This window comes from Tinamus guttatus, unplaced genomic scaffold (genome assembly GCF_059628265.1).
Source record: "Tinamus guttatus ecotype Peru unplaced genomic scaffold, ASM5962826v1 Tinamus_guttatus_pri_ptg000287l, whole genome shotgun sequence".
Lineage (NCBI taxonomy): Eukaryota > Metazoa > Chordata > Aves > Tinamiformes > Tinamidae > Tinamus > Tinamus guttatus.
In genome coordinates, this window is record NW_028288821.1 from 5,423,060 (window position 1) to 5,538,036 (window position 114,977).

At 45.5% G+C, this 114,977-nt stretch overlaps 2 protein-coding genes across 3 annotated transcripts; one reads left to right on the forward strand and one right to left on the reverse strand.

Annotated features, from left to right (window-relative positions):
- Positions 1 to 16,166: 16,166 nt before the first annotated feature.
- SERTM2 (serine rich and transmembrane domain containing 2) lies at positions 16,167 to 17,316 on the reverse strand. Its single transcript, XM_088527650.1, has one exon. The coding sequence runs from the start codon at positions 16,748 to 16,750 to the stop codon at positions 16,472 to 16,474; it is 279 nt and encodes a 92-aa protein (XP_088383776.1). The 5' UTR covers positions 16,751 to 17,316; the 3' UTR covers positions 16,167 to 16,471.
- Positions 17,317 to 47,105: 29,789 nt separating this feature from the next.
- Positions 47,106 to 106,449, forward strand: DCX (doublecortin). Of its 2 annotated transcripts, none has more exons than XM_010227425.2 (7): positions 47,106 to 47,419; positions 48,836 to 49,226; positions 59,662 to 60,002; positions 94,055 to 94,157; positions 97,337 to 97,474; positions 103,649 to 103,743; positions 106,204 to 106,449. In XM_010227425.2, the coding sequence occupies exons 2-7, from the start codon at positions 48,863 to 48,865 to the stop codon at positions 106,258 to 106,260; spliced, it is 1,098 nt and encodes a 365-aa protein (XP_010225727.1). In that variant the 5' UTR covers positions 47,106 to 47,419; positions 48,836 to 48,862; the 3' UTR covers positions 106,261 to 106,449. The 2 variants fall into 2 exon arrangements, with proteins under 2 accessions (XP_010225727.1, XP_010225728.1); XM_010227426.2 differs by having other exon boundaries at positions 97,337 to 97,459.
- The last annotated feature ends 8,528 nt before the right edge of the window (positions 106,450 to 114,977 follow it).

The window sequence follows — 114,977 nt, forward strand, 5'->3', positions numbered from 1 at the left end:
AAAGAAAGAAAAAAAGGGGCAAGTTGCCTTCTTTCCTGCTCTCTTTTTACTCTTCAGAAGTATTTCAGCCTAATTTTTTGTTGATACGTTCCAACTTCTGTGTTTATGAAAGTACTGTTCAAATTGAGGGAAAGCATGCTGCTCCTTGAAGACATAGTAGGCCTGATTGCAAAACAGCACAGTACTTCCATATTAAAAGAGAATTTAGCGATCAGTGGTTTGCCGAAACAGGCCTAATCTTACTAACCTGTCAACTGCAATTTGCCCTCCAGTTTATTTAATCAAAAAAATTCCAAGAGAGATGGCCTGTCAACAGGGTAATCGTTTTAATATTCCTTGTGGAAGAGGTTAAATACAGTGATCTCTAAAATAAGGGTTAATGCAAATACCTGGTTATTGTAAACATGCTCAAAAGAGAAAATAATTTTAAATATTTGATGCCAACAGAAACCACAGCTCTCTTAAAACACTGTATGACCCACATCATGGAGGAGCATGTTTTGCATTTGATTCCTCTGATTTTTAATTGCATGAATGCTGAATTTCACTTCAATAGGATCCTGCATTCCTCATTTGCTTTTTAGAATTAAGAGAATTCAGAAACCACTGAAATGGTAGTTGGAACATGAGAACTTCTGGAAGACCAGAGATTAATGGAACAGTGTGGAGTAAGTCTGTGTGATTCCAGCTTGCCTTTTTTTTTTTTTTAATGTATCATTGAAAGCTAGTGTCCTTCACATTTTGCACTCCCAGCATCATGCTGTCTAGGGAACAGAAGAACAAAATACCCACAAATAATTCTGTAGTGACTGAAACATGCATTGGAATTCTCACTGAACAATGGAGGATACATTCCATTTGCAAATTGAATTAGGTTTGCTAGGGAGAAATTAAACTAAAGAGGAAAGTGGAAGCCATCCATTATAGGACTCAACCTCATCCTAATTTGTACCAGTTGTTTTATCTAAAAGAATTGTAGGGCATAAGTGTGATTTTGTCCATGAGTGTTTATGCTCTGATCCATGAGAAGTACCAGTCATCTAGACTTTTGGGACCTGCAGAATGAGATACTTGGACCTGATGCCTATAGTAGAAGATCCTGTAATTCCAACTTCATGTCATGCCGTGTTCCTATCCATTCGTTCCTCCCCTGCCCTTGTGCTTCTACAGCTGCTCATAGAGCACAGTGATTCAGTTCAGGGAGCTGATTTGACAAATAAGCAGTTTGTTTGAAGCTGGATCTGTTCGTTGAGTTGCACAAGAACTGGCACAAAGGAGGCAGGATCGTAGTGTCAGGGCCTGGTTTAAGTGCTGGGGAACTGCATCTACTCCTGCTGGTTTGTGCCATAGTAGCGGGCATCACATTTGCTGAGCCCCGTGGCTTGGGCATCTGTGTGTCCTGCTCTGCGGGGCAGAGCTTCTGTGAACAGTCCTTACTTGGGGTTGAGAGTCTCTGCTTGCTGCACCAGTCATTTCACTCCAGGGCACATATCTGTACTAGGAGGGTATCAAGGACACTGAAGAAATAGTAACTTAAACTAACATAAATTAGCCAAAAACCCAAGAGACAGAGGTTAGGAGAAGGCTAAAATGGAAGGTAAGTTCCTTTGCGAGCTTGCTCCCATCTGTGCTGTATATGGCATAATTTATATTCTGATATTTTCTTCCCATGCCAACATCTGGGCAAGAAACTGAAGATGGCATGAGTGCAAGTTGTTTTTCGTTAAGTGAGAAATGATGCCTGCCTCCTCCCTTCTCCTTAGCCTTTTCATGGTAATGTGTCTGGCTTTCTTTTGATGGTTCAGCTTTTGAGCTCTGTCTCTTTGCATTCAGCTCAGCTTGCCAAAGTTTGCCCTGAAAGCTCCCTAATTATATTATTCAGGAGTAAGAAAATGCATGAAAATAAGTTAGTCACTTCACATCTTGGTTTCTGAAAACTACAGTCTGCCCTCAGTTTACCCTTGAAGTCTAAAGACTAACTTGCAACTGTCACAATAAAACTTTGCCCTCTTCTCAAATGCCTCAGCTGTAAAAAATAGAGAAGTGATCATTTAAAAATATGCAACAATGGAAAGATAGTAAGATGAGTAAATGTGCTAGCCTAGAAATTCTCATATCCCTTGAAGGGAAAAAAAATGCCAGTGACTGGCTAGTTAAAAACATGATTCTGCCTTTCCTTTATTTTGTGCACAGGTTGATTCCCCCCTTGCCATACGGAATAGTGCTGTAATGGATCACAAGAGAGCAGTTAGGCCTCTCCACACTTAAATCGTATTTTCAGTTGATAGCGCAGTATGTTTTAGTACTTTTTACACAGTTATGAATTTGAAAAAATGAGTAAGGATAGTCTTCTCGTTCTAGTTGGCTACATAAAAATTTTACTTCCTTGTCTTCTCTCAATTAAACGTGGTGGGATCTCTGTGATAGATGACCTTTCCTTCATTTTAGCGTGATTCAAAGATTCTTGGGTGGCAAAATAGCTAAGAAACCTTTGTTAGGCAAATTTAAATAGTATACTTTGGAATTATTCCTGACAATTTTTCTACATCAGTTGAATTGTCACTTTGGGGGCCTGCCATTTGGCAGTGAGGATTGTCAGATAACCTGCACATGCACAAAAGCTCGGTCTAACTGGAGACAGTGAAGGGATGTTGGACCACCTTTTCCCTTGGGCTAGATATGAGAGCATGTTGGACCACCTTTTCCTTTGGGCTAGCTAGCAGAAGGCACAGGGGAACTGTCCATTGACTCAATCTTCTACATATGAAACAGAAGGGGAGGTAATGGCTTGGCTAGAATGAGTGTGAAATCTGATGATCTCACAAATATTGTGAATTCATTTTGAATTTTGCAGTATTTGATGGTGTACTTCAGGTCCTAGAATTATGTGATCATGATTTTTAAACTCTTGTGCTTTTGGAGAGGAAATTGAGAATATGACTCTCTGAAATCTTATGGTTTTGAAGATTAACACATATTTTTATATATATATATGTATAACTATATATATTTTTATTGCTCCTGTTTTACTTTATATTTAAGCAATAGTATCATTCTCTGAGACGTAACTTTTGAAAGCTCTGGGCTTAGTAGTTCCTGGAAATAAAATTGTGCACATCTTTGCCCTGCCCATGAAGCAGTTGGTCACCTTTACGTTAGGATATAGCATGTAGTGTCTTCAATCCTTATTAGAAGTAGCGTGGTTCAGCTGGCCTATACCAGCTGGTGAACTGGATCTTGACTGATGCCTCTACTGTGTCTCTGTCAAGGATAAAATACTTGCATTAAGAAAAAGAAGAGAGAAAATGGACTTCAGAGCAAATACATAGCAAATACAGTGACTTACAGTCAGTCTTAGAGACCTTTGGCAGATCGTAAAGGAAATAATTTGAAGAGCAGGTATGTGTGCAGGAGTGGGAGGGAGCCTGAGGTCTGTCACAAGGAGAGGTTTCACAGCCGGGAAGCTCAATGTGGCTGATGTCTCCTGGCAACGGGTCCCTCAGCTCCGCAGGGACCTCCGCGTGCGGCAGCCTGGCCTCTCCGCTGCCGCCGGGGAGAGCACAGAGCACCAGCCCTGCCCGCAGCAACCGCCAGCACCTCCCGGGCAGCTCTACGCGCCAGGGCCCCGTGCTTTCGTATTCCTGCCTAATCCCACTGACAAACAGCTCTATTAAAAACGTGTTTCCATCCAGGCAAATCAGCCTCCCTGCAAGCAATGACCTTTGTTCTCTGAAGGCTACTTGGGTGGCTCTACTTGTGATCAAATCCTGAGGTGGCCCTGCATGCATTTTTGCAGGCACTGAGATATACTCCATGTTTCAGATACTCTTTTTGATGCACATTTTTGAAGGAAATTAGAATATTATGCTCAAATAAACCAACAGTTTTATTCCTTTAGGAATGAGCTCTGAGCTCTTCCTTTTTCCCAGCTGGTCCTAACTGCACATCTATGTAAAAACATCTTGTAGCCATGCAGCATAAAAATAAGTGACGAATTGCCTATGGTACAGCCCTAATTTTACCTGTGTCTGTGCGCCCCGTGTTTCCCAGTGGACCTTGCAGCAGGACCTTGTCATTTCAAATTGCACTTCTGAAATCAGTGATACCCAAGTCACTTTGCTGGTCAAGTAAGTGGGTTTTGGAAGAATGTGGACTAGCCGAATATTCCCTACAACTGCTGAAAAATACTTGTGCTTCAAAAGAAAGCAGAAGAGCGTGGGTGAGGAGCGAGTGTGATCTGTGTGTTCATGCCACTAGAGGGCTGCCCACATACGCTCCATGGTTTGGGATTTTAATGGGCTGAAGTGTGCAGGCACCTTCCTGCTGGGTGCATCATTGCATCTGATTAGCGGCTTTACATTTGCGATGCCTGCTTTTAATTTTCAAGCTGCCTATCAAAACAGAAGTGAAATCCTGAACGCATGAGAGATTCGTTTCACGGCAGATCAACACAGGTCTGCACGAGGCCTTGATGATGGGACTGTTTTTTGTATTGAGCCTGATTCCAGGAAGTCTTATTTAAAGGAACAGGATCCCTCGCATCATTCCCAAGCCTTTGCAACTGCAGCAAAAGTGATTCGTTTATGTCTCTCTCTGGTTTCTACTATCAGCTTATTGCTTGCAGGCAGTCTAGTTCCCATTAGACATTAGAGATCAAAGTAGCCAGTAGATACTGGCCAAAACCGTTGACCTCAGACTGGAGAGGTTCACCAGTTGATTGGTTCACCAGTTCACCAGTATTTTGTTTGCATGTTTATGTAGCAGTGAATCACAGAATCACAGAATGGTTGAGGTTGAGAATGGTTGAGTCAGATTGAGAAGAATCAATGTCAGAAACATCTTTGTTTCTACACATTTTCTTAATCACCAGAAATATGGCATATATTTTATGCAGAGGCAATGTTAATGTTAATATTATGCAGTGAATTTCACAAAATGTGAAGATTAAAAAAAAGTGACTTTTATTTTTTGATATCTTAAGGATGTGTGTAGGGGAGGGATGTAACAGAGACATAACTCATTCATATTTACAGTCATTGGATAAATAGTACATGTCTGTCTATTTGTACATTTTACAAATATAAACTCTTACTTGAGTATCAGCATATGATGGTGAATTTTCCCTCAGGATTTCTTGCATCATAATTCCAGGACAACATTCAACTGTTCAAAATAAATAATCTTTCTAGAACTTGCTCAGAAATACTGGACCAGATTCATCCCAGGTGTAATTTAACTGACTTAGATCTAAAACAGAACTCAGTGCTCCATGTGGGAGAGTCATTACTGCTGGATGCACTAATGTCAAAACAAGACTGTTTTGCATTATCTTGTCCCTAGAGAAAACATTACAGAACGCAATAGTCCTGTTTGCTTCAGCCTGTAGCATACTTATGCATGGCCACCTGTACTTCCATCTACAGTAACAGCACTTCTCCCTTTCCCTGGTCAAACTGGGAGATGCTCAGGTCCTAAATGTAGCTGTTTATTTACTTAAAGCTTTGTGTAGCAATGTTTTCTCATAGCACTGCACTACAAAAAATTGTTTGTATGGCATTTTGCCATATTAAACAGTGGCTCGTGGTTAAAGAAATCAGTCCAGATGAAGAGACTTGGTTTAGGTTGTCTAGTTATTAAATGTGCCACAAAATGGACTGAGAGAAGGCTGAGGTCTTTCATCAATGCGTATGTGAGATGCAACATCCTTAGCAAAAGTAGTAACAGGTCAATTTTTCTTTATGGTGCTTGGGAGTTGGGGCTACAAAAGCTGAGAAAAATTCTTTGTTCTTCACGAAGAACTTCAGCATTTATTTCTAATCCTTTCAGTAATGGCATTGAGCTTTGCCTGGAGATAGGGGCAACTGGCCACCAGGAACTGGAGTGAGGATGCTTGCAGGATGCTGAGCAACTTCTATATGCGGAAGTATTGGGTCACTATCAGACAGTGCTGGACTTAATTCAATACCTTTGCTAAGAAGACAATAACACTCCTTTTCTGTCCCTTAGGAAGCTTTGCATCCATGCAGGTGCTGAACATGGCAAAGGAGGGGGTATAATTACCTGGCAGTGCCTACAGTTGTTGCAGTGTCACTAAAGGCATAACAATAAATTATTTTTTCTGAATGTCATGAATGTGATGTTGAAGAAATAACTTATGTCTAAGATCAAACAGAAGCCATCTCTGAAGCAGACAGCGTCCCATTTCTCTGCAGGGCCTTGTATTGCTGTCACCATGGGCAAAATCATTCCCTCTGGATTCTCTGAATCTGGAATTTTAATTATTTTTAGGAGGCAGTGACTTGGTGAGGATTCATGTGAAATCGTCCTTGATTCAGATTGGTATTGTGCAAGGTACTTCTGGGATCTAGTGCAGTCCCTTACTGTGTTCTGTTTATGAACAAGCTACCCCAAGGTGCTAATTAGCTAGACGAATCGCATATACACAGTTTTGTTTCTCCATACAAACACATTTGTGAACGAGGTGACTTTGACTGTGTGGCTTATTTGTGAGTATCCTGCATTTCTGAGAACAGCAAGGTAATAGCAAAAAAATATGAAATTGATTTTTCACCTAAAATTTAGTTGCAAATATTTGGTTAAATCTTTATAACACCAGTTCTTGGTAACAAATTGTTACATGCAATAAAACAATTTCAGTATTATTATATGTTTTCCATAAATTCTGGCCATATATTGTTTGTACTAAATTGCATCTGTCTTTGATGGTTGGTACTTCTCTGTGATTGTAATCAGCTATTTTCTTGGCCTGCTTCTGTTCAGTGTAGGATAGAGAAAATTCTTCTGCGTGTCTTGCTTTGACATAGAGATACCATCTGTGCCATGTCAAGTGTTTTTTTCTGACTTGAACTCAAAGATGCCTAAATAAGGACCATGGGGCAAGGCCTGGCTGGCCACAGTCTGTTGCTTCTTGTGAGCAGGCAATGCAAATGCAGTCTGATACTAAATTTTCTTTGGGGCATTTTATTTTTTCTCAGAGGAAGAAGGTTTCCATCAGATGTTTTAGATGGATCAAGTCTTGAGGACACTTGTGGGTACTTAAGTCATAATGATACACCAGTTTTGAAGTGAACGCTGTGCTTCAGAAGTGACCGCGGTAGGAGGAATCGGCATCGTCTCCATGGGTTTATGGAACACAAATGAACACCAATTACAGTGCTTTTTTTTTTTTTTTTCCTCTGGGACTTAGCCCATCATTTTGTCTAATTATGGTATGAATCCCACAATGGAGAAAGCCTGCCTTCTGTAAAGAACTAATTCCCTCTAGAAATGCTAAAAATCTTAAAGAACTCTAATTATAATACATTTCTCAATAGATAAAGAGAGCCAGAGAGAGCATGTGCCAGCCACTTACGACAGAAAAGAAAGAAAGAAAAAAAAAAACAGAGAAAAAAGACTATCCTAGGGAACAAAGAGGGACTATGAAGGAGTCTGTATAAACCCCTCTCATCCTTGATCCAGGCTATCCCTAAATATAATGCCTGTTCAATAGCTAGAAGTTTTTCTGTCAGTTGAGGGTTGATAAGTTTATTGACATGTACTCAGAATAATAATGTTGAATATAGAGCTGGGAAGGAAATGGCTGAAAACGATTTCTACTACCTCAAAACCAGTGCGGGCACCCGGGGCACTCAGGCATGCAGTTAACTGTGTGTGCAATAGTTACTCTCACCAAAGTTGTATCATGGGATGGGCTGCCTGTGATAGAAAAGGGTAAGGCCTCAGATTTCCTCACTCCTGATCCTGCTCTTCAGACTAGCTGCAGCACAGATTTGACTGGATTTATGGAAGCCTGGGATAGTGCATTAAGGTGCAAAGCTTTGCCGAGGGTTGTTCAGCAAGCTGTTGAGCAGCAAGGAAGGCAGCAGAGATAACAGCAGTGCAGAGGATGTGTGTAGATGAGAAAGGAATAGGCTGCAGGCACTCAGGGATTAAATAACCAGTGTATGCATGTCAACAGGCGTCCATTTACTTTGCCTGATATTTATTCTGATTTTTTAAACCCGCAATATTTACTAAAGAGGCAGTGTTTAACATTGAAATCGCTAAAAATTTGCCTTCCCCAGCTTTCTGGTGGCCTGGGTTCCAAAAACTTATTTTCATTCACCAGAGGAGTCTCATGTATTTAGTAACACTGAATGAAAGGTCCTTCAGGCTCTTTTATGGGGAGGAATAAACAGTCTTCCCAGGAGGAGGGCTGCATGTTGCATTTATTTGTAGATTTGTCCACTAGGGAAAAAAAAAATAGAGAGATTGAGATGATGACTTTTGTAAGGTGGCACCTGGGGAAGTGCAAGCCCAGTATAGCTGGGCCTAATCACCAGAGAGACAAGCAACAGCTCTCACTGCTCCCTGGCACAGAGGTGTTTGTTTGCCATGTTTGTCTTTCCCTGGGGGGAGCAGGTGAGAGAATTTATACTTGCACAAAGCCAGAGTCTGCAGAACACAGACAAAACCAAGAAACTCACACATCCTCCTTCTTCAGGAACCCCCCACCCAGATCATATGATAATAGACCAGGGAAGGCTGGTTGGCTTCTCCTCATGTTACTTTTGAATTCAAAAATAATGTGGTTTTAATTAGATAACCTCTGGCGTTAATTTCCCATGTTCTTTCATAAGTCATTGGCGTGATATACAAGCATAAGTGGAAGGAGAAGTACATGCCCAGGGACAAACTGGATGCAGCTACATTTGCTGTAGCTGTCCAACTGCAAAGAACTACTTGTGGAAAAAGACTTTTTCAAAACAGGCTGTATTTGGAAAAAAATAATGGCAATTTGGTTTGGCTATTGCTGGTTTTCCAGAGTGTGGTGTCTGCTGTTAGAGAGGTCACATTCTCTGAAAGCAGCAAGCAAGAAATGACTAGACTGTGCAACCACACGTCCCATTCCCAGCTGGGCTAGCTCTGCTTTGTCCCTTTGAAGGAGATATGTAAAGGTTTTTGCAGTTAGTTATGGTGACTGAACTGGCTGCGTATTATTGTGGGAAGTTATGCACCTATCTGAAATTCAGAATGAAGCATGCACTGGCAGAGTTCTGTTTGGTCCTCCTCTTGGACCTGGTTTTCTTTGTTTGCATGTCTGATGGATAAGAAGTGCATCTGGGCTCCAGATTTCTCTTTTTACATTAGATGAGCATACCTAGCACACTGGTGTGATTCACTCCTGTGATTCAGCACATGGCTAAAGATAGGATTAATGCACACAGAGTCCGTTTATCAGGTCTGGGGTTATTAGCCTTGGATTCTGTGCTGAGCAGTTTCATGAGTGAGGCACACGGGCTGAGAAACCTGCAGCCTCACATCTGTGAGCAGATCTGCCCACCACAGCCCTTCCTTGGCCTTGCGTGCTTACTACATGGATCACTATCCTCTGGGTTATGGAAATTTCCGTGACTGATAGACAGGACACCCTGACCTGAAGTTTTAATGTTAAGTGGCTATGTGTGTATTACTGCTCCTGAAATGAGTCATTGCTGTGATCTCAAGTTCTTTCAGCAAGAAAAAAAAAAAAAAAAAAAAAGAGGCCATGATGCTGCACTAATTAGTATTCATAAAATGAAAAGCTTACCCGAGTCCTTATGTGGCAGGAATGGTACCAAATTTAAAGATGTTATCTACAAGCGTTATGTCCGAACTGTGGCTGGCTCATGGAAATGGAAAACAGCTTTTCAGAGAGGATTATTCTGTATATTCCACCAAGAATGCCTGTAAGCCATTGCGGGAAAGATTTCAAGAAGAGATCTGGTCCATCCTACTACCTTAAAGCATCATAAGCTCTTCCTAATCTCTTTGTTATTGCTGTTTTCCAGCACAGACAGTGAAAACATGGAATTTCCATAACAGCATCATCCATTTGGAGATGTTAGAACTCTAAGCTGGGCAAAATTAATCGGAAAAGTTGAAATATCACTAAAGCTCATCCTGGATAGGTCTGTCAGTATAGCTTTCCCAAATTGCTTTGCAGCAAATTGCTTTGCAAATTATTATTCAGCCTGATGCCTGCGGCACTGTGCAGTGCGGCCTGTGCAGGGAGGTGAGCAGGACAGCGGGATGTCTCGTATGGAATCGGGGCATCGTCCCAAGCGTATGTGCATATGGTGAGTCTGCCCTGCTATATTTAACTGTCAGCTGACCCTTCAGTGGCAATTATGGCAAATAATAAACAGCTGTGCAATTTGGAGTGTAATGTAGCAGCGTATTAGCCAAAAGAAGGTGCTTTCAGAGTGCTTCTTCCTCACGTTCATTGGATGCATTCAGCAATAGCTGTCACGTTTCTTCCCTAGAAGGTGCCAACATGAAGTAAGGGCAAACTAGTGTATTCGTGTCACCTATATTCCACATGTTGACAACATCAGTGCCTACAGGGCTGCTCAGAGCTGTTCTGAGCTATGGAAGCATGAAGATAATTGTGAGCAACAGCAAAGCTGCATCAGTGTAATTCTGCTGGGCCGAGCTGTGAGGTTTGCCAGGGAGGGAATGGCAGCAACCCCACGCTGGCCCAGTGTGAGCTGCCTGGGCCAGAACGTGCTCTTATACCATGGCTCTTTGGACGGGAGCCTGGTGCAGTGCTGATCATTAACTGCGGTGGGCATAAATTAGCTTGAATAGGGGTGGTTAAGGCAGAAAGACAAAAGGGGAGCTCTTATAAAATTTGTTTCAGCAGTTGGCATCCAGGTCTGTCTTTCAAGCTAATAATACAGCCTTACACAACCTTAGTAAACCCACCTGGAGCTGCTCTGTGCACCACAGCACTGAAGTCACCTGCACGTGAATTCTGGGCAGGGAGGGGGTTCTGGTGTGGGCAAACGTGTGAAGGACATAGGAGGAATAGTGAGTGGGAAGGTGCTGGAAGATACCAAGGCCCGTGATACACTCAGACCCAACTCCAGAGTTTGCTTCATGAGGAGTACCCACCTCAGTACCCCCTTGCTCGTCCAGTACAGGGCAGACCAAGGCCTGGCTGCCTCTGAATCTCCCCTGCCTCATGGCACATATGGTCAGGGCCTTAGGGAGTTGTTCTAAATGAGAATAGACTAGATGAGATACATGTCCATCTTGTGAAACAGAGAGGTTTTGAGTAGCAGAGAATGTTGCTGAGGGCTCATTTGCCCTTGCAAGTGACTGCATGTTGTGTCTTAATCAATTGCTGTTCAATGGGACTCTAAAACCCAATAGAACTTCGATCCTGAAGATAGGATTAATACAAATAGATTCCATTTAGCAGGTCTGGTGTTATTAGCCTGACTGAATACTTCGAAAATTGATTAATAAATCTAGAGGAGAAGGAAGGAAGGGAAAGGTCTTCTGAATTATTCATCATTTGTTTCCCAGTTGACAAGTTTACATAGAAATGAAATTCAGGTAGGAGTACAGGCAGTGGGTTATTTATTAATTATATAGGAATTGGACAGACCTCTCCCTGTTGGATCCCAATTCACTTCTACAACTTAGTGTTGCCTACAGATGGACAGCTTCCTTCAGCCCTAAGCTGAAGAAATCTTAGAGTATCTCTGAAAAACTCAGTACATCAAAACTAGATTCAGTTTAGGATAATTTTTTACACACAGTATGGACTGTCCAAGGTGCTGCTTTAACCATCCTCTCCCCTGAGGAGAAATTTGCCATAAAGCTGCTTAGAAAGTGAGCTAGGAACCAAGTTATCACTGTGTTTCTTCACACTTTTTTGATATCTGGGCCCACATTCATTCTGCTAAGCTACAGGATGAACCTCAGGAACTGAAGGCTTCTCTTAACACTTGCTGGAGCTGTAAAAAGCTGAGGATGGGGGTAGCTGGGCTGCGTAACACATGTAATTCCTTTTGGTGAACGACCATGAAGTCTGTGTTAAAAAACAGTAAATGAAAATAATATCTTCCTCTATCCCAAGGAAAGAGTCTTAAATCTTCTCTTACAGCTTTGGCATGTATATAAAAATTATGTATTTGCTTAACACCCTCTGTAGTCCTTTTTAAGCTTACTGTGTCTATCAAGCAGTATCCCTGGGTATATTTTTCTATCCAAATGACAACTACTAAGTTGACAGATCGTGTACACAGAAAGTAACATTTGGGATTTCTCTCCCTTTCAGATATGTCTGCATTTGAACTTTTAGTCATGCATGTCAGTTGTAAGAGTGCACAAGTAAATACAATGAACAGGTTGTGAACACGCTTTCTGTGCATATAAGAATTAAGCTGAAGTGTGGAGACATACCATAGAAACATCCCTTTTTTGGAAGACACTGTGATCATACAACAGGCTTGCTCATTTTTGCTACCTAACATGCAGTGTGGTGCTGGTGCAGATAAGGGGGCTTGCAGCAGTTACTGTGCACAAACAGTAAGTAGTGCAGGGGAGTTGGCATCTTTCCTGACCCGCTCACCTGCTTTAAAACTACTGCTCTCCTATCTGCCCTAGGATTTTACTTCACACTAGTTATCTCACATAGTGATTACAGGATAAGGGTATATTTATTTTCCTAGTGAGGATGAAGAATACAAGTAAGTCTTCATCAGTGTTGACAGCTGCACAGATGTGTGACCATGTAATTTCAAGTAGTTTCAAGCACTTTTTTATCCCCCTTTCAAGTAAAATCAAGAAAATCCCTTCAGTAGACTCAAGCTGTGCTGAGTTTTGCTGTCTGCAAAGTTGTTTTCCCTTTTGAAGACCTCTGAGGATATGGAAACATATGTTCCTGTTTATATATTCTGACACAGAGAGTCAACATATTCTTCAGTTCAAACCTTTCTGCTAAATACTCAAGGGTTGTTAATGCAGGACAATCATGAACAGGATGGAAGGCACATAGATGAGATCAGTTGCTTGTAAATCCTGTAGAATATTTGTGCTTTGAGGAGTTTGCAGTGTGCTCCAAAAGTGTGGGAGGAGCCCTGACACCTCCTAGACTGAATATCCCACGAGATTTGGGAGCAGTGGTGGCATTCTGAGGGTTTACTCTGACCTTGCAGTTCCACCCACAGGAACAGCAAAGCAGAGTATGGTTTCTGCTCCTGCAGTTGCCTTCCCCCATAGGTAGGGAATGGAGGGACTGATGATTTTATTAGTCATATTTTCTTCCTATGTCTAAGATGATTTTATTAGTCATATTTGCTTCCTATGTCTAAGTTGGAAGCAAACTGCCTCAAGGAATACTTAACACAGACTAGTAGGGGGTCTTACACAGATGCCCCCAAGGCACCACAGTTATTCTGAAAACAGTGGTGCCACTTGAGTGTATTTCTGCCTGTGAGCCAGTTTCTCAAATCCACACCTTGACTGTGCTCTTGGAGTGCTCCAGAGCAGTCCATGACTTACCACTCACTGATTATAGCAGTCTTCTTTATTTCTGTAAAAAAACCCCAGCTTTCTGTAGCAGATGGGCAAGTGGGAAGAAGACAAACTGGTGGAAGGGAAGGGTGTGGATATGACACCCACAGTTCTCCAAGATCCAACAAACTCATGGATAAGTTCCAGTAACCATTCTGTGTAGCCAAAATGATGCCAAAACCCACTAAAAGCCCGCTCAGCAAACCCAGGTCAATGCATCCCAACAGTCTTTTTGCAGAGGCGTCAGATCTTGGACATTACAAATGAGAGTAAGAAGAGGGAAAAACTTTTGAAAATAAAAATACTTTCTTTTTAAAGGGGGATCACAGGCTTTAAAATTTGCCAGCATTGTGCAGACCCTTGGAGTGCCTTTGGATCTATGATTATATCAGGACAGATACTTTCCATTTGAAATGGAGAAATGAAACTGTAGAAAGGAAAACTTGTGAATTTTGTGTTAGAAGATATGGCTGCCTTCACCAGCAATATTACATAGAAATACACAGTCTGTGAAAATACATACTATGATATAATGCAGCTAAAATTTACATAGGTGGTTGCTCTTCTTTGTATATTTTGTGCTTTTATTGAATGAGTTTTAAAAGGTTATGGAACATTAATATTCTTTAGTGTGAGGGAATGAAGCTTGGTCCTGCTACCTCCTCCTGGGCCTTTGCAGCTGAAATCAGGGAAGTCAGAATTCAAGTCCCAGCTCAAATTCTGACACTGTAGTTTTCCATTGGTAGTTCTGATAATTGATATTAATATTTGAATCCATCATAATAAAGCATTTCCACAGGTAGTTCTAGTGGAAGCCTAATGTGATTTAAGGAAGTGGTAACTTTCGAACGGCGCATGGAGAAAATAGAGAAGTTGTACAAGGCAAGCCAGTACTTGAGCCTGGGCCAGCCTGCATCTCTGGTGCCTGGAAGATGGACACGCACTGACTTTATCTGCATATGGTTTTGCTAAATATAAATGGCATTGACTCACTCCGGAGAAGTCTGCATTAGCTGAGCGAACGTTCAAGTCCCCCATTACACAGAATTTGGTATCACAGCACTGATAATAGCACTTCTGGAGCAGCCACTCCCAGCTGTGGCCCCTGTTCTCTGGGGATGTCCGTGTGATGGTCCCTTGGCAGAAAGGGCTACCTGCCGCCTGCCTTTTCTTCCAGCGAGACACGGCTGAGCTCGGCACGCAGGCAGTGCATTGGGCTGCTCAGCTTCCCTCACACAGTCCTGTGCTATGGGGAGCACAGGAAACCTGCTTCTCTGGGGATGTGTGGATTATAAAAGATGCTATATAAAAGATGCTGTTCAATATGAAGAGGCAATTTTCAAACAGTTTTGTATTAAATACAGCAATGAGGAAAACACCAGTCCTTCGTGTGCACCAGCCATATCCAGCATGGACATTTCACATCATTTTTTCCCCATTCTCAGTCATCTGAAAAGCCAGATTCCCAGTCCAAACAGCTGACCCATCTGCAGACTTGTAAGGGTAAATACAGAAGTTATGCAAAGCGCTTGAAGAACCGTTTCTTGTTACTGTCACAAGCCCATGGAGCTGGTGTCAACTCTAATTTTAGCATTGTTTGTGTGGGGGGAGTTTGCACTTTCCAGTCTCATAGAGAGAGGGGAATTGGCAATTAACTGTGTATAGAGGGGAAAGCACCAGGGGATTTTATCACTAAACTAGAATTAGACCATGATAAAGAAGATAAACTGGGTGAGATCCATGCTTTTGGGGATATAACTAAAACAGTCTCGCTCATTTTATTTCTGTAAGAGGCAGCAGCTCTCCCAGAAGTGATGTGCCATATTGAATTCCATCTTTCCCATCCACAGGAAGACAGCACATCTCTGTATAACTTCCTTAGGTGGAAGGATTGGGTCAGATTGTTGTTTCATAAATTTAAGTAAATATTTTTTCCTTACTGTCCCAAATGATTAGAGAGAATATTTGAATCCAGTTCTGTCTTTTAGTGCTCTGCCAGTTTGCTTTCCATCTGCATGTTCCCTATATGACCATGTCCAAAGCTGTTCACGCTGCTCATTACTGCAGTGCCAAGTCCTGGCATTTCTTCAACTTTCTTTGGAGGAAAACAAATGCAAAAGTTTGGAAGAACTGGTCTATTTCCTGAGGAGGAAAAGCCAACATAGTTATGAGAGCAAATGTTACTCTGAATTTGAGCTCATTAGGAGGACAGTGTTGGTTCGATTCACAAACTTTGCATTGCTTTTTAATTGCTGAGTGATAGCAGGAAAGCTGAAAGATATGAATGTATTTGCAGTCAGTCTGTATAATGGAAAGGAGAGCAAAAGAAGAGAAGTAGATGGTTTTACAACATTTTTTTCTTCTCTCACTGCTGATACTCCCTTTTTATTTTAAACCGTTATTAAGGTTTACTTTTATTTTCTTTCCTTTTGTAAAAGTGCTGTCTCTTTCTGGTATCTGGCATATGACTATTCACTGTCTGGTTTTTAATGTAGAAAGGAATAGCGCGAGCGGGCGATGCACACCCGCCGCACAGGAGCACTTGTGCACTTCTGAAACTCCGTTGTGGGAGATGAAATTCACCTGGAAAAAAAGCAGTTTGAGTTTTTCCTTCTTGGATGGGAGAGATGCCTGGGAATTTCCAAACCACCGATCATTTCTTTATGTGGCCCGTGGGCTTGCTGAGCTTATACCACTTCACTTTGTTGAGTCAACTCTTCACAGGCAAAGAATTTGAGGGCAGAGAGAGAGGTCAGCAAATACAGGCTCCTGGACACACTCTGATACGCGTATGTCTGTTTTTTTTTTTCATCGTCACTACTGTGGCTTTTACCATTTGTTGTGAGGGCTTTTAGAGGGATATGAGCCTTCCCTGACAGCAGTGGGGTACCACAATATAATTTTTACTGAGGGTGTTGCACACACATTGCCTGAAGTGCCAACAGCCGGTGGGTCCCAGCCAGTCAGTGTCTCAGTTGCCTGACACTCTCCAGACATTCTGTGCTGCTGTTGAGGGTGGTGCAGTAAGTTGCAGGACTCAAAGGCCAGCCAAGACCTTTTCTAACACCATTTTGCTGAACAATACAAGTTTCACAAGGCCAGAACGCTCTGTACTCTGAGGCCTCTAAGTGCTGGGAATCCTGCTGTTCATTTCCACATCTGTGAACTGCTGGGCGTTCTCGGTGCTCTCTGGAGATGTGCTGATTGGGGAAATAACATGCTTGAGGCGCAGGAGCATGGTGAAAAGCAAGATGAGAAGAATAGAGAGCAGTGTTAAGAACAACCCCACATACATGTACAGGCTGGAATATTTATCTGCTGTTGTGTCTACTTCTGTAGCCAGAGTTGGGAGGTGGACACGGCCAGTCAGGTTTCCACGGAATTTAAAGTAAATCTCAGTCATTGCTCTCTGTCAGCTTTCGTCCATTTTCCCTATTTACCATCAAATTCCCTGTCTTCCCTCACCAGACTCACAAAGCAGGGCAAGAGAGGAGACTTGGGCCGAACTGCAGAATTCAGCAGGAAATGCTTCTTCCTCTTGGCCCCAGAACCGCTGGATGACCCAGACACGCCCATTGCATGAGACAGGCCTTTAAGATCATTTTTCACTTGCTGTTATAATGACAGCAAACATTAGACTTGTGTTTTATTCTGACATGAGGCTTTTATTTTGTCCTGAAAGCGCAGTGGGAGGACACCTCTTTTGGTAGGTGATATACTTTGGGCCTTCTCTCAGATTGAGCTGCAAAGGGTTGCACAGCTTTGCTCTTTGTAACAGTTGTTTTTTTTTTCCGAACAGAATGAGTGAGATTTCTGCCAGCTTCTCCCACAGCAGGTGGTTTATCCTTGCAGGAGCTGGGGAAGGTTGTTTTCTCCTTTGCCAGTCTGTTGGGGGCTTTCTCCTCTCCTATGCCAGGGTTTCTGTTGCTTGCTTAAAGTGTATGGAGTTTTGAGTTACTTGTTAGGACAGTCAAACGTCATCTTTCTAAAAGGAAAAAAGAGAGAGAGCAAGAGAGAAATAAAACCAGGTATCAAAATAACTTACGTATCTTTAGAACAAATAGGAAATCAATGAATTTAATCTCTCATCTCCTCTGTGAGACACCTGGTGATCAGGAAGATGAGTATTTAACTTTGAGGGAGACCACGCAAATCTAAATGAAATGGTCTCCTTTCCTACCACTAACTACTAGCGTCCTGCGAGCAAAACCTATTAGAAATGGGGAAATCCTAACATTTCAGCACATTGGCTACTTCTAGATAGAAACAGGAGACCTAAATGCTGAAATTTCTCCTTGAATAGTGCGTCCAGAAGCATCGTGCTCTGCTTTGAAGAAAACAAAAACACACAAAACTCAGAGAATTTTGGTTTTAGCTGAAGCAAAAATTATGCTGAAATAATGCAGTCAATTCTAGTCTTCACTGCATACACACCTAGATGGGATATAAGTAGAATAGTATTATTATGGTAAAACATGACAGCATTGATTAAAATGAAGCCTTAGGTCAAAGTGATGTTCTCTGGTGCTGTTACATAAAAGATTTCACCCAAAAGACACATTGCTACAAAACACTCTGTCTTTGGCAGGGCTTCAGTTCCTGACATATGGCTATTTTATTGACAGTGTTTGGTTCAGTCCTACCCATGTGCCCTGCAGAGGGAGGTGGTTGAGCTCAGGAGGGCTGAGGCATCAGGGAGCTGCTATTGAGTTTTCCTGACAAGCGAGACAGACCTTGCTGCATGTGGTGGGGAAACATCTGTTGTCTGGAGCTTTTCAAGAAGGGACCCTGAGACTGTCCACACTGTCTTTACCCGGGTTGTTTGCACAGGGCAGTTTGAGTGCTTATCTCAGCTGCGATGTCTTGTTGGTTTGACAACACGATTTCTTGCCTGTCAGATTCCTGCTCTTCACAGACCCACAGGCAGCAATGCTACATAGGTAGTGAGCTTTCCTCTCGCTTTTAACTTAGACTAGAGAGGCAGGAATCTTGAAGGGTATTTAGAATAACCATTTCCCAAAGCCAATGCCTGGGGACTGACGGTCCATCAACCCAGGCTATGATGCCTAAACACTAAGTTCTCAGGACTGACCACGTACAATCTCCAATAGGCTTCAGTCAGGCACGCCTGGGAAGCCAAAGTAGAGTCCTGGAAATGAGAGGTGGGTTTTCTAGAGTGTTCAGGTCTCATCAGTGTGATTTGCACTTCCAGTATCCCCTAGGTATCTTTGAATATTTTTCTCTGAATCTCTGTGGGCAGAGGGGCTGTCAGATTACCCAGCAATACCTGTGGATAACTAAAGCGAGCCGTCTGCATTGGAACTAGCATTGCAAATGTCACACTTCAAGCCCAATGAGTATTTTACCCGCAGATCATAAACTTCCCCAGAAACCGAAGGTTTACAGGATACATGGAGAAATCCTTACAAACCACTCAGGTAGCGGTATCATAAAAAGTGTATTTATGAGGGGAGGGTCATTAGCAAGAACCTGCCACAAGTCTAGAGAATGCCTCAATTTTCAACCCCCAGCCATGAAGTTTGCAGAGTCACATCACTTGTGAGTCAGAAACATCAGTGTGTGTAAACCTGTGCTGCTAAACTATAAAAACATTGTCATTAGTAATACAGTGCTGACATGCTAATAAGAAACAAAGATTTTCCGGTTTTGTTCAGTGTGGCTGCCCACAGGAACCAAGCAACATGTGCCTAGTGTAAGAAGCAGAAGACAGGGAGGGGGTTGGTCATTCCATGGAATTCATGGCTGCGGTGGAAAGAGCTGTGGGGTGAGGTGTGCTTTGAGGTTGAATGGCAGCCCAAGGGCACTGGCCTACGTGCCTGGTGTCTCAAGACCTCCATCCGTGAGCTGCATGAACGGGGGATCTGTGTTTACAGAGCTCCTGCAGCCTCATTCTGTGGGCTGTGGCATTGACCTGGGCTGCAGGATGAGGGCTAAGGCAGAAGCAGGGGATGTGAAGGTGAAGGTTTTGGTACAGCCAAGCCCAGGTACATCCTAACTGTGTAATTTTCACACTTCGGATATATAAATGGAAATTATTTCCTGAGAGGAGTATTCTTATATGATATGTTAGGTGGGAAATAGAGGATATGAAGAGTACTAGCTGCACTAAACCTCTGCTTTCACAGTATTATTTCTTTGTTGGTAATGAAATGCAATCAGTCCGAAATCTGACATATGCTTGAAGAAGGTACAGGGCAATGTCCTTGCCCATCTCATCTTTATTTGCTGAGAGCAAAAGCCAGAGCTGACTTCACTTCTTAAGGAGTGGAGAGCCTAATGGCTTTACATGCTCCATAAAATTAGACTACATATGCTAAGGACATTCATTTTAAGTTCAATAATTAAGCACAAGCGAAGACCGTGAATTAACAAAACTCTGCTGGGCACTTATTAATAAAGGGAACGGACTGGAGTAGAGCGCATTAGCACTGCGGTTAGCAGCACAGCTTCCTTTCTTTTTTCTTTTTCTTTTTTTAAGTCTCAGCTCTAGGACTGGGGCAACAATCAGCCCCGTAGACTATTAAAAGCTGGAAAAGTAACTACATCTTTTCCAGAAATAAATCAGTAGCTCCAGTCAAACGCAAGGATTTTTGCCTTTCAGTGCGACGGTTAGCTGAGTGAGCATAGCTCTTTGGGTGGTACTAAAGGGAGCAAATGCCCCTTTTGGCATAGGAGCTGGAGGGCCATAGAGACCAAGTCATGGGCAGGTAAGTGGGAGCACAAAGAGCCTGCAAACCTGTGCATGAAGCAGACAGGGATTCAAGTTCTGTTCAACTCGGAACATCTGAGGCAAAATCTCCCTGGGTACCTGACAAACCCCAAGTCCACTGACCAAGAGAGAAGTAGATGTTTATAATGAAGCAGAGCAGCATAACTAGAACCCAAACTCCCTGTGGTCTAAGCTGTTGATCAGGATTTAGTCACTCTTCTCTGGCTAGACACGACATCCAGTTCGGAGCGGTGCCAAGCACGGTTAGTGCTCACTGATGCTCAGCGCATACAGGCTGATTCCAAGCAGACGTTTCTTTTTTAACAGTTTGTGATGGTTTTAAGCAAGGTTTAAATTAGCAACATATTTAATTTAAGAAATAATGGATAATGAAAATAGAAGCTCCAAACAAAAGAAACAGGGTTGTTTGTTTGTTTGTTGTTTTTTCTTAGAGTGTCCTAGAGACAGCACATTCATTAGCCAAAACTTCAATGGTGCTGAAATCACCACCCTCCCAGTACAGCTGCCAGGGGATGGGGGACTTCAGTATCTCTCGAGATTTGGGCTATTTCTATGAAGCCCACAGAGCCCAACGACAGACTCCCTGAAGACTGTTTGGACAGACAGCACAAACTGAACTTGCAGCTGCAATACACCCGCTTTCTTGCCTATTTGCTTCCTTTTACTGTCATGAGTTTAAGTGCTACTTCCCAGCAAGGCATCTCTGAAAGCAAAGGCAATTCTTTGGAGTTCACTTCTGCTTTTCCACCCAAAACTAAATCTACTGCCGAGAGGTGCGTGGGACAGAGCAGAGCAACTACTCCTGTGTATGTTCTGCGAGGCTGTGAGCTTCACCCTCTCTTAGCTGGCTGGCAAGAGCAGAGATGTTTCTTTCTGAACACAGACACTATCAGGTGTATTTTATCTGGGGAACATCTACAGAAAAAAAAAAAAAGCATTGAAGAAATGCAGGCAAAGCATTAAAGTATCAAATCCATTCAGGGCTTGCATTTTCTCCAGGGAGGATCTGGGGGAGAGGAAAGGGAGGGTGTCTCTTCTTTCAGTGGCAGACGGTATTTTGTGTTTTCATGCTTGAGTGCAAGATTATATGTCAGTACCTCAGCTGTGGCAGTGCATAGGAAGAGAGAACAGAATAAAACAGAGTTACCTTTCGGAGCAGGCAGGGGTGTTGGGACTAGACATTTGAGCGGCTGGTTCAGCCCCTGAGCTTCATGGTGCTTTATCTAGGAGCATCTCCTCCCAGGTAGTGGGTTTGTGCCGAGATCTGCTGTCTTATTGCTGGAGTCGGGATGCTGCCTCTGTAGCAACAAGCACACCAAGTGACTTTCCTCTATGCTGCTCCTGAATTCACGTGGCTCAGTGACAGCGAAGGCTCTTACTGCAGGTCCTGGGCTGCCAGCTGCAGGTCTGGCTGAGAAGCATCATTGGGGATGTCCTTCCTTTGCAGGCAAGACGAGAGGGGAGCGGGGAGCCCTCGTTTCGCCGGCACAGCCAGTCCCCTCCCTCGGCAGCGGCAGCGAGCGCATCCGGAGCGCCTAGCACTGTGTCTGCTGCGGGGCCAGGAGGGAGGCTGCGAAGTTTGTGCAAGGTTTGCTTTAACCCTTTGGTGCTTGCAAGCAGGAAATGAGTTAGATGTGAGCCAAGGGGACAGGGTATCAGTTTCTGTCTCTGGTTTTCTTCAGGGTAAACAGATTTTTATTTCACGCCTCTGGGGAGGGGTAGTTGGGGAAGGTTCCCAGCTGGGCTCTGTCTGGAGCCAGGGACAGACATTATGTGCCAGCTGAGACCCTCAGGATCAGCCCTAAGCTCTGCAGCCCTCGTGCTTTTGAGGTATTTTTGTGTGTGCTCTGTGCCTGATGCTCTGGGCAAGGCTTGCATCAGGGTTGGGTTAGAGGCCATCTCTGCCTAGGGGAGTTTGCAACTGTGCGTGAATAAGCATAACCCCAGTTTTGCTGTTTTGTGGGCAAAAATGGTTTTCAGCAATTAACAAATGTGTGAAACAGAGGTCTACCTACAAGGCTGCCCAGGAATGAAGCAGGAGGAGGCAAAGTCAGCGTGAGAACCCGCCCCAGCACAATCCTTTTGATTGCCAACCCTTTTGACCTGCATTTCTTTGCTGTTCCAGGCTGATAAGAATATTATGTGACTGTTATAGCTCTTGCCCGAGGAAGAGCAGACTTGGTATCAATGGACCTTTGTAATTTCAGCTGTGTGAATGTTTCAGACAGGGGCCAGGGGAACATCCCCTTTCCTTCCCACAGAATGGTTGACTCTCTGGGAGCAAAGGCTGGTTTGGGAGCCTTGCAGGGGGTCTTGGGGACAGGCTGGCCGGTAGGCACGCAGGCTCTAAGCACCGCGCTATGCACAGCTGTGTGCAGCTGCATGCGGCTGCGTGGTCTGTGCTGCCCATGCCCCTCTTCCCCATGTCCCCGTCTCCCAGCAGCTGGGTTGGCTGGGGACACAGCACGGGGCGAGCCCCTGACTTGTGATTTGGCTGGTGGTGGTTCTTGGTGCCCGGCGGTTGCCTGTGCGCTTGGGCGCTGGGAACAAGGGCTCCAGACAAGAGGATTTTGTTCTCCTCTCCGCATTTCCATTCAAAACTGTCTCCCCTAAGTCCCTCTTATCCTCTTAGGCCCACCACAGTACAGCCTGAGTGGAAAGGCCAAAGGCTTATGGAGCTGTACAGCTCTCGTCCTCCCACTGCTTCTTCAGGCGTGGGGATAGGGTGGAAAAGCTGCATTTTATGTCCATCCTTCTAATGGCCTCAGCCTCCGGAGGCAAGTTGCACAAGCTGAATGTATGGTAGGAATGCAGCACTATTCACATTAACTGACGTGGAGCCCCCAGAAAAGCACAATTCCCCCACTTCTGCAGTGGGCTGAGCCCCCTGAAAGCCTGGCCTTGTAAGGCAGCTTTGATTGCTGATTTCATTTCACATTTCCTTTATTGTAATACCATGCCTGGTACCAGGATTGCAGCCTGTGCTGGAGATACTGAATTCCCTGCTCATCACATGGGAATGAAATACCATCATAAATCAGAAGGAAGACTAGGTATATTCTGCCCTGGAATCTGTACAATTACTCTTGTACAAACAAAGTATCTGTCAGCACTTCCAAACCCTGCACACGCATCCTCTTATTTAAGCAGAAATTAGTGAGCTCTGTTTACCAGGAATAATGTTCCTGATTGAGTTATGGGACCCAGAAGAGGCAAATCTATGTGGAAAAGCTGTGATCCTGCTTCTGAATAATGCTAATGAGCAGCACTGAAATGAAAGGCTCTCTCTCCCTTTGCCCGTCCATGCAACCCAGCCTCCCTGCTCAGCGTTCTCTGCCTTTGTTGATTTTGCAGTAAATTATCTCTCCCTTTTGTAGGACGGAGCTGCTGTTTGCCGGATGGGTATGCTTAGATTCTTGTTTCCTTTGTAGCTCTGTATAATAAAGACAGATGAATTTTAGATAATGCCACAATTTATAGCAGCTGAGGCTGATGAATGCTTGACTGACAGATTCCTGAATTCCTGAATTACTGGGAGTATGTAAGGCTTTCTCTCTATGTAAATTCTCTGACCAACCAAATGGTAAATTTGTGCTGCATAAAATGAAGGTGTTCAAATTCCCCTTGGAGATACACAGAGATATGAATCCGGTGAAAGTTATTTTTCAAGCTGCTGTTGAGAATTTGGGGGCTGCTTGGGTGCTTTCCTCTGCATTATCTGACCTGCGTGCTGAGTCCTGCATCGGATGTGCCATTTCTTATGTCCTTCTCACCACGGTCCCACAATTCAAAGAAATTCAGATTTGACAAAGAACAAATAAGATCCCTGAATGGTTGTTAGCAGGCAAAGTCTGTATTCTCCCATGGGGATTCTTCTGTTACCAAATTCATGAACCCTGTGAACACAGTAAGTGCTTACTTTTCTTCTCTTAGAGCAGCTGCCCTGCTCTGGGTAGGTGTTCAAGCTCCGGCTGGATGAGCGTTCGGCTGTTGGGGCCACAGTGCTGGGCCGCGGGGCTGGCCGTTTCCCTGGCTGCCGGCGGGTTGAGGGGACATCATCCCTTGGCCCGGGGGACACAGGCAGCCCTGCACTAGCTGGCCCAGGCACCAGCTCAGCAGCGCCAGCCTCCAGCAGAGTCATCGCCCACGGCAGGAATGACCAAGCCTTGCACTTCTAGCGTGTAGCTCTGCCGCGGTGCTACCCACAGGCTCCTTAGAGAGGTGCCCAGCCTCTCCTCACCCTGTGCACAGGGTAGAGCTGACTTTGTAGACGGGTCACTTGGTAAAAGACCTGTCCTTTGCCCTTGCTCCTTTCCTCATCCCTGCCATGGCAGCCATGCCCTCTCAAAGGCTATGAGCACTTGGAACAAAAGGTGATACCCTATGGAATTGACACTGAAGCAAGTGATGACACTTGGTGCTCTTTGTCTTAGCAGAGTGGAATCTATTGTGAAGACGTTTTTTGAATATGTTTTGATCTTATAAGCATGGTACTGAATGGCAGGTAATCTTGTACCTCCAACATACATGTGCAGAACATAAAAATCATATATGAGTAGATTTTGAATCAGGAGTCTGTAAATTTAGGTTTGCACCTTTAATTGCTCATTCGAATTTGGATGAAATAGGTTTAGCAACCACCATCTTCAAAGGAGAAACACCACAGTCCATTGGCTGGCAACCCTGAAAGCAAAGAGGATTGCCCTGATCTCATTTCTTACCTAGGCCGCTAAGGGCCCCAGACAAATATACTGATGTCTCCCTGCTTCAATTCCTTTGTACGAAAAGGGAAAAGTTACTGCTTCCTCTTCCTAAGCAGACTGTTAGTACAAAAGGCTACACAAATGCATATGGTCATATGGCTGCTGCCCCAGCAGAGCCGAGTGCCTTTGCCCCATGCATTCCCACACAGTCTTGTTTTGCCCGGTACAGTGTGCCTGGAATTGCTTGTGTGGTTGGACTAAAAGAGATTCGTTGTTTTGAAAGGCTTCAGGCTATTTTGACAATTTGGCTTTGTTTTGAACTTTCGTCGTCAAAAATATTGCAATCCTTCAGTTTATTTATAGAAACTAATTCTCTCACAGATAACTGAAAATATTCAGCCTGGTCTGATGTTACTGCTAATTTGTAAGGAACATTTCTAATTTGATTTACTCTTGTCAATGAAGGGCTGCATTGTCCTGCACAGATTTCTCTCTGAAACAGTCCTAGGCTTTGTCCTGAGGAGCGACCTTGGGAAGGATGTTGCAGATCCCCCGAGCGGTGTTAACACCACTTGCAGAACAGACGTGCTGTGGTCTAGGTAAGTTGATGAGAGCTACCTCAGGTAAGGCTGGTGGCACTGAGCAGGGCTGTATGGACATGCTTGGAGCAGGGACGACCTAAACAGCAGGTTTCAGCTGGATCCAGACTGCAAGGATTCACCCTCCACCAAAGCCCCATACAGCAACTATTGGGCCTTGGCAGAAATTAATGGAGCAGTGAGGCAGGCACAGAGCTAAAACTAGCTACTGTGGTCTGTAACCCAAAGTCCTGAGTGTTCTAGTTTCCTCTGCAGTAGGCTGGTTCTTACAACAGTGCCTATTTTTAGGGAGTTGAGCACAACTGCCAGACCCAAGAGCTTCAGGTGAGCCTGGAGAAGCTTTGGGATGTGCTGATGATCTGCTTTTGGTGGCCAGTTGCTAAGATACACCCTGAGAGGTGCTGGCTTGGCAGCGAGCCGCTCTGTGTTCGTCGCTTGAAGTGGGCGCTCGTTTTGGCGCTCATTACCCTGGCGAGTCTGGGGCCTGTCTGCCTGGCTTGCCAGAGGATCTTAGCGTGACTGATGGCAGCGCACTGTGAGGGCTCACAACTGACCCTTATTTCCGCAGCAGCATAATGGACTGGTTTCCAGGTTGTCACACTGCATGACGGACAAATAATCCATATGGACAGGGCAGCATTTACCAGGAACTAGGTCATCCATAGGACTTTTTTTCTTCCCATTTGTTGCCGTTTGCATGACAGGGCTGGTGTGCTGAGGCTTGACATAGACCTCAGCAACAAAACCAGCACCTTTCCTGGAACTCTCTGTGAAATGTGCATGTTTTCCCCTTTGGTGCTCAATTTGTTTTTCATGAAATTCTGGGTGTGCTTGGTGGCACCTCAATTTCATTTTCATTCCCACCGCATTTCCCTGCAGCCTGGCCCCATCCTCTGGCTGTGGGCAGCTAGAACTGCCCTCAGTGTTGGCTGACTTTGCTCCATGGACAAGCGTGGGGGTCAGTGCTGAGCCAGTGACTACACGATCTCGCTGTCACCACAAAGGCTGTCTCTGCCTGCCTGAAGCTGGGACCCTCTCTCTGCAAAGAGCCCTTTGACTCCCGTGGGCTTCACACAGATTTCTGCCTACAGGAACAGCTTGCACAACTGAGGCTGAGATGTGATTCCCTGAAAGGTGCTTTTCACAGCGCAGATGATGCTCAAGAAGGTTTCACATGCAAGCAAACTTGTTAAAACGTGTGCCCCTTCTCCTGTTACAGTCAAAGGTACCCCCTGAACTCGTCAGGCGGCACTGTGACTGCAAAGCTGATCACAGAAAAGCTTTTTCCGCGGAGTTCAAATCCCGAGCAGAACTTTCCTAAAGCTGGAGTTCACTCTTACACAGAATGGGATTTTGGTCTGAGCCCAAAGCTAATATGCTCAAGTATTCACTAACATAGTTCTGGCAGGGACCCATGAGACATAACTTTCAGACTCTTCAAAATATGAACAGATCTTCCCTGAATGCATTTGCTAACCAAATCCTACGAATCAGATCATAAAGCTGAATGCACATGGGGTAGAGTATGGGGAACCCTAGCTGCAAAACAGTTAAACCCTTCTCCAGAGTCCCCGATGTCACATTATTTACATGATTCACAGTTAACAGATGGGCTCGTGCCTATATTCGGGGTGAATGGTTTTTCAACTGCAATTGTTAAATAATATTAACGACAGTTTATACTGAAAGGAAAGCAATTTCTGATGACCCCATTACATCATTTTTTATTTCTTTGGCTTGTTTGTTTTACTTCCAGTCTTAAGGAAGAAAATCCCTTTTCTCCGTCCTCATTTACAAAATATGCAGCTGAGAGGACTCTGCCCACCCACACACTTCAACATTTCAAATGTCAGCATTTCCATTCAGGGCTGGATGAACTCTTCTTAAACCCTTCTGGAGGAAATATGGTGGAAATTCTTACAGCAGGGGAGTGGAAAGCGGTGATAGATGCAAACACCCAATCTCTGCCCAGACACTGATTTTCAATGTAATCTTGAAAAAATCCTTTCTTCTGTCCTAGTAGTTCTATACAGGAGATTACAGGGCAGAAATCCTGAGCCACTCTCAGTTGTGCAGAGTTACAAATTTTAGGTTAAAAAAAAAAAAAAAAAAACTTTGCAAATGATACAAAAGCCTATGCTCCTTCATGTTACAAAAGAAGGCATTGGGGTAATTCTCTTAATCCACCTTGAAGGAGTGACCCTTCCCAAGAGCAGAAGTCCCCCTTTTGCCATGGCTCCTTCTTGCCCCAAGCCATCAGCACCATAACAATGTGTTTGATGTATTTGGTGATTTATTGACTGAAAAGCAGATAAACTGTTATCATTCAGCTCAGATGCAATAGCAGGAACCAAACATCACCAGTGAGATTGGGTTAGGAACGGATCTTGAGCCCTAGTTCCAAACTGCAATCCCCAGTTGGACTTTCAAAGCACTGAAGAGGAGGAAGAGCAAAGAAGAGATAAAAATAAAGGCACTATGAAGACAAATGAAGAACAACTGCCCAGTGTGACTCTGTGTTTGTGTTCCCGCCCTAGTTCATCGAGAGCCTCTTTATACAACTTCTTTGAGCATCTGCTGCTTACCACCAGCAGTGGAGACAGGATGTCGGCGTAGGCAGACTCTCAGTCTGACTTGAGACAGCAGATCCTACATATTTATGGTAAACCAGGGGTGTTGCCATTTGATGCTTTCTTTTTTTTTGTGTGTAATAGCAGTCACAAGTTCCCTCTTCCCCAGCCTCTGGGTCAGTAACAGAACAACCTCCCTTAGCTCACTGGCGAGTTCCACTTAATTATCACTCATTTCTGGTGAAGCAAACAATAAGTTGTCACTGTGTCTAACATGCCTGATTATTAATAGCCAGCCTTGCTCCCACTGCCAGCTTCTGTGCTCTCCTGTCTATAGGATCAAGCTGTTTGGGAAGTCACTGTTCTGTGAAGAGACTGGACAAAAAGCTTATTGAAGATCCCTTCCTTTTTATCAGAAGACTGGTCAGTCTCTATTTATTTTTAGCACATTATCAACAAAAGTCGCTTTATTGCTTCTCCATTCGTGGGTCAAGACATCTTTTTGAAAGTGATTAACAGCTCTGTGCAGAAACATTCACCATGGCACACATTCACCATCCTGCATGGCACACATGAAATGCTCTGCTTGGTCCTTTCAGGACAATCCTGAAAAGAAATACTTTACAGAGGCCGTGCTGTTTCTGAACACTGTTGGTGAAGAGTAGCCTTTCCTCTGGCACATCCCTGTTACTTTCTAAACAGCAGCTTCATGTGCCCAGATGAAAGGACATAAGGACATTGTGGACCGGTTTTACTCTCCAAGCACCCATGTAGCTCCCACCGCAGATGCAGAGGCATTCAGCCTCTCCCTGACAAGAAAGAGCTCTAGGAATTGTTGAGTCTATTATCAGTATCTGTCCAGTACTGGTGCTCTTCTTTGCAAAGCTTTCAAATGGTCTATTTTTACTCTTGGAAAAGATAGTAATTCACTATCTAACCAGCTAATGCCAGCAAAATCCCCCTTTCCAGTTCCTAGGATTTTAGTCCCATGCAGTGAGAGGAAGGCACGTTATCTCCTTGCACATACAATTCATATTAACATTTCCTCCTACTTCAGCTGTGCTTCTAATGACAAACTCAGCAAAAACAAGAAGAAGACAAAAGTGGGAATAATGCAGTGAGCATCAGGGTTACTTTTTATTTTCTGGCAGAGGCATCCCCTGCGTGTGTGTGATGTTCTGGCCCCACAGCAGGGGTCAGTCCTGTAAAGATTAACCTAGGAATAAATGTGTGAATTTAAACAGAATTTCAGGTTAGGGGATTGGACCTCTAAGGAATGTCCCTGCTTTAAAATGAGGAAATCTCGGTTTCAGAGGGCTGGGAGCAGACACAGAATCGACAGCTGTAAGACTTCTCCACCAGTCTATAAAAGTTTCAGTCTGCAGATGAGTGCCTGGCTGGGCCGCACGCGGTCCCTGCGCGGAGGGGCTGTGCTTTCCAAGGCACCGCTCCAGCTCCGTGCGCTCGCTCCCAGCACTCGGCTCCGCGGAGGAGCTGCCGTGACCGTGAGCTGGTGGCTCCATCCCAGACGCTGCTGCTGGCCCTGGACCCGACTCGCAGGCCAAGAGCCCAGTCCTTGCCACACTGTTACAGTGGGCTTGGCAGCTCACGCTTGTGGCTCCACAGAAGCCTTGTTAGAACCTGCTGGCAGGCAAGGTGTGTGTTTGTACAAGGAGAGAGGGTGGCTGCTCTGGAATTTGCTTAGATCCTCTACTCTGTTGAGGACCTTAGCTGTAGTACTGGTGCCCTCATAACCACCATGTGCTTCCATTTCCCTCCCATTCCTGATAACTCCTCCTGTCTGTCGTCCATCCTCTTCCTTTCCAGAGCTCTCCCCTCTACCCTTAGGCTCGCAGGCTCACAGGAGCAAAGCCAATCCATGGCAACATTCACATTCCAGTGAGGAGGTCACACCAGCAAGGACTGCAGAAGGAAAGCAGCAGCGGGCAGCTGTTTCCATTTATTCACATGTAACCTTCATAGTGCTATGAGCAGAATATTAAACAAGGTTTTAGCGTCTGCTTTTTTGCTTGGTTGGGTATCAGCCAAGTGCTTCTGAATTTCTAGCTTCACTAGCTGTCTGCATATCTCGTTAGCAGGGTTAGCTTAATTTTTATCACCAACAGCAAAACCCCAGCAGCTCTCAGCCCCTTTGCAGCATGTAACTGTTGGCTGCAAGTACCTGATTTTTGTGGCTCCTGTTGCCAAAGCACAGCACAGGCTTTCTCCCATTTCCCAGGGACAGGAGGGAAGCTGCAGACTGTACTAGAGTGAAAAGAGCTGGTCACTCAGGAAAATGAATGTGGCTCTCCCTTTATGAGAAAAAGAAGCAGCAGCAGCAGCTTTAGCCTATCTCAGCTAGGTTTTAAGCTAGATCTCCTGGTTGTGGAGACAGTGCAGAAATTTACTGTCTGATTCTTGCTGACCCAGGGTCACACTGAGGTGTTCGTGACCAACCTCTTGGCATACCAAGAGGCTACCATGTGTGCTGGGCTGCAGCTCCTCGAAGCTTCCTTCCATCAGCCAGGTCAAGCTAAGCTCTCTTTCCTGCTGCAGGTTCTGGTGGATAGTGCCTGCTCCAAGTGTGCAGCTGGTTGAAAAGGAAAAGCAGGTGAAAATACTGTACCGGAGGAGACAGATGGAGTCTTATAACTCCCACATTTAGATGGGTACCTTCCCACTGCACCTCTTTGTACCTCCACCCAGCAGTACTTGGGTGAATGTCCTCCCTTCCTCCTGAAAATAGAATTAGCAGGAAAGAAAAAGCCTCCTCTGACTCCCATCACAGCAATTTTCTTCATGCAACACATTTACCATGCTTCAGCCAGTCTAGTTTTAAATAATGCAGGTGCCACCAGTTAAGAGGAAACAGCAGAGGTGAAGGGTATTTTTGGAGCTAGCAGTGATTTTGCTGTGGACAGTTCCTCTGATGAGGCTTTCCATCCATTTCAGTGATGTATTGTGAATTCTGCTGTGCGGAAAAGTCCAGCCCCCAAAGAAGGCCTGAAAATATTGCAATGTAATAAACTCTGCCACTTGAATTGAAATTATCTGGAAGGAAATTTTAATCTCTTCCTGACCCAGCTGATGATCTTCTTTTACTAAGTTAGAGCAGGAAGATTTGAATTTCTCTTGCCCTTTCAAATTTTTAAATATTCCATTTCTGTGGCTATAATTACACAAGTTACTTCCAGACTGTGTAAAATCTACCTGTATTTGGGATGCATGGCCTATCATATAGGGCCTCTCTTCTGCTATTGCATATTTCCAATAGTCTGGAAAACTTTCGTTTTAAAACAAATGATGACACTAGAGATTTCTTTCCTGCTGTTCTTCACAGAAGAGCATAGTGTCAGACCTTGCCGTAAGACGATATTCACAAATGAATAATTCCTTTCAAATCAAACCTGCATTTAGCACACTTGGTACATCAGTCTCTACATTCATACATTTCTATATGCAGAAATCAGGACTATCATCCTATTTTGCCTGGGCAGTGGGATATTGAGATCTTTCTCATATCTACTGACATTTAACAGTGCTCTGTTGCCCTGCTTGTGGCTGTCACAGCACATTGGATTCATTGCCAGCTGAGGAGTGGCTTGTTTTATGAGCCTGACAAGAAACACTGCTGTGTCTGAGGTACTTTGGATAATTCATCTGAAACAGAGGGTGAGTTTCTTGCACAGGAACTTGGTTGCCTGCCTGAAAGTACCACGGAGAAGCAGTTGACGTGACTGCACACGTACATTAGCCAGTGCGGCTCATCCAAGCAGCCGGAGGAGTGTTTCAGTTATTGGGACTTGTCTTGCTGAGGTTTCAGTACACTGAAAAACCTCCCAAACTTCCACCAGCCCAAGCACTGTTTCCGTTTTCCAATGCACTGCCGCTTCCTTCTCCTGCAGCCTCCGAGCCGAACCGTGTGTCGGAGCGGATGGAGCAGTGGAAGTAGCATCCCTGCTGAAAACACCTGGCAGTAAAAACAGAAGCCCATTTAGGTGACTTTCTATCTGTCTGTGTACAGAGCCTTAGGACTTAGCGGCAGTGACGTGATTCACGCCACTTGTGACTTGTGCCTACAGTGGATTAGCTGTGGGGAGTAGTGGGAGGCCAAGCCGAGGGCTCTGCAGAAATAAAGGCTGTCTAAAATAATGCAACATCTTTCAACTCGTTGAGGTAAAATAGGAATAAACTGGAGTTAAATTTAAGTGTTATGCTGATTAGTGTCACCTGGAAAGCAAGGTGCTATTAGATGGCTGCTAGATGAGGTACACTTGGGGTATCTGTTACTTTTATCTTTTGTTTACTTAACACTGCTGTTTCTCACAGAAATCCAGGGAATTCTGCCAGTTTTCATGCAGTTGTGATCAAAACGATTGAGTTTATCTTTTCTTTTTGGACACTGCGTGCCTGCAGACTGTCCTGCCTAAAATAAGGTTTTGGGACCCTTCATCTTCCTATGATGCTTTGCCCTGGGAGCTTGGACAGCTTGTACCTAATCTTGCAAATACCTGCTAATAACATACCACTTCTCCCAGAAATGGTTCCTATACTTGGTGGTAAGTGGAAAATTGGTACCAGTTCTGGGTGCATCCCTGAGCTTGGCCCATCTATCCTGGCTCCATCCCAGACACTTAATTTTCAGTGCCTCAGTGAACTTTGCTCTTTCTTCTGCCTGATGTGCCTTTAATACCCCTGATGGCAGACTGTTGTCGTTCTGGGGACAAAAGTGGCCTTCGGTGATTAGTTTTTGTTTGAATACTTTCATTTGCACATTTATTTCTACGTGGCAATATATATGCCACTACACCACGTCATGGAAAAGCCAATGCTTAGCAACACAGACCATTACAAATGATCGTAGCAAATGACCTTCCCTTAATGATCTTGGCCTCTCATCTCCAGGTAAGAGGTACGACTGCAGAGCTGATATTTCCCTCAGGAAATGCTCTGTCCCTCTTCTGGTTCCTCCCTCCCCTTCATTTGGAAAATCTTTGATAATTAAATCAGCACAAAAGCAAGTGATCTGTTGTTATAATTCATCTGGTAATTCAGCCGAAGCCCCAGGTTTCTCTTGCACAAATGAAATTTGCTCTGCTCACAAAAGATCAACTCCCCAGCTACCTGCGTACTCACACTGCCCCTCTCCTCATTAGATGGCTGAAACCAGCAAAGCGGGGCCCTCTTTCCAGCACAGATGGCCTTAGGGAAACAAAAAACATGCTTTTCATTAAAGAGGTCCTAGATACGCCCCCATAAAGAAGAGAGATGCATTTGTTTCTGGAAGTATATGGTACAGGAGCTCCTTGGTCATCTAGTGTCGGCAGCGTGTCTTGTTCCCAAGCAGGGAGCGCAGGGAGAGAAGATGGGCTCCGCTCTGCGCTGGTGACCTTGCTTCTGCCTCTTCTCTTACATCACCTAGCTCTGTGCCTCTCCGCTTCAGTGGGTTTTGCCTGAAAGAACTGCTTGAAGTCTTAGTAACTGTCTCCTTGGAGCAGACGGGCAGCCAGGCTGGGCTCGGAGGGCACCGTTCGTCCCTGGCTGGGACAGTTGTCCTGGAGTTGGCAGGGGGCACCTCGCCCTGCAGTGCCACTTCTCCCACAGCAGCACCCACAGAAACAAACAACCCCCCTGGATATGATGCTTTCTGTGGCTGATGGCTTCAGATTAAGCTTGGATTTTATTTTACATTTTCCATTAGCTGGCACAGTGGTGCTGTGGCTGCCGGCTCTGCACCATGGCTGGAGTGTCCCAGTGGGGGCTCAGGAGGACTCGAGGATCCTGCGGTCCCCACAGACGGCTCGCTCCCAGCTGCCACCTCCTGTCCGGGGGCGGTCGATAACAAACCCGCATAGTGCAACCACGAATCTCCAGGACTACAACAATTGTCTGTGTTATGAGTAAGATTCACAGAAAATGGACAAGGGAGAAAACATGAAATACAAGTACCGGTGGCACTAGCAGGGGGTGGCAGCGATAATGGAAGAACTGCCGAGCAGAGAAGTGGGCTGAGATGGCAACTGTCTGTAGCTGACAGTGCAGAGCTACCGAGACACAGCAGCAGAGAGCACAGCTAAAATCCAGGACTCCAAAAGCTGGACTTAAAAAGGACCTGCAGCTGCATCAGCTGCTCCCAGATAGCTGCTAGGTGAATGGGAGGAGCAAACGTCCACAAATTTTGTCCTCGCAAGTCCTGGACTGAGAGAGCCAGTTGGAATCATTGTTCCTCCGGGGACTTTGCTTTCCTTGCTTCTGTTATCTAGATTTTCCTGTTGGGTTGGACTAGTTGTCAAATTCACCGCATGTGATCATACTGTGTGATGGAGTGACTGAGTTGGTGGGGTGTGCAAAGGATAAAAAGAACAAAGCAAAATCACCTGCAAACTCTTGTTTGCTTAAAACACTCCAAATCCCCAGTTTTATTTGCCTCTGAGCTCAGGTAAGTTTGGGTTCATATAATAGAAGCAGCTGTGGGTTTGCACTGAGGGTTTGCCTTTATTATACTAAGAAGCTCCTCAGCTTCCTTGGCCACGTGGGCAGGCTTTGCGAGTGAGTCATTCAAAGGCCAGGGCTCATTTTTTATTGCCAGCCATCTCCGGGCTCAGACCAATGTCTGAGATGCAGAGGACAGAACCACACTGATTCCATTTACATCTGTATAATCCATATATTGATGAAGGGTTTGTTCAGTTCTTGAGTGCAGGATCTGGCTGATGCTTAAGCTCGCAGCAATAGCAATTTCATTTCCTTCGAGATTTCCGCTACTGAGAAGGAATGGATTGACATGCTAGAAGCCAAAAATACCAACCACATCTTCAGTGTGTATCCCATTATGTTGTTTTATTTGGTGTTAATACTCACTTGAAAGCAGCCATGAGGTCCAATAAGACAGAATAAGCAGGAGGAGCCACCAACAACTGCTTTGTACAGGGAATGCCAGGTGAAAGCTTCTGAATAACCTCTAGGATTCATAGTTTCTGGGTACTGTCAAAGATCTCATGGCACCCAAAAAGAGAGTTATTTATAAAATTAGAATGGATTAAAAAATTCCCCAAACTTTAGAGTGTGGAGGAGCCAGTAACTATCTGGGGTTGAGAAACAACCCATGGGTAGGTTATTGCCCAGGTACTGTCCCCATAGGTTTAGCAGCTTCAGGAACAGCTGCCTGGCTGTGTCCGGGACAAACAGGACCAGGAACCCTGATCCGACCCAGCCTGCGAGCCTGTGGCTGCCACAGCAGGGTTTGTTGATGGTGGTAGGACATTTCCTCCCTAGAATCAGCCTGAGGTAGCACATTTTACTTTGGGGAAAAGAGCTTTATTTATTTATTTATTTATTTCATCTAAAACCAGCTCGCATGTTTGCCTTACAGAGAGGACTTTGTGCTCCCCAGCTTCCGCAGAAAGGCATCAATAGAGAGAGCGGCAGTGCTCGAGCTCTCTGCTGGCGTGACTCTCACATGCAGCCTCCTAAACACTCCAACAACATTTTTAAGGAGCCTGAGGGAAAGAGGAAGGAAAAGGTGGAGACAGAGCAGTGGGAGGCACTCAGAAGCCTTGACTTTTCAAGCAGCACAAGCCACAGGCTGGCCAATGTCCTTGCGTGGCAGAGGTGAGCACAGCTGCCCTGTCGCTGGAGAGAGCTCACATCAGAAGAGCCCACAACAGAGAAACAAACTTCTTCCCAGGGGACTGGTACAAAACTGAGACACTATTAAGGCATTTCACTTTATTTACTACAGCCTGATCCTGAACAATGCCCTGGAAAATCAGGACAAATTATCCTGCCCAATTTCCTCTGATGAGCCCCACCTGGCCTCTGCTCTCAGCCAATCCTTGCGGACAGGCCTCGGCTTCAAAGCTATATAGGGCCTTGGTAGCACAGGCAGGTGGCTGCTGCTGGGCTCCAGGAGCTTTCTGTGCTGGAGTAAAAAGGAGTGGCCACTTGGAGGGGTTTTTTTAGTAGGTGGTAAATAGGGACTTTTTTTTTGTTATTATTACTGTTTTTGGTGCCATTTTCATTTTTAAACCTAGGTTGCTAGGAAGAGGCTGTTCTTCATGTGATAGGCAGCAGCTGTTCTGGTACATTCAAGCCAGTCACAGCACAGCTTTGTGGTCTGAGGGGAAAATCCTCTTTGGGCTGCCCAAAGGACTGGAGGTTTCCTCAGTCTGTACAGTCAGTTCAGTGCTTTCTTGAAAAGCTCTTTAGCCTCTATTTTCTGATCATGCTTTGTGGCTTGCTAATCTCTTGCCTTATCTTCACACTAGCAAACAGACTGGAAATAATTGTTTCTAACACCTGCTTGCTTCCCATAGTTAGACCTTAGGCTCTTAGAGTAGTTTTCTGTTCCTTAGCTTTTTCTTATGTGTCCCTTTCCTTGCTCTTCCTTCTGCCTGTGCTGTATTCCTGCTTGCTGCCCTAATCCCCTGCTGCTCTTCAGCTCCTCCGTGGCATCAAAGCTCTGCTGGCACCAGGTCACCTGGCACTCCAGATGGCTGCCACTTGCTGCCTTTGCCATAGGCTGAGGTAATGAGCTGGTTATTCCAGAAACAAATCCAATGCTGTTTACCTCAGGAAACTGTTATACCGGAATGAATCAGTGCCCCTTTCACTTTCTGAAGGATGTTTTTCCTGCTAGTAAAGTCTTTCACTGAGATTGCTCTGAATCCATTACAGAGCTTCTAGACCAAGGAATGGAGCAGCCAGGTTTGTAATGGAGCTGTGGTAGCACCTCTCCTCTGGTACTGATTTAGCCTAATTAGCCTAATGATAACTATCAGTTTAGGAGTGCTCACCCTCAGTTTACCCACGCTATGGCTATTTTTCTAGCTGGTGCTCAGAGTGTAAAAGGATCAAAATCCCTTCCCCAACTTGGGATATAGCTTCTACCTACGAGATGGTGTCTAAGTGGTATGATATTTACTGTTGTGAATTCCTTGGTTTAGTCTTCTAGAAATATTATGCCTGTATCTAGGACCTTAGGTCTTGTATGCTGTAAGTTTGCTTTGCTCGTGGGCCCCTTGTCCCTCTGGGTGCTTTGGCAGCACCAGTACCTCTGTAAGAGGAGAGTTAGAATAAATGCTCTGCTGCTGTGACTGCAATTGGTATGGGTCAGTCACTGCTTTGTGTAGCTCTAGCCCAGACTGTATTTGTTATCTGCACCCTTTTGGGACAAAGGGAGATAACAGGACTCTTCAGAAAACCTGGGGCTGCTCTGTTAAAGGAGAATAACTTGAAATTGTTATGAGAGACTGTGGAAGGGGATTTGCTCAAGAGATTGAGCTGGAAGTGCTGCTCATGGCAGCTGTTAGTGAGACCTCCTGTGTGAGTGTGTCCCAGGCTTTGCCAAGCTCTCTGGTCGCTGTGCACCCCATTCTGCCAACCTCTGCACCTGGGCAGCCTGTGCCCATTGCTATCCCAGCAAGGTTTGCTGCTGCTCTCACACCTGCGTGACCTAGTGCAGCTCCTGTCCCTTAACCAGTGCAATGCATGCAGTGGCACCTCTGACATCCACAGCCTGCTAAATCCTTCAGTGGATTAGAAATGTATTTATAGAAGCGGAGATGAATATTAATAAGTTCCACTCCCAAATCTAATTGTATCCCTTAAAATTGCTAGCTCTTCAGCCAATGTATATTAGCATAAAACCACTGCTAATCTCCTCCCCGGGTGAGGAGGTGGAAAGCAGCCCTCCAACACAGCCACTCCAGAGCCTAATTATGAGCACCAGTTCCATCAGCAACCCAATGGATGGGACCTCGTGTCCCTTCCCTGCAGATTAGCTGGGCGTTGCTGGGGTCCCTTCCCTTGCCAGGCTGCTCATTTCTGTTTAATGCCTCTAACATGGTCATCCTTTTCCAGTCATCCTTTCCTGGTGGGGTTGCTGTGTAGGGGTGCTTATCAATTTTTCACCCCTTCTCAAGGAAGCTGGAGTTCCTGAAGTGGTGCCTTTGCTTAGGGTGCAGCAGAGTGCTGGGAAGGCAGTAGATTTAAACTCTTCCTACTGCAATCACCAAAGCACAGGCTCAAGGACAGCCTTGGATGCCGGAGCATCCTGACACTTCAGTTTTGGGCTCAAATAGAGCCTATCTCCTACTGAAGAGGCTCTTGGTGCTGCAGGGATCATCAGGCCTTCTATTTAACGGTCTCTAAAATTAGTCTACAGAGACTCCAGATGTTTAAAGTGCTCTTCAAAAGGTTTGGGGGCACAAAACTTGACCAGGCCCTCAGTGCTACTTGATGTGGGAAAGCCAGGTATGCCCGAAGTGCTGTCACACTTGTGCTGCACAGAGGAGAAGGCATCTCCGAGAGCTGCCCAAAGGGAAATCCTAGGCAGGGGGACTTGGAAAACGTCCAAAATATTCGAGTATTTGCTTTAATCCCAAATCCCCTTCGAAGATCAGTTGCAATGAGAGAAGGGAGAGAGGAAAAAAAAAAGCCTTTTTCTGATCCTTTTGCAGCTTTGCTGAAGCAGGAAAGCAGGTGCATTTGCTGGCATGGCTCAAAAGGGCCATTATGAAGTGAAACTTCTTCCTGGATTGCCATCTGCTGGCACTGCCTTTAACTGCTGCTATGGGAAGGGAGCAGAGGAGGCCACCTCCGAAGAGGTCAGGCACCCCTGAAATGTAAGCACCTGAAAACTTGGTTTCTGTTAATGTTTAAGTCCTTCAGCCAACTGTCTGTGCTGGCCTTGCATGGAAGGGAGAGAACTGTCCCAAATGTGCTCGTGTGGGAGCCTGTGCCTGGTGTCGCTTCTAATTTGAAGTGATTCCTTGCAGCCATCACCCAATGGGCCGCATGAAACAAATGGTAATTAGCTTCTGCAAAGGCTTCATTTAGCCTCACACGAACCAAATAAGTCACACTGCAGCTAGTGTCTCAATGCAATATTGACTAAGCTGAAATTCCCTCTCTGGGGCTTGTTTGTCCTAGAAATGGCCCTGATCAGAAGCTAGTTCATCTTGAGCAAGGGTTGAGCTGATTTTGCTGAGCCTATAAGGAAAAGAAATCAGGCTGTGTTTGTTCTCATTGCAGCTTGGGCAAGGTAAATTGCCTAATCCCAATGTGCAGATGGATGCAGGTGTGTGAAGCTGGTTGTATGATGACTGTGTAACAGGAGTCCTGCCTAGTGCCTCAGGAGCTGGGAGCCAGGCCCAGGTGAGTCTGCTGAACCTGACCTGTTGTGTGTCTGTGCTAAAACATGTATGGAGAATAACCAGATTTTAGGAGCTGGATTACGAAGAGGGAGTTGAAACACGAGGCTCAAGGTTTAGTATAAGCTGGCAAGAGAAAGCTGAAATCGTGAGCTGTGATCGCTTCCTGCCTGCAGTAACGTGGGCTCTGCAGGCGCTGGGTGCTCGGTGAATCCCTGCTGCGTGGCTGTTGCCTTGGTCCTGCTGAGGCCTGGGCTCCTGCACACTGCACCGCTGCTGCCCAGGCTGCGGTGTCTGTGTCTCACTGTGACGAGTGCCAGGCTCCCTTGCAGCCTTGCCTCTTGCTGCCCTGCAGAGAGGGTTGGGACAATGGGGACAGCAGGGCATGGAAGGAGGAGAGGGGGTTCCTGTCTCAATCGCTGTTGCAGCTTCTCTAAGAAATGGCCAAGCTCTTGTGCCTGGAGTCTTGTGGCTTTCAGCTGCAGCAGCGGTGCCACAAGCACCCTGTGCCAGCCTGCCTTGCCATCCCCCTCCCTGACTTCCCATGGACCAAACCGGGTGTTCCTGAGGAGCCCCTGCTCCATGTGGGTGGTGCTCTGGTGGGGATCCCATCTGCTCTCCTCATGCTCGGTTTTGCCACCGGGTGGCACCGTTGCTGTCCAGGAGCCAATGCCCAGAGGCAGGCGCCTGGCCTGGCAGGGGGCTGGTGTCTGCCGAGCGCAGGGTCCCCCGGGGCTGCTGTGAGGCAGCCTCGGGGACTCCTCTCCATGCACTGATGCACTCCTCCAGGCCCGGCAGTGGCTCAGGATGTTTCCTGCCACCTCTGTCAGCTTTGTAGGGAGCCTCTGTATGGTGGTGGTCTGTGATGCTGGGTGTGGGTGACAAATTTCACTTCTCTGCTGTGACTGGTACAGCTTAAAGCACAGCTGGATCTTGGCTTCCAACACCTCTGTCTCTTTGCAGTTCACCCTTTCACACCTCCGCAGAAGAGACCTGAAGAGGCCTAAAATGGACATCCCAAAGCAGATGTGGGCAGGGTGCCAGGAAGCAGGACAAGAGGGGTGACTGCAGCCCACCCAGTCAGCAGATGAGTGGGCTGAGAACGAGACAAGCGCTCCCTTTCATGACCCGCTCTCAGGGTTATGTCTGTAGCCTCAGCCCACACACTGCAGGCTCAGGCCATCTACTGTGGTGAGGCCTGGGTCACCACTCCTTGCAGTTAGGCAAGTGGGGATGTCCAAGGACTACTTGTGCTGTAGAATGGGCCTTAAATCAGTCTAGAGTAAGAAGTATTGGAGAAGTGCTGCATCCATTTTGGAGGCTAGGAACTGTAGGGATCAAACTGAAATATTTTTGATTGCTTGGTAAGTCAACTGAGCAGTAAGCAGTTGGAATCTCTGGAAATGCAATAAAACAGCTCAGTAGAGCAGCAAGAGCACTTCATGGGTCAGAAGAAAACAAGAGGCCTGTGTGGCCCCTGCATTGCCTCCCTCTGTGGCTACTTGGTAAAACTCATGAAGATTAAAACCTTTTCTGACCCTGAGATGAAGGTCAGTGCAGAGCACTGTAGTAATTAGAATTTATGGCCTTGTCCTTTTTCTGTGGTGAGGTTGGTTAATGCCCACTGTGTCCTTGGGAAAGTTTAGTTCTCATTCCTGCTTATAGCTAATGACGGCTGCACCTGAAGTTGTTTTGCCCCACTGCAGCATTTGAACAGCCGAGTTTCTGACTTGAGGCACTCAAATGTTGCTCCTACCATCAAATTAATGTTGAGGGGAGAGCTGCTGTCACTAGCACAGTGACACACTCAATGGTAAGTGACTCCAGGGCGTGTGTGTTTTTGAATGAGTTTGAGGTTGCAGGAAATATTCATATTTTCTTGTGGCTGCATTTTGGCTCTAGTTCTCTCTGTGGTGGCCAATAACTGCTTGGAGCTGAGTACGCAAAACCAGAAGCCAGCTTAGCTGGTGCCTGAACTCCTACTGTCTTTGATTTGAGTGTTGGCTCAGCTGGTTCTGATTACTCCCATGGTTGTTCACTGAATTGCCATTGCAGAAAGCACCTTCAGGTGTGACATCAGAAGTCCTTTTTATTCTGATTCTTGACCCAGACCTTGGGATGCTAATCCTGTTCTGGTGTGCTTTCTGCTCTCCTCTTCAGTTAAGCCTTAGTTCACAAGCTTTTCCAGGTTGGGAGCCTTTTGTAATGAGGAAGAACAAGGAATCCATGAGCAGTATGCAGTAACTCTTGTGTTGGAACGGCTCTGTGGTGAACAGGGCTGGAATAACCTAAACATAAAATCTATCCTTTACAAGTCACCACCTGTTTGGAGCTTGCCTCCTTCCCATGCTTGCAGTGCTCAGAAGTGTATTGTACTAGAAGCAAATGAGACATTGTGGGCAAAGGCTGCTAATAAATCTGGGAGAGCAGAATCAGTTTGGTTCAGCTTAGTTTATTGTTGGCTGTTGTTAATGTGGGAATGTGCCTGAAGATGTCAGTCCTGATCTGGTGTGTTAGTGTGTTTCACTCACTGCCTGCAGTGAGCTCATGTCTCTACAGTGCGAGACTGCAGCTACGCAGACAAGCAATCTCAGTCGGGCAATGTTGGAACAGCAGTCTGTGGCTGGGCTTGTGAATTTTAATTTGCGTGAGATTTTAGGCAGATAAGCCTTTTCTTTTAATCCTACTAAATGAGGTTTTTTGTTCATTGTGAAGTTTATCTTTGAATTTCAACACAGATGCAAAACAAAGGTGGTCAATACCCGCCTTGCAGATAAGCAGGGTAAGAACAATGGATGTAGCTAAACAGCATCTGCAGCCATGGGGAAAAAAAAAATCACATTTATTACTGTTCTCTGAATTTTTAGGATACAAATGAATTGGAAGAATTCCCTGAAAACAAAACACCAGCACAAGAACCTTTCCTGGAGAGTGTAAAAACCTTTGTGAGCTGCCTCCATCGCAGCTGCTGCTGCTGGAGGAGGAGGTGAGCAAGCTGAATGCCAATTACTTCTACTGTGTGGCTGAGCTGCACAGCAGCTGAGCTCAGCCAGAATCCCCACTCTAAATACTGATTACTCATCTCCTGCCAAGAGGCAGGTTTCCTTGGGGCCATGCAGCTTCCCTGGGAGCTTCCTGTACCCATGGGCTGCAGCCAGGGGCCAGATGTGCTGGCACAAACACTGTTTGCCAGCACGTGAGCCCTCTGCCACTGCAGATCCTGCTCCAAAGAGGGTGTGGGCCTGGATCCAGAGTACCTAGAGGCAGGATTTTGCCATGTGGGGATACAGACAAAAGTTTAGGACCTGTCTAGACCTCTTCGGACTACTAGAAGCAGGACCTGTTTAGTACAGGGACTCCTGTAGGCACAGGAATGAGTTAAGATTCAAAACCAAGAATCCTTGAACTCCAGCTTCTACTTGACTTCTGATCTTGATTTTAAGGAATTTATGCAACATTTTCAGGCCCATAGTCCTTGCCTTTTCAACAGGATAGCTAGTTTTCTTTTAACCCCGGAGTTAATGAGCTTTCAACAGGTGCCAAATCTAAATTGGTCTAACTTGCCCTCTTATTGCCTGTAGTGTGTTGTATACAATGCTGAATATTGTCAGAGCTCAAAAGCACTTAAGTCTCCTAAAGCCACCAAATGCATCCTATTGGCTTCTGTTTAAAATTTTAGTCTTATAGATTGCACCTATTCATTAGCTGATAATGAGAAGTTGTTTGTGTGGGAGACTGATACAATCCTGCAACCTCCGATGGGCTTGGTCTGTGGTTGCGCTAATGCAGAGATGCCTTCTGAGTGGGAATCTCTGGTGGAAGTCAAGTCTGAAGTAGTCTGCTAAGGTCTGACTTCTAAGGTCATAAGACAGGCCATTTGGGTCTCCTCTCCAGTGTCACCTGACATCTGTCACTGAGTGACAGAAAGGATCTATGTTTGATAGGAAACACTTGCATATCCAACTTGAATATGACATGATCCTGTTGATAGCTTTGGGATTTTTCCTTTGTGATTTTATTTGATCGGAAAAGTCCCTCAGACCCACGATTCTTTCAGTAGGCATTTTGTGAGAGGCTGGTAATTGGTGTTCAGTTAGAATTACTGTATAAGCTGTATTTATCAAAAAATTGTTTAAAATTTTGGTGGTGAATCTCTCGACTACTGCAATGCAGCCAATGGGCAACCTCAGCAGAAGGAGACAGCTGGATTTCTTGCGGTTCCATTCGTCATGACCTTGGCTGGGCTTGAAGACTGTATATCACCCACAGCGTGGGTCAGCAAAAAACCTCCTCACAACCTCTGAGGTTCTGCGAGTTCTCCAGGGCAGAGATGAGCCATGTGGCAGATGTCCATAGCTTTCTGCAAGCTTTACAAATTGCTGCTTAGGGAAAATGCTGCCACTGAACTGCCATCAAAACTCATCTTGTGCAACCCAGCGGATCTGTCATGATTCAGGTGTGGGCTTGGGGTGGTGCTTTTTTTTTTTTTTTTTTTTTTTTTTCTCTCCCAAGGACTTCACTTTCAGCTGGGAATGATTTATTAATTGTGGTATTTGTTGCTTGTAGTAGGGAGGGAATGAGCCAAAGTGAAAAGTGGTACAAAAGGTATTTTTCTCTTGGGTTACTTAAGTCTCATATCTAGATGTGATGAGAATGTCTTCAGTGAGTAACTGAGCTGCATCACTTACAAATACTTGTAAAAATTTATCCACGCAGAAAATGGCCTCTTCATTTGCAGTACCGTCTGGTTGATCTTGCAGAGGATATAGAGACCTTTCTCCCAGATTTTTGCAGATTCATCTGAGGGCCAAGCGACCTCCCAGGGCTGCTGCCTGCCACTGAGGAGGGATGGGAGTGAGGAGGCCCACGTGGGCTGGCTGCTGGAGGTGGCCTTGGATCCTGGGCTGCCCTGCCTGTGCTGGAGAGCTTGGATTTGTCTGTCCTCTGTGCTCCGGATTTTGCCTCTGGGGTTCCCACTGATCCATGCTGTAAAACAGGTTCAGTCCCCTGGCCTCGGAGTCTGAGCAGCCTCTGCAGATGGTTGGTGAGCCCTGATGAGTGGTGAGGTTTTCCTCCACCCATGTCCCCAGCAGCTCAGCTGACTTTGGCTCACCAGCATGGCTATTGAAAAGACTCAGATGTGTGTGTGGTCCCTGTAAAAATAAATCTTTGAAGGAAACAAATGGTATGTAGTGAAAGTCTGCCAAGTCCCCATTGCTTATTAGCTCATAGTATCATGTAGGAGACTTAACTCTCTCGTGTTATATAGGATAATTCTTTGATGAACTGTGAGCCCTTCTGAAGATTCAGGTTTAAAACATGCACTCTGCAGGGGTGAATCCAAGTGCGGACGGGGCTTGTCTTTAGATGAGGGATGCATTACTTGAGACATTTGGCAGAGACTTGACTCTGGAGGGGTTCAGTGTAGATGTTCTCATCAAACAAAGCTTTGGAAGCAGTGGTCAGGGTGAAGCTTTCAAAGCAGTTTAAGAACTGAGGTTAAAATTCTTTAAAATGTAGTTAAATGTACTTATCTAAATAGACTGATGTGAAAATGATGACTAATGGTAAAACATGCTACAGTTGTGCCACATTTCTTTATAGCGATGAGGATGCCAGGTAGCAGTGCAAGTGGGTATTAACAGAGTACTTAGGAATGCAACTCCTAGCAGTGATGGAAATGGGGGTTTCTAGGTGTATATGCAGGAATTGGCACAGAAGCAGCCACAAAATCCCTTTCACCTGCACAGCCCCTCCCTTTCCAATGTATCCTGGTTGCTTGGCAATGTCAACAAAAGTATTGTTATCCAGAGTTAGCTTCACAGGCAGAAGATTAATGGTTTGTTTCCTGCAGTAAAGATGATTCACCTGATTTAAAGCAGATAACTTAATCTGAAGAGCTAAATTTATCTTTCCTTTAGCTAGATGAATTTTATGATGGGAGGAAAAATGACTTTTTTTCCGATTCTCAATCACTCAGTGCTGCCTAAAATGGTTTAGATTTTTATCTTGAGTCTTTTCTGATGTAAATAAGTCTTGACCAGCATTAACTCCTTAGGGCTGGAGAAGATATTCTTGGGCCTGACCACCAGATATGAAATGCAGAGACCTTCTGAAGGATCAGGCCCTTATCCTCATCAAGCAACTGCTGCTTATTTCTGCCATATGGAACAGCCCAGACAGTGTCTGGAGGATGAGGTTCTGTTGTTTGTAGAGTAGTAAGTATGGGGTGATCCCCCTGAGATCACACCAGATCTCCAGGGCTTGCTGCCTCTGGTGACACTCTGGCTACTGAGATCTTTCTTGCCTCATGGCAGATTGAAAGAAGGACAATGGGACTGAGGTGATTTGGACATCTCTCAGGTGAGATTCAAGGTGAAGCCTGCAGTTATTGGTTAGAGAAACTTTATGCTCCAGTCAGGAACAAATGAGGTCTTGCTGGAGTACTGCTGCTTAATTCTAAGTTTTTCTAAAAGCAAGCAGAGCAGATGTGTCCTCAATGTGCTTCATCTTCTCACCAGTAAGATCAGATGTGGAAAGAAGCTGAGATGTGCTGAGAGACCACTGCTGTCCTTGGAATACTCCCCATGAGCCAGACCGGAGAGATCAACAATGATTTTGTGATTCCACAGGCTGCAGGGATTGGCATCATCCATCCAGGCCCCCCTGCAGTAGTATCCAGTGACTTGGATGTGGTCCAATGCAGTCTGCCTCTTCTGCACCAAAGCTTTGTGCACTGCTGAAGACTAGATTTGGTTTCCCTTTTCTGTTTTTGCTGTTATGCTTAATACTTTTGTAATATCTTTCCATTTTAATATGAATTTATATTTACAATGGAACTGTTACACAGAGGAACAGTGTTAATTCAAAGCAGATCACAAATGGCCAGGCATGATCTAATCTGGGAATAGGATGGAGAGGGCTTAAAGTCCCATCTGCCTCAAGCATCTGCATACCCTGGAGAGCAGAGATCCTGTGCCTTCCTTGAGTGCGAATTTCTGAAAGGGGAGAGGTGAAGAGTGATGCCACCAAGCATGTACTGCACAGCTGATGGCTTCAGCAGAGGATGTGAGGAAGCCCTCTATAAATGAGCGAACGCAGGCTCCAGGGAATACGAACACTTTTACAAATGCAATGTGTGAAAGTTGCCAGGAAACAAAGATTATGAGCTTTCCATGGGCTGGTGTCAGCACTGCCTCAGCTACCATGTGCAAGGCAGACAAAGCTGGAATAAATACTGAATACTTCTGTGCAAATGTGATATACCATAATGTGCCAAAATGACAAAATCTGCGGGTTCTCATGCAAAACAGATGCAGCATTGTTAGGAACCAGTCCCTTCTGCTGGTAAGATCCTCCCATTTCCCTGATCTGGTGCTACCTAGACTAAAGATGGACCAGCAGTGGGGACTGGGAGTGGGGTGCTGCTCCCCTACCTGGCAATGTCCACCCAAGAAGCAGGTGAAGGATTTCACTGATTCGAGGGAAGAGCCCGGTGCGATCTCCTGCCAGCTGAGTCCTCCTGCAGTGAGATCAGAAAATAAACTTCTTTGTTTGGGACGTGAGCCAGGCTGATTCTGGTTGTGTTTCTACCCAGCGACTCCAGCCGGGCTCCTTCGGAGATGTGAATAGACTGGGATTTAGCGGTCTGGTTTTGGCCCATGTCCAATGTCAATGGAGAAGAATTATGCGGGGCGCTGGCATGCAGAACCACCGAGTTAACTCTCCCTTTTGGCTTGCCAGTGGAAGGCAGGAATGCTGTGCAGAGCTGCTCTAGGGGCAGTCGTGGGTGCAGCGCTGCAGCGAGCCCTTGCTCAGTCGCTTCCACGCACCAGCATCGCAGCGTGCTGCGGGGCTGCAGCTGTGACCTCACCGCCGTGCTAATCCTGCAAGATTGGTACAGCCAACTAATTATGCTCTTTTTTTTTTTTTTTTTTTCTCCCACTGGGGCCAGATGCTTTGTGAGTGAAGCTAGAGTCAAAGGGAAACCTGCTCCCTCCAAACAGGACCCCAAGATTTGCTCCTTTAAACTTGTTATTTTACCAATCTGCTAATATATCCAGAGCTGGAATGAACATATTCTTTTCTTCTCAAATAGAGCTGGGGAGACTGCAAGCGGATGACTGAGAATCAAAACTGAGGCAAAGTTACCACGAAGGGATTGAACAAGGCACTAGGACCTAGGAGGAGTCTCATCCACCCTGGCAGGAATTTCTTGCTTGGAGCTCAGACAACAAAGGCAGAGTGAGCCTGGGTTTCTTTCTCTCAGCATCTCCACCCTGTGCGCTGCAAACCGGTGAGTAGAGAGAGCCTTTTTAGTGACTTGTGTGCAGAAAAGTAACGGGTGTGAGAAGGAAGGGAGGGATCTTTCTCGCAGGATCTCAGAGCATCTGCGGTTCATTTTTAAAACAAAACGCCCGCATCCCCCGCGCGTTCCCGAAGTTGCGCGGCTGTTTCATTGTTCGGCACGCGGCACTGTGCTGGCTCTGCCGCAGCGCTGGTGTGGGGGGCTGCTCCCTGCCCTGCTTGGGTTTTCTGAACAGATCCCCTGCATTGTCACCCTCGGCTTTGCTGCAGCTTGGGAACAATGATTTCGATCTCACATCCCTCATGGTGACACTGGGAGGGAACCTTGTTCTGGCAGATGTGGGGGGTGAAAAAGAGATAGCAACAGCTTTTCCTGCATAGACACCTGGCTGCCAAGTGCTGGGTGTGAATCCTGCTCCTGCCACCGAGCAGATGCAAGTGGCACATTGCTGGTGGTGCCAGACGCTCCCCCTCGGCACCAAAGGAGTCTCCTCTTGTGTCAGGGTTAGGTGAGTGAGGGAGGTAGGTCCTCAGCAAAAATGATGCTCCGGGAAAAATTCCCGTGGCGGGTGCCAGCCAATGCCCCAGCTCTCCTGGCTCTGGGAACAATGGAAGGTGCTGTCGGGTGCTCTCTGGGTACGTCCCCCACTGTGGGGAGGGATGAAGCAGTGGGGAGAGCTCCTCTATTTTCTCCCCCTCATTAAATGGGAGAAGAAATGCAATTCCAAAGAGACTCAGATTGAGGGGAGCTTATGGAAGCCTCCTTTCAGTGACAGCTTTTCCTTTGCAGTGGTTTTTTGATGCTGTGGGCTGCTCTGGAGAAGTGATTGATGGGCGAGGAGGGGGCTGCGGAGGGGGAAGGGTGGCGCTCCTGCTACCCTCCTTGAGCAGCCGGCCACAAAGAAACGGCCCGGTCCCCCGCGGCCACTCTTTCATAAATGCCAGTTTATTCTCATGTTAAATATTCAGATGCTCTGGGTCCTTCCCTGCTTGCAGATCGGAGGACCAGCTTGCTGGGCTTGCCTAGCTTTTGGTTGCCAAAGGAAACGTCCCAGGGCTTGGGGGTTCACCACGTTCCCAGCTGATGTCTGGGGCAAGTGTGGGGGCTGAGCGGTAGTCGCTGTGTTTTTGCTTTGGCTCCAGTCCCAATTTCCTGCACTTTGACAACTCGTGGGCGCAGGAGTGGGCTGCTTGCTCCAGCCACCTCCCTGCCCCTGGCTGCATCCCGGAATGTGAGGAGCCTCTGCCCCAGCACGACACCCACCCGGGCCAGGGCAAGGGCCCCTTCCCCAGCCTGTCCTCGTCCCGTTCGTGTGCTAGGGTGAGACTTCTCAGCACCCTTTGGTATTGCTCAGCCCTAACTCACACCTTTTGTGCTCCTTCCTTCCGTCTCCTTCCTGCCCAGCTTCTGATCTCCAGGGCTCCCCAAACTATGGAACTTGATTTTGGACATTTTGACGAAAGAGACAAGGCGTCCAGGAACATGCGAGGCTCCCGCATGAACGGCCTGCCCAGCCCCACGCACAGCGCCCACTGCAGCTTCTACCGCACCCGCACCCTGCAGGCGCTCAGCAACGAGAAGAAGGCCAAGAAGGTGCGTTTCTATCGCAACGGGGACCGCTACTTCAAGGGGATTGTATATGCCGTGTCCTCCGACCGCTTCCGGAGTTTCGATGCTCTCCTGGCCGACCTGACCCGCTCCCTGTCGGACAACATCAACCTGCCACAGGGCGTGCGGTACATATACACCATCGATGGCTCGCGCAAGATCGGCAGCATGGACGAGCTGGAGGAAGGTAAAGAGCGGGTGGCGCATGGGGACATGGGGAGAGGGGACTGCGCTGAGGTCACCTCTCCTGACCTGGACATGCTCCTGTTCTCCAGGCTGGTCTGGAGAGGGGCTGAAAGGGCAGTGGCGGGGCTGTCCCAGTGTCTGTTCATCCCCTAGCCTGGCTGGTGCTGGCTCAGGTGCAGAGCAGGAGGGCGGGTCCTGGGCTGGCTGCTGTGTCCATCCCTGGGGTGTCCCCTGGGGCCAGGGTCACCGCTGCAGGTGGGGAGGGGGCTTTCCCTGCATGTGCAAAAGGGGATTTTGCATGTGAATCACCCCAATTTGGGGGACTTCATGCAATGTGTGGGTGTGCAGGGGGTCATGCAGTGTGTGTGTGTGTGTGTGTGTGGGCGTGTGGAGTGTTTGGGAGGGGTGATGCAGTGTGTGGGGGGTGTGTGCAGGAGGTGGTTCCTGCAGTGTCGGGGGTGCAGGGGGGGATTTCGGGGACATGGTGGGGTTCCTGCAGTGAGGGGTGTGTGCACGGTGGTGTGGAGGGGTGTTGGTGCAGTGTGGGGGTGTGTGTTGGTTTCTGCAGTGGGTGTGCAGGGGGCTTATCAGTGTGTGCACGAGGGGTGTGCAGTCGTGTGGCAGGGTTGGTGCAGTGTGCGGGTGCGCATGGGGGAGTTGGAGCTCATGCAGTGTGTGGGAGTGTGGAAGAGGCTGTTGGGGGGTTGTGCTGGCTGTGTGTGGGGATTCGGAAGGGCTCTTGGGTTGGTGCAGCGTTTGAGGGCTGCAGGGGGTGTGGAAGGGATGTTGGGAGTTTGTGCAGGGTGTGTTGGGGATGTGGGATGCGTGCTTGGAGGGGTTCATGCAGATAGCTGTGTGTGGAGAGGGTATTTGGCAGATAGGGTTGCAGAGCTGGTTTTGGTGCTAGGAGGTACATCAGGAGGGCTGGGTGCACAGGGGTGTTCAGGGTTTCAGGGAGCTGGTGCTGGGGGGAGGGGGTGCTAGGGGTGCTGAGACCCGTGCACATGTGCACAGGGCCCCCAGCCAGCCGCCTCTCCTGCTCTGCTGCAATCCCGATGCTCCCTCCTTTGTTTGGCTCCGGAATATTCCGGTTGCTTTGTCGGAGAGGGGAGATGCTTTCCGACCCCTTGGTGTGCTTTCTGCAGACGAGGTGACCTGGCTCACTTGGTGACACTAGCAGAACACGGGATCTTTACCCCAGCACAAGGGAGCAGAGCTGTGAGTGTCAGGCAGCCCCCAGTCACCTTGTGACCTTGGCTGCAGCCTCTTTCCCTGCAGTCCCTTAGCATTCTCCTGTGATGCTGCTTTTCCCCAAACATGTAGGGAAGGGGAAACACAATAGAATAAACACTGTTGTCCATGCGAGTGTTTTACTTGGGACAAGCCACTGCCTCCTGAAGCTGTCCCAGCAGAACTGTTCTCGACCCCGCTCTGCTGCAGCCGACAGCGGAAGTGGTGCTGATCCCCATCTCGAGATGCTGCCATCTCAGGCTCATCTCACAGTGTGGCCCCAGCCATGACGGCTGCTCTCGGTCCTGCTTTTCCCATGTTTCATACACATTTTAGGAATAACTTCGCAAGAGAATCTAGTTGCAATAATTTTATATTCTTATTGCTTTTTTGTCCATTAAGTTAACGAGCCTTCCGTTATTGTGCCTGCTTTGTGGTGTAGACCAGCAGGTATCTCATTTTTGAGAAGATATTTTTAGGTGGGAGGTACTGGCAGGAGATGATGGGGTCTGGCTTTGCTCTGCCAAAAGGTTTTCTGGGAACTGCGCGCTACAGAAGTGGGGCTTTGGGGTGGGGGGCAGCATCCCAGCAGTGTGGCTGGGGGACACCGGAGCAGAGGGAAAACAAAGGAACGTGGTGGCCCAAAATGCCAAGGAGCTCTGTGTGCTGTTAACAGTGCTGCCATTCCTGTATTTCTAGCAATGAGTGCCTTGGCCATTGCAGAAGTGCATCCTGGGAGAGACATGGCTTGTAATTTATAATGCAGAGCTTGTCATTGCGCTGGAATTTCCGCCTTGTGGTAACCAGTGCTTTCAGCTTGTTTGTGTGACTGTGTGATAGATATCTGCATGGAGAAACACAACTTGGGTGTAGTTTCACTGAGGTTCATACGTAAAAGCACACAAGGATGGAGTCGGCGCTATTTAAGTCTTCTGGTGATATTGGAGGTTTGAGCATAACTAAAGCAGAGTTAGTTTCTATACTATGCCTAATTTGTTATTGTAGTTTCCAGTAAACAAGCAGAACCTAGGAAAAGAGGCCATCAAAGAAAGATGCTAGTCTCAGTACTTTGTGCTGCAGTAGCTGGTGAATTATTGATACTAATATTTCATGTCGTGTTTGATTTACTTGATTACATCTGTGTGATTAAAAAGCACGGTGTAGTCAGGGTATGTTTGCGTAGGGTGGAGAATTGCTGAACAAGAACTTATTTCTGTGAGACAGCAGGCCCTTCAGGTGAACACAAAGTTTTGGTGTGCTGCTAATTCAGTGGAACTTGGAAATAATCCTGTTGGCCTCCAACCCTGGACTTAGGAGACTTTTCACACCAAACGGTGGTATTGGAGATCATTCTCAGAAGAGTCTGGATAAATGTCTTGCTTCCTATTTGAACAAATGGAACAAGTGAGATGTTTCCCACTCTTTTGATCATATTCCCCACCAGGATGCTGCCGTACAGGTGCTCCTTGACTGTCTCTGAACTGCCATCAGCCTCCGTAGCCCTTAGCAGTTACTGTTGAGCCACTGTAGTGGCATTGTGCATTTGGAAAACTTAACTATGAAAGGTGCTTAAGCATTGTGCCATTTTTTTTCAACCATACTGAAGTTGAAGTTAGACGTTCATTTTCATTTCTCACATTGTCATAGATCCATTATGAGGAGGTGCATGAACCCTGGTTGCCCTTGTCATTAAAGAGGCCTGGATGAAGATGTCAGCTGATGGAATACGTTGGCTTTGGCAGCAGAGATGGCTTAAGAAATGCTGCTCTTGGCTCTGTGTCCAAAACTTGGGTCCCAACTGGCTGTCTCCAGTCTATGAAAATACCTTTGTGGGACAAAAGGTTATTTCTAGTGAAGCTCAAGTTCATAACTTTTTCACATGGCTACACTAACAGTTTCTTAAAATAATGACAGGGCTGGTATAACTCGGGAGCAAGCTAAAGGCAGAGGGAGCAGATCGTGAACTGCTGAAGGGAGCCCAGCCCCGAGTTGACCTCAGTGCCAAAGCAGCTGTGGTTTGTTCCCTCTGTAAGGAGGGTTGATACCTCCTGAAGACACAGAGCTTCCACCTTGCTGAGATAAGATGTGTTATGCTGTGTTTAGAGGCAGCCAAAGCATTGATCATCCTGCTGTGCACCACACAAATGATAGAATAAAGTGATAGAATCATTATGGTTGGAAAAGACCTTGAAGATCGAGTCCAGCTACAAGCCCTTCAACACCACGCCTGTTAAGCCACTTCCTAAGTGCCTCATCTACGCATTCTTAGTAGGAAAGAGTAGGAAGAGACCTGCCGGAGAGGAGGTGGTGGTGGTCTAACCGTGTAAAAGTGGAAGAGGATGGTGTAACCAGTGAGGAACTGAGACACAGAGAGGAAGCTTGGCCAGTCCTACCTGCAGTGGCAGTTACTTGTCCTCATTCCACAGCAGGGAGAGAGATGGAAGTCAGAGCTCTGAGTTGTCTTGCTCAAGTGCTTCCTTTCCTTCCCTGGGTCTTCCTCAGTGTCTGGTCAGTGGATTTGAGGTGCCAACATCTTTCCATCTGTTATACATAGACTTTAATGGCAGGTTTAATATGAATATATGGCCCTTTGTCCACGGTCAGAGACAGAAGTAAATGTGAAATAAGCCTATTGCGTGGAAATACAGCATGGACTAGACATGGTGAATAAAGGAAGAATTTTGTACTAGAGATGTGCTAGGGCTTGAGAGATGCAACATTTACAACATATAGGGGAAGCTGCAGGGCTACTCCCAGCTTCTGGTGTGCCCAACCTGTAGGCAGAGCACAGCCCTGTGGTGCCTTGGAGAAGGTCTTTCATCTACTAGGTTGGTCCTTGCCTTATACTGGGCTGCTCCGGTCTGAAATCACTTCTTGCCTCAGTTTAAACATTAGAAAAAAGCTGAATAGAATTTTGCTTTGCTCAGTGGGATTTAATCCCAAACATTTGGGGGTTATGTGAGATGTTCCAGAATGTGTTTCCAAGCTTTTATTCTGTCATGCACTGGGGGATCTTTTCCAAATTCCTTTCCAGGAACATGTAAAGTAGTCACAGGAGAGACTCCACCCTGCAGCTCTAGAGCCTGGAGTGTGCTGGGGCCCTAGGAGAGCTATGGAAATCTCCACCCAGTGCACAAATGTTCCAGTTTGCCTGGAAAACTGCAATCTAATTCGGAGATCCCGGCTGACCTGTGGCAGTGTTTGGTGTGGCTGTTATCCTGGCAGCTTGGCAAATTAAATCCTATATATAACAAAGCTTGTGCTTGCAGCTCTTTGCTTTATTTGCTGCTCGTATCTATTGGACTATGCTGGTCTCTGCAGATAACCTGGTGTGGCAAATTCTTCACGAAGCTTTGGGCATGATGTGGATTTGAAGACAATTAATAATCATGCATATCATTCATTTTATAAGCAGACAAGGTGCTTCTCACTTGTGCCATTTCCTCTTGGAAGAGCAGAAGGAAACAAGCTCTCTCCGGGATCTGTGTTGCCAGGGTGCAGTTGATTGTGAGACAGAAGTATCTTTTTTAGTATATATAGTAGTAGCAGGTCATGCATGTAGGAATTAAAGCCTTGCTTACCATGGGATGGTGAACTCCTACAAGGTGTTAACACACTTTCTACTGAAATGGTTATAAACTCCATGAAATGTGAAAGCTGGGCACAATATAAAATGCTCAACTTTAAGACAGCACAGTTTACAACCAAGACAGGCTGCAGCCCACAGACTGTTTTTTGAATAACTGTTAACACTTTGGAAATGGCCTCAATCCAGCTTTCCCAATTTTTCCTGAAAGACTCTTAAACACAGTTCATTGCGCTTGAGAACTTGCTAGTGCATGTTGAGAGGATAACTTTTTTGAAAGCTCAGCCTGTCATTTTTAGTATTGTCAAAAGGAGCTGCTGTAAGAGGGTTGAAGGCTTAGTGCTCATCTTGAGCTCACAGTTTCTCTCGAGGCAAACCTTATCTGGGTTCAGATCATCCCTTCTTTAGGAGCTGAATAATCTCCTTGTGCTACTACCAAATACATGGCAGAGTAATGGGTAGCGTGCTTCCAGACAGGGTAATTCAGGATAATACAAGCCGTGGCTTTAAATGGCAATATGCTGATTGTGACTTAAGTTCAAAGCTCTACAGTCAGTTCACCTCTTGCTGAGGGCATCGTAGACAGAATAAATCAATAGTGTGGCGTGGTGGCATGACAGAAATAGTGCCACCTCAGGAGCATGCTGGCATGGAGCCAAGCGCACATCGTCCTGCCGAGCACTGGCCCTGAACTAGTGCTGTGCTTGGCCCTAATGGCCGTGGGTGCGGCAGTGGATTAGGTGTTGTCAGGATGACGCTTCTCTTTTAGACACCAGGACTGATGAGATGTGCGGTGAGGTGCCTGCTGAGAGGGTGTCTCTTTGGGGCTGCCATTTGGGGTTTTGTTTGAAAGCAACAAAATGGCTGTTCGGCATCCTCGGAGTTGCGACTTTCGGCTGGGTTTGCGCGCAGCCGCTCGCAGCCTGCGGCTCGTTCCTGCCAGCGTGTGCAGGCCTTCCCAGGCAGGGCTGGGCAACCACGCGCTTCTGAGGGCTTCTCCTGCTTCTGAGTCTTTCCATGGGCTTCCTCCCCTTCCTCTCTTACACTGTGCATGTCTCCGACAACATGCTGTGCTCATCACAGTAATATATGGCTGTGACTGCACGGTGACAGAGACCTTGACTCCTCTTTATAGGCTTAGCACAGATGGACATAGAGGAGAAACCTCCCCTTGCTCTGTGGCAGGAATGGTCTCCATAGGACTTTGGTCCTTGGTGACCCTCTGATCACAGAACACATGTTCAAGTCTAGCAAGTTGTGGATGTGCTTGCCTGATCATGCTACCACATCATGGTAAGCTCTGAGTAAAATGTAATTGGAAGGAATAAAATAGAGTATATACTCCTGGTAGGTAAATGGGAGAAGGGATGGGCCTCACTAAAGAACTTGCAGTATGTATTATTTGAAGGCTATAAACTATCTGAATTTGGGAAGACATAAATTGCAGTCATCTTTGAAATCAGTGAACACTTCAGATTGCATCTGCGGGTCAGGGAAGAAGGCAGTGCCTCTTTCCTGGAGCTGTATAGGCGTCAGCACCAGAGAGCTGCTCAGCTCTGTGTCATGCCACGGAAATTTCTGGCCAATTTTAGCAAATATTTTGTTCAATTCTAGGGATCAGGTTAAATGAAATAATGTGAGATGGGCAGGTTACGTTTTCTACTTGACTGTGATCATAATTTGGAAGGTCAGTGTATATATATGTATTGGCTACCTAATACCATCTTTGTGGAAATAACGCCTATGAAAGGGCTACCCTCATGCCACTCTTGCTTTCAGTGTATGCTGCTATAAATACACTAGACAACTACCGACTATAGTGAAGAATTTCAAAGGAGGCAGCTGGACATAAATATAATAGTATTCTACCAAGCAGAGCAATAATCCCTACCATTTACTTTAAAATGAGGAATTTATTCATGGAAAATATACTCTAAGACCTCATGTGTTTATAGACCACTTCAAATATATACTTTTTCCACCATGGTGTCTTATGTCCCAAAGCACTGTGTAAACATAGGTGAAGATAAGCCTTGCAGCCTTTCTGTGGCAGATATCAGTACTTGAATTCTTCAGATAAGGCAAGTGAGACCCAGGTCAGTTAAGAGTTTCCTGGGGCAGAGCTGAGCAGTGTTCAGATCACTTGGTTCTAGTGTTGTGTTCAAAAGTGGGAATCCTGTCTCTGTGGAAGTACTTTTCTGCTGGGCACTGTTGCAAAGGCTCTGGGTGTTCAGGAGAGCTAATTCCTCATGAGCATGTCAAACTCCTGCCTGACATTTGAGCTGTGCAACTGGAGAGAAGTGTGGGCCCCTCTGCGCCAGATGTCACTTGGCTGAAGCAGATGAATAAACCACAAGACCATCACCGTCCTCTGCACTCCCTCCCTTGAGGTACTTATAGACACTGATTAGATCCCCTCTCAGTCTTCTCTTCTCCAGGCTGAACAGGCCCAGCTCCCTCAGCCTCTCCTCATAGGGCAGATGTTCCAGGCCCCTGATCATCCTCGTAGCCCTGCGCTGGACTCTCTCCAGCAGCTCCACATCCCTCTTGTACTGTGGAGCCCAGAACTGGACACAATACTCCAGATGCGGCCTCACCAGGGCTGAGTAGAGGGGCAGGATCACCTCCCTCGACCTGCTGGAGACGCTCTTCTTAATGCACCCCAGGATCCCATTGGCCTTCTTGGCCACGAGGGCACACTGCTGTTGTCCACCAGGACACCGAGGTCCCTCTCTGCAGAGCTGCTCTCCAGAAGGTCGGTCCCCAGCCTGTACTGGTGTCTGGGGTTATTCCTCCCCAGGTGCAGGACCTTGCACTTGGCCTTGTTGAATTGCATGAGGTTTTTCACCGCCCAGTTGTCCAGTCTGTCCAGGTCCCTCTGGATGGCAGCGCAGCCCACTGGGGTATCGGCTACTCCTCCCAGTTTCGTGTCATCAGCAAACTTGCTGAGGGAGCACTCTGTGCCTTCATCCAGGTCACTGATGAATAAATTGAACAGGACTGGACCAAGGACTGACCCCTGGGGGACCCCGCTAGCTACAGGCCTCCTCAAGGGAGGGAGTGCAGAGGACGGTGATGGTCTCTTTTCAGTGGTGGCCACTGATAGGACTAGAGGAAATGGCCGGAAACTGAAACACCAAAAATTCCATAGGAACTTAAGGAAAAATTTCTTGACAGTGAGGGTGACAGAGCACTGGAACAGGCTGCCCAGAGAGGTTGTGGAGTCTCCTTCTCTGGAGATCTTCAAAACCTGCTTGGACGCAGTCCTGTGCCACGTGCTCTAGGTGTCCCTGCGTATGCAGGGGGGTTGGACTAGATGATCTCTAGAGGTCCCTTCCAATCCTAAGCATTCTATGATTCTATGATTAAGCAGAAGATTCAAAGGATTTGATGCTTCTGGAAAGTAGTATCTCCTTTGGGAATTTGTCATGATGTATGGCACTCCATGGGGTATTTTTATGCTTCCAGAGTCAAACTCAAGAAATGTGAGGCATTAAGGAGCTTCAACTATAGATGTAGCACTGTCAGTTTATTTAGGGGTTCTGCTGGTTGCTTACATGCCTTGAATTTAGGTTAGTGGAGTTAAAGGCAACAGAACCTTCTAATGGGCTTTTGCATTGGTCAGTTTGGGGTATGCTAGTTGACTAAAAATGCCCAACTGATAAATATGCTCATTGTAAACCTTAGCTCTCTTCTGCTGCTTGTCCTACAGCAGATCACTTGCTTCCTGGTGGCAAATGGTTGTAGTGCAAGTGCTTTTTATGCTAGTGGCTAGTGGTGCAAGCACCAAGAGTACTCGTGCTTTCCAGCAAACTGGTGTAAGGTCAGGGAAAAAAGGACCATTTTTGTGGCATTAAACCATGTGTGGTGATAAGGCTGTAAATGCTACATATCTGCTCCTTCTAAGCATGTTAAAGGCTCTGCTGTGTGTTATGTACCTATTACAGAATTCTAGAATTATTAAGGTTGGAAGGGACCTCTAGAGGTCATCTACTCCCACCCCCCTGCACAGGCAGGGTCACCTAGAGCACGTGGCACAGGACTGCATCCAAGCGGGTTTGGAAGATCTCCAGAGAAGGAGCCTCCACAACCTCTCTGGGCAGCCTGTTCCAGTGCTCTGTCACCCTCACTGTTAAGAAATTTTTCCTTAAGTTCCTGTGGAACTTTAGGTGCTTCAGTTTGTGGCCATTTCCTCTAGTTCTGTCTATTAGTAGCCTTTTGTGTATCCTATGAAAGGATTGTCTTAGTGACTCTATCAGAAATACAATTTAGTCTGCCAAAGGATGGCTATATGGGCATTTGATACATAATACATGTCCAGATGCTAAAATTCTGTGGAAGCCAATAGGCTGGTTGAAAATCCATATTTTTATCCATGCCAAATAAATATTAAATGTCCTAGACATCATATAATGGAAAGTCCGATGTGGATGTTGAGACAGGCTTTTTGTAGATGTCTAGGCCCTGGAGTTCCTAGCAGGTAACAAGGAAATGCAGTTAGGCTGTTTGTATCAAGGAGGATTTTTTTCTCATTCAAAAGAGCTAGTTCTATAGTTCAATTTCAAATATACCATAACTTTTGAGGAATTTCATTTTTTCCTATAAGATGATCCCTCTTTCCAGCCCCACCTCCCCCAAGGAAATCCTATAGGTGCTTGCCTTATGCCTCCAGTTTCCATCAAAATTGTATCAAATGGAGAGACAAAGAAGGGTTTCTTACCCTAGCAATGACCTTATTTTTCAGTGCATCCTCAAGTGCTCAGCCGCCTGAGTCATTTCAGACTAGACAGCTACATTCCCTTAGGGAAAGTGTTTCACAGTGTCCTTCTAGTAAAATGTTTTTGAGGAGTGTTCAGATTTAGAGGCCACTTGTGTGTTCTGGTTCTCTTAAAACCTGAGGTAGGCTGGATACTGCAAATGATGCACTGAAGTTCAACCCACTTTTGGATAGGTTGGAGGCAGCTTGTGTTAATTACAAGTTTGATTCTGGAATATTTTTTCCTTCTCTACTGTGTATAAGCTTGGATTTAATATGTATTTTTTCATTGGTACCAGCTATCTTGAAGGAAGGAATGGTATAGCAGTGTCCTGCAAGTGTGTCTTCTGGTAGACCACTGATACTACAGCAAAGCAAAGCTGTTATGCCTGCTAGATTCATCAAGCTGCTTTTTGTAGAGATTCTCTCAGGCGTGACACCAAAGGAACCTTTTGGGTGAATGTTGATACCCTCTTAGGGAGAGATGACAGACTGAAGTAGTACCTGGGTATGTGAAGATGTAAAAGGAAGTTGGCAGAATTACAAAAAACAATGTAGGTGATAATTAAATGAATTAGGTCTTAGGAGCTTTTAGACAGCCTAGTTGTATCATCATGTACATAAATACATTTAATTCAAACTTGTTTAACCCCTGGTTCATGATTGTGTTGATGGGAAAATATTAGATGTATTTTTAATAAACATAACTATTCTAAGATTAAGATGTTTTAATAAAAACTGCCATGGCAGATCTAATGAAAACAATGATTAATTTACTTGGGTGAAATTTACAGTGCCTGCTGTCCAGCAGCCCTCTAGGAATCATACCTGTAGAATTACACTTGTGTTCATTTCTTTCAAAAGGGGAGAGTTATGTCTGCTCATCTGACAACTTCTTCAAGAAGGTGGAGTACACCAAGAACGTGAACCCGAACTGGTCTGTCAACGTGAAGACATCTGCCAACCAGAAAGCGCCTCAGTCTCTGGCCAGCAGCAACAGCGCCCAGGCGAAGGAGAACAAAGATTTTGTGCGTCCCAAGCTGGTCACCATCATCCGTAGCGGCGTGAAGCCCCGAAAGGCTGTCCGCGTGCTCTTGAACAAGAAGACTGCCCATTCGTTTGAGCAAGTTCTCACCGACATTACTGAAGCTATAAAGCTGGAGACGGGAGTTGTCAAGAAGCTCTATACTCTCGATGGGAAACAGGTAGGAGATTTTATGGATGTGGTCTTTTTTCTTACTTTCTCTTATTTTGAAGTTTTGCTGACTCAGAACAATTTTTGACGCCTAAAATAAACTTGAGATGATCACTGCCATCTGTTCTTTTAGAAGTCAGACTTCTCAAACCAGTGGTTAAGTTACTAATTTTTCACTGATATTAATATCAAGCAAAGAATGCAGCCAACTGTCTGAGATGGATGCTGTCCTGCACGCCAGTGTGCAGTGCATGTCTTCCAGGCTGCCTAAATAAATAACGTGAGGAGTTTGGCTCACAGCCACCAGTTAATTTGGCTCTCCAGTAGTTGCTGGAGCTCTCGAGCTATGGATTCACTAAGTGAAAATGTGTTGCTTAACTCTTCCTCCCCTTAAATGAGGGCTAGTTAGAATAATGATCTGTGCATGCTCTTCTGGCTAGCTCAGTACCTGTCAGGAAAAATACAGGACTGGTGCATTTTTCTTGATGAAATGTGTGAAGAACTAACATGCAAAAAGGGATTTGGGTCACAAATACTTAGCAGGTTTATTATATTGTGCTTTGTGTCTACGTGTTCCTGCAACTGAAGGAAACATCTGTCTCCTGTTAGTAGCAGCAGAGCAATAAGCCATTGCTGTATCTATGAAAAGTCTTAGAGGAATGTACAAGATATATTTTGAGGATCAGGAAGAGCTAGAGTTCCTCAAGGAAAACTCTAAGCTTAATTTAGTAGGTTTCAGTGTCTACTGTAACAGAGGGAGGATCTTATTTTGCTGTTTTTCTTCTCTCATTCTGGAGAGAGGCAGCCCAGCTCTTGTGTGGGCTGGGCACTGGCTACTCTAGGGATTGCTGGCATTGCTTTGAAGTGACTTCCTCTTCTGTCTCCTAAGTGAATCATTCAAATGCTGCCTCTTGAAACACCCTGCCAAAACCAGGCACTGTGTTTAACCAGCAGGCAGACTTCGCTGGGGAAGGTGTTCATCCTTCCCAGTACCAGGTACTAGCTCATAAAGGGTACTGGTCCAGGTGCAGTGTCTGGGAGCTGAATATAGCACATCACTATCCACTAGTCATGCTTTTTCTCAGCATTAATAACCCATGCATTAGCAGCCTCCTGTAGTTTCAGAAATACAAATGTCTCTTGTGCCTGTCAGAGCTTCTATTTCCATTTGTCTTGACCCAGCACTTGTACTTCATAACCCACATAATTTATACATGGATGGGTGACTTTCCCACTGGCCTGTCCATAAATGTGGTTGTGTGTTGTAAATAAGCAGTGACAGTGATGCAGTGAGAGCATTGGAAATGGTAGAGGAAGAAACAGAAGAGATTAAGGGCCAGGAAAGGCAGTGTCAATAGATCCTGCAGCAGCCTGGCAACAAACTGTACAGCACAATGCATGTAGGTCAGAGCCCCTTCAGAAAGGCCTTCATACATGGGTCTGACCTGCAAGCAGTTGCCAGGTGATGCTGACATGCAGAGTCCTGTTGCATCTGCAGTTCTGGATCAAGATTAACTGAGCCCTTAAAACGTCTCAACTCTTTGAGAAGAGCCAGTATTTTGGAGGTGGAAGGGAGCTGCTGCCTTGGGCAGTGTGCAGAAATGGTGATGCCCTGTGAGCTTTTGCAGAACTGTCGTCTCTTACCCACCTTCAAACATGTTATCTGAGCTAATAGTGTTTCCCCTCTACCTCTGGCTGTGAGCAAGACCAGCTCAGTCCATGGACTGAGCTGAGCCTGTGGGCTTGTGGCTGGACCAGCTTGTTGAGTCGTGTTGATTCTTTGGCAGAGATTTGGGAGATGGTGCTCACTCTCAAACTACAGCTTCTCAAGAGCAGTCGTGCTGAGAGGTAGTGTGTGTTTTGATGTAAACAGCAACCTTGAATTCCTTGCATCAGGCTCTGATGTCCTTGTAGTGACTGGTGCTTTAATCCAGCACTGCTTTCACTGTGGCTGTCATGGCTTCACTCTTTTTGCTGCAGAAATCTGATTTCACTGAAAGTCTGAATAATTTTTTTTTCATTTAGCTTGCTTTGAGTTTATAATTCACCATTTCCTGAAATGTGGTATTTCCTAGGGCATTGGAGATGGAAATCTTTCCCACCTTGTTTCACTGTATGCAAACGTACATGCTTGAAGAGAGATTACTCGTGATTTGACATTAATTGAATGTTCAGTATTTATTTGTGGCATCATTTAGTGTTTAAGTGTGCTGAGGAGCAAAATCTGGCCCACTGAGGCTGTGGCTGATTGGAAGATTTCCCTCAGTGTTTCTGTTTTAAACTAAGTTGATTAGAAGTCTCTAGCCTGTGGGTGTACTGTTTGCTTTCAGATTTTCCATTGCATCCTACTCCATAGTGTCTGAACTTGGGACATAATATTCGAAAGAGGTTTTGCATGTCTGATTCTACTATTAGAAAGAGGTTCTTAAAGTAGCTTGCCAGAATTAAGTATTATTTCCAGCAGAAAATATTCATGTAAATACACAAGCTGCTCACATATGAGATGGTGACAAACACCCTGACAGTCTGTCTCTTGAGTGTCATCAGAGCCACGTTACTCCCTCTGTGAAATGCTAAGATTTACAAAGGGAACGTACAAAGGAAAATCATCCTGCCCTGGTCTGTGAGCTGTAACATAGTGAAAGGAGATGATTATTTTATTTATAGGCATTTCCATGGTGCTCATCAGCAGAGTGATCAAGACGCTTTACAAGTCCCGGCAGCAGTGGCAATGATAGGGTTGTATAAATAATTACATTGCTGTGCACTGCAGACCTGCTGCATTTGAAATGCAAAAGCAGCTAATTGAGTGCCAGAATGGGCATGTTTGATGGATTTAGTGTTTAAAACAACAGTGGGATTAGGTCATCTTTCTAGGAAGTCTTGCTGCTGGGTTTCTTGTGTTGTCTGTAGAAATACTATGCTTTTGAAACTCCTCAATAAGCATCTTAAGTAGTTCATGCAGCGTGATTTGCATGTATTTCTAATGCCTTGTGCCTTATCTGTCTGTATTCAAGCTGCATTTTTCCTGGGAGCGAATCACTATGTCTTGACATCCAAGAAATCAAAAGGGGCTTCAGAGAGTTGGCCAAGTTATATAAGAGAATTGCAACAGCAGAGCTTTACCTTTAATCCTCATGGCCATATAGGAAATGGCAAAGGGCAAGGCTCAGTGCATTAAACAAATGCTTGATATAGTGTAAAAGAAGTCAGCCCTTGATTTCATGACCGCAATGCCTTTTGTGTTGATATATGTAGGAATAAAATTGGTCTGGTCTGTGGATCATGCTTGAAATCGGTTGCAATGGCAAATTCTTTCTCTTTTTAAAATATGCCTTGCAAATGTTGCATGGCTCTCCTGCCTGTGCTTTCTCACTGTCGTGCAGTAGTTAGGTGCTCCTCTGGAGGAGATGTGGCTGTTTTGTCCCTGTCAGCTAGGTGAGCAAAGGGCCTGTCTCTGCTTTCTGGTGCCTTGCTTTGCAGGGTGCGTCTGTCTGCATTTGTTCCTGCTTTAGGTGAACTCATCTCATGTCTTCTGCATATGCTAAACTTTTTTCCTGCTCTATCTGGTATTCCAAAGCCTGGGAGCAGCTAAGCATCTATGTGAGGACATGCAGTGACAAAAATCAGTCATTTTTTTGTGACTGGCTGATACCTCAAAAGGGTGAGAAATGCACCAGGCGCATTCAGTTTTACTCTTGCACTAAGGTACTTTGCTATGCTATGAAGTTCCATCTGCTTTTCCTCCTAGGCTAATGTATTGCCATGTCTTTCATTAACTAAATACCCTGTTCTGCTAACCCCTCTGCTAGCACGACTGAGCAAGCAGGATTTGATGCTGTTCAGAGCAGAGAGACCTTGCAGGCTCCAGTTCCACATAAATATATATGCTCTGGTTGACAAGCGGAGCAACTGAGTGCCTTTTTAGTCATAATGAAAGGCAGTGATCTCTTCTGGACTTTGAACTCTTCAAACGGAGGGAAAAGTCACGCATGTGCAGTCCATTGGCTTTTATCTAGCCGAGACAAAGTGCCTCTGTTCCGTCTGAGTGTTAGCTGTCTCACCAGATGAAATTATATACATATTCATATGTCAGGGTGTTTGTGACTGTGCTCCCAGGAGAATTTCCAGCCATAAAAAAACTGGTGCCCTCTAGCAGTCTTTGCTTTGACAAGGATTTCATGTGGCAGGTGATGAATGAAGTTCACCTTTCTGTTTGCAAAGCTGATGCAAATGCATATGAGGCCAGCCAGGCGACAAGGAGTCACCGTTTCCCTTCAGGTGACTTGCACTGAGGAAGAAAGGGCAGCAGCTGGGAGGAGGGAGCAGGGTGAGTGTCACAGCAGGCTCAAGGTTGGTGCTTTCAGATCACAGCCAATAAAACAGCTGATAAAGCAGCTTCTGGTACAGTGCAGGTTAAAAGCTACCTCAAATGCATTCTTCAAGGTGCAGTGGAGAGTCCAACCATGCCTGGTGAACCTCAGAGCTGCTACACTAATGTTAAGCTGGTATTTGGAAACAATCCTGTCAAAATAATTTTATATCTGAAGTGCCAAAATGAGCAATGGACCAAGTTCTGCTTGGTCCATTGCTGCTTTAAGCTCTAGTTACTGTATTAACAGGCTTGTACTGATACCACATGTAGTAAAGTTTGTACCAAAGTACACAAATGTCTCAACTCCTGTAATCTGCAATTGATGCTCAGGAAGATGAAGTAACTCCATGACTTCTAGCAACATTTGTCATTGCTGAAAGATCAGAGGGGGGAAAAAAAAGATCCCTGTAGGGCCTTGGAGATAGTTAACTTATGCCCTGAGGCATGAGGTCCAAGGCTGCAAAGCAAACAAATGGGTTTGTGCTGCTACACACGCCGAGGGGTAGGATGTCTGAGCCTGGAAACTCCTCATCCTTCTGAGATTTCACAACTCGCTGCCCTTTCGGATACTCCAAGTAACCGCAGACGAAGTGGCTTCATGTGCTGGTACAAAGCCAGGAAGATGTAGCCCCAAAGCAAACAGGGAGGGAAGGGCAGGAGGGGGCTGCAGCTGTATCTTGTATCCTGCCTTCTGCAAGGGCTCTGCAGCAGCTGCTGCTAATAGGGAAGAGGCAAAGCGCAGTGTCCATCCCTGCTGCATGTGCCAGAGCTGCAAATTAAACCTGTGTCTGCTTAACATCTTGCGCTCAGCCTTTTCTCAGTTCTTGTTCAGACTTGGCAGGCCTCGCAGGAGGCCCCTGCTCTGGTATCAAGAGGACAGGTCTGTCTCGAATAGCATGTGCCAGTTCTGCCCACGGCCTCCCGTCTGTCCGGTTGTGCTGAGGGGGGTGAGCTCGGGCCTTTGCCCCTTGTTGCTTGTGCAGCCCATGCTGACTCAGCGTGCCGAGACCCTTCCCCGCTAGCGGGAGGAGCAGTAATAATGTATGGGCTGCAGAACTGTGAACCCAACAGGCTTGTGCAGGCAGATGAAGCGGCTGCTTCCCTCTCTTTGGGGAGCTCTCAGGCTGTGCTGGAAATGCAGTGTTGTCTGAATCATGCAATGACTAGACACTAACACAGACAAAACCAATTAGTCCTCAGGTATCCTTAAGGATTTTATCACATGCTACAGCAGATAAGCCAAGCTTCCATAAATGTATCTCTATGTACTTACAATAAAATATTCAGAAGACTTTTTCTGAGAGATTATTCAGAATCCTTGTGCTTATTAATTGCTGTTTCATAGGTCCAGGGGCCATAGAGTCTGGGAAAAAAGGGACCTGTCTGGGACACTGACATCTCCAGAGTGGGTCCATCAGTCACCGCTGTCAAAACCATCCCTAGCTGGTGCTGTTAGTATAGCTAACGGAGCAAAGAGCTCCAGCTGGAACGGCTGGGGCGATGGCACCTCTGCCAGCCTCCACCTGGGGACGGTGTCCCCCAGCCCTGGGGTACCTCGTGGGCTCTTGGTTTAAGCAGAAGATGACTAAATATCTATGAAAGAGCTTTCTTTGTAGCTATTCACCTCTCAGATCAGTTTGTATTGCAGCCTGTTGAAGGACAAACCAACAAGGAATGCCCAGTTTCAGGGGTTTGGCTGATCACAGTGCTGTGAGGATTTTTGGCAGGTTCCTGATGTCCATGGCTCTGCCTTGCCAAAGGTGACTGAATAACTAGTCCATCTCAAAGCTGCTGCCTGTGGCTGGAGCTTCCAAGGAAACCATCTTGTGTGGGCAAGCTCTTGGAGGTGTTGGGGCTGCAGACAGGCTGTAGTTGGTTTTCCTATCTTCCATCTTTTTATTTTCATTGCTGTGCTCTATCTGTGCTGTTGAAAGATGTGAAAAGATGACACTGCTCTTCTGCGCTGTTGACAACCTCTAATTCCCACATCTACTAAAGCAGAAGCAGTCTGACCTCAGCAGCTCTGTCCATGCTCACCTTGGCTCTTCCGCAAGCACTGAGGCTGACCAGTATCATACTCTGCAGATCGTGTCCTGAGCCATGTGTGGAGCACGGGGGACAGGGAGCGACCCCATCGTTCTGATCCAGCCCTTAGGCCCTGGCAGATGTTTGCCATTGCATTCCCACAGCCCTGATGCTGGAAGGAGACGTCAGGCTCCATCCTACCACCAGCAGGATGTGGAGTCTGGGGGTTCATCACGGCTTTGGCTGTCTCTTGTCCTCTCGAGGCTGCGAGGTTTGGGATCCTGGAGCAGACTGCAGAGCTGGAGAAACCCAGGCCTTGCTCGCAGATATCTCTGCGCTGTGATCTGCAGGAACATCTGCTCCTGGTGTCGCAGGTGGCAGGCTGTCCCAGTTATTGGTGGATGCAGTGAGATCTGACCTGGTGACCCAGGTGGCTGTGGCCCCTGTTACTGAGCCCTGGTGCTATTCACACCCCAAAGGGGACGGACGTGAAAAATTCGATCCTCACCAGCATCTTGATTTCGGCAGCTCTTTCTCCTAGGGTGACATGTTCTCTTTTCATTCCGAATCCCCGGAGAGGAGAGGATTGTTCGTTGTAGTGCCAGAGGGTTTAACTAGGAATAAATGAGCTGAAAATGAGCAAGAGAAAATTGGGTTGAATAGGAGGAATAGGTTGAGACAAGGCAGACTGCAAGAGTCTTAGTCTTCTCCACTGCTTGGCTGTTTCATCATGTGGAGCGTTGGTTCATTTTTGGTGCTCAGCTTTGAAATCCCCTTAGTGTGAATGAGTCTGGCCCTGCTTGCAGAGGGGACAGGTTGTGCTGGGTGGTTCAGCTTAAGTGTCTACCTCCATGCTTGGATGCCAGAAGAGCTCGTCTCTTGATAATGAAACCAAGTAAACATAGTTTGTTTTTTGTAATAGGGAATGTCTTACTCTGGTGAGCCGGAGTCCTTCTGTCCAGTGGTATCACAGAGGACATGCTTGCTCCCTTCTCCCTGCCTGGCCTAGCAGGCCAAGGGAGTGAAGCTCCCCGCTGCTTCCCTGAGCACCGCGTCTCTGGACGCAGTGCCGGTGTCATTCAGCGGCCGCGGGGCGGGCAGGAAGGGGACGAGTGCTGGCTTTGCTCGTGTGCACGGGATAAGTGTTTCCATCCACCCACGGGTCTGCCAGGGGTGAGAAAGCAGTTGGCACAGAAATGTGGGTAATAAAAGCATGCCTAAAGGAACTAAGGAGAAACAAGTTGGATCGGATCCATCCACATTTTCCGAATTGGCTAAGGTAGGTCTGCATGTGTGAGGAAGTGCAAAGGCCAGCCACGAAAGCTCTGCAGGCTTCTGCAGGCTCCTCCAGCCTGTGCTCAGAGCCATTTGGGCCGTAGCAAATTGATTCACGTGCAAAACAGGAATCACAGGGAGAATAAGCCAAGCAGTCAGTGCTGCAAGCAAAAAGGCACCTTCTCCCTTGCAAACCTACAGCCAGCCCCTTCTGAATGACACACTTCTAGTTTTCTGCCTATCAGCAAGCAGGTGTGAATCAGTTTGAGTATGTATGGATATAAGTACATGCATAAATAATTTCTGAACCATGTGTTACAAAACACAGCTCTTCAGCTTAACTTGCTGTATAATCTAAACTCTCCTTTTAGCTAAAGGGTTACCAGGAGTGTTGTGATCTGAGGGAGATCCTTGAATTGGATTAGATTGTTCTCCCTTATTCTGGCAAATCAAAGTCTGTAACTAGAGCCTGTAACTGCATTTCAAAAATAAATTTATTTACTACTAAGCTATATTCCCAGATGAGTAGGAAACTTGTATGTATTGTTTCATCTTGCATTTTCTACCATTTTCTAACTTGGAAAAAAATGCTGCAGACAGAGTATTTGTTAAATAGGATGAGTGTAAAATAGTTTGCTTTTTACAGATTCTCTTTCCTCAAATGAGGGATGGAATTAGAAATGAACAACTAGATATGGGGCAGTGAGCACCCTTTGCTAGCAGAATTTTTTGCTGCAGCCGGAACTGGCTGGATGGGTCAGTCCTTCCAGGGCTGAGGAATACCGCGAGCTTTGTGGGCTCCGCAGGGATAATTACGCAGCCAGTGAGCCCGCAGGGCATGGGGACAGCAGGGCTCCGATCACCTCCCTTGCACTCCCCTGCCCTCGCCATCTGCTCGTGCTGCCTGTCTGCTCCTCGGCTGCTGGGGGCTGTGCTTGGGTCTGCTGTTTCCTATCCACGGGCCTCGCTGTGGTCATGACGGTCTACAAAGCTCCAAGCCACTCTGTGAAGCATTTAGCCAGGATAACTGCTACTTACGGATGCAAATGTCTGCTTTTTATTTGTATTCTGTGAGTAGGAGAAGGTAATTGGTTTGGGAAGGAATGTTGTGATGTGACCATGTTTTTCAAAAGGTAAATATTGCTTTGGGCTGTAGCTGTACCCCATGCTTTTGCCATAACCTCTTCTGCCTCTAATGTTGCTGGAAGAGGAGCGGATAGACTGGGAATGGCGACTACCGACTCTGTGCATCTATTTGGCTGTGCATGATTGGTGGTAAAGGTGCACTAGGAAATGCAGCTTCTGCACTATATAAATCTAAATAAAGTCAAGATGGATGCTTCTCTTGCTGCTGAAGTCATGGTTTGGTTTTACCCCTACAAATCTGATCCTTGTCTGCAAGAGTTTCCCCTAGCAGATGTAGCCTGTACTGGTCCTGCTGCTCCCCATTAGCAGATGTGGGGCAGGCAGCAGGGCTGAGTCCCAGCTCACTGGTGTCCCCAGCAGCTTGCCTCAACCATCAGGGCGACAGAGCACCCACCAAGGTAACCTCTTTCTGAGGTCCAAGGTGTTTAGTTCTGCAAGAGGCTGAGAGAAGCTGTAGCTGCAGCTCTGCAGAGGATGAATACCCTTATTTCTACAGAAATTTTCTACTTGAGAAAACTCTGCACAGAGGTGACAGATGTCAGCCCACTGCATGACACAACATTTGAAATGGGTTTGTCAAAATAGCAAGCAGCAATCCTGCTCTTTGCATTGGGAACACAAAAATAGATGCTTGTAAAAAGTCTCACTATTGATTCCTATTTAATTCTTCAGTTGAATGTGGGTGTTGACTCAGAGCCATTGACTCAGGGCTCACACACCTGGCAGCCATTCTTTGATATGTCTAATTTTTGTGCTGTCTTTAGATTTCCAAAACAGTAATACTGGAGTGGGAGAGATGACTGCACACATTGCCTTTGTCCCTAGCACCTGCTACTGCAGTCTGTGGAGCATTTTAGTAATGGAAATAATAAAAATATATGTGTAACCTTTGAACTTTTTCAGGAATCTGAGCACATAAATCATTTGGGCACCAATGTACCAGACCGAGAAGCAAAACCCTGTTTGAAACCTTAAATTAGCGCACCTTCCATCATGGGCTGAGCTCTCCAGCAGGCAGCCAGGACTCAACTCCCCTCCCTCCAGTACACATGTATTGGGAACATTATCAACTGCTGGCAGGCCGCAGGATTACATGTAAATTAAACATATCAAAGACTCATGTTAGCCAGTGTTGGGAGCTGGGAATGTTATTCTTGCCTACTTGAAAGCTTTTCATAATGGATTAGAAACAAGAACTTACATCTCCTCTTAATACCACCCGAAAGTTGAGGCATCCTCTTGCTTTTAGTGAATTTTAATACTATCTATTACTTTGAGAGCAAACTGTGGATTTACTTCATTTTAGACAACCCTAGTCTAGGGTTGCAAAAGGCAATATTTGCCAATCAAAATGAAAGCCAGAAGGCTGACTGAATTTTTGTAAGAAGCTCACCAGAGTTGTAGCTGAGTGTTATTTTTAGCTCTCGAAGCAACAGAGATCTCTGCAACCTTGCTGTTTCTTGCAGTTGTAAAATGGAAAGCAATTTTTAAAATGTCTGCTTTTCCTTGAATTCTTACGCATACTGTGAGTTTCTCTGTAAAGCTTTTGCTCTGTGTTGACAGCGGGTCGGGACGTGGTGTTGAACAGCTGAACTGCTCCTTTTTATGCCGTTTCTGCAGACTTTTTCATCCAGAGAACACATGCTAGAAACAAATCTCATCTGACCCTGAAGTTTATTGCTTGGGCTGTTTCCAGGTGTGTATATGAAGTGTTTGATTTAATCTAAAATGGGCAGCTGATATGGCAAAATAAACTTAAGCTCCAAAGTGGTTGCACTTAGCCTTAATTTAAGGACCTGCTCACATTTAAAACTGGTGAGATGAGCCCCTCTATTCTTCTAAGCATAGCTCACTGCAGCGTTTTCTATTTTTAAAAGTAGAAAAGGATGGTTGCTATGGGAAATATTTGATCTTAGGGAAGAGAGGAGGTGTAAGTTAGCTATTGAAGCAGGAGAGCCAGTCTCAGGGCTCTAATCCTGGATTTAGTTGTGGTGCGGAACCTAAGTCAGTGCAGCCTATTCAGCATTGCAGACAGCTGTTTTGAACATTCACTCATTCCATTTTTCTGCCACTCCACCTATCCTGGGCTGCACGCGTGGGCCTGGCCGGCTCGCCTTGCTTCCCTGCCGCATCGCCTCGAATACCGGGTGGTCTCTCACCTCCCTGGGCCTGCCGTGGCCTTGGCACGCAGCCGGGACGACACGGCCGCTTTGGCAGCTGCATTGTGGACCACCAGCTAAGCCTGAAGAAGATAAAATCTTCATAGCATCACGACATGCTCGAGCCACTCTTCTCACTGCATCCGAGCATCAGGTACTACTCCCGGCTCTGCCTTGGGTGACAGTGTAGGAGCCTGGCTCCTGCCCATGCCGTGGGTGCCCTCCGTGGGCAGCGAGCTCTCCTTGCGCCCGCTGCCCTATCCAGGCCCGGAGACAAAGTGGTGACGGCTGCGGTGCCAGCGCGTCCCCTCCGCGTGCGCGTCCTCTCCCCGCGTTGGCTCTCGCTGCTCTTTGTCAGACGGCAGCTGCCAGCGCTGTTGCTTGGTGACGGCGGCACAAAGCAGTGCAGCTGGGCCCAGTTTATTTCTTCCTCTTATTCCTGTTAATTATAGGGAGCTGAGTCAAATTTAACTTTTAATAGTAACAGGAGCACTGGTAGATTCTATTTGTGGCTGCTTTAGCATCCACCTTTCTCTCCCTGAGTCAGGGAGGGGCAGCAATGGCCACTTACTGCAGAGGGGTAGCAACAACCCGAGAAGGCAGGGTTTCCATGTAGAGTTCAGACAGTCCCTGCGCAGCTCCTCTGTGAAAGGTGCACATCAGGTTGAGTGTTGGGTTTCACAATCATTGCTACTAGCTCATCTGCCTCTGTTCTGCGTAATAGTCACACGCTGTGCAGGTCGCCTCGGTGAAATAGCAGTTAATGGTTTTCCATGGCCTCAGGATATGCTGCTTCTTGGATTTGTTGCAAGACAGAAACAACATATAGCTTCCAGAGATGAAAGAGCTGTGATTTAATGATCTGTGCACCGGCCTCAGTTTTCAGAACTTCAGGTTTGTCACTTCTGCTGTGTAGGCTTTCTCACCCTAAGATATTTGCTCTCCGGGTTTTAGCTCCCTCATTGATACCCTGGGGAATGCTATTATCTTTTGAGGAACTCGGGCCTGATGTTTTCACTTAGGATCAGCCTGGCTGGGTCTAGGTACACAAAGATACAGATACATTGAAGCACTGAGGCACAGGGGTGCTCCGGAAGGTTGGCTTGTGCCAAGGAGCCTTGTTGTGTTGGCGCAGCCGTGCTGAGCGTGTCGAGGCGAGGAGATGGTGGTGGCTGGAGCTGCTGTTGCCTTGCTTGTGCTCACTGGGAACAGGGAATGGTTAATGCGTTCCTCCATCACTGAGATGCACGGTCTGCTTTTGCAGGACTATACTCTTATCTGGATATAAATCATAATGCATTAATTCCAGTCAGGTGCGAATTTTATGTTTTTAGGTAACTTTATATGAGGTGCTCTGCAGTGAAGTAAGTCCTAATACTTACTATTTACAGTTTACTGATGGAAGGTATTAAAGTATATAGGCTAATATATAAACATACTGTGCTGAAGAAGTTGTTAAATTTGTAAGATCAGAAAGTGCTATGGGCTCCTGTATTTTCTTCCCTGACCCAAAGCCCCAAGCTACTGAGACATAAAGCTAACTCGTTTTGAGTATTTGGGCTACTTTCTTCCTAGGGCTGAAGTCAAGGAAGGTTGAGTAATTTGGACCAATTTGGAATGTACCTACTTAATGCAGTATTAAACCTGGCCTGCAAAATGTCCTGAGGAATATGCTCAGCTGGTGCTATGCAATCAGGAAAAGCTTTTTCTCACCAATTTCTCACCTCCATATTTACTACCACAGATAAAAATGTGCAGGGCGACCCCGTAGCTTGTGTTTTAGGAGCCCTCTCCCCTGCACCAACAGCTCTTGGCAGCGGCTCTGCCTCAGCCCGTGCACCCCTGCAAACCAAGTCTCTGTGGCAAATCCCTATGTAAATGTAACGGCCTAATCCCCTTGCCCTAATAGGAATTTCACACCTTAATCCTCAGTATGATCAAGGGCAAAGACCTTCCTGCTAGGCAGCTTGATAAATGCCTCCTATTTTGAGGAAAAATCACTGTATACAGCTCTGTGCCAATGGTGAACCTGTAGTCTGCCATGCGCATGGAAGACTGAAGCATGTCACTCTGATAAGAGCGAGGGGATTACGTTTCCAAATTGTCAGTGGATTTCAGGGGATTTACCACACCAAATGAGACCATTGGTCTATTCTCCTTCATTTTGCCCCTGGCCGGTTCTTTTTGCTGGGGTTGGAAATGCTGCAGGGGTAGTGCAGCATACGCTCCACACGTGCTGGGCATGCCTTGCTCTCCTGGGAAAGAGAGTCAGTCAGCATGGGGAGCATCAGTCCAAATAAACCTGTAATTTACAGTGTTACATAGCCTCCAAGAAATACTTAAAAGGCTGAAGCATGGTACAGGGCACCTGGGCAGTGCCTTGAACTCATTCTTGCTGATATAGATGTGTTGATGTCTTGGTTACAGATGCTTATTTCCTAACAAGCTGCTTTCATTAGATCTGGGAACGTTCTGCAGGTGCTGCGGACCACCTTGATCTAGTCCCATGTGTTCAGGGCTTCCTGTAAAGATGAGAAAGGCCAAGAGGAAAAGATGGTTGCAACCGGGTATTTCACAGCATAAATGTTGAGAGGCAACTCCCAAGGACTGCTTTTCAGACTCAGCAAGGCCATGTTTGTGCCTCTTGCCCTTCTGCTTGTGAGGATGAGTGTGGGTGCAACTCAGGCACCTGGGCGTGCTGTTATTGAGCACCATTCCATGGGATTTGCTAGGTGCCTTTCCAGCATTTCCCCATGGGGAGAATCCTGATCAGCTGCGGATTAACCATGGCCGTGGAGCAGGGTGTGCGCAGCTTTACAAGCACTGTAGTTAGCTGGCCAGTTGGAAGAAATCTGTCTACATGTAGCCTGTTCTAAAAACTAAAGCTTTTTCAAATAGGCTTTTGTTTGAGTTTATTTCTCACTGCAGAAACTTGTTACTCCCTGCCCTGGGCTCTTGCTGCATCTCCAGTTCCTCTCGGTTGCTCTTTGTCTGCTCTGTTGTTGCTGGATGCTTCGGTCTGGACTTGAATTTCACCGGTGCACAAATGAGTCTCTTCCAACAGTCAGGCCTTTATTCTCTGCAATTCTGTTAGTGCCACCCTGGGAGCATTTGCATCGAAAATGTCCCTGCATGGAGTCCTGCCTGCCCCCACACAAGGGAGCCTGCACAAACTGAGCCTGGAGGGCTCTTCCCAGGCCAGCTGGCTGCGGAAAGTTTGGTTCTTTAGAAGTCTAAACGCTTGTGTTTAAAATCACATCTGGCTGTAGCTCACTTGAAAACTTGTGGCTTTTCCTTAGGAATGATATCACTGTCCCAGATAGGTCGTGTGGAACAAGGACTGGAAAATGCACTTTCTGACAAACTATAATTTAAGAGTCAGTAATGTCTGAGTAGCAAGAAATGCAGTTTGGAAGGACAGCAGCTGCCCAGTTATCTACCTTTTTCTGTCACCTAAAATAAAGCCACCCGGAGCAGCAAAGGTCATAGTTTCCCTGAGAGCTGGAGAATTTAATTTTACTTCTCCCTGGCGTGCAGGGGCAGGGGGCTGCCTGTGTCTGGCCCAGCTGAGAAGAGCTGTCCCCTCACGCTGCTGTCCCAGAGTTTGTGACCTGGAGGAGCCCTGGAGAAACCCAGAGGGAAGAAAGCTGGGGTGATAGCCCACCATGCTGTCTGTGTGTACTGTGAATGCAGCCCTCACTGGGCTCTTCTGATGCTACTCTAGGTTTTTATCCCTCGTTTTACCTCTCTCCTCAGCTTGATGGATGGGAGGGTGATGCTGAACTCACAGTGGAGAGCTATGAACGAATGGGCAGCGCCCGTGTGATTCTCCCTGAGCTGGTAGAGATGCTCTTTCAGGCAGTGCTGAAACAAATATATTCCCAAAGTACCTTGTGAGCAGATCTTGAATGTGCAAAAACCCATTAACGGGACTGGTTGGGAGCTGCCTGGCTGTCATGTCCTGGGTTGTGTTTGCAAGAGCTTAGTTAGAAAAATAGATCCTTCCTGACAACAGAGCATATCCAGAGCACAAGCTGGAGATCCTGGAATGGCACAGCCTGAGCTGCTACATGCAGGGTAAGAACAGGTGTCAATCCCAATAGCTCTACTAAGAGCAGTGCAGATCTGTTGATTTATATTAGTTGATAATGCATTCCTAAAGCTGCTTTTTAAACCAAAGTAATGCAGTTATTGCTTGCCCTTCTCCTTCCTTACATTATTTCTTCTGTCCCTCGTTTAGGTGCTGGCAGTTTAAAAATGTGTTTGAAAGAGGGTTAGAGGATTTTGCCCATGATACTGTTAATAGGAGCATCATTCCAGCAGTCTTACCAATTACCCCATTCCGTCTCTTGGGGAAATCTGCTGTTTTATCCCCTTAGCCACCAGATTGCCACCTTGTGAAGTACTTGTGCCTCCCACTGCCTGTGCCTGAGGCAGCTCCAGGCAGGAGCTCACCCACTTTGTTGTTGCAAAGGGAAAAAAAATCATTATGAGAGGAAAAAATCTACCTGGCCTGACACAAGCAGGTCCAAATAACTTGTAAGCTGCATCATCCCTCTTTGCTCAGCCTGGCTGCAGCTCGGTAGAAAAGCTGAGCTGCTCTAGCTGTGATGGGTGAGCTGCAAAAAACCCAGCATCTCCTGTTCACCCTGGAAGGGAATACTTCCTCCAAGATGCTTTCCTACTTATTTTGGTTTTATTCTGTGTTTGTGCTGCTTGCTTGTGTCTGTGGTGGACTGCTAGCCCTCCAAGCAGCTGCTGTTGGAAGCATTCCCTGATGCAGGTGCAGCCCCTTTTCCCCTGCTAAATCAGCAGGATGCAGGAAAAGGGGCTCTAAAGATCCTGCTTTGTGCTCAGCAATGCTGGGGTATGTACAGAGAGATGGAGCAAGCGCATAAACGTAACCCAGTTTGCTCTCTCTCCATTATTTCTGCTCACTTTCTGTTGATGGTGCAAGTGGTCCTTGGTAGCATATCCATCTAGTTGCGGTTAGCTTGTTTCTTTGCCTAGCTGATGTGTCTGCAAGGTTCAAAGGTTCATTTCCCTTGTTCTGAGGCACATGCAAAGTTTGGCTTTTTGTATCAAACAGACCAGTTGCATTGACTCGCTGCAGCTGATCTCTTGTCTGCAGGGACTCGGATCAAGTCCTCAGTGCTCGCCCTGCCAGGGATTTTTCCCCTGAGGAGCAGGGAAGCAAGCAGAGCCTTCTGCTTGGCTCCAGGTGTCTGTGCACCCATGCTGCTCCAGAGATTATCATGGCATGAATCATAATGAAGACTTGGTCCTGGAAGCAGTGTAAAAATCTCAAAGAGCCAAATACTTGTTGCTTTACCTCATTTAATGTACTTAGGCAGGTTCTCTCTGCTGCTCCAGCGTTCATATAACAGTGGTAGTCTGAAACAAGAGAGAAGTTCAAACAGGATTTGTCCTGTTGAGCCCCAGGAATACAGCTAAAATTTGTCCCATGGGGAGATGGTTCTAATGACTCCTCTTGCTTTCTGCCTCTATCTCTCCTTCTCTCCTGAAATAAGAGGGAAGATGGGCTTTTAAGTATACCAGCTACTAGTGTGTGAGGTCTGGATGAATTTTTGTATCCCAGAAAAGGAAGAAATGGTAGTGGGGGGTGTAGGTGATAAAACGAGTAATTTGCATTGGGTCAGTGTGTTTGCCTGAAGTAATAAAGTCAAAAGAACGCAGTGGTAAATGAGCCAAGTCATTTTCTCCTGGGCTGCAGGAGGGAAGTTCCTGGTGTCTGGAAGGCGGCAATGTGGGGAGATGCTCCTGGTAATTGAACTGGCATATGGCAAAAGAAGTGTTAAGGCAAATTTGTGTCAAAATAAGAGGGGGTGTCAAATTGGGCTCAACTTCAGCAATCATAGGTGCCAAATGGAGGAATTTGAGTTCAAAGTTAAGAGTTCTTGTGATTACTGCAGTTCTTATAGATTTTATTTTTCAGATTGTCCCAGTAGGCAGCCTAGAAAATTAAGAATTTTAATGTGAGGATGTTGAGAGAGAAAGACCTAGAGTGGGAAGTGCAGGCAATGTTGATGAAATGGAAAAGTACTTGACATTTGGTCTGAGGAAAGTCCTACAGAGCTGGGTGATAATTGGCAAAAGTGGATTTATGTTTCAGCAAAATGGGATTACTCTGGATAAACATACTTCTTAATTGGGGAAAAATAAAGAAACTGTCCAAAACAAGTAGTTAGACATTGAATGTTCTAGGCACCTCATGGTAGATTACGTTGTTAAGGGAAGAGTGAGACCAAACTCCAAGGAAAGCGAGTGCGTTTGTAGGCAAGCACAAGCTGTGGCGGGGTGGGAGATGACCCTCCTTCCCTAGGAAGCAGGTTACCAGGGCAGTCGCATGTGGTAGAGGAGCAGCAGATGTTATTGACCCTGTTTCCAGGTAAGAAGCTTGCTCTGCTCAGGGTGGTCATGTGCATCTCCCTGGCTTGTCTCTCATGGCCTCTGTCTGTTTGGCTTTTGAGGTCACCCTGGAAACAGGTGGTTTTCTTCCCCGCCCCGGGTTCACAGAGCCTTTGCTGTGCCTGGTTCTCTTTTCCCCACTGATGAAGCTGTGTGCCCTACCGTACTTGGACGGCGTATTTCTATTTTTTCTTGTCAATTAGATGTACTCTCAGGTGAGCGAGCCTGGCTGCTGCCCTGGGAGCCCTTCATGCCTGTTCAGAAATGTCTTTCCTAGGCAAAGCTGCAGGCAGGCTTCATGTACCAAGGAAAGACTTGCAGGGAAGGTCAGTTAATCTTCATTTTCTCTGGAGAACTGAGAGCTGGAAACGAGTCTGAAAGTGCAAACAGCTGAAATAGCTGTTTTTTCCACTCTTTTTCACAGCACCAAAATGAACAAAGAATTCCTTGTGGGAGAGAGGCCTGCATGGGAAGTGGTGCAAGGTGAAAAAACAGCTTGGGATAATGTGGGATAACACCCCAGTGTGCCTGGAACAAGAGGAAGAGCCTCTTTTCCACATTAGAGCAGAAGAAAGGAAAAGGTAGCTAGTTACAGTGCAGTTAATGCTTTTTCAGCATCCTTCCCAAACATCATGGCTTGTTATTTGTTAAATAGAAGTTCAAGAAGGTGCCCAGTGCCCTTCCCATCACTTCATGCCTGTGGATGCACGGAGTATCCTGCTTGAATGTCCACATCCATCCTGCCAGCTCCTGGGCAGCCCTTAACGCTCCGAGATGCTGTTTTCTTCCCCACAAGGGATGGCGAATGTTTACTGCTGCTGGACACCTTGACCCTTGCTGCTTCATGGTAGATTTTGGAGTTTCATTTGTACCAGTTCCTTTGCTGTGTGTAGACAAGGATGTGGCAGTATATTGTGAGGAAGAAGCAGGTTATATTAACCTCAGTGAGAGAATAAAATGCTTTATATATAAGTAATCCAAGTCAGGTAAGTGTTTGCTTGACCAGCCAAGGAGCAAGCTGCCCCAAGCCCCTGCAGACCAGTCGCCCATCCGCAGCGGGGTTGTTGCAGGGATCGGGGGCGCATTCGGAGCTGAGCGCGTCTCCCGGCACACAGGGCTTCATTCCAGCCCTTGCTCGGGGGCTGGTGTCCGTGGTCTGCAGCCCCAGGGACTGGCGGGGCCATCTGCTCGGGTGGACTGGGGCCCCGAGCATGGTTTGGAGTCAGCAAAGTTGCTAACGTGCTCCCCTATGCGGGGGCAGAGGGACACGTGTGAGATGTGTGTGGCTTCCTGATTAGCTGGGGTAAATCTGCCCTGAGGTGGGCTGGGAAGAGGATGTGTTTTGTACAGCTGGAAATAAATGCACATAAAATTTGTATATTAAATTTCTCTTAGGGAAAACATATTAATATTTTACATTTAAAAAAAAATCAGTGGAATTAAATAACTAACTCTGCAAGTATACTATTTTTAATGATTTTGATACTTTAATGGAGCTTTTCTCAAATATTTTAAATCCTAACATGAGTCATCAAAACCACTAGTGATTTCTCCAGACACTGGAGTATTTCCTGATTCCAACTAACTTGATAAAATAGCAAATAAAAGGGCTGCTTTAAACTCTGGTCCTTGAGGATCTGATGGTGAAACCATCTTATGCACAGGTCCTCCATAGTGTTTTTAAATGTCCTATCATGACATTTCAAGACATGACATTATCTTCGTGTGCATGTGCTTAAGTGTATAAAAAAAAATATACACCCAGGCACTTTGCCTTGCACTTAGGCCTTCTAAAAAGTACATGTTTTCACAGAGCTCTTCTAGAATTAGCTTGGGCTGTGGAAAGAGACAGCTCAACCATCCTACTATGGCTCTTTTTTTTCTGGAAAACACTGAAAAGTTAGGAGGCTCTTCTTCAGGTGACTGATAACTTGCTGGAAAAAAAAAGTGTTTTTCTGAAATGTTGACAAGTTTTTGTTGTCTTACTTTTTTGCAGTGTGGTGCAGTGCTAGGGATGGCCAGCCCATGGACCTGGCTTGTAAGAGAGTATAGCTCAGAGAAAGGCTGATGGGGAACTCTGGTCTGTCTTTTGTCCGAACATGTTTTTCCTACTGTTTTACCACATAATAATCTGTTTGTGTGTGGATAAAATGCATCACATCCAGAAAGACTGCAGATGCAAACAGAGGTTGCAAGACCTGGTTTATAAGAGTGAAATGCAGGGTTTGGATGGTGTCTGTGGAGATCCCAGATGGTGTAAGGTTGTAGGAATGTCTGGAGGGGAGCTAGGAAGTTGCAGCATGGAGTCACTCTCATTGCAATTGAGACCACATGGGCTGCAAAAACCGAGCAGGGAGAATTAAACGGGAGCAGCATGAGGGAAGAGCAGGAGTGTGGAAGGATCAGTCCCTGCTAGGGACAGGGTTCTCGCCCAGGTCAGACACGCGCAGGACTCCGCAATCATGGCTTATTAGGCACCATTGCAGAAGTGAATTGCGGGAGGACTCAGTACAAAAAGTGCAATAAAATATGTATTAGCATGATGAAATATGTATTGGAATGAATGCTAACTGGGATAAGCGTGCCTCTTGGCTGAAACAAATCTGGCAGCCTACAACTTGCACGGTCTGGTGCAATGCCCGATGGCATGTCAGCACAGCACACATGTTGAAGCACTTCGGCGCTGTCTCACTGCACAAAACGCTGCATCTGTATAGAAAGACTGAGTTTCAAAGGGTGGTGTGACACCCTTGGAGTCCCCTTCCCCAAAGGAGAAGCCTGCTCTTAAAAGCGCTGGCACCCATTCTGCCTGACTTACATCCCCTTCAGTTTTACTGAGGGCAGTAGATGCATAGGGCCTAACCAGGCCAGTATCACGGGATGCTGCAGGACACAGCGTGTTTCCCTAGCACGAGCGCTGAGGCCTCTTGCTGCTCACACTGGCCCTGCTGTGCGAGAGCTGCAAAAATGGCTGGCGCAGGGGGCCGTGGTGGTCCAGGAGGAGCCCAGCGGTGGTGGATGCACCTCAACTGAACGTGGTCCCTGTGGGAGGGAAACTCTGAAGGCTGCTTGTTTCTCAGTAACTGGTTCTAGATCTGGCCATAAGCCTATTGCACTGGGTGCTATTCAGTCACATTTGTGCGAAGCACTGGGGAAGGTTCTGCAGACTGATTAATCACTAATGAATTTGTAATCTGGCTTTGATCACTCATTCCTTTTGAATGCTGGTAGGTGGAGTTTACATGCCGAGATTTTCTGAATAATAAAGAAGTTGCCTCTTAGGAGCCTTTGCAATTAATTTTTCAAATTTGGATTTAATATGTATGCTGGGCTCTCATGGTTGTTTTTCTCCTCATGTAACATTAAGAAGAGATGCAGGCAATTGTACAGATCCACAGGCTTTCCCACGTTCCTAATGAAACAAAATGGAAAGCGACCTTGCCTTCGCTTTTGGAGAGAGCAAGAACAGACACACGGACGTATCTGCACTCGGGAAGGCAGAGCGGGCATTAGCAAGAGGAGTTTGAGCAAATGGCTTTCAACAGTGGCTGACAAAGCAAGGTGCAGTCTCTAACCCTTCTGTGCCACGGTTTTCAGCACTGAAACCTTTTGCAGTGCCCGCAGTATCTGACATTGCGTATCCTGCAAGTAATTATGGTCAGCTTTGACACAGCAAAGTGCAAATCTCATTTCTGATGAGGCCTAAGTGTTGGAAAGCTGTCAGTGCAATAGCCAAAGGCTGTGTAAATTGTAATTAAAAGCCTTTAATTTAAATTAATCTTCATTAGGAATATAATTTTGTCCATGTGCAAATTGCTTCAGCCTAATTGTCACAGTTGTAAATAACTAGTTATATTAACCAGCTTTTCTTCAGGGATAAACTGACTAAGAGATTATCAGCTGTATTAGTGAAGCAGGCGGCTCTGTGCATCTCTGTCAAGCGCGTGTGGGATTAGGCCGGCCCCGGCGTCCTCGGCGCGGCCCGCGCTGCTGCGCCAGCTCACGCGGCCCCCTCGGCTCCAGGCCGTGCCGAGGAAGCTCTCCTGGAATCACGTTACTGCTGCGTGTCTGGTTGTAAAGAGCTGGAGCCCGAGGCCCTCTGCACAGAATGGATTGACTTGAGCTACCCAAGGGAGCAAAGCGTTTTGCTCTAGAGTAGCACCGGCTTGATCCTTGCTCCTGTCTTGTAGCGTGTGAGTTAATGGGGAAATCCTGCCTCGCTGTCCTTGTTTTCTAAGCAGGGTACCTGTAACATCTGTATGGGCTTTGTTGTGCTGGTGCCCCCAGGAAAAGTGGATGTGAATGCTTAAAAAGGATGTCATACCACCACAGTTTAAAAGTAGAAGGGGCTTTCAAATCTTGTGAGCGTTCTTCCCAAATAATCTGCACTGTTACTGCTAATTGGCATAAATCTCACTCATAATACCCGTAGCAGAGATTTGCACTGAATCCATTGCTAATCCTATAAACTGGTGGTTTGGTGAAGTGGGTTGCTCTGGGCATTGCTAATTTTATTGTCATGCTTCTGTTTGCCATCATTCATTAACCCTGCAGTGGCAGGGTGGTCTGCTGTGCAAATGAGGAAAGAGCAATAGTTAGCTTATTAGTCACTCTGTAACCATGAGTACAGAATGACAACAAAATGAATACAGAGTCTGGAGCATTTGGTGAGAACCTGCTCCTTTCAGCAGATCCCATACAACAGGTCCAAAATTCAATCTAACGCAAGAAATGCTGCTGTGAATGGCATTCGGGAATAGCATTTCCACCTAGTTTCCTCCTATGGCCCAGGCACCAGCCTGCAGTAATGCTGCTCCTTGCCCAACTGCCATGGGTCACGTTGTTGAGGATTACAGGAGATGCCAAGGACTGTCCAAAGTCCTCAGGCACATCCAGATAAGGCAGAACGGGGGCTACTGCTGGGTTCGGGTTGGAAGGCTTCCCGTATTGATGCCTTATTTTTAATTCAATGTAGGTGAGTTGGGTGTCTTGAGCAGGATTAGGAAAAGAGAGGCTCAGCCCACAAGATAACACCTTTCTTGGTCTCCACTTAAAACCTGAAGAGAAGAAAAATTTCTCAGTCTTTTTCTGGACAGATTTTTCTGCCAATCGCTGGCCTGACATTTAAGTCTAATAGCCAGAATAGCAACCAAAATCAGCCTTTCCTTGTGTAATGTTTAGTTACATGATCACCTGGTATTCCTTAATAATCATGTACTTAGAGAGTCTGTCTCTGCTTCCAAAGGAGGAGGAGGGTTGGATGCAGGATAGTGTCTCTGGCCTGACTGAGCTAGACCCAAAACTTGGCCCGTGACTGCTGAGCTTGAGCAGCTTGCCCAGGAAACTGAGGAAAATGGACTCCTCAGTGAAACTATTTACATAAATGTAATATCTAGATAGTGCTATCTAAGTGAAAAGCAGAAGAGAACAATTTACCGTTTCTTATCTAAGGCTGTTTTTTTCAAAGCAGCTGGAGCTATTTTTTTCTTTTATCCCAGAAAGACACTTTCCAACAAATGCACTGCGAGTGATGCGAGGAACGTAGTCTCTAGAGGAACGTAACAAAATATTTAGCCTAGTCTGCAAAGGAAAAGCCGTGTCAGTTTTTAAAATTACTTCAGCATGTTTGAGTTTGAGGCAGCACAGCAAAAGCAAAACGCTTGTTAAATCACCCTAGTGTGCTAATATCATGGTAGATTTGATGTTGCAAGCATAGACTGCACCAGCATGTTAATTGTCAGGGTGAAATGTTTTTTTTTTAAAGGATGTTCATGTATTGCCTTATTTGGTTGCAGATGCTTTTAGTGACTCTTGATACAGGGAAAAAATAAGGGTAAGAAAAGGGGCAGTCAATTTAGTGCTGTGCCATTTGAGTGGAGTAGCACTGCATTCCCAATGGGAATATATATTCTGGCCTGAACACTATTTCGTCAGGGAAGCTGATGAAAATAGAGCTAATGTGTTGGAGGAGAGCTCAGTGAACACTCTTGGTGCAGTTCCCTCTCCCTGCTGATTCCTGTGGTGCTGAGCATGGATCCACGCTGCATTTTGGAGGGGTCTTTTAAAAAAAAGCCCAGCCCCCCCCCCAGGGGGGCCGTCTGCGAAAGCGCAGGGCAAAGGGGCAGCGTCGCAAGGGGAGGCTGCCAACAGCCTCCATGGCAGAGGCTGATAGTGCTGGATTAGCTGTCAGAAACTATCTGTGATGAAAGGGAAGGGAGCAAAGGGAAGCATCTGAGGAGAACAACAACAACAACAAAAAGAATCTCAAGTTTTAGAAGTGCTGTCGCTGTATTAATCAGAAAGCCAAGCCAAATTGATGCTTTGTGCAACTGCTTTGACTGCAGTAGGTTTGTACCAAGAGGCTAATGCAGATTTGGCCCTTTTGTTTACATTTCCTTTCGTAGCCGTAACTCCAGTGTTTTTGCAGCGCCTACGTGAGGGCGTTAGTGTGAGCAGCTTATCTGCAGTGAGCAGGCTGCAAGCCCTGCTGCCTCCCTGGCCTCCCAACAAATTAAAAAAATGAACCCATATCTCTTAATTGCTGTTAAGGTATCAGCTTTGCTGAATCTAGTAAAATGTTACTTAACATCCTTTTATTGGAGCAAAGGGCTATTGAGCATCCTTTTATTTGACTTGTAGATATGATTTGCAATCCGATCTCCGCTGTTGTAGCAAGAATTCAGAATTGGTGCTTTAACCTTGGCTTAACCTGGGTTGTTGGGTGTGTACATGGGATGAAAAACTGCCTTAAAATCTGCAAGGAACAGGAAATATTGTATTTTGCTGGGGTGGGGGAGCTGGAAAAAATTACAGTAAAAGAGCTATAGATGGCAGGGTGAAAGCTATTGCAAGGTGCAATGTGTCTCATTACTGGCTGGGGGGGGCCTGCTGCAGCTGCCGCTCGTGGCGGCAGCACCGAGAAGCGCCACGTGGGCAGATGCTCTTGGTCTTCCCAGCAGCAGAAAGGAGCCATTTATCAGGGAGACGACACAGTCAATCTAGCGGGTGAGGGATGGGGAAGAGACAGAGGGAATGATGTGTGAAGAGCAGATGAATTCATGCAGCCAAGGAGAAAAGAGGGAAAGCATCCAGATGTATTTGTATGGTTTAAGTGAGAAAAGTGGTATCCAATTACCCAGAGAGGGAGGCACAAAGGAAATGGCGATGTGGGTAACCATGTGCGGCTGCGGACGCGCGAGCTCCTCCAGGCGTCCCTGCACCTGTGGAAGTGGCACTTGCCGCTTCAGAGAAACTGGGATGGAAGTGGATGCAGTCCTGCTGCTAAGTCTCTACCTATCTCCTATCCCCCTTGCTGTATATCTCTTGGGGGAATGTGTTAGCAATTAGCAATTTGTTTTTAATTGCTTCAGTAGCCTAAACCCCATTTTATGAGAAATACTGACCAAATATAAAGATTCTTGCATGTTTCAGAGAAAGAGAAATTAAGTGCCTCATCATTTTGCTGCCCTCCCCCTTCCTCTTTCCCATAATACTTTGTATTTTAAAATGAAATGCAATATAGAAAAGAGTGTTTTATCAGGTGACTCTTCTGCTGCTGCTCTATGGAGAATATAATATCTCTTGATGTGCTATACATTTATTATAATAACATAATTTGAAAATACCTCCAAATTAGTGTGGACCCTTTAATATCCCTCCCCGGTGTTGTTTGGTTGGGGCAAAAAAGCTACAACCTTCTGCCTTTAGGAATCCCCTTGTTAAATCAACTGCGTCTTGGGATCATCTCCAAATGGAATTGCCTGCTACACCGCGGCGGGCAGACGTGAGACGATTATAAAGCAGGGCCATTTCTCACTGCAGAAATGCTTGAACTCCCTCCAGACAATTATGCAGCCTGCCATTTTACACATCGTCTATTTCGGTCCTCCTGCATCAATTATTCCATTAGCATTGCTGCATACTAAGCTAGGGCTTGTCACTGCGTCCTGGTGACATGGGGACGAGAGCCCCTATTTCAAATAAAGAAAAGGCACTTTCATTTGAGAGGCTTTGGGACATTCGTTTCGGCAGCCTCTCTGCATGCACTGCACAAAGTATTTTTATCTCACAGCCTGCTTAACATTGGTAATTTCTACCCTAATGTGGCTCAGCTAAGGAAGTAATGCTGCATTTTCAGTTCAGCTGTCGGCTAAACTGAAAAGACCTGTTTAATTAGAAAAAAATTAATAGCTCTATTCAAAGATTAACAGAAATTAAGGTGAAAACAAAATTGTTCCAATAGTGAGGGCTTATGCGTTTGCTCTAAATTGAGGAAATCTCCCAAATCACAAAGAATATGTTCAGAATTATAATTATAGAAGTAATTTTAACTCCCTCAGAGAACAGCTTGATGGCAGTTCTTACTTTCCTTTAGGTTTAATTTTACATCTGCAATGATTTAGTTTAAAGGACATAGTTTTTAATTCCCATTAATCTCCAGAATTAACAGTGTAATAAAGATTCTTGCAAGCACTGAAATTTAAGCAGTCCAAATGCCTTTAGGAGCCTTTTCTGAGTATTTTAGCAAATGCTCAGATGCCAGGAGTGAGGTGAAAGGGAGGGCTGGTTAATGAGACAGGACCGGCTGCTTCCTCTGATCCTTCACAAGGACGAGGGTGACTTGGTCCAGAGGCTGTTTGAGGATGGGACTGTCAGATCTGGAGATGTGCATTAGGAAGGATGACTTAAAGGCTGAGTATGTCTTTCTTGTGTCTTTTCGCATTAATGTTGATTGAATATTGGAGCTAAAATGTTAATAGTTTTCTGGTATCTGTTGTGGTGAGAAAGCATTTCATGTTTTTCAGGTATTTAACAAAACAGAGAGAGGCTCGTAAAATATGAGCTCAGGGGCATGTCCAAGAGTTATTAAATAGAAGAGGTATCTTCAGGAATGATAAAAATAGCAGAGAGATTTGAAAGTCTATGTAGTTTGAGGTCCAGACCCTGAATAAAGCAAGCTGCAAGCAACCCAGCCCAGACTGCGATTCAGGGACATAAATCGAATTGACAGAATAATCCCGTCTGGTCAGAAAAAGGCTTTTGACTCAAACTGAGATGCTGAGTGCATCTCCCCTGTTATTATCATATTAGCCATGCGCTGATATGCTGCTGTAATGCCCCCACCACGTGCTGCGTGGCCCAGCCCCTGGGGAGGACGGGGCTCTCCGCAGCCAGGCGCGTCGGCGCGTCCTGCGGCAGAGCCGGGAGGGCCCCGCTCGCCCGGAGCCTCCATCTCCCGTGCGCCATCCACCTGCCTGGAGGGTCCGTGAGCTGCTGCTGCAACGTCCCCAGCGCTTCCCTGGGGGAGATGTTCTTGGTGGCAGGCTGCAGCGTGGAGTAACCATGGCTCTTAGATGGCCACAGTGGGTGATAAAACTGAGCTGCTTGTTGCGTGGTTACCCAACTCACTCGCATTTCATATAATTTCCTGGGTTGCATTGGGTGATTATCAGAGAATTTCCTCCCTTGTGAGTTCTTAGAGTGTGTTGCTGAGGGCTGTAGGATCAAATTGTGCTGCTGTGCCCACCTGAGGGATGCTCTCCAGGTTGCTGTGTCCCTGCTCACCTGATGCCCTTGCGGATGCTCTCCTTGGTTCCGCTGCTACGCGCGCGCTGGTGGGTGGCTGGGCAGAACCAGGAGTTCTCAGGAGCTGTGAGCTGATCGCCACCACGTACAAGTGCACCAAGAAATCGGTTGCGTCCCCAGGGAGGTTGCTCTGTGGCCACTGTCACTGCAGTGCAGGGGGCAAGTTGCCTGGACTGAAGTTGGTAAACATACCCAGGTGGTGGAAAAATAGCTTGTTAGTGTCGTGGAGTAGCAGGACATGGAGGGAAGGGCTTCTTAGGGGAAGCGAGGACAGCTGTGGGGCTAAGTAAGGATCATCTCTTGTCTCCTCCAGACTCTTGGAGCCTGCTTCTGAGTCATAAATGCTCAACATAGCTTTGCACCACGCTGGGCTCATTGGCAGGCTCATGGAAATACTCTTTCCGTGCTCGCTGAGGACGGAGGCGGCTGCTGGCAGACGTGTCCAGCAACGACGCGGCCGATGGCAGGATTTCCTTTGCCTTTTTAACCAGGGTGAGGAACCGGTGCCTTTCCGTCCCAGTCAGCAGGGCTGTCGTAGCTAAAGGAAAACCTGCACAGAGCTCCACAAGAGCTGCCCTCATTTATGAAGATACGTGCAATGGGATCAGCAGCAGCTCCCAGTTCAGGAGCTTGTTGCTGGAAATCCCATTAACAGGAAATTTCAGCCCATTGATATTTTGGGCTGACTTGAGGGGGTTGTAGGCTCCCTGTGTCCACCCTTCCCTGGCTGTTGTTTCTTGCAGTGTCACTTGCTCTTGATGACCTAGTCGTGCTGCTTCCAAAGCCTCCGATGGTCTTTCGTGCTTCCTCTCGGGAGTGACAAAGGGGGACATGCAGGAAGAATGGGGTGATGGTTCTCTGGACTCTCACGTACTCCCCACTTTTAGCCATTTGTGCTGTAAATCTTTCCTGGTCTTACTTGGCCATGTAGGATTTATGGTTTTCTGACCGCAGAAAGGGTGTTGCTGCCTGTGCTGCTCGTGGCCCTGGGCTGCACCACACGTTTGTCCTCAGCATAATACCCGTGTGAATGTGCGAACAAGCCTTTCTTCTGGGTGAAAAGAATCAGCAGCCTGAATATCTGAGTATCTGTATCCTCCATGTGAATGAGGAGCGGGGATAACAAACTAACCTTTCTTCCAGGGGCTAACTGGATTCCAAACAGTTTGGAAGCGCCAATTATTCACCAGATATATTAAATTCAAGTTTAACACTCCTACTGGACACATTGGTATTGTCTCTTTTCCCCTATTTTTTATTCTCTTTCAAGCCAATCTTTTGCCAAATAAATAGGCAACTTGTGCTACAGCCCTTTCAAGAGCACATTTTTTCATGCGTGAAGCCTCACAAGCTGCTGTAAATATACATGCATGAATATTTCTTATTCCACATGGGTAAGCATCCCAGAATCAATCCGAATAATGTGTGTTGGTCCGGAGCTGGTGTCCTCACTCTGGTTGAGCTGCACTGTAACAAAATAGTCAAAGTGGATAAAAAACACCTGTAATCAACCTCAGCTACTGTTCAGCCTAATTAAGAGGATTTGGGTTTTGCATCAATTAGAAATATAACGTTGAAGAAATGATGAAAAGCAGTGTGAAATTTCCCCATCACATCACAGAAAACACTTGAATCATGGCAACCTGGCCAGAATTTTCTCCACTGGAAATGAGAAAAGAGGAAGAAATATCTCTACAGAAGATTGAAGTTTGTTTTAATCAGTGTAGACTTGACGGGGAGCCGTGGCTCTCCAGGAGCATGGCAGAGAGCTGCAATATTTGGCTGAAGTTTCCAGAAACAAAGTCTCACTTCAGGCTTTTGCAGAGAGCAGCGAAGGGGGCAAATTACCGGCCCTGAACCCTAGCGGGTAGAGACGCTTCCTCCTTCCCCTCGTGCTGGCTCTGCGCTCACGGGCAGGAGGGCAGCGGGACCTGCTCTCCCCAGGCCTCTGTGGGCACGGCCGGAGCTGCGGGAGAGCAGAGGAGGGAGCAGCTTCCTGCAGCGCCGGCGGCTCCCGGAGCGGCTTCCCAGCGGCCGCGTAACTGCAGCCAAGTCCTCGACACGGGCCAGGCAGGCGGGAGTGCTCCCCATTCACTTGCTTGTCAGCATCCTTGAGTTTTTGGTTCATCTTTCGGTTGCTCATCTGTTTTAGACAGTATTTTTTCCTAAGAGCAGATCAGTAATTCTGTTTCTGTAAATTGCAAATGTGTAATCTCTTGAGTGGGTGTGTGTAAACTTAAAAGTCAAATCCAAACATACTTTCTTTTTAAGTGCAGGAAAGCAGAATCTAATAAAGCTTAAATGAGTGTCTACTCTGGGCTTGCAGTTATGTCTTTAGACTGCTATAAAAAAACCTGTATTAAGTGCTGTGCATTCCAGTATCAACATCTTATTTTCCATTACATCTCCTTAACCCCTTAAGTCTAATGAAATCTCCTTTCTGGACATGTGGTGAAGAGCTTGTGAGAAGAGAAAGTAATTCCTCTAAAGTCTGCTGGGTGTATTCATTAGTTCCTGATACTCTCTCTGACACATGACCTTGCTCTGGACAAGTCTCTGTTTTGTTTTTGTATCCTGTTTTATTGATTGCAAACACACAGCTGATTAATTGCAAAGCAAAGTTGCCTTCATGGTTTAGGACTTGGTCTTTTCAAATCTGAAATAAACATACTGCTGCCGTTTTGATTTGCAGTAAAGGTCCTGGTGTATGAAGAGGTACGTCAGATTTCTGGCTTGATTTAAACTAGAGTCTGAACAGAGTTTGGTTCTAGTTTCAGTTCAGTTAAATGATCAGTGTCTCTTTAGCTCCTGCTCTGACTTGTGAGCTCCAGCTACATTTTTTGTGCTTGACTGTCAAGAGAGAATGGACATTTGCAGGCTTCTAAAATACATTAAAATACATTTAATACATTAATACATTAATGTATTAAAATACATTAGCTTCAGCTAACATGTGGTCTGGTATGCTGAATTTTATAGCATTTTTTCAAAGCAACTTAGAGAATCTAAGTAAATGGATGGGCTTTGTGTATGTGTTGCATACAAATTGTCTTCTATAGCCTCTACAGACTTAAAGGAAGTTGTTCCTGAAGATAGTTTTCCCCCCTGCTCTAAACTTAGGAAGCTTTCGAACTGCCACGTTGAAGAAGAAAGCAAAGGGAGAGCTCCCTTCTCCCCGAGAATAGCCACCAGACCTGCAGAAATGCAGGCAGCGATAGAGCCTGCCCCCGTGCTTGAATCTTCTCCTATTCTGTCCTCTAAATCGCGGAGTGGGAGAGAAGTTATCAAATTCATTGTGACTAAAGGAGGAAAAGTCAGGGGAAGAAGCCTGGCCCTGGCCCTACCTTTCCTTACAACTCCTGGAGAATGAAGCTGCTGGTTCAAGATGAAAGCCCCTAAAATGGAAGAATTTTGCCCTGTTGATCCTGTTGTGATCTTAGTGCAAATCTCCTTAGTCGGCTCTCTCCTTGCATCTTAGGCAGAGGTCTTTGCATGCAAGGAAGAGATGGAAAGTCTGGGAGCAGGATTATGCACATAAGTCACCCTTCTGAAGAGTTCCCGTGCCAGCATCTTGTCCTGCAGCCCCATCTGGTCCCATCAGCTATGAAGAGGAGCCTCTGATAAAGCCTTTTCTCAAAGACCATGAGGAAGGCAGCTCAGCTGACACTCCTGGTGACCCACACTCCTCTTGTCCAGTGGTGCCACGTGCACATTATTAAAGGCAGCAGGAGGGCTGGTTAATCCCTGCACCTCTTTAAAGCCCAGCAAGGTTTTGCTCTGGTAGGTGACTCAGACTTCTAAATGAAGCTGTATTGTTTAAACCAGAGGAGAAAGGCTTTTAATTTCTAGTTTCTTTTCGTTTTTGTCACTGAATTACTGTTCTTGAATACTGCTGCTGCCTGCTGGAGGGTGGTAGAAATAGCTGGTTATTCACAGCTCTGCAGGTGGGTCCTGCATATCCGCCATGGAGCGATGCCGCCGTGTCACAAATTTCAGCTCCCATCCAGGGAGACGTTGAAGCGAGCTCCATTTTGTCCAAATGCTGACAACTGCTTACGTGGCCGTACGAGCCCTGCATGCAGATGTGTGCAGCGGCTCCACGGCTCTCCAAGGGCCACAGCTCCCCTCCGCAATTAAAACCGCGGCGGCAGGCGCTAATGGAGTGTCACTGCAGAGCTCCCGCTTAAAATTCCTAGAGCCATTGCAGTGCCATTGCCCTTTTGGAGGGTGAACAGAGCAGGATTGCAGCTAAGGAGGAAATGCGCCATGTTTGACAAAGACGAAAGAAACCGCAAATGCCCTTGTGCTCCCTAAAATCTCTGTTAATCTCTACAGTCTTCTATTTTTTCTATAATTTCTGTTATAAAGTTAAAAAAATCACACCTCAATGCAAAGAGGAAGATCCATGAAAACTATTAGCAATAATTGCTTTGCAAGAGATAAGTGTGTGCCTTGTCTATTCTGTGCACGGGTTCCTGCGCTGGAGTTGTTTAAGCTACAGGAAATAGATTGTAAACCTTTCAGGCAATATGATCCTTTTAAAGTCAATATTGTCTCTTTAATCCTGCATTTCAAATTAAGTACGATCCTTTTTTAAACAAAGACCTGCACATTTATCTTGGAAACTAATACTATTTATCCTATTTACTATAGCTTTCCTTTTGTATACGTAGGTTTAATTTGTCATTATAGAAAAAAAAAGGTTTAGAAATTAAAAAAATGTGGAAGGGCGAAGTCTTATTAATCAGATGGTTTTCAGTGTTGTTTCTACTGATGGGGTTGGTGTTTTTCCCTGGCACAACCTGGACAAGCTGGGACTGATGCAGAGGTCCAGCCATTTAGGCACATGTTTCTACCAAGAAAGTTTATTCCAGCAACTTCACGTTGACAGTGATGCACATGGGACACCTAGCAGGGACTTACAGTAATAATCCAGGCTTCCAGAGCAAGGATTTGTGATGGATAAACAAGAGTGAGATAGGAAATACCACCTACCCGGTGAGCAGAGGCAAGGGAGCTAGGTTAGAGCTGCCCAACACGCGATGCATTTCCTGAGCTTTACTGTTTGATGGAAGGAGAGGGCTCTAGGGTATCTTTTCTTCTAAATCAGGGTGGGTCTTTAAGAGTGGAAATTGCAGCAGCAAAGACAAGATAAGTAGTAAAACAAACACAGAAGTTACCATCTCCTGAGTGGTAGGAGCACAACAAGCTCAGTTCTTTACTGGCCTTCAGTACTCATTCAGGCAGCTGATCATAATTTTGAAACGTGCACAGTATCTTCCTATGCGAGGGAGCAGGAATGCAGCAGTGAGCTGTGTGTATCTCTGCTTGATGCATAATCAGGTTTCTGTCCTTGGGTGTGCTTGTAGTTTTCCACCACATTTGGACCTCTGAATTATTTCTGAAGGTTTTGTTGGTTGCTCGTGGTGGCTGTGGTAACTCAAGGAGAAAATAAACGTTTTGTATCATGATCTGGTGACAGTAAAAGCAACTTTAGATGCTTTATGATTTCATCCAAAAGGCTGCAAGCTTTTCAATCTCTAATGTTGGAATCTAGCTTTGCGCTATGTTAACTACACTGAGTTTCCATATTGAAGCGTGAGAGAAGCAACCTGTGAGTCTTTTCCATGGTGTAAATCCACTGCGTAGCATTCAGATGGGGATTGTGCATTGAGCCAAGCGCAGTTATTGCAGATGAATCACTGGCACCATCCTCAGGGAGGACTCTCGTATCCTGCCCTGGTTTGAAATGTCATCTTTTCTGTAGGAGAATTCCTTATAGGTAATGTGTTAATTATGTTCAACCTAATTTTAGATAGGTAGAAATCAGAGTCCATTGAAGATCGCCGAGAAAATTCTATTTTCGATTGAAGCCAATTGCACATTTCAACTTGCTGCCTTTTGGAAGCTGTGCAGATGTGAAAAGCAGGCTTTTTGCTAATGTTTGGCATTGTAGCCAGCACTGGCACTCGTTAGACCTTGCTTTAATTATACATTATATTAACCAGTGTGAAATTCTGAGCCTTATTAGGATAGCCAAAAGCCTTCTTTATTTTTGATTTATTAGAGCTTGAAATTAACTTTTCACAGTCCAGCTCAGCCAGATCAGTAGATAGGGAAATTCACTGCTGTCTACAGTAAGTTTCCCACTGTTGTTTCCAGGGCCCTCCACAGCCCTTGCAGATCAGTGTTTTATTTGCCTGTGTGCTCAGATGCTCCTAGAGAGCTCATCATGCCCCACGCTATGGGGAAAAGTGCCCGGGGGCTCTCAGGAGGGCAAGGGCACCCCCCCACCACGGAGATTGTGTTCCTCAGACAGCAGGGATGATGGGGACAGGGGTCACTGTGGCCCTTCCCAGCTAACTACAGCGTAATAGCAGGGCCAAAGGCAAAGGTACCAGCCCAACGCAGCCTTTGGTCCGAGCTCCCCTGTCTTGTGCATTGCTTTCCTTCGTCCCCGGCTCTGCACAGCCTGGCACCATGAGGCACTGGGTCTGGAGATCCAGATGCTGCAAAACATAATTTCCACCCATTTAGGGTGGCAAAACAGAGAGGTGAGGTGCTCGGAGAGATTAGCTGTCATGACCGTGGCTGCTGGGTATCTCAGACAGCTTTCCACACCCCACTCGCTGTGTGAAATGCCTTCTGATGGTCCTTACAGGCCTTGTAGGTACTGAGTCACTTGTCAACACGGGCAGTGGTGTCACCGCCTGGCCAAACAACACGATGCGGTGGCCACCCCGCTTCATATTTCAGAAGTCCACCAGGGATGCCTGAGTCATTCATTAGGATGGCTAACGTAGCTTGTCAACTCCTGAAAGGACTGCAAAGGCCAGACCTCATGGGATTTTGCAAGGTGGCTGGGATTTTTTCTTCCTTTTCTTAATTATACTGTTATGGTTGACTTGCTGGCGAGTGTTGTGTTGTGTAACAAGCTGATAGGAAAAAGGACTGAATTAGCATGGGATGGGGGAACAGAGAAGCAGTACTCTCGTGTTTAAATTAAAACTGAGCCTCATCAGAGTTTGCCAATTAAAAATAAAATAAATGACTTTGCTCTCTCTGTAGGTGACCTGTCTCCATGATTTCTTTGGGGATGATGATGTGTTTATCGCCTGTGGTCCAGAAAAATTCCGCTACGCACAGGATGACTTTTCTCTGGATGAAAGCGGTAACATCAAACACACACTGCTCTGCAGTCTATGTTTTTATTTGATTTCCTTTCAATTGCTTGTATTGGGTAATAATAGTGCTGCATGTTTTTGTGCTGTCTTTTAAGACCTAGTATGTGGAATAGAACATCCTTTTGCCATACTGGAACAGCCAGCAAATATTATAATTTGGCAAACACTGACAGGTGTAGTATAAGTTGAAATAGCTGGAATTTTACCATATACCACCATTTTGACATCTATCGAAAAATCCAGTAGTGTGTATCCAAATGCACTCAGTTGGATATATTCTTGAGAACTAAACAGCAAGAAAATAATCTCTATTTTTCTGATCAAGAAATACATATATATACACTCCCCACACACAGTTCATTACTTTTGTCCTTATGCATGTACATGAACATTAGAAAATGGGAGCAAGCATCGTTAAAGGGGAAAATGTCCATACTGCTTCCTCCTGCTGACTGGGAAAGGAAAAAGCTGAAAGGGGTAATAGTTCCCACCTTAGATGGGACAGCACCAGGATTTGTCCCCATTACAACTGCAACCACAGATCTGCGATAATACAAGTCTCTGATCAGTTAAACCACGAAATCTTTGATTTCAGAGAATATACAGAGCTTGCTTGTAGGATTTGCCACCTACCCCACCTGGCGACCGTGCATCTTGCGGGCAGCGCTGTTGTACACTGGTGCCTGCAAATTCTTCCAGTCCATTTGAACTAGTAGAAAATGTGGTCTCCAAACATTCAGACCCGCATTTCCCAAAGCTCTAGGCATCTTGTGTAAGGAGTAGGAGTCACATGCTGTCTCACGTGCTACAAACCGACTCAGGATTGAAGACCAAACAAGATTTTCTTTGTACACCAGGAAGCCAAGCGGCCTCTAATCGCCAGCCCTGTGTTTTTATGACTCCTTTGCAAGCCTGATTTTCTTTGCTGCTGGTACTTCTGACCTGCGTACTCCAGATGAACCCGTTTGGCGGTCTTTGGTATTTCACAGAAAGTTTCCAAGGTTCAGCCAAAACTGCAGACAGAGAATACCGCCCATGTCAGGCTGGGTAGGCAGTCTGTAACCCGAGCTTCAGATTTTATTTTAACACTCCACAGTTGAGTCAGTTCCGGGGGGAGCTTCACACTGTAAAACAGTTTGGATGCAGTCCTAGCAGCCCAGGCTGATGAGAAGCCCAGCTCTCTGCCTACACTCCTGCTTACTACTCATTATTCTGGCTTGGATTTCTGTAAGAAAAAGAAGCCAAGCCTGCTGCTGGGCAGGCCCTGAGCACCCGCACCTTTGGTGCTGTTCTAGGGGGCAGTGAGGGGCCTGCACCCCTCGAGCAGCAGACACGGGGCTCTCAGGCAGCAGCACTTTCCCATTATGTGCCCGGCATCCCTCCTGGCTACGAGTCAGACGCTGCCAGCCGAGCAGTGAGTCCTCACGTCTTGCAGGTGAATGTCACTTACGGAAAGCTCCTCCACCACGGCTGCCTTTCTTGCCTGTTCGGATGATGTGCGCTCGGATCGACAGCTCTTCTGTTCATTCTGGCAAGGCATCAGGGCACAGAGTGAGGAATAGCATGAGAGAGGATTATGCCACCTTTTCCCCCTCACTGCCCACCTCAGCTTCCGCCCGCTGCTCCCCGTCACTGAGCACCTTCCAGCTGCTGCTGCTGCGTCTTGTTTGTACCCTCCGCTTCCAGGGTGAGCGCGCCGAGTGCCACGTGTGGAGCGCTCTGGGACACGTCGGCACTGCTGTCCATGCAGGCAGCATCTGCATAAGCTCTTGACAAGAGGCAAAATCAAGTATTTCTACTATTCATATCCCTAATTTAAAGTTTTCAGAATAATTTTATACCACTTAGTAGGTGAGGGAATAAAGTCGTCGTAGCTTAATATCGCCATACAATATCCCTGGAGCACAGGGCATCCTTTATATTCTTGCACTGCAACAGCAAACTCTCACAGCCCATCTGCAAGAAAAAGAGACGGACTCTTGACTGCCTGAGAACAAGGAAGGCCTGGGGAAAAATTTAGGGTGATTACATTTTCATAGATATTCAGATATATAAATAAATAACACACACATTTAGGTCAGACAACTTGCTTTCGGTTGACCAATTATTTGTCTGCTGTGTGCTGCCTTATTTCATTGCCACTGGAGAATCCAGTCAAGGGAATTCTCAGGCAAAAGCCGCACCAGCTGTGCTGAACTCGCCCATGACATGTAGTCTGTGTGTCACACACCTAACTCCCAGCTGGGATATAGACCTATTCCTCACATATTTGGTGAGGACAGTCTGAAAGAGATTAGGTGAGGCCAGTCAGCATTTGACACAGAGGAAATCTCCTTTTTATTGTTTTCCCCTTAACTAAGTTCAGGGATGGAAAAGTGCTTTTACTCTTAGCTCTACATGTAAATAAGCTCTGGTTTTGAAGGTCTGGCATGCTTGAAATCCTGGGAAACAGAGGTTTGTTAGGATTTCGGTTCCCTTCTACAGGAAGATGTTAACATTTTCCCCTCTTCCTGGTCTGTTTATTTTTGAATGAACATTGCTGGGACTTATGTCTCTAAGTACATAAATCTACTAGACGTTTGTATACAAACCTTTCCAAACGGGCTGAGTGCCCAGAACAGAGGACATGATTTAGAAAACTATTTTGTCGTCTTTTCTTTGTACATCTGAAATGCTGCAGCTTGGTGGAACCACAGAAAGCAGGTTCAGGTTGGGTGAAAGCTACCTGGCCTGGGTGGCCAAGCACCCCTTCAGGACCTTAACTGGTGTGAGTTGGCTTCCCGCACCTCTGTAAATTGAACTCATCATTCCTGCTATTAAGTCTTCAAGAGTGGGATAGACGTTTTACTGTGTTTTGTACTCACAGCAAATGAACTGTGTATTTTTGGCCTGATTTTTCCCTCAGTTGGTTTTACCCATTTCCATGCTGCCCACTAGTTGGTGGAACCCCACGGGAATGGGAATGGCAGAAAAATCCACCTAGGATAGAGGTACAGAGGTAGGCAGTGCTGGGAAGGCAGCCTGGTCTTGACCTATCCTGTCTTGGGGCTTTACTGGGAGAGAGAAGGGCCTGAGCTGCCTGAGTGTTTCATGCCTCATGTCCATAGACACTTGACCAGCGGGAATGTGGGTCAGGATGTAACCACGTTTGCTCTCTGTTCCTCAGAGTGCCGGGTGATGAAAGGGAGCCCTGCGGCCGCCACGGGCAGCAAGTCATCCCCCACACCCCAGAAGAGCTCAGCGAAGAGCCCAGCGCCCATGCGCCGGAGCAAGTCTCCAGCCGATTCAGGTAACCATCAAGACGGTGAGTGATGGTTTTCTGGCCTCTGAATGTTAACTGTGCTGCGACTTTGGTTTTGGTTTCACTGACCTTGGATGTTTGCGGTTGAAGCTTTGGCTTTTTTATACACAAAAGGCTGCTGCTAGTGTACTTTGTGCTTAATAAGTACTGGAGATAAATTTTCCAGTTGGTTAAGTTTTTTTCTCCAAAAAATGGTTCTGAATTTGCAGATCAAGATCCACTGTTCTTAAATTCATGTTTGCTATAAAATTATTCTTTTTTTTTAAAAACCCAAATGCATGATAGAGTTCTTTAAGTACAGTGAAGACACAGTTTGAAATCTGTTGTTGATAAATAAGGATAAATAAGTCTCATTCAGAGATCTGGGAATCAGGCCATGCATGAGTTGTGAGGCATTTAAACTAAGCAGCGGGTGCTTATTAGCACCTAAATTAGACTTTTTTTTTTCTATGAGCATATAGTATAATATGAAATGGCTATTGTGTCCCTGACTTTAACTGGTTGATTCACTCAGTAAGAACAAAATGGTGAGTCATCTGATGAAGTTTAATGAACGCACTAGTACTTGCTTGCTTTGTGTCAAACAGTTGGTAAGGCTCTTAGGAGAGATTAATAACCACACACACTAAACAGTGGTCAGCTCCTGGAGTTAAGACCCGTAGTGACGGACAGCCCAGGTTTCTCTAATCCATATAGTCAAGAGTCTTTCAAACTTCCTCTGTGATGTCAATACATAAAAAAATGACAGCGTATCCTCCTGAATGAGAATGAAGTTGTCTTATCAGGGTAGCGAGTAAAAAAGAATATGCTCTTATGTGCTTGTCCTGTTGGGTTTGTAGTAAAGACAGTGAGCTGATATGTTCCTTAGGAATGAATACTTTATTACCTAAACATTAAACATGCTTAGCTGGACTTTGAAGTTATCATATTGAAAAAGGCAAGGAATGCTGAATAAAGTCTGATTAGTAAAAGATGACCTGACCCATTTTTGCAGAATTCTCACCTATTTCATCTGTAAAAGGATTTAGAAGCTGATTTATTTCAACTATGTTAAATATTTTGCCATATGTTTGATCTCCTACCCATTTGCGACTTTTAACTTTGCTCTATATTAGTTTTATGGTTGTTGTATCAGAACTTGGAGTTTCCTTCATTCTGTCATTAGATTCCATTCAGTTCTTTTCCACGTATTTTTTTGATTATTTTTGCTGTCAGAGTATCTAAGTCACTGTAAAATTTTGATGTGGGCATAAATGCAGATTCTGAGATAAATATCCAAATTGCTTGAATGAAATATTTCTGAACTATCACCATTACCATTACCCTGTAGTTATAGGAAAGGATGTTATTTCTTTTTCCATTCCTCATCCTAATTATTCAATTTTAAAAAGCATATAGAAAAGTGGTATATTATTTATCAAGAGTAAAATGCAGAACAGTGTGGGTTTACAGCTGGAACCTGGTCAAAGACATGAGCCTTTGCCAGTGCTCATGCATCGTGCATGCAGGCAGGCACGTCCTAAAGCAAATTGTGCATGCAGGGCTGGGCCTCATGCACTGGCACGGGCTCCAGTGCTGCCAGCAGACAGGGCTCAAAAGATACACATTGCTGCTATAACACAGAGAAGAAGAAGAAAAAAAAAAACCTAATGCTAAAGGTGAAATGCTGACAGCATGAAAACACTGCCTCCACTTCCCCTGCCACTCGTCACTGGGAACGCTTCTGATCTTTGGGTGTCAACATAAATAAACCCCCTCTCACTCAAAGCTGTGCGAACGCCCTGTGCACAAGCAGCAGTGTCTTCCACGCAGGCTAGGGTGTTTGGAGACTCGTGTCTTATCCCATTCTTTTCCACTAACTCACTCTCTGTCTTTGAGTATATCTCTGAAATCTGCTTATACCTCCTTTCCCAATGGATCAGCCAGGATAGTGATACCAACCTGTGCAGGCAGGTGCATTGCCCACCCTTGGAATCATGCAGGGAAATGAGCTCTTTGGCTCTTTACTCAGGGATTTTTTTGTGTTCTGAAGGCACTTAGAAGAGCAACAAAAAACAAAGCCAAAAAACAAAGCTATCAGCTCCCCGATTGCCAGAGATGAGAGAAAATAGGATGTCATTTGCTGTTATTTCTTTATTTTGAAAACCTTAGTTCATCTTGTAGCAACTTGCATGAGAGACAACAGTTCTGCTGTGTAAAAGACATGCTATGGTAGGAGAGCCTGTGGTTCTCAAAACCACCGTGACCGTAGTCCTTTGCAGGACACAGCCACAGGTACCAGTGCTGAAATGTGAGCACAGCTTCCCCAGGCTCGCGCTGATCTGGCTACAGGAGCCTGGCAGGGCTCTGCCACACAGCTTCGGGCTTCAATTCTCACTGCTCTAATGGCAGGATGCAGAAAGGGGCAAAAGCAAATTCATAAGGCAGCAGCAATTAGCAAGCGGATAGAGAACATCAGTCTGTCCTGGCTGCAGATCTGGCTCCCCAGGGTCATTATGTATGAATGTTCAAGAGGCAGCAGATGTCTTCTGCGTTGTGCACGAGGTGGAGCAGCCTGTTGTGCTGCGTCCGAGCAGGGAGCTCGCCCTCGCCACATGCCCTCATGAAAGGTGTCAGCAAAGCGGAGCGCCTCGGAGTCAGGATGGGGCCTGAGCGACGGCTGTCGGCGTAATCTGAATTCTGCCGCTCCAGAGTGAGCTCTGTAGGGAAGTCTGTGGTTCTTCCACAGGCTCCTCTGTCCTGGGGAGCTGGATGGCTGGTGCTTGGTAAATGAGCTGCAATTTGGACATCTGCCTTCTGCTGCCCTTGTTCTGGTCACTGCTCCTCTTGTTTTCTTGGTGACTCTTCAGTCCTTGACCAGGATACCAAATTGTCCATGTACTTCATGCTTTCTTTCTTTCACTTTAGTGATGTGTGAGTGTGTGCCCCACAAACTAAAAAGTCATCTGCAGAACCTGGGAACAGGGGCAGGAAGTAATAGCTTCATTTTTCAATTATGAGAAAAAGAAGAAACAGCCACAGATTTTGGTCCTTGATCCTTGCTTTTTTTCCAGTTCTGTTCCTTGATAGCAATGCCTGGTTCAAAAGTCATCTCCCTAACCTCATTTGCAGGTCTCAGTGCTCAACAGCACTGCAAATTCAGAGCCAGAGCTCCAGCTATAGAGCAGTAAACCTGAGCAGCACTCAAGGAGCAATCATGTCGGAGAAGTTCAGAAGTTCATATCTGTAGGAGAGGCAGAATTGAGAACTTAGATATCTTATTGCCAGCTCCAATGTGACATGGTGCTGTATTTTCCATCCTCCCTCTCTTTTGCTGGACAAGCCTGATTCCTTTCCTGAGTACAGACTGTCTTGTGCACTGACTGAAGCAGGGAGTCTGGGGAGGAGAGGGTGGCATGTAGTTATGCAATTAAAGGATGTGTTATAGGCACAAAAGAGCTGTAAGGTAGATTGTGGTTGCAAAGTAGATACAAGGCTATAAATAAGACATAAACACACAAACAGTGAAGCCGAAGAACAAGTGAATTAAAATGAAAACTGTTTTTGAAGAATGGCTTTCAATAGCTGAGCTTGTAATAGATCCCCAACTCCTGTAAGTCATCAGCAGATTTCAGTGGAGCAGCAGCATTAAATACCACCTGGGATCTGCTCTTAGCCTATTGTTATTTTCCTTGCACTGAGTTCAAAAGAAATGTGTGCAAGTTTGATTATGAAGGCTGTTCTTCATTAGGAGACACAGACAAAATTAAACTGAGCTTCTTAATTGTTGCTGTTGCTGCTGCAAAACTGTACACGAGTATCTGTAATGATACACATCCGTCTCACTGGATTACTGATTTGGATGTCATATCTGTTTTTTCATCACTGCTCATAAAATATTAACATCCCACTATAGCACTTAAAAGACTTATTGTATTAGGGAATTTCTCTCCTTCCCTGCAGCAATTACATCCATTTGCTGCACATTGAATGTTGACTGTTCCCCAGCTTTCTTGTTTGTGGAAGGGAAATTGAAATTTGGGTTCTTCCTGGGGTTTCTAAGTGGTGCTCTTTGTCTTACGAAGGACAGCTGCCTGCCTCAGGAGCCATTACAACTAGAAATAAGTCCAAAGAAGCATGTTAGAAATGAGAGATGCTTCTCACCTAATACAGGACATGTATTAGGACTCTGTTCCACATTTTCTTTAACAGGGAACCCAAAGTCACTTGCTAAAGAAATATGAAAGAGATCCAAGCTCTTTCTGTCTGAAATCCCTTCATTATATGGCATATAGTTAGTGAAATCTCCATTTTTTTCCCTCACCAACCTTAAGGGCAATGAAAAGTGGAAATGCCACAGAGCAGTGTGCAGTAGCTTCTGGGTCTCCCTAGCCAATATTCTCCCCTCACCAAAAAGAGTGGTCTGAGTGGAACAGGGAACGGAAGGTCCCTCCACTCCCCAATCATAGAGAAATCATCATTTTTATCAGCTTTTACGAGACAACTGCTTTCTCACTTAGGTGTATTTGTAATGAGAAAAAACTATCTGTGATGAATAGACTCCAGTTTCCAGCAGTTGCTTTTGCATAGAAATGCTGGATATGAAGGCAGAAGTCCCATGTCACCATGTGTCTGTTGAGTCTGAGCCGAGCTAGCGTCTGCTCTTGCTTCTTCTCCTCTGTCCTAATTTCACATGTATAGCCTCTATATTTGACCAAGGGACACTGCCTCAACTATCCCTAACTGCCCCACTGCCTCTCAGAGGAAGATGAGAGAAAAGAGGAACGAAGCCATCTCAGGAATGAAAACAAGAGTGATGTTGCATCAGAGAGCAGCGAGGCTACTAAGGAGGACCTAGAAGCTAATAACAAATGAATTTAAAAAGACAATTAGAATTTTTAGTCTCCTCAGAATATTTTTGCAAGTAGAAAAAGCTGATGAATTGGAGTGCTAAGTTTTAGCAGGAAGGGTGTATGGGCACACTGGCAGAAAAGCGATCTGAAGTTCAGTGTGGAATTGCTGATCAGACAGTGCTTTTTGGGAGAGCGGGTTCCTCGCCACCTCTGCAGGGGTGCAGCCCTCTGGGGTGCTCCAGGTTCTCGTTTCCACTCCCTGTGGCAACAGCAAAGCAGGTGCCTACACTGCCACACTGCCACTCCCCCTAACTGTGCTTTTGTCAGTTCCTCCTGGTTTTCCTTTAAAAAACACACCTTGCCAGTGGCAAGGTATGTTACACTTTCTAAACTTCTTCTAGACTCTCAAATACTTGCTTAATTGAAAATCCGATTTGCATATGCAGTTACTGCAGTGAAAGTATAAGTCCCATATGTTGAAATTATCTATCCTCTTGTGGAGGCCACATGCCTTTACATTTAGAGTATTGGTACGCAAGGGGTCTGGGCACTTGGCAAGCAGGACAGCAAGCCTGAATCGTTGTGTGCTTGTCTTTCCATATGAAATACCAAACAATTAAAAACAGTTTCTTTAAAAGAGGGAGAGGGATTGGTATGATTGTCTGAGGGGTTGGCAACATTTTTGCCACTTAAGAAAGTGACAGTCCAAATACTCGGGTTTTAGTTTTGTGGATTGTGCTGAATCTGTTAACATCTGGATTTGGTTTTGGAAATGTCACTTTCTGTAGACTCGACTAGGAAATGTAGTTCAATCCTTACAAGGCCTCCAGCTTGCTGCTGCTTAGATTGCGAAAAGAAAGAGCCAGAAAAGGTAACTCACTTAGACATGGCCATCATGAGATTGGATTTCCTCCCTGCAGATAATGCCCCTCGTGCTGACAGAGCTGTACGTTTATGGCCCTGGTAGCCAGGCCTGGGTCTGTATCTCAGAAATCAATACACAACATAGGTACAGCCATTCTCGCTAGAAGTATGTGTGTCCTTATGAAAGTTTAACATGACGCTTGTTAATTATCAAAGGCATTCGCTTATTTCAAAGAATGTCAGTGGTAAGAAAAACTTAATTTCTTACAAGCAAAATACTGCTTGTTCACTGTATTTTGAATTTCACTGTATTTTACAGCCCAGTATCCTGAAAAACAAAAAGATCAAAGTTGGGTGAATGGCCATGCTCGTTTTCAATATGTTCAACATGAATAAACTATAATTTTTCTTTGTTGACTGTTTTGTCCCATCTTCCTAGAGGACAGAAATGATCAGAGGCTTCTCTCTTGTTTTGTGACAGCAAATGGGACCTCAAGCAGTCAGCTGTCTACACCCAAATCCAAGCAGTCTCCGATCTCCACACCCACCAGCCCAGGGAGCCTCCGTAAGCACAAGGTATTACGTTTCTTATACCTTACTACAGCTCTTTCCTTCTTAGTCTGCTCAGATATGTAGGACACTTAATTCAGGATCATATTCTCTGAAAGTGCAACTCTCTAAGTTGAACCAGTGGAGAACTTGGCCTGTTACCTAGAAATATTTTCACTTTGGGATGTAGTGACATGATGAAAAAATCAGTATTGGTATTTGAGAGAATTACTGAGATGCTGATAAATACCATCTTTATGTAAATGTTCCTCTCTTGGAAAGCTTAAGTGTTGGCAAATCTGGCACATTAAACAGCGAAAGAAACACGAATGTCACTGAAGCTCTAAGCCTTCGTGTTATTGCTGCTTCAAAATGTTTTTAAGTGTTTTAGGTCATGCTCTGTTTTACAGGCAGTAAGTGATTTTTGTACTAGTGCTGTACTAATGGTGTTCTGCCACAGTGGCTGTTTTCCCTGGGAACATCCAGGCTATCTAACAAGAAGCAAGCAGTCCGAGCAGAGATCAGTAAACTTTGGCTGGCCTCAGAGAGGATTTCATGTATCGATTGATTTGAAAGGGGTAGCAGCAGTCTCAGCTTTTCATGATGCTGTTATTCAGGCAGGAATTTTTCATTTCCATGGGCTTTCTTACTTTTGGAACAACCAGAGTGTTGCTGTTCTCTGACAGTCTTTAGATGGAATTTGAATATAAACTTAAGGGATGAGAGGAGGTCAGTGGGATTTCTGCTTTAGAAATCAAATGCCACTTGAATTTAGTAATCAGAATTTCTCTCTCAGCCTGGGTTTGATTTTGAAAGAATTGCCTTGAAAAGAAAGTCTGGAAAACTAATTAAAAAATAGTGATGGTGCTGAGGTTTTGCAGTCAGCCAGCCACATGTCATTCATTGTGGGCTACATTGCACAAGTTCAGCTCAATCCTTTGAGCATTGTGGATTTTCTGAAAGTGAGTAACGGTGGCAGAAGTTGAACTGCCACTCCTACAGCAATGGAGTAAAGCACAGAGAAGCCAATGGGAGAACCCCCAAAAGTCCAGTGGCCTTTGGATTAGACCCCTCCTACACAGGACTTTGGATCACAGCCCTTTAGGCGTGGGGTTGAGTGGTCCCAGGGGAGCCTGGGGTGGAGTTATGGCTTCTCAGGAATCATATCCTTAAAATATTTCCAACATATGGAGAGATTGTAGCCACTCAGCTTTGTTTGACTTTAAAAAAGGCACAGCGGAATACAGATGAAATCGTATTTTCCTCTGGACTGCACTCTGATCTCAGCTGCTCAGCTTAACTTTGAGGAAACCCACCAATTTGAATGGAATGGGTCCAGATTTATCATTAATTTATAACTGAGAACAGGATCTGGCCAATAGCTTGCATTCAACAGTTGCTTGTGTGTATTTCAACAAGGTTAATGCTGTAAACTGCATTGTTTTCTTTGGCAAACAAGTACCTGAAAATACTTTCCAAACACTGCTTCATTTAGGGATTTGGAGATGAGGATTTGCTTCCTGGTAAAGACAAGTATAAACTCACCTTCTTTAATGTTTTATGTATGGTTTCATCTGGCTGATTTATGACCTTTCCAGTGAAGCCTCTGGAACATTTATAATAGATGGTGATTGCTGAGGGCAAAGCCAACCCATCTATGAGCTTCTCCACTAAATTAAGCCAATCAGCAGACATAAATGTAACATTTTAGGTTACCACAATATTCATGCATCATTGTTTTCCTCCTAGGAGCTATTCCCCGCTTATGATGAAATCACTTTTCCTTTTTCCCCCCTAAAGCTCAAAATGGGCTTAGTTCACCTCAAAGTCATATTTTACTTCTTCTCATATCAGCATTTGTTGTGAATCCCCTTTCAGTGTACTTGTGCTTTGCTTTCTTTTGCTTACAGCTATTCCTTGCACATAGGTCAAGGTTTAAAAAGGGCCAAGGAGAGCTTTAACCCTAGAGCAGGTTAATGTACCTAGTTCCATGCAGAAATGTAAAGAAGTGGAATAAAATGGTATTCTGGAAAGGGATCCTGAAAATTTTTTACACTCAATCCAAATAAGAATTTGGGGATTATTTTCCTAACCATTCTAATTGATACAAAAGTAAATGATGGAACAGGTGATTTTTCAAGAGACTGATCCTCAGGACAGCTGTCAAAAAATAAAATAAGATGCTTTATTATGCACTGAGATTCAAAATGACCTGTTTAAGAAAAGATCCCCTTCTTTCATGTGTATGCTACACTGGATATTTTGATCCAGAAGTGATAAAAAATGATTCTCAAATTTATCATTGAACAACTGTCATTCTTTTGGTATGGAGATCATCTGTGCAAATGATCTACTTTGATTTTAGTTGCAATCTGCTTAGAGAACTGATTAGCCACTCCATAACCAGTGACCAAGATGTCCACCCAGTCCCTGTGAAGTGCCCAGAACTGGACCAGTGAGTTAACATTTTCTTCTTTTTCCTTACAGGACTTGTATCTGCCTCTGTCTTTGGATGACTCTGATTCCCTGGGAGATTCCATGTAAAGCGACATGAAGCTACTTGTCCATATTGCAAGCTATGGTTAAGATACAATAGAGTACTTCTGCCAAAAGAAGCAGATAGGTGACTGGTGCTTTCAGATCAGATAAAGGACACACAGTTATATGTCATTTTTTTTTCTGTGATTTATCCTCTGTGCCACAAATCAACACCTATCAATCTATAGAGATAGAGGGATACCATTCTTCTAAGTAGAGTTATAGGGATGCAAAATGGACATTGCCAGCAATTTTAGGCCAGCGTGCCAACAATCCTGTGCATTTCTCATTTTCTTCTATTATTTCTTCCTCTGCTGCAACTACATGATTGTCCTCGTGATAGCAAAAGAGCTCCCCCTAGAAGAGTGCAAATCAATCTCTTGCTGACTCATTTGCAAACTCAAGTAGAGCAAATGATTTTCTTCACCTGTCCAAACTGCCAGTGTTTGCTAGCAGACCTGCTTCTCGTTTTCACCCCTGATTGTAGCACCTGCTACAACTAGTAGCTACCTGCCAACTAGTCCTGTTTTTTGTTGCTGGAGGGCAGGGAGGGAAATGACTTACTAGTTTGATGCTTATTGTACCAGCAGATTATGCCAGCAGAAGTTTGGAAAAGATTTGGAGTGGTTGTATAAGATGCTAAGTAAAGTGAGTACAATAGTGATTTTTCAGATATTTAAATATTGGAATGTTTTATAGTGATTAAGTAGAAAAAAAAGTCAGCTATCTGAGTGCAACAGCTTTCATGTATGCTCCAAAGATACTGCTGGCTGCTAACCATTTTTTTTTTTTTTACCTATCCTATGGTATCTCTCTATCTCTGTTTACAGTAGTAATGCCTTGTAAACAGCCAACACTGAAAACACTGTGAAAATTTGTTTTCAGGTCTGACACCCTATGCGTCACTTTTTATAGCAAAAAATCAATACACTTTTTATAAGGAATACCTTGTATCTGTGTTTTGAGGGTAAGGATTCAAATTCCTTCTTTTTTATAAAAGCTGGTAGTTTTCTTTTGTTTAAAAAACACATTCAGAAAAATGTACAAAAAAAAAGCCAACCAACAACAGCAGAACAGTAACAGCAACTTCTTGTCATCACTGCCAAAACAGATACTTGCAGGGGGGAAAAAAAAAGAAAATCAATTCAAAATATTGGATGTTTTGATAGTTTTTGTAATGTTTAGACTGCATATTTGTTTTTTTACACTTCAGTATTCCTAACTTTGGCCAGATTCTCTACTTATATAACAAATAGAACTTTGTGGTGTTCAGAAAACCGTATTTTAAAAAACTCTTCTATCAGGCAAAAACAAACTTAATGTATTTAGAGAAATCTTTCACTTTTATTAATCAATAATGACTCCTTCAGAATGCAAAGTTCATCTATTTATGCAGGGCTGGTGGTTTTTACTACACTGAAGCTTTGTCGTAGGCTAGCTGGCATTGCCTCTCTTTCTCATGGAATATGCTTTTGGTGAAACTGAATATCATAGAACTTTACCTAAATGAAATCCATGCAATCAACCTTTCTTTGTTGCTCTATTTGCCTTTGTTTCACAGTATATACCTATTCCCTGTTCCCTTGTGAGTAGAAGGAATTTTAACGTCGTGATGTTTGATGGTACATGAATGCTGGGTTGTTCCCGAAGCCACTCCACGTTTCGTTTGCTTGCATCACTAGTATGAAACAATCTGCGCAGCTCACGTCTTCAGAGGTTCACGTGATGATACATACAGTGCAACGTAAAGAGCTGTATCTGAGAGACAGGATTGGGAATTGTTGAGGGCTCAGAGCTGTTGCATACCAAATTTGCACCCTGTAGTCTTAGCGCTTCATCATTTACACCCAGAGTTTTGCAAATAAATCATTTGTGCCCACGCACAACTTTGAGTAATTCCCTGACTAGGTAACTGCTAAACATTTGGTATGTTGTAAATAGACACCCAGCTTCAGTTCAAAGGGCTAAATGCTCCTATTAAAGCTTTGTGGGGGCAAGTAGGGTCCTGTGGACAGAGCATAGCCGCAGCAGTCGGGACACCTTCGTTCGGCCCTGGGCACCGCTGGATTTGGTGTCTGAACTTGAGCAGGTCTCTTGGTAACCCTGTGCCTCAGTATGTCTCTCCATCCTATGGGGATGATACTGCTCTACCTCATTGTGGGTTGTGAGGCCGAACGTTAACATTTGTGAAGTGCTTTCAGGTCCTCCAACAGAAGGTGCTGATCTATTCTGGGTGCAGATTTGGTTCTGGGTGCTAATTTGGGGCTGTTTAATCCTGTGAGTGCTACTGTAGAGAGAGGATGTCAAAGGCCAATAACTGGTTATGCCAACAATATTATTCATTAAAGCTTTTGTCTCAGTAAAATCTTCACTTTTTTGATGGACTTGGACTCCATCAAAGATGCTGTCCCTACAGTGACAGGCCACTTTGCTCACAGCCAGGATTAGTGTGTCCTGCCACCTTCCTGTGAGTCTCTGCTAACCCAGGAGACCAGTCAGGAAATCACATCTAGCTTCTGTCCTTCTGAGCAGGACACTCACCACAGACCCACCAGGAAGATCTAAATCTTTGATGTCTATGAGTGGACTGAAGGGTCCAGTATGAAAGGACTCTGAGGTGTACTTTCCTCCAGCATCCGTCAGCTCAGTTTGGAAAATGATAGCAGAGGGTAATTGGGTGTGTGGCTGTGCTAGGGGTGGTTGTTACTGTTGAGAGATGGTTACTTTCCTTCCCTACGAATAGCATATGGTTATTTAATGATGCTTTTCCTGGTGGAGTGTCCTGAGGAATCACTGGGCTGGTCTTCCCAAGCTGCAGCTAATTGTAGATCCTGCACGTCCTCCCTTGGGAGTGCAGTTTTGTTTGCACAGGATCACCCTGCAGTGAGGCTGAGCCCAGTTGTACTTTTTGGGGTGTTAGCAAGGGAACTTGAAGAGGCCTGAAAGAAGGGGTTCTTCAGCGGGGAAAAATAGCCATTGCAACCAGCAAAGTCACAAAGAAAACAGGGTACGGTGTCAAACTCCCAAGCTTTTAGAAGCAATTTTCTAGGTAGAAATGCCTGGGCGGTAGGTAGAAGGCAGCAAGCATTTCAGCTGTAACATGTAGGTAGATCTGTCTTAATGCTGATATTGCATGAGTTTGTGTACAGAAATGCATGTGGAAAGTAGTATAATTCAGCAGTAGGTGTCTTTGGCTTTGTAGGATCGTAGATTTGAATACAAAGAGAAATAATGCACAGGCATCATACCTTAGTCATTTCAATATAGGGACAACCCTGATCCAGGAAAGAACTTAAGCACATGCTTAACCTGTAGCATATGCTGACTTCTTGTGAGATGTAGGCTTGGACTTGGTCAGAATGCTTTCCTGAACTGGAATGAATTCGGAATTACTTTCAATATATTAAGATAATTCCAGAGCCTGTGAGTTCCTGGAGCAGATGATAGTAATTCCATTGTATACTCCAAAGTTTACTTTTTATATTTTTTTCTACTTTTATAAGCATATAAAACTCGACAGGATATGAGGATTTGCCATATTAATTCTGCTATAAAAGCCCTGTCTAATTTCCCTCATGAGGCTGCCTTTAGTGTTTTCAGAGACTAATTGAATCACTAATACTTATTGCTTTAAACCAATGCAGTATTTAAAAAACAAATTGGAGTGGTTCTTAAACTAGTAGAGTTTAATTTCTTAGAAATTTGCCTTTATTTATTCAGTACCCCATATATTTTAGCAAGTTTGCATATGAAACAGGTAAAATACCTATTTCAGATACACAATTGTCAGGGAGGAATTAGAACAACATAAGAGCATAAAGAACATCATGAGTGATAGTCTTGACTGTGGAACATCAGGGCCATGCAGCGATATTCTTGAACTTGGCATTTTGGTGCTTTTTAAAGCGTTTGTATACTGAAATTTCTGGGTTAAAGCCTCAGCTACTATAAATTACAGAGCTACTTCAAATCTACTAGCTTAGTAGCTAACCAAGTCTCTGCATCTTGAAATCGTTCTGGAAGAATTTGGTAATTGCATGTTAGCTTGGTCCACTCTGGTGGAAGATGGAGATTGCTTTGCCTGCTGCCGTCTGTGTTTCCTGTATCTGCACATCGTTCGTGGTCTTGTCAGGACCTGGCAGCACAGTCATTTTGATACGTGCCACATCTCTCTCACATTGAGCTAACACATAAATGAATCTGAATCTAGATGATACTTTTCTCTCATTTCTTTTAATAGTGCTTTTGAAGGGTAAAAAATGGAGACAGGACCAAAATAATCACGGCAAGCAGCAGAACAGTGATGTACCCGCAGATTTTCAATAGGAAGCGATCGTATAGGTGTTAGTTTTATTCATCTAATACTGATGATATTTTCTAGGATGTCTTGCGTTTTGCTTTTTCTTGTCTTTCCTGCTCAGTCCTGCTCAGTGCAGAATTACTGCTTAGTCACCTTCCAAAATTGTTCCGCAAGACCATGCTGTATCCATAATGCGGTGCTATTCCAGTGACAGCCATCCCTGAAAGCTGCATGCTCTCTGCAGCAGCACAGTATGGACCTTATAGTAGGAGTTTTCTGTATTGCAGTAAGAGCACGATTCAGATTTTGCCATTAACATCAGTGGTAACCTGCATCTACTCAGAGCAGTAGGAGAACTGTTTTTGGCTACAGTAGATGCAGGATCATTTTTAGAGAATGGAAAAGAAATAGGCAAGTGAAATAGAGATAAAAGTAGTTCAGAAAGTATATCCTCAAGCTAGGACAATCCCTAACCAGAGAAAAGCAATACAGCATCTTATGTAGTCTTACACAGAAAGTGCTGCTCATGACCAAGATGGAACAAAACAGTTTCTCTTCCCTGGTGGTGATTTAGTTTGACTCAAAGCTATTCTTCTAGTTGTTGATGGAAACGGACTGGAATAGGTATTGGAAGTGGTGAGGTTCTTTTAGAAGAAGGTGGATGGCAGGGGATGTACATCTCTAGGTAAAGAGTGAGGTCAGTCTGTGCTGTGGATTTGTACTTTATACTTGATTTTATACATGATAACTGAGAAGCGACCAGCTGAAACCACCTTAATGCCTCAGTGTAGTGAGACCAAGAAGTTTAAGACTCTAAGTGCCTTCAAACATACTTTGGACCTCAGAACTGAGACTATACAAGTGCTCAACAAGGCCTAGGTACAAGTAGCCTTGACAAATTGGACAGGACATACTGCTTGATTCTTGCACCTCTTGAGATGATTAGCTTATCTCATGTGTATAGAACTGGCTCCTGAAAATGGCTGTTTGATGTGGTAATGACCATGGGTTCCTTCTGGCTGATGTCTCTGTCCTGTTTTCTGTGAATCTCAGAGGGCTCTGCATGGTATCTCAGGAAATGCTAAATCTGAGTCTTGTGTCTCACAGTGCCGGCAGTCTGGGTGGACTGGTGGTGTTGGGCTGACTTGGGCTGCACTGGTTGCTGATCCTCCTCTTCAGGTGGTCTTAACCGTCCTTTTCCTCCTGGCTGGAGATCTGGTATCTCACCTGCCAGAGGCCTCCAGTTGAAAGACTGGGAGCCAACCGGAATATTCCCTGGAGAAAGTTTGCCCTTTTGGAAAAGACCCGGTCATTTGTTACCTGACTATAGGTCTGGGGCCAAGCTGACAAAATGCCATGTGTTAATAGGGAGATGGAGGATGATGGAGGATGTTCGGAAAGATTATGTGTGGGTAGACAGAAAGGTGTTTTGGTTTATGTTTTTTTTTTTTTTTTTCCAGCAAATCCACTGTATAGCTACTCTGGTAGATTCCCAGGGAAGGCAAGAGTGCTGCTTCTGTGGGTGAAGCTGTAGAGCCCTGGGGTCATAGACCATTTTTCATCCTTCAGGACATTTTAAAGAAGATTGAAAACACTGACCCCAAATTTCAATAGATAAACTTAGGGCAAATGTGGATCAAACCTAATGGATGCTGCAGTAGGACTTTGGAGTCACTGGTTCTTTAGCCTGATGCATGACCATGGGCAGATCAGTTCTCCTTGTGCCACATGTCCTGAGGCAAACAGCTACAGAAGAGCTCTTAAGAGATATATGTGTATCACTCCTAAGATTTATTGATTATTTAGCGAAGTCTGAAAACCATACTGAGGCAAACTATGGTCCACTGTTTTTTGGCAAGTCTTTTCAGGCATGCTTGGCTGCTGAGTAGTGCAAATGCTGAGTAAGAGCTCTTATTATTTCATGAATGGTGAAATAGCAATGCCATTTTTAGTTCTCCCCATGTCTGTGAAGGAGCCGGCAATGGCCTGTGAGCAAGGCCACATCCGATAACTCGGTACTGTCATCCAGAGCTAAACTGAACTGGCCATCTGTGGCCAGAAGACAGTCTGTGTTGATGCTCTTCTAATGTGTATGTGGGCAAATCTGAGGGGAATTTGAGTTACTGGCCAAAATGCAGGCCATTTATTTGTAAATGATGAGTAAGTCTAATGACTTCAGTAGCCCTCTGTCAAGAAGACCCTGGGCTTGTTGAAAGCTTCCTTGTTTGGAAAGTGTTTGTGGCCGGCTTCCTTCATGAGAAAGAACTGCCTTTCAATCCGCTTAATGTGTTTAGTTGAACTAACCTATTCTGGCTCTTGCTCTGTGGGTCAGTGAACTGTAGCTCAGGACACTCACGCCAGTTCTCGAGCTTCCCTAGGTTTGACAGTCTGCCACTAAAACAATTGAAGCAGGAGGATTCCCAAAGGGAATTAACAACTGTTTGCAGCAATTAGAGTGTGTCAGCTGGAAAAAAAAAAAAGAAAGAAAAAAGAAAGTTGGCATCATTAGAGAAAGATGCTCTGATTGGTGGTGTCATGGGAAACAAAGAGAAGAGACTTGTTTCTAAGAGCGGAGGAAGGAGATGTTAGGAGATATTTACCGAGCACTGAAATAAGCTTGAGTTTCACAGAAAATCAGATTGAAGGGAGAGCATGAGGCAGAGCACTGGAATCTTCAGTGCCATCCATGTGTGGGATAATGAAAGAAGAGAGCCAAGAAACTCCAGGGGAAGCAAAGGGGGAGGCTGGGGCTGACTGGGGCCCTGCAGCTTGGTGCTGGATGGAAAAGCAGCAGGGGAGCCTGGCTGCCTGTCGAGAGAGTTATTGCCCCTGCAGGTATCTAAGTCTGGATGCGGGCTATCTGCCAAAACAGTCTGTGTCCCTCTCCCAATTGTAGAAATAAGGTCACACTTGGCCGCAGGCAGGAGAACTCCGTTTGAAATTGCTCCCCTACCCCCCATTTTCACTCCTGCTGGTGTGTGGATGTCTATGTCCTCCCCGAAAGGGGGAAGGGAAGATCCAGCCCTTTGAATGGCAGCACCAGGCTGTGCTTTGGCTTTATTTTTGTCCACCTCTGTTAGATCAGAAATTGAAATTCATCAGTGTGGCACATTGGGACATTGCAAGATGTGTCTGACAGAATAAGGAGGGCACCCTGGGACCTCCGGGCCTTCCCCAGGGAGCCCAGAAGACTTTGGAAAAGGAGCAATGCATTTTCAGCAGGGTGAAGCCAAGGTGGGCTCCTGGGCAGGGGTGCCTTGTACTGTTGCACGTGGAGAATGGCTGATGATGATTTTGCCCGTGAAATCCTGAGCCACAGGTATTGGAGCTATTGTGTTCAGTAAATCCATAGGAAGGCCATGCTGAACGAGGGCATCTATGCTTGTTTGTCTCCTGGAATCATTCACTGAACTTCAGTGAAATTGCAGTGCTTGTGAATTTACTCCTAAAAGGCAGGACAAGTGACTGAGGTGAACACACTTTCTGCTATTTACTTTTCTTTTATATGTGTGTATATATATGTATAAAATCACTGCAGGTCTCTCTTGTGTCTCTAGATTCTCTTATGCTCAATGTAACACAAGTGAAACCCAATACACCTAAGTCTCTGCTGCTTAAAATGGGCAGAAACTCCTCTGTAATTAAGAGAGCTGAATCATTTGGACTAAGGTTGGTCTCTTGTTTCAAAGATCAATTGCTATCAAGAATTCTGTGTGATTGATTAGTTAAGTGTGGGTTCCATTTCCTGGGTAATAGCTGCAGATTTTGCAGAGAAAATCCCATTGACGCCAGCTAGAAGGTGATCGCCTGTATGTACCTGTAATAGAAAGTTACATTAGGGGGATGTTTTGTATCACTTAATGGTAGTTACCGATGATGTTGAAATGATTGCATTTGTTGAAGTACCACATAGGGCTGTAAATCAAGTCAGGAGCCCTAGCAAAGCAGGCTCTCTGCATCTGCTGCTTTGGCTTTACTGTCACCTCAGTGCAGCAACAGACATGCCCTGAGCCCTGCCTGTTCATGGAAGCAGAGGCAGCACTGCTGTTTCTTCGGCTGTTTTTCTATGCTAGTCCCAGCTAGTACCAAGCAGAATAGAGATTTATGGTCGACTTTTTTTTTTTTATAGAAAAGTATTGCCAAATGTCTTTGAACATAAAAAGGAAGGTTCAGTTGGATAAGTAATTCAGCTAATACTCAAGTCTGCTTTTGATTTTATCCAAGATGGTTCTTCCATCTTTATTTGCCACTAAAACACGCCTCAGTTTTATATATAGGAAATCAAGATTAATTCAAGTCACATTTCAACAGTGGAGAAGTTGCAGAGTTGTTGAGTCACTGGGCACATGCAGTTAGAAAGGAATATGCTGGTGGTGCTTGGCCAAGGTGGACCTGAAGCAAAGCCTGGTTCTGAACCCCCTCC

Coding starts and splice junctions, on each gene's coding strand:
- SERTM2 (XM_088527650.1), bottom strand. CDS start 16,750: ATGACTGAGATTTACTTTAAATTCCGTGGAAACCTGACTGGCCGTGTC.
- DCX (XM_010227425.2), top strand. CDS start 48,863: ATGGAACTTGATTTTGGACATTTTGACGAAAGAGACAAGGCGTCCAGG. Junction 49,227..59,661: donor CATGGACGAGCTGGAGGAAG/GTAAAGAGCGGG, acceptor TTCTTTCAAAAG/GGGAGAGTTATGTCTGCTCA. Junction 60,003..94,054: donor ATACTCTCGATGGGAAACAG/GTAGGAGATTTT, acceptor CTCTCTCTGTAG/GTGACCTGTCTCCATGATTT.